Raw genomic sequence first — 144,179 nt, forward strand, 5'->3', positions numbered from 1 at the left:
GGTGTTTGGGAATCACTTTTTTTCTCTTTTTCATCAAACCAAAGTTTTTGCAAGTTCCCGCAAATTCATCGCATAAAACTGCATAAATATCCCGCATACTCCATCGCATTTTTTTAACAAAACGTGCCGCATAATCAAGGATTTTTGCCCGCAACAATCACAAAAAAACTGGAAGGAGTGTAACTAGGTGTAACTCCTCAGAGAGGGCTTCTGTGAACTCTGCTGTCTGTGCAGTGCTGCTTGTATTTTGGAAGACTTGCTTTCAATGAAAAGCTGAGGCTATTTTTGGGTATCGGGAACCTCTGCAGCATCTTCTCCCTTAATGAAAGACATTGTTCAATAAGCAGAATACCAAATGCTTGGGAACTTTTTTTTATATTTATTTAGAAACAGAGAAATCAACAATATAAATAAATATATAGATATTCCATTTTTAATACTGATCCAACGGAATTTCCCATCCCATATATGAACTGTTTCCTTATCCTGGCATGTTCTGATTGGAACGATTGTACCATAACTGTCGGTAGCCAAGTGTTGTCCATTGTCACAGCTGAGATCAAGGCTTGATGAAGTGAAGGTCATCTCCACTGTCTGAGGCTATCTGTTACGCCGTAGCAATCAACAAAATCTATTTGCCATCACAGCAGCTGCAAAGGAGAAGATGAATTTGATGCACATGGACAGGTATTGATTTGCCAATTTCCAAAGGACAAACCAAATGGTCTCCCAACTGTTTAACTGTTTCTATTTGCCTCAGAGAATGTCTGGTTCTTGGTGGGAGTTTCATACATTTTTTTAAGCACAAATTAATCCTCCTGACGGCTTTTTCCCCCACAGTTTGAGATAGATGACAGCATCTAAAGACTGTAAGCTGGTGTATTAAGTGCAAGAAAAGTAGAGGACATATTTCTTTCTAGAATTACAAAAAATTATTTAGTGTAAAATTTCTTTCAACCTGGCTCCTATTTTTCCATGATTTAGTGTCTAAGTAGTCTATATCCATGACGTTGCACTTCAGGGATTACTCCGTTGCCGCCAGAAATTCCGCTGGATGTCCCTCATTTTGGCCGTTACCTTGCGCTTTCTTTGTGATGGCACTCCAAACACAAAGATGTGGCTCACCTGTTGTGGTAATGTTAATGTAATGTAATCCTAGTGTTGTAACTTACCTGGGATATACAGATTGCCACAGATGTCAGACTCATGTTACTTTCTTCACGGGATTCATGCACAGATCGTCTCTTAATCTTTTTTTCATTCATGTCCAGCAACCTGAAGTTCCTATAACTTTAATAATGGTTTATTTTGCCTTCATTGACATCCTACTTGCCCTGCCACCTCTCCAATAATGCATGTATAGGTCCTGTTTGGGCATGTGTGCGTATTTCTGGCCTGTGTGTAATGTGTAATACCAACAGAGTGACAAAATGTGTCAATAAATTAATCGTCTTCTTCTTCTGCGAACATAACACTAACATTATCACCTTATGAAGCTGTTATGGTTGACATGTTAGCCAATAATTAACTATTAACACATCCAGACAGTAGCGGAGTGGCATTCGGGAGAGTCAGGCCTTTTCCCGGTGGGCCGGTAGTGTTTCGAGGCCGCGAGGGCTGGTCTGATAATAGTTATGCATTGCAAGTATCTTAGCAACACCATCCGGCAACCTGGTGTACGAATGGTCCATGACCAACCGGCCGCTGCCCAACCCGTACGGCGGGCCGCAGCAGCCTCTTATTTCAATACAAACACAGGCTAATCAGAAATCACTAACGAAGTGCAGGTCACAACCATGTCTAGGATTTTCAAAAATATAGGGGAATCAGTGAGCGGCCCCTCCCCAAATGGCATAGCCCTGGTCAGCCTATAATGTAAAGCCATCGAGCACCTCTTTTTTTCCTCGTCACGTTTGGAAGTCTATCGCTAACGTTAACAGACAGTGTGTGAGTCTTATGATGGAAAGCCAAAAAAGAAAACGGAAAGGTGGCGCTGAGAAGGTCAGAATCAAAAGGACAAAAAAGGGATTGCGTTGCTGTGCTGTGTCGTTCGTTCATTTACCAGACCATCCAAACATAAAAAACAGGTCCTTTTTCAACTATGATCCAGAACAAAGAAACATCCAGACATAAGTACACCCTTAGACCGTGTAAAAGCTGGTGAAGAGAGGCTGAATATGTTCTTTTTATCAATACATGGCACGTGGACAGTAATGATGTTGATAACTCCTACAAGACACATGGGTTTTCTGAAAAGGCTAAGTCTGAGATTTATTGTAATCCTACATTTGGCTCAGGATCATGACTAATGTGCACAAACAAGAATAATTAGCGCACAGCCCACACTTCAGTGTCAACATGTGCCATATGACTGAGCAAGAATTCTTTGCTTGTGTCCTCCTCCCCCCCCCCCCCAAACTGAATTAATTTCCCATACTGATGACTCAAAGTTTATCAGTCCACCTGTTTTTATTTCTATTCTAGTTATTCTGTTTTGTCTAGCTTTATCTGGTGGTTGCCATTTCAATAATATTTCAAAGCAACTGCAGAGCAAATAAAGTGGAAACACAATGGATCACAGAAAAGGAGTGCCATAGTTTTCAATGTATAAAAAAAAAACTGATATCAAATCGCATGCAAGAAAATGGATCTAAATTAAAAAAAGCAATGTGAGCTAAATCAGAGTTCCCACTCTTTTTAAGAAATAATTTTTCAGGACCATTCTCGGAAATGTTCCAGGACTTATAAACCAGACAACAAAACTATTGCTGCAAATTGAGAGCAGGTCCGCTCCACGCCACCATCTTGAGGTGCACTGTTTTTTTTTACCAGGCTGTTCTCATAAACCATTCATTTGTATAGCTACGAAAAGTAATGCATTGTAATATGTATGTATTCCATGTTATTTTTTGCAACACAATGACCGCTGCTGTATAAGAACGCTGGGGACAGACAGTCGGATGGGTTAAAAAACACAGCGCTTTTAAGCCATGTAGCGATGTTCGTTACCTGTGGAAAACAAAAGACTTTCGACAAGTAAACGCATTTTTCATTCCTGGGTAATGTTTTAATCCAAACCACGTTCTTTTTCCTCAACCTAACTTGTTGTTTTGGTGCCTAAACTTAACTCTTGTCGCCGCATGACGCTAACTTTTTCCCGGCTAAACTCAACTGCCATGGTCCCTGAAAGGACCGTCATCTGGCGGTGCCCTGTACCCAGTTCACAGTCACCTTTTGTCGGCTAAACTCAATTTGCAACTGCCGCGGATACAACAGAGCTCTGTGGCCAGTGTCACATGACCTGCCGGCGGCATATTTCGTAGGATATCATACAAATTGGTGTGCATACATTTTCGTACTATATTGTATGAGCCTGTTCGTAATATTGCATTGCTTTTTCGCCGGTCAACCTAGCGCGTGCTGCGATGGTGGGTGGGGCGAGGCCAAATCCAGAATTTCTCAATGAGGAAAAAAGAGTCGATGTGCTTCCAGCCCCTATTTCAGACTTTTCTTTTACTTTTTATCATAGAACATTATTTTACATGATTCAAGACTGGAGTAGGACTTTATCATTCTCACAATCAGTAGGTAGGACATTTTGTTTAACCGCAACTAGCCAACCGCCCCATGACAAGTCCTTTGGTTGTGTATTTTTAAACACCTTTAATGCCTGCTGTTCACAATGACCATGCTATCATGCTGATATTTACCATGGTCACCACCTTAGTTTAGCGTATTAGCAAGCTAACATTTGCTAATAAACACTAAACACAAAGTACAGGGGATCACCAAAACTATTACAATTCCCCCTGTTGGGGACAAGAATTTCTGTACCAAATTCACAACCCAGTTTCACGGCAGTTCATGAAATGGTCACGTTATTTAATCTATTGATTCGTGTACACGGACACGTTTATGTCGTTTTTTTTCGTGGTGGTCAGCACGTTTTTGTAAATTAATGTATTTCAATGGGAAGCATCTTTCGTGATCACAGCACAACTACGGTAGCGAGTAGTATGAAATGCCGGGAGGTTGGTTGGGGAGGCGTTTCATTTCCCCGTTGTTCTTTCCCTAAACCCAACCTTCCCGTTGTTGTCGCGTGTCCCCCAAAGACCGCGGATCGTGTCCCAGTGTGTGACGTGTCCTTTCCCCGTTCTTCTTTTCCTAAACCCAACCTCCGTATACATGCTTCCCATTACGTGTTGACCACCACAAAAAAATACAAGATAAATGTGTCCGTGTACACAAATCAATAGATTAAAAATAACGCGACCATTTCACGAACTGCCGTGAGACCGTGTTGAAATTTGATAGCAGTAGCTGTTGAGACATTTCATCTCATGGAGGCGCTAGAGGAAAAGTTAGGGGATCACAGGAAGTGATCACAAGTCAGTACGAGTCCTCCTCTGGGAACCAACTGGCCGGCATTACAAAGAGAAAAGCATTTGATTTTCCGATTGAATCCCTATTAAGAAATGTTTTGATGAGACTTAAGGACCTGATGTTGGAAATCACATCAGATGGAGATATTTTTTTATTAAGTAACATAAATTAAAATACATGTAAACACATAATACCTCAGGCACTTTGAGGAGCTATCAAGTTGACCTTTTCCACGCACCTGTAGCTAGATTATCCGCTCTCTCGCTAACCGGTCCACAACTCTACTTCACATGGACAGCTTTCTAAAGAAAAAATCCTCACATCATTCTAGCCAGTGCCTGTCACAGTAAAAAAAAAATAAAAAAAAACATGTCTAAAAAAGAAAGCCAATTCCGAGGTGGCCTCCCAAAATTCTTTCTGCTGTCCAGCTTCCTCTCAGCTCTCCTCAGTCAGAGTAGGCGGCTGTCTGTCCAGGATGCTAGCCAGTGTTTTGAACGGCTGTCCCCAGTCGCCGAGGGAGCTAAAATCCTCTGAATGGTCAATTACCCATGACTCTATGGAGCTGAGCGAGCCAGCCACCGAGCCTTCGCCCTCATAGGCGTAGGTCGCCAGCGAATCATAGGGTGGGGCAGCGTAACCCTGCTGACTCTCCTCCAGCCGATGCGAGATGAACTCCCTGATCAGTTCGGCGTCGCCATCAGTCACTTTGCCACGGGAAGCGGGCGGGGCCTTGTCGTTCGCGGCGGCGATGACACTGGCTGTTTGCCGATGGATGTCGGGTGACCTGACGTCGTCGCAGCGGCTGCTGAGATGCAGCAGAATCCCGTCTCCGTAGCCATTTTTTTCCTTCTTGGAGGTGCTGCTATGAGTGCTCGTGCGCTGGGAGTGCATGTTGCGTAAAGTGCCCATGTCGAAGGCCCGAGTGTCCGCCTCGCCGCCGCCCTCGTCGTCATAGTGAATGACATTATCGCGGATGTCCTCTTTCGATGTCATCAGAGTCTCTTTCTCTTTGTGGTGCCTCTGGCCCATGTATAATGCTGCCATGACTGCAAGACACAGACAGAATAAATGGGTTAGTAAAAAAAAAAAAGAAAAAAGTCAGGTCCCACTGGATGTTGATTAGAACCTGAAAGTGTACAGTTTTCTTCAAAAATGACTGCATAAGTTTTGATTCTGGTTTAGCAAACAGTTCCCCATTTATAAAGCCAGACAGCAATGCTAGTTGCATCAAAAGAGAGGTGTCTTTTTCTCACCTGATGGATCCAACATTCACTCTCATTTTAGCTTTGTCTTAAAGTGCTCATATTATGTTCATTTTCAGGTTCATAATTGTATTTACAGTATATATTAGTATAGGTTTACTTGGTTTAATTTTCAAAAAACACCATATTTGTGTTGTACTACACATTGCTGCAGCTCCTCTTTTCACCCTAAAGGGATATTTCACCGCTGGAAAGATGAATATGTATTTAAATTGGGTCATTTATGTAGTAGAAATGTGAAATAAGAAATAAGAAGTTGGTGCCTTCTAGACCGAGAAAAGCCAGAAAATGTATTTTTGACTCATGTGGATGAAAGACAATAACTCCCAGAATGCACTTGCTTCGATTCCCTACAAGGCCACTCCCAAGCCACGCCTAACGGTTACAGATGGCAGTCAAGTCAAGTGTGACGTTTCACCGTGGCTCAAGTGGTGTAACACATTTAAAATATAGAAAAACGACATGATATAAAAACAACATTATATAAAAATGACATACGAGACAGGCTACATTGAGTGCACACACATTATAAACTATACAGAAAGCTGAGTTTGTTCTGAACATTTTGATATGAAACACATGGGGATCAGGTTATATGCAAAAACCCTTAAAAGGAGAATTCAAGAAGATACCTAAAAATAAAAAAGTCTCTTGAGCTGCTAAATGCTGCAGTATGTTCACCAGCTAGTTGCTGACTTTGTATTTCTGTTGCTTGGTGCTGAGCATGTAGTGTAAGGTTTATTTAGAGCTTTTTCACAGAAAACAGCTGGGAAAGAAGGTTGATGAGAGCGGTGAGAGTGAACCCAAACAGTGAAGTTGTGGGCTTTGAACAATGAGCTAAAAGTTGTTAAAACGCTCAGTAGAGCTGAGGGGAACTGCACAGTTGTAGTAGTCAGTTGATCAATTGTAAGAGATTCATTGTGGCGCAATGTACTGTATGTCCATGGAGAGGTTAACATTTATGATAAAAAACAAATTGGGGTTGTATGAGAAAATCTGGAAACCATTTGACCAGTTTATAAAAAAGGAGACATAATACTTCTGGATAACACTTCTAGGTCGCAACATGAGCTTCTACAGAGGGACGGACCGGGACAAAAATTCGGACCTGACAATTCTGTCCCTTACCGGCCCAATTTCAGACGGGGACATTATTTGCTTTATAATTGCCAAAATCAGGCTCAAGTGAGATTATGGCACTAGTAGCGTGATGTGTATTTTCAGGCTTTCATAATTAAATAACACACACACTGGAGCAATTCATAAAACCTTCAATTAAACTACCATGGCACCATCTTAGAATAGAATGGAAATGCTTGCATATTTAAAACATATGACATACTTAAACACCCAAAACACCAAAGTATGAAGACATAACGGACGGAATTGTAATTGCAATTAAAAAAATAAAAATCAATAAAAAAGCATTCATTAGTGCAGCTTTAAATGGTAAGGAAACATGGTTCACCACAAATGAAAAGAACATGGATTGTAACTCCAAATCAATAGTGAGGTTAGTGAGGTTAGTGAGGTTAGTGAGGTCTAAAGCCATTGATATCCTAGCATACACTTATCTCTTGGATCACTTTAGTGCTTAAGTTATTGTATAAGGACACATTGGAGGGAGAAGGGTAAGCTTTAAGATCTGGGGATTAATTTCTGATATAAGAACCTGCAGCTCAGTTGTGTGTTCAAACGATATTGACCCCATCTTTTTTATTACAAAAAAGAATTGCTTGAATGTTCACTTACTCTAGCTGGAATGCTCATACTGCCCCTTTATTTTAAACCCTGGAGTTATTAAACATATTTGACATCAACAAACTTCAGACAGGTACATTTGTGTTTCAATTTTGTAACAATTCACTTTTAATTTCATAATTTCTTTGTAACTAGGTCTCATATATATACAGTGGGGGAAATAAGTATTTGACCCCTTGCTGATTTTGCAGGTTTGCCCACTTACAAAGAATGCAAAAATCTACAATTGTAATCATATGTACATTCTAACAGTGAAAGACAGAATCCCAAAGAAAATTCCAGAAAATCTCATCATATGAATTTATTAAAATTGATAACCATCTGATGAGGAAAAACAAGTATTTGACCCCCTGGACAAACAGCAAGTATTCTGGCTCCTACAAGCCAGTTAGTCTTTCTTTAAGACACAGCCCCAATCCAAACCAATTGTCTACATCAAATATACCTGCCTCACCTCGTTACCTGTATAAAAGACACCTGTCAACACCCAAACAACCAGCATCCAAGATCACCACCATGGGCAAGACCAAAGAGCTTTCTACGGACATCAGGGACAAGATTGTTGATCTGCACAAGGCTGGGATGGGCTACAAGAGAATCGGAAAGCAACTTGGAGAGAAAAGATCAACTGTCGGTGCAGTTATCAGGAAATGGAAGAAGCACCACACCACCGCCAACCTCCCTCGGTCTGGGCCTCCACACAAGATCTTGCCTCGTGGGGTGTCCCTGATCATGCGAACGGTGAGGAATCATCCCAAAACCACAAGGGGAACTGATGAATCAACTGAAGGCAGCTGGGACCACAGTTACAAAAGAAACGGTTGGTAACACACTACGCCGTCATGGATTGAAATCCTGCAGCGCACGCAAGGTCCCCCTGCTCAAGAAGAAACATGTACAGGCCCGCATGAAGTTCGCCATTCACCACCTGGACGACTCAGAAGAGGCCTGGAAGAAGGTGATGTGGTCAGATGAGACCAAAATAGAACTTTTTGGCCTCAACTCAACTCGTCGTGTTTGGAGGGCAAAGAACACCGAGTACAACCCAAAGAACACCATCCCCACCGTCAAGCATGGTGGTGGCAACATCATGCTTGGGGGTGCTTTTCAGCCAAGGGGACGGGACAACTCCATCGTATTGAGGGGAGGATGGACGGGGCCATGTATCGTGGAATTCTGGACCGACATCTCCTTCCCTCAGTGAGAGAGCTGAAGATGGGTCGAGGATGGGTGTTTCAGCACGACAACGACCCTAAGCACACCGCCAAAGCAACAAAAGAGTGGCTGAAGAAGAAGCACATCAAGGTTCTGGAGTGGCCTAGCCAGTCTCCAGACCTGAACCGATTGAAAATCTTTGGAGGGAGCTTAAAATTCGAGTTGCCAGGCGACAACCTCGGAACCTGAATGATTTGGAGGCTGTCTGCAGGGAGGAGTGGGCCAACATCCCTGCCGAAATGTGCCCAAACCTTGTCACCAACTATAAAAACCGTTTGACATCTGTGCTGGCCAATAATGGCTTTTCTACAAAATATTAACATGCTGTTTGTCCAGGGGGTCAAATACTTGTTTTTCCTCATCAGATGGTTATCAATTTTAATAAATTCATATGATGTGATTTTCTGGAATTTTCTTTGGGATTCTGTCTTTCACTGTTAGAATGTACATATGATTACAATTGTAGATTTTTGCATTCTTTGTAAGTGGGCAAACCTGCAAAATCAGCAAGGGGTCAAATACTTATTTCCCCCACTGTATATATATATATATATATATATATATAAAAATCTTTAAAAACTTTTGTTGATGGAGTACAGCACTATGTAAATTTAGTTATGATACAATGTATAGGCTAAACACAGTATACATATGTTACTGTAACATTTGTTTTCCTTTTCGTCCTTGTTCTCTCGCTGTAGTACCACTTCTCTGAAATGTTCATTCTTTTATTTCCTTTAAATGTTCTTTTGCAAATTGGTGTCAAGCATGTATGCTACAGACTTTGAAAAGACTTAAGTCTGACACCATCTCACATCTAAAGACAATCATCTCACATCTAACGTCAAAGACTGTCATAATATGTGAGGACTGGAGATCTTGCAGGGTCACAAATTGCAAGACTACAGCCAGATTTGTTTTGATAAATTTAACCAAGCTTGCTAGCTATCGCTAGCATGAGCTGGTAACTTAAGGGAAAGTTTGCAAATTTTCTGTTCTGCAGTACATGCGGATGAATCAGCAGTACCCGGAGGTCCACGTTTATCTGGCGGTAAGTCCCGTTGGATGACTCGCTTCAGAAGTGTTGAAGATTGGCATATTTCCCTCTTTAGCTTAGCGCGGTACCACAGCAACTATGACCAACACTGATCCTAGCCGGTTGTTGCTTCATGTTTGGTGCTGGAAGGAGCGCACCCATTGGATGTTGAAATTCTTAACATGATTTCACTTCACTACCAAGACTTAAAACTTACAATAATAACAAACACGTTAGATTTTGTCAAAACGTCAAGACGGAAAAAAAGACTGACTCGGACTTAGTTTCATGACCACCTTACACCAAACGCTTGAGATGATGGGAGAAGACTCTCAGGATTTCATTCCAAACTTGGAAATTTGTCTGCAACAGTGAAATCACTTGAAATGTCTCCTGCACTTCTGGATCTCAGCCTGCCCTGCTACCTCGGTCAATCTCCCCGCCTTGCTATCTGCATTCCACCTGCTGTCTCCAGCCATCTTTATTCATCTCATCTCCTCTCCTCCAATTACAATAAATCTGTTAAATGTCATCTGCCTCTTGAGTCTGTGTTCTGTGTTTGGGTCCACTGGTGGGAGCGCCTGCACAGTGAGGGATAGAACCATATTGTAGTACTGGTAGGTATTATTGTTCTCTGACCTATGTTTAATATGCCAGTCATGATTAAAGTAAAAAGGATAACTTGTTATAGTATGTTACTTTGCTACCGGAACTACGTAGGTTGCAGTATAGTTCTAGTTCCGTTTTGTACACGTTGCTGTTGTTGTGATCGCTTGGCTCTGGTGTGGACTCAAAAACTCGAAAAGTTTTTCAAGGTAGCCATTAAAGAAAAGGCCCAAACAGATTAGTGAGAACAGAATGCTACTTTAGAGTCTAAGTCCGTCAGCTGCAGAGTACAGAACAAGACTGCTGTGGATTAGTTTCTAAACTTGAAAAACATCAGTGGCCATAAAGCCTTTGCTGCATCAATTTAAAGTAATGTATTACAAAATAATAGACACCTCAGTATATTTCAATTCAACAACATCACAAACTACAGCCTCCAAAATGACCCTTCAGTAAAATCAACACCTTTCTACAACAGTTTCAACAAACACTTAACATGATAACCTTAATAAAGGTTTATTGCAGGATGTTGTATTAGGCTGCATTAGTTTTAGCTAGGAGTACCTAATCACTGGCAACTGAGTTTATATGGGGGCAAGACACATATTAAAATGTATTGTAAATTGTACATATATTTATATATATACCAAAAGGAGCATTTTATAAATTAGCGCCCTTAGCAGTGGCAGGAAATACAACCCATAGGAGCATTTCCCTTCCTTACAATATATCTAAACCGGTCACAGTTTGTTCAGTTTTAGCCAACCAAACTGCTACAATCAGTACATTTGTTATATTACTTCACTTCCTGTTACGAAAGTGATGAAGAAGGTGACTTCGTTCTGTTTGTTCTATAAAGTTAACCCCGTTCTCCTGGGTGAAAGTCCTTTGTTTGTTTGCCGCTCTTATACTTATAGGGTAACTACCGTTTTTTTTCAACCTGGACCCTATTTTCCTATGTTTTGTGGCTTGTGGGGAACAACAATCTTTGGCGTTGGTCCAGTATTAAGATCGCTACAGTCGGCAGCGGCGAAACAAGCTACAATGTAAGTTAATAATGCAATTTTTCAGCTGTATTTAGCATTGTAAAATACACTACACACAAAGTTGAGAGAACCAAAATAAAACGATGAAAAACTGTTTTGGGTCGTCTTTCCACTTTTCCAAACCATCACAACTCTAGTTTTGGTTGAAATAAACACATAGTTTACCGATTTACATGTGAAAATATGTGGGCTATATACACGCTAAATGTATTGCTTTTTTAAATGGAGTCTGGTGGGTTTACCGCTAGCGACTTCAGAGCTGTTTCTGGTTAAACAAAAAAGGTCTCAAAGGTCTTTTAAAAGGTCTATCTCTATAGGGATCCTTTCCATAATGTTGTCAGACACTTAGAATATTAATCTGAGCCTGTCAGTGGCTTTCATGTCTTTCTCTCGTCATTATTATTACCGCCGCTAGAGGGAGCGCCGCCTAACAATAAAACATCAATATGGGTCATAATTGTACAAATTACTTATAAAGTCCTTTTTCGGGGAGAGAACAGTGTTTTCCTTGTTGAAGCCTCAGTACAAAAGAATAACTGCAAGGCTTGAAGTACGATTAAGCTTAAAATGTTGTCCTAACAGCATGTTGAAGCCAAAAATTATGCTTTTCAGAGAATAAGAATAAAATAACATCTGCATCCTAAAATTAATTACATTTCAGATTCTGTTCAGTCAAATTTTTATAATTTCAGCAACTATGGCGATGTCTTTTGTTCCCTTATTCAACAACGAAGCATTTTGAATTTACTACAGCTCTGATTCAAACATGATTTGTCCGAATACGAGTAAAAACTAGAAGGGCCGAGCTCGCGGCCAAATGCCTCCGTCAATGTGAACTAAAGTGAAAAAATGATTTCTGTATCCGCTGCGTGAATTAGATCTGCTTCTTGGCCAATGCTACACCCTTCCACCAAGTTTCATGAAAATCAGGCCACTAGCCTTTCTATTATCCTGCTGACAAATAGAAAAAAACAAACGGAAAATATTACCATAATATATAACTATATATAACTGGAGAACAATCATAAACCTATAAGATCGTATGTTATTGGGGAGAGTCCTGTGTTTCTATGTTAGTTAACATTGAGGATATCATTTAAAGAAACATTTGAAATGGGAAAACAGAATGGGGCCCAAACACTTCTGAAACAAGCAGCGCCCACTTAGCCACTCTATCATGGCAGCCATGACGCTGAAAGCAACACATTGACTTTACCATATTTTAACAGCTTGTGGTATTTCTACGCAAATAAAAACGTACGTCATCAGAAGATTTTTAAATGTTGCAATCACATAATTTGTACACATACAGGCTTTTTGACGGTATGGTGTGCTAAAAATATGGTGTGGCTCTCTTCTCCTTCCTCTGTCCTGGTTCATTTCTTAACTTTTAATTTACTCACTCACTCATTCTCTTCTCTTCCACTTTTGATAACAGGCAACTTTATTTGTCCACTGTGTGTCCTGTCTACTGCTGTATAATCAATAGGCGCAGGAAAACAAAGGCAGCTGCTTTAACCAGGCAGTCAATAAAGATTAAAGTGCCCTGTGAGGCCTCCTCTTCCTGGCTAATGCCACCACTGTTGCTGCTAGCTGCAATACACTAAGGCCACATTAGATAGCTTAGAAACCGCTGTCTTCTAAAAGATACAGATACTTGACTGAGTTAGAGATGTTATAATGCTGTGGTTGTGTTATGTGAAATGTCTCTCTGTTGTATATTAAAAATCCAGCACAAGTTGCACATTTTTCAAATAAAGTGCATTTATTCGTCTTGCTAATTTCAGTTAGGATGATTTTGGCACACAGGTTGTTGTTTTTCTTAGCCATGCATACTTCCTGTCCTCTTCCTGTCATTACAAACACAGCCAGCAGTGGTTTCTACAACAAAAGTTCTGTAAGTGTTTTTGGGTGCAGAAGTTCAACACTTACACTTAGTACACAAAACTAATGTACGTAACGGTACACAGAGATCTTTGACTTTTGGTTTAATTCTGCTTAACACTGTAGTTGTTTTGTACCAAACATCAACAGACCAGGATTTAGATTGGTCAGTATATGACAGCACTGTTGGACCCAGATTAAAGTAACTGCACTTCTGTCAGAAATGTACTATTAGTGTTCTATCCTGGTTTACCACTGTAGCCGTTCACACACAATATGATAACTGTATATGTTTTTCATGCTCTTCAAGTAATATTATATCATCTGCATTCTGACTGGTAATTCTAAATAACGTATGAAAGTCTTTCTGCTGTGGACGGACTATTAAAGGTCCCATATCATGCTCATTTTCAGGTTCACACATCTATTTTGGGTTTCTACTAGAACATGTTTACATGCATTAATGTTCAACACATTTTTTCCTCATACTGTCTGTCTGAATATACCTGTAGTCACCCTCAGATTGGAAAGCTCCCTTTTAGCTTCTGTCTCTTTAACCCTTGTGTTAACTTTGGGTCACATTGACCCGTTTTCAATTTTTGTTTTATATCAGAAAATATGGGACGTAGAAATAAGCGCTGAAAATGTGTAGAAGAAAAATTTAACAATTTAAAACGTTGGAAAAAGCAAAAACTTTACTGCGAAAAAAGGCGTCAAAAAAAGGTGTCAAAAACGTTGACAGGAAGACAACACAACACAAGGGTTAAGCCTCGCTCCCGAAAAAGCCCAGTCTGCTCTGATTGGTCAGTTTTGTGGGGTCTTCCGAATCTGCGCTCTTCGAGTCTCTGCACAGTCGTTGCAGCCGGGGAATGAATGTAACGGCACTATAGCTGCCCTTTCTACCTATATATAGTATAGTTGTGACATCATAACCATACTGAAGTCCTGACAGCTCGTTTAAAAGGCACGGTAGCTGAATTCGTGCTGTTTGCATTTCTCTGTGGATTGAGTGTTTTGGTACTTTCACAGTATTTATTTACACTGCTTTAAAATCAAACAAGACAAGCCAAGAAATCTCACTTTTTACAATATGGGACCTTTAACACAATATTATTTTTATTTATTTATTTTGGCATCCATCTTAAGAAAGGACTGCTTATTGGACTGAAGTCAGAGGGCTAATAATCAAAGATCTCATCCATATGGTCTTTCCCCCCTATTTGCTACTGAAAGTCCTCACTGGAAGCCCTGCATGCAGATTTGCTATGTGGTCCTTGTATAAAAAGTTCTCTCCTCCACAGAAAACCAATCATCTGATCTGTAAAGCAGATCAGTGCACAGAAAAAAAGAAACTTAACAACATCCCCTTGGGGTATGTGCTATAGAAACTAAACAAGGTCATAGTGTAGACTAGGAGCTGGGTTAATGGAGGCTGCTGCTATGTACTCGAGTATATTGATGTTTCAGCATGTTCAGCTCTTTGGGAGACCTAATAGAAAACCATCTTGTGTTGGCATCAGGGCTTTTTGTGAACTGCTTGCTGCTGGATGAACGAAAAGCGTACAGTATGGTACACCCGAGGATTGTAAAATGAAATGAACATGGTTCCGAGAAATAATAAAATTTGGTCAAAAGGGGAATTCAGATTAGAAGACACACAGTATGTCTGTGAAAACCCCATCCACTGAAAGCCACGTGCTGTTTATCAGATTCCTTTGGGATTCAGGTCAAAGGCAATATTGTGTTTGTTGGAGCGTGTAACTAAATAGTTTTACAAGTGCAAGCAATGTACAAAATAGGGATCATATAGAGAAATAAACAATGCTGTAGATTTAAAAAAGGTCAGAAAAATTTAAAATCACTATTCTTTCTGTTTCAGCAGCAGTACTGTATCTTGCTGCAGGTTGGAGAATAACGCTGTGTCAGCAGTAGAGGAGGATTTATTTAGTCTATGGGAAGAGGAGTAGGAGGTGGGGTTGGATAATGTAGCAGGAAGCTACTTTCTAACATTACAGACAGATAAACCTTCTGAGCCGAACCCAAATGAGAAATAAGGCACAAACAGAACGGATCTAGCCACCAGCAGCTCGCCATGAATGAAACCAGAGCTGCAATTAACAATTTTGTAATTATCGTTAAATCGGTAGATTATTTTTTACGATCAATAAGTGATTGGCTGTTAAGTCTATACAATATCAGAATGTAATGAAAAATGCCTGTCAAAATCTCCCAAAGTGATGTGTACAAGTGCCTTGTTTTGTTCGACACAGTCTAAAACCAACAGAATTAAAATATATAAATGCAGACCATTTATCATGGAGAACTGCTACAAGCTGACAGCCTGACAGGGAGTATAGGTAATACTCATTTACAATAACTCCTAGGACTGGCGCACCACAAGGATGCTGTCTGAGCCCCCTACTGTACAGCACAAAAACATATGCATAAAATCACACCGGTTTAAGCTCGTACACTGGACTGCCAAAACTGGGAATTGACCCAACTCTACTGAGGCACCTCAAGACGAAAAAACTTGAACTTACTCCTTATAAAATAATTAGAATAATATAAATAATAATATAATAATGACTATCCTTATTTTAGTCACTTAGGTTAATCTCTGAAGTAATATTGGATTGGAATTGAAGCTTTGAATTTGAGTTGTTTAGTCATGTTACCTTCAGACCTCCAACATTCAACTTTGCCTCTTCTTTGTTGATCTGGAAAAGGTCACGTGTGCCTCGGTTCTTTACGCTTGGCTTATCAGAACTCCAACAGCTGTCGCCTAGAGAGCTGCAGCCCGTTTTTTTACCAAGACTAGGTGACAGAAACAGAGTTAGCTATAATGGCCTCCTGTTAACTTAAGGATTGGCTTTAAGGTCATGCTAGTAACACTTGAAGGTCAGCAAAGTCTGGCCCCAAAGTTTGGAAACCCTTTATACGTAAGCCTGAAAGTAGCCTCTGATTCTTAGAGAACACCTCTCTTGCTGGGTCAAAATCCTGATAGAATATCAAAGGTGAGTTAATCAGCTTTTACACTCCGAGCTGCTGTGCTTTAACTCTCTGCCCCAGGAGTCTTTTTTTAAATCCTTACTTAAAACATTCTTTTCAGTTCTTTTTATGTCACTTTTTATGTCATTCCTTACTATTTTCTTAGATTTTGTTGACTTAATGAATCAAGAAAATCAAGAAATATCGAGTCTGGTCTTGATGGCCTTTTATGTCTGGATTTTTTTAATGTTTTTTTCTTTTGGCCTGGTTCTCCCCGATCCACCCACTTGTGTTTTTGCCCTGAAGATAAAAAGCTTGATATAACAAGAAGATAGTAATACTTCAGTTATTAACACCATCCCAGGATTTCTTCTACCCTGCCTTCAAGACGCTTCTTCCTCTACAGCAAAGTGCGACATTGCTATCCTGATATACAGTAAATATGAGGAAATTCTCATTTGCATGAGAAAAGACAAAAGAAAGAGAAAAGAGGTGGAGAGAAAGAAAGAATGAAAAGAGGTGGATGTTATGTGTTAGCAGCTATTAGCCCATCCTCCCTTCTTCTTCTTTATGTCTTCTTTTAGCTATCCTCGCGCTCTACAGAGGACACCAATAAAGAAGGCAAAATGTCCTCGGGAAGCTGCGATTATTCTCTGATGCTTACATTCTGTCCACACACACACACACACACACACACACACACACACACACACACACACACACACACACAGTGAGAGCAGGATAAAGAACTGCTTTCACACTGCTTTCATTTCATGTTCTGCTTCATCTGTGTAAGACACACATATACAAGAAGCATGCACACACAAATTCAGACACCCAATGAGAGCTGTGTACATGTGGCCTTTTGTTTTCACTGTGGTTAAAGAGGTAGTTATGTAACTACACTTCTCTGTAACAGAGGCAGCAATTATATGATATGATAGGAGGGAAAAAGAAGGAAATGAAAGATCCGCCTCTCCGAGTGTACTTCAACACCTTTCTGTGATAATTAGAGGCTGGTGATTGGCGCCCTCTAGTGTTATATTGCATGCATTAATTAATTGACTGGCCAAATGACTCTCCTCATCATCAGCTGCAAGCCAGAAACATTTCAAGTTAAATCAGAAACTACAGAAATAATGTAAGGGTCATCACACTTAAAAGTATAATCTGGATAAAAAAAAAATGTGTAATGTTAAGGTGCATTTAGTCATCCCAAAATTCCCTCATAAAAAAAAAAAGAAAATTCACTGTAAACCCTATTAACAGTGCGCTAATGCAATAATGAGTTGGGAACACTTCAGGGTAAGTTACAGTAAACTAGACAAAGAAAATGTAAATTACTTAAAACCCTTAACATTTCATTTTTACGGCACAAACCGGCACAAACGAATAGCAGTGTTTTTAATAATTTTTGGATGACATGGGGGGCCAGCTTCACGCAGGTCTGCTGTTGGCTTCTGCCTCTGGTTCCCCCCCTGGTTCTGGTTGATCATTGTTTAGGTACATTAAACCACGTTAAAGGTGCAGTAGGTAAGACTTATAAAACTAACTTTCTGTCATATTTGCTGAAACTGGCCCTATGTTTGAGTAGAACTACATTAGGCAGGTCATTAAAAAAAAGTGGGAGTGATGGCTGGTGTCAAAAGCCTTTGCAGCGCAAACCATAGTCGTGTAACCAATAAAGCCTGATAACATAAAAACTGAAGTAGCACAAATGTTTCTTTTAACGGCACAAATCAGCACAAACGATTGAGTTTTGGGCAAATTTGGACATTAATGGGGGGCTGGGTGATGTGACGCCCGTAATAAAGCGTAATAACTTGAAAAACATAATAGCACAAATGTTTTTTTTTAACAGCACAAATCAGCGCAAACGTAGCACAAACGACTGAGACCATTTTGGGGAGATTTGGACATTAATGTGGGGGTGGGTGACGTCAGTGGCCAGAAAATGTAAAGTTGAACCCTCAACAGCACAAACGATAATTTTTACGGCACAAACTTGCACAAATGGAGCACAAACGAATAGCAGTGTTTTTGATAATTTTTGGATGACATGGGGGGGGGGGGGCAGCTTCACGCAGGTCAACAGCAGGGAGGAAAGTGATTAAGTGGCACAAGAGTGGACAAAAACAGCTCCGTGTTTGGCAATGACAAAGATATGGTACTGGAAACAACTCTTGTTGGGCTTCTAAAAGAGAAGTGCACGACAATCGTGTACAACTTGAAAAAGTTGAGGCCTATATGAAAAAGGTGAAACATATTCTGAAACAACCAAGTTGTCTGGAGAGGGAGATAGCAGCAGTATGGGTAGACCTGAGAAGGTAAAATAAGGAAGAGAGAATGAAGTTGCAAGGGTTGGAAGAAAGACTCCTTAGGGTTTAGACAGAGGCGTGTTAGGCCGGTTACACACTGCATGCGTCGCGCGAGCGTGTCAGGCGCGTGGCGTTTCCGTTTATATTTCGGCTCCCATGTTAACAGGTTAGAGCTTACACACTGCCGGCGTGAGACGCGTGCCTGCTAGAAAAAGAACCGACGCCTATTTTCACGCGAGACGTGAGCGTGTAGTAGTGTTAATTTTGTCACCTATTTTTAATTTAGTCTTGTGCCAAACTTTTTTGTTAGTCAAGTTTTAGTCGACTAAAAGTCTCGCCATTTTAGTCAAGTTTTAGTCAAAACATTTTAGTCTTTTTTTAAATAAATTATTTCTGATAACCATTTCAGTCAAATAGTTATAAAAATAAATAAATTCTATAAAGTTATATAAATATTGAGCCTCTTCCTTATTTCACCAGTAAACGACAAACAACCACTGCATGGGGAAAGGATATTTTACAATAAAATAAATGCGGCACGAAACTGGCGAGGCGTATTTCAAGTGAACGCAACATGTGTTGTTTTTCAGACAACGGCAGCTGCAGACTGTCGTACGTCTCGTGTTGGAAATAGAGACAAATCTTTACACCGTTTAGCTGTCAGAATTTTAACTGTGTTAAATCCAACTGCTAGCTAACCGTAGGCTAACGTTACCTGCTGCCAAGTGTAGTGTTAACTAGCGTCCCGTGCAGCGATGTTTCGGTTGACTCTAACGTCCGTTTAGGAGCATCAGAGAAAAGCGCAGGCTAATCGGTCTCATGATGAAAAAGTAGAGACGATTGTAGACGAAAATGAAGAGAGATTTTATCTTAGTTTTTATTTTATGCAAAACATTTTAGTCTCGTCTTTTTTCGTCAACAATAATGCATGTTAATTTAGTCTTAGTCAGCGTTTTTGGACATTGGCGCAGTCTCGTCATCGTCTCGTCTTAGTCATGGAAAAAAAGGTCGTTGACGAACATATTTAGTCTCGTCTGACGAAATTAACACTATCGTGTTGGAAGTGTTTCCAGGCAAAATAGAATAGGAAAATATGTGTATATGTCATTTAGACACGAATGCACATTAATAAATGACATCATGTTTGAAAGTCTAGGTTTTGACATCAATGTAGATATAAATGTAATACAAAATTTCAGAGAAAAGATTTTCAAATATTGCACCTATCATACAGAACGAAATATTCTGTAACATATTTTGCAGTCAATACTGCCGACGTTGTCTTGCTTTAATCAAATAAGTAGGCGATATAAATGGTAGGACAGGCTACGATAACAACGTAGTGTATGTTCTGAGTGACGGTCCAACATCAGAGAGGCTATATAGGCTCTTTACAACTACACTAAGTTGTTATAAACAGACCCACTTACCCATTTTTCAGAGTTGGAATCTGTCGGCACTATGTCCCAAGATCAGCCCCCCCTGTATCTAGCAGCAGGAGCAGCACCACGTCACACACGCTTCTGGTGTGTACGACACAGAAAAATCCACGCAGCTGAGACGCAACAGAAACGCCACGCTCGCACGACGCGTGCAGTGTGTAACCGGCCTTAGGGTCCTGACAGGAATAAAACACCGGTCTTGGAGGAGGAAGCCAATAAGATTAGGCCAAAACAGAAAGGTACAACATTCATCCATTTTGTCAGAAGCAAGAGTGTGGCTGGTACCAACGATAGCGGCTTGCTGGGAGCAGCAACAGACTTGGGGGCTCAGAGCTGACCTCACAGGACACCTCATTTTACCCCAGGGGGATTACCGTTACATCTCTCAAGCCAGATTTACTTATCTGGTCTAAAAGCACAAGGAATGCCATGTTGGAGATGACGGACCCGTGGGAAGAGAGGATAGAGGAAGCATTTGAGTTAAATACCAGACACTGGTGAAGGAACATATTGATAATGAATGAAATGTTAAGTGTGGAAGTTGTTTGCAAAGAGGTTTTCCAAGCCAGTCACTGAATCAGCGCACTTTCTGTGCACTTTCGGAGAGTGTAGTGAGAACTGGCAAAACGGGTATAGCTTACGTTTTTCTCCTTTGAGGTGCTTTGTCTCTGACCTTGTTTTGGGGAAATACAGAAATATTCAATAGAAAGTCTGTGCCCTTTATATAACTGTAATCATGTATCATTATGTAAAACCAAAGGAGGTCTACGGAAAGCCTTTCCACTCCCTACTCAGCCCCATTGTACTGAATTTGGTTGCAGTTCCAGCAGAGTTCCATTGGGGGTGATCGCAGGCGAGTGCAAAATGAATGGGACTCTATGGAGCTAGACGGCTAAATTTGTCTCTTTCGACTGAATGTCGTTGAGAAATCTCTGATTTTATTGTAGATTTTGCAAGTTCAACATGGATTATAGGTCGAAAGTTGAATGAACGAGTACTTGTGTCCTTTTGGTTTCTTACAGGTTGAGTCGTTGTTGCCCATAACACGCTAGCATTCTGCTAATGAATGCTGATTGGTCAGTGAAGGACTGATTACGATCGGAGATCCCGCTTGACGGCATTCAAAGCAGAACCAGTCAGAGTGAATATTTCGGCGTGGTCTTTAATGAGAAAACATGAGAAAACCGAACCTGTTTCTAGCACGTGTATTGACAGGGAGAGCCTAACCTGTCAGCTGTGTTGTTGATGTCTCGAGAGAAAAAAGGAAGTGACTCAGAGCTTGCCGTAAAGCAGTATCTCTGGCCGTATGTGTATGATGTCATTGACATTTTAAAAGGCTTTTTAGAACAGTGTGTATTTTCTTAGCCTCCCCTTTCAAATGCAACATTCAAATTACTAGACAAAAAAAAATATCCTGAGAAAAGTGGATTTTGAGCATATACATTATATAAGAATGGACCAACAGATCCCGTTGCTCTGGACGGAGACCAGTGAAGGATATTAGAAGCACTTTTCCGCTGAGCGTTACTGCGCAGCCTCCAACGGAAAGAGACAACGTCAATGTGACTTGAGCAACCTGTCTGAAAGTTGTAAGTCTTCTGGTAGCTGTGCCAAGAGAAATCTCAATAATTCCCAATCTTGCAGAGACGGAGAGCGCAGGTATATGTAAGGAGATAACATGGGCACAGGCTAATTTTTGATCACTAAAATGCTAGTTAACATCAGTAATTAAACCTAAACAGCTCATGTAAATTAAAAACTGCCTGCGCTTCACCTGTACTGTACAATAAGTCCTCTACTATGTGACACCATCACATTATTGCTAACTAAAATACTAGTTAAACTTAAACAGCTAATGTAAGTCGAAACTGCCTGTGAGCTTCTCCTGTACTATACTTCCTCTACTATGCCACAGAAAGTCGCGTGGTTATGACACGATTGTTAGCCTATTTTTACAAAAGCGTCTGTTACGGAGCCATAACGTGAGGTACAAGGTAATGGAGCCTTTTATACATTGTCGTGTTTCTTTAGAAATAAACAATGGACAAATAGAGTCTTTAAACGCTTCAGATGTAAAGTTATTCGCTGTCAAAGTGACGTCAAAATGAACCCTAGTCAGTGGAATGCTAACGGGAGGTGATCGTTTTGTAGCATCAAAATCGCACCATAGGAGGTTTGAGTTCTGAAGCAAAGTTTATCCCTTGATTTCGAGGGGTATAGCTTCATAGAGTCCCTTTCATTCACTCGCCTGTGAGTGCCCCCTATATGGATCAAGAGTGGAACTGCAACCAGTTCAGAAGCCAGAAGTAACAAGAGAGTGGAACTTCTTCCCTTATTAGAAATACTTTGGTAAAACATTCACACAAACAGTGTAGCGTTCTGCCAACCAAGCTAGCGAGCTACCGCTAGTAGGTGGTATCTTAGGGGAAAGTTTGCCCATTTTTTGTTCTGCCGTACATGCAGATGAATGGCGCCAGTAGCCAGAGGTCTGCGCTTACCCGCTGGTAAATCTCCACTGTATGACTCGCTTCAGAAGGGTTAATAATCAGCAACTTTCCCTCTTAAGCATTTAGCGCAGTGCAGCGCCATTGCAACCACGAACAACAACCTCATTAACAAAAACAACATCCTCCATAGCTCTGCCCTCTCTTCAAAAATCGTCAAGTCTGATTTAAAAAAACAACAACAATAAAAACAAGATGGTGACGGCCAAATTGCCAAACACAAGGCTTCTAAACGGCAGTCTACAAACCAATGGGTGACATCACTGATAAATCCATTATTTGTTCAGTTTACACACAGTGCTTAGTTTTAGGTGCGTGGCAGTCAGCAAAAACAACCAAAATATTTGTCACAGTGAATAAGGGGTGAAAAAAAGAAATTCATTTCATTATTGTGACTTATTTTTAAATATTTTTGATTCAATTCTTTTTTTTAGCAATGATTCACATAAATACTTGCTGTTTATGCGTTACCACCGATGGCGACTACATTATATTTGTTTCCAGCAAAACAGATATAAAAAAGCAGAAAATACATGCTACATAAATGTCACACTTACTGACTTTACGTGATGTGCATTCTTCTTGGAAAAAAATTAGTTTTCAGAAATGTCTCATGATATATTGTCTCTAGAAGTGTATTATCCAACTTTAGTTTTTGTTAAAGGACAAGTAAACCTTAATACTCAATGTCGCAATAAAAATCGCGATAAAAAAATCGAATTGGCACCCATGGATCATGAAAGGATTGAATCAGGACTAAAAGCATATTGTCCCAGCCCTACAGTGAATACACCTAACAGGAATGTTAATACATCTTATGTGAGACTGAATCTGGGGCAGCCTTAAATGGTCAAATGTATGATATAATGGGCTATGTGCTATTAGTCCTATGAACAGTGTTTTGGTGTTTCATCTTCAGTGTTGAGAGTAACATGTTACAAAAGTAAAGAAATTACAGTAATGTATTCTTTTTTGCTGTAACGCAGTAATTTAACGCATTACGAATACAATTTTGGTAATATTATACACATTTTCAATCTCAGTAAAGCGAGTACCAACGCATTTTAACCTGACATTTAGTGATGTTTTCTTTTAAGAATTCACAAACACCGCAAAATATTTCAGGACAGAAAAAAAAAAGTCTGTGAGTGTCATTTCCTGGTGCTGGATTCGATGTTTGAGATGACAGCAGAGCGGGATACATTTGCAAGATGGACATTATTTTCAGGAGTTTTTACGCTGCGTTGAAGCGAGGTGCTGTCCCGTCACTGTTTCCGTGGTCAGAGCCAGAACCAGAGACGGTACGGACAACACCTGAGTCCCAACAGGAAACGGTATGTCAGCGCAGACAGTAGCGTGTCCGAGCAACTGACAGATATAAACATTTCAGAAATTAACCTTTAGGCTTGCTACACTTAAAGCTATAGTGCGTAGTTTCTGTCGCTCTGAGCTTGAGGATTTAATAAAATAAAAAGTGACACAACAAAAATAATCCTGAAGAAAGCAGGCAAAAATGGTACCAAAAACCGTCAAGGAACCAAAAGACTAGGCATCCAAAAATAAACTGGCACACCGAGACAAAGAGGGGTAGACTTAAGCCAGCTTCACACGGGACGATTTTAAAATTGTCGGCCGATTTTCCAATCCTGAGAGACCCCACATGGTGATGAAAAATCACGGGTCTAACAGTTTTGGTCGTACAGTGTGTGGTGCGCAGCACACGGCAAAATCAACACATCACACATGAACCGATTTGACTCCCGAGCATTCCCAAGTCAGACGGGAAATCTCGCAAAATCCCTCGAGATCAAACGTGACTTCAGAGTAAACAATCATTGCGGACAAAGAGGATGCAGTGGCGATAGATTGTAGTTTGTTTTTAACTGCGTGCTCGTTTGTCCCCGGGGGACACCAGACTCGAGGAGAAATCGGGCCAAAAAAATCCAACATGTTGGATATCCCCGATTTGAGATCGGAGCGGTCTCGATGTCCTTCCGAGCAGACGAGAGCAGTCTTAACACACCACACACGGCAGGAATATCTGATCAGATTATTTTACGATAATCGGAGTATCCTTAGGATTGTCGGGAGGGGTGAATCAGGGCTAAAATCTGCCTAATTATCCTGCCGTCTGAACCAGGCTTTACACGCACACAATGATCTGACAGCAGACAAAGACAACACAGAGACTAAATACACAAGGAAACGAGGGTGAAACAAGGGACAGGTGACACTAGGAATCAGGAACAGGTGAAACACATCAGGGCGGGGCAGACAATCAGAAAGGCGGGAAAACACAAGGCAGGAAGTAAAACAAGACATGACATGGGAGAAAATAAACTACAAAATAAAACAGGAAACTGAAGCATAAAACATACACAGATGAAAACAGGATAAAACGTAACAGAGAACACAAAAGACAGTAAACAGTAAGGAAATGGGGAATAAATTAACACAATAAAACAGGAAAAACTATAACTGAAAATCGCAACCATGACAGCAATGGCTTGAATGTAACAGACATTCATTAATATCAAAAAGTTACGCACTAAAGCTTGAAATATTAGCATTAGATTTTATCAGCAGTGGAACGTAACTATGCCGAACTTCAATACAATTGAAATTGCCTACTTTTAATTGAGTATTTTCATTTTCTCCTACTTTATACTTCAACTCCACCAGTCAATGAGGCCTAATGTACGTTTTACTTCACTATTTATTTTATAGCTGTAGTTACTACTCAGATTCATATTAATAATTCAAAATATTTTGAATAAATTATGATATATTAAAGTGGATAAAGATGAGACTATTAATCCCGTTGTGAATTTTACAAGCTACTGTACCTGCCAAGTCATACTTCTGCTTTTATTTTAGTAAAAGTAACTCAAAAGTAACGCAAAAGTAGTAATATTGTAGTATAACTAATTACCCTAAAATTACAACAACTAGTAATCTATAATGCATTACATTTTGGAAATAACTTGCTCAACCTCATGTTCATCTTATCGTTATGTCGTAGTTATGTGACATAAGAAGGATTAGCTTACCAATCAGCAGAGCTACACATAGCAGAATAGCCATCAGAGCTCCAGTGCTGAGGCCCACGGGCAGGAAGATGGCCTCGGCCGAGCAGGTCAGCAGCGAGCCTCCGGCCTCGCAGGAACACACTCGGACGGTGAGGGTGGTTGTGCTGCTCTGGGCAGGGTAACCACTGTCTTCAACCACGACAGGAAGAACATAGACGTCCTGCAGCCGCCGCTGGAAGCCTGTGCGTCGAGTCACAATGCCAGCGGTATTGTCTGGAAACCAACAGAGGGTGGCGTTACAACACTGACAGTGTCCCAGATACTAATTATTTTCACTGTCACACCAACCTCTGAGAAATCTCAATCAACCCTTGAAAGAGTATACCAAGAAAAAATTGCCCAAAAATAACATGGATGCATGGATGTATTCCATACAATGATCTTCGCAGGTAAAATCAATGATTACTTTCATTGAATTTGGGGTGTTTTATTCAATTGATAGCATTACAAAACAAGTTTCAATGGTTTCAAAACAGCCTCCTGACTGAACTTTGACAGATAACAGTCTGTGATCTTAAATATTATGCAAAATAATTCATAATTTCTTCGAAATTCTAGTCCTACCCCCTTTTTCTACTTTTCTACTTTAGACAATTTAATTATATACTTATGTATATACACTACGGGTCAAAAGTTTTAGAACACCCCAATTTTTCCAGGTTTTTATTGAAATTCATGCAGTTCAATGTCTTATTGTACTTGTACATGTAAATGAAAGAATAGAACAAATGAACAATTTAAGTTAAAAAAGAAATCATGGAATCAATTTATAAACCAAAAAGTATTCTAAATTTTTCACTCGTCAAAGTAGCCCCCTTTGGCAGATCTAACAGCTGAACACACTCGTGGCATTCTTTCGACAATGGAAATCAAATATTCTTCAGAAAGTTCTTCCCAACTCTGTTGCAGAAGTTCCCATAAATGTGTGGCACTTGTAGGTTGCTTTGCTTTCACTTTTCTGTCTAGTTCATCCCAAACCAGCTCAATGGGGTTTAAGTCTGGTGACTGTGCGGGCCACTCCATGTTTTTAAGCTTACCATCTTGTTCTTTTTTGCTAAGGTAGTTCTGGCATAGCTTGGACTTATGTTTTGGGTCATTATCTTGCTGTAGGATGAACCCCTGACCAACTAGGCACATACCAGAGGGTACTGCATGCGGCTGCAAAATGCTGTGGTAGCCGTTTTGGTTCAGGGTGCCTTTCACTCTGTACAAATCACCGACCCTGGATCCAGCAAAACAGCCCCAGACCATCACGCTTCCTCCTCCATGTTTGACAGTTGATGTCACACACAGAGGAACCATCCTTTCGCCTACTCAACGGCGTACAAAAATCCTGCGTGATGAACCGAAGATTTTGATTCATCAATCCATAACACCTTCTTCCAGTCTTCAGTAATCCATTGGCAGTGTTTCTTGGCCCAGGCAAGCCTCTTTTTCTTATTCTGACGTCTTAGCAATGGCTTTCTTGCTGCAACTCGACCTATCAAACCTGCATCTCGAAGTCTTCTCTCTACAGTTGAAACTGAGACTTGCTTATTACGACCACTATTAAGCTGTGCTTGAAGCTGTTGTCCTGTGAGCTGTCTATCACGCAAGCTGTTGACTCTCAGAAACTTGTCTTCTGATTCTGTCGTGGCTTTGGGTCTGCCAGACCTCTTCCTGTCAGAGTTCCCCCCAGTTTCTAAGTGCCTTTTGATGGTGAAGAATACTGAACTCACTGACACCTTGACTTTCTTCACAATTTCTATGTAGGAAAGACCAACATTCTTAAGTGTTATGATGGTCTGTCTCTCTTCCATTGTTAATTGCCTTTTTCCCGCCATTTTTATAGCAACACTACTTTCTGCAGTACAATACTGTTCAAATAATGCTCAGGAGGGTACGGTACCACAATGTGTTCCAACAATACTTTTATACAAACAGAGGGGGTTGTAAGTAATCCAGACAAGTTGGAACACCTGTGGGAATTGGTAGCACCAAATTTCAAAGCTTGATCAACCTCCATTGCTGCAGAACAGCTTTACGTTGTTAACCCATTCCCTGTTCCCTGAAAAAGGCCTTTTTGTAAAATACTGAAATGTACATTATTTTTCAGTTTTGGGTAACCTTACTTTTTTTAACCTCAGGCAGTTCACCACTTACCTTTGTACCATTTCAAGCTATTCATTGGACTTGAACTAAAATTTCAATAAAAAAAAAAAAACTTTTGACCAGTAGTGTATGTATACATACACATACATGCTTTTAACATTAATTTCAATGTACAACAAATTAAAGCAGTAGTTTCCAAACTGGGGGGCCGGGAGTTATAACCGGAGGGGCAGGGCGAGGCTAAATATATCAGTTAGGTAAGTATCGGTTTAGACACAGTTTGGCTCACTTTTAAATGTATCACTTCAGCACCGGTATGGGAAAAAACAAAACTATACCCAACCCTATCTGTTACATAAAAGAGCTTAGTTCATGGCTGCCATCGTGTGGCACACTTTTTGTTCTCCAACACACAGGAGGGTGTATAATGCCAAGAACATGGTGTTTCAAAAGATGATTCTATCTTCCAAACTACACTGTGTGTGTGTGTGTGTGTGTGTGTGTGTGTGTGTGTGTGTGTGTGTGTGTGTGTGTGTGTGTGTGTGTGTGTGTGTGTGTGTCAGAAAAGATCAATTTTCCCCCCACTGGACCGAGATGTAGCCTGACAAGGTAGAGAGGCACCATGTTCCTGTCTCTCACACAGACACAGACCATGGATGTAGACACACACACACACACACACACACACACACACACGCTCCAATTCCCCTTGGTGGCTGAAGGCCAGTGTGTCAGACTCTATCAGACGTGATGCCGCTGTATACGTACAAACATACAAAAATATAACAATGCTTGTTGGTGAGGTGTTGCAGCTGAAAACAGGAAAAGGTCACATGAGGATTTGTAAAAGCTGACCATCCCAGAGCAACATTCAGAGGCAAGAGAGACAGACACATTCAGTGATGGTGGGAATGGGTAGAGGACAGAATGAACAGAAGTAAGTGATTTCTGTTTTCACAAAACAGTTTGTGACCATCTTGTTCTTTCCTTATAATCCCCCTCTTACTTCCAAAATCTCGAACAGTGAAGTTTCTGTTGCGAAGCTCTCTGGGGGACTTGAAGAAGAACCTCTGGCCGACAGGAGGAAGGTCCTTGTCCACAGCGCTGACCGTCTGGATCACCTGGTCAGGGAGCGAACACACTCGGCTTAGCCCGCTGAATCAGAGAGCCCACGCAGAACTTGTGAATTAAATATTGCAGGTTCAAGTCTCACAAAATATCACTTCTCCCCTCCCTCAAATCCAATGGAGCAAGTTGTTACGTTTTATTAGGCATTATTTAAATCAAAACTGTCCAGTGCAAACCCCCCCGCCCCCACCCCCTCCCAAAATAAATACCTATAATAATTCCTTTACATAAATAAAGACATTTGCACAATAGCTTCATGCAGAAAAGGCACACATTGTGGCAGAAACATTCACCAGAACGCAGGATAGGAAGAGTCTGCTTGGCTGGAAAGGCCACTATGTGGGGATAGTGCGCTGAGTGTGCAAGAACAACAGTACACCTGACCAAAGCTTTAGGCAGATGGCACAAATTTGATGCGAAGAGGAGCTGGTCTGTTGGCCCAGTGCAATGTGACTGGCTATTTGCCAAGCAGTAAAAATCTAAACCCGTAGTAGAGGAAATTATCAGGAAAACTGAAGTTTACATGATTTCTTGTTAGGTGACCTGAATTCATATAGCGCTTCTATCCAAAGAACTTTACAATTACACATTCACACAAACTTACACACCAATGGCAGAAAGCAAGGAACTGAACTGGCCTAACCATTGGGATCTACCAGCACGCCACTTTCATTGTCAGACCGTTAACTCTCATTTCACTCAATGAAAATAACTCTGTAGAAAGGCAAATATTGAATGGCAATACAATGAATAGCTTGATATGCTCAAAAAAATTTCAATATTGCTCAAAAGTGGAGAGCTCAACCCAAAGTTACACCCTTGCAGTTTTTTGTAAAGGATATTGCGCTTAGGAGAAAGCTCTGGCAATGCAAGACTAAGGATATTTAAACACTTTGAATTGATCATAGGAGAGTGTTGACTATAACATGAGGTAACTCAGGTCACAAAATAATACATCTTTGTAGCCACTTAATACCAATAATAAACCAATAATAATATTGGCGTAATATAGTGTCTATATCGTTCTGTAGCACTTTGTGCTACATTTGCTTGTATGAAAAGTGTCTTGATTGATTGGTTGATTGGTTAGTGTTCCTCCTTTCCATAACATACAATCAGCAGATCGTTTTCAAGCAGATAGAGTTAAGTTTACCTGTCCCACTCTGGAGTTTTCACAGACAAAGGTATCTGAAGGAACTGCCAGCTCAGGAGGGAACTCGTTTACATCCAGGACGGTGACTGTCACGGACACTTTGGCAGACAGCAGAGGGTTGTCTGTAAGGGGCAACATGGAGTCATATATGACAATACACTCAGTGACACAGCAATGACAGCTACAGTGTGTACCCAAGGAAACCGAGGCATCTCAGTATCATATCAGTCATACTAAAACATTCAAAACTAAGTTATATATTGAGCTCAGAAACAGAGCTAATCTGCTTCATCCTCAGGATTGTGTGTGTGTGTGTGTGTGTGTGTGTGTGTGTGTGTGTGTGTGTGTGTGTGTGTGTGTGTGTGTGTGTGTCTCAATAATAATGGATAAAGCTTCCGGGTATCTAAACCTACTGGCTCCAAAAAGAAGTCTGTTTCTACAGAAGTCTATGAGAAAATGAGTCTACTTCTCACTTGATTTATTTATTACTTCAGTCAACATTTTCATAATGAGTTTATGGTCTCAATCGCTAGTTTCAAGTCTTTTTCAATACAGCATGAAGTTCATTTAGTAAATTATGGCCCCATTTATATCAAAATAGACAATAAAGCAGGGGATGCTTTGGGGACGGGGCAACACGCTGACCTCTCAATCATGACATAGGCTTAGCAACGCTAACCGTGACACTGTGTACATTAAAATAGACGTGAACTTGTTTTTGAGTGTTCTCCGTCTTTTCATCTTAAATCATATTAAGCTAGCTAGTTACCACCACTAGCGTTAGCTGGTAACTTAAGGGATTTGCACCCTGCCAAAAGCCCTCGCCATACCCTGCAAAACATTTGTACCTGCCTCAGTGTGTTTCACTCCTCTTAATCTTTGGGAATACAACCCGTATTCAGCATCTGACACATAACTCTTCTTAAATTTAACTAAATTGAATTAAATTGAATCACTCTTCCATCCACTAAATCCAGAGAAGCAGTTCATCTGTGCTGCAATGAAAATAATACAAGTTTCTAAGAAGACCTGAAAGTCCGAACCAAGTCCTGTTTTTGCACATTGTATAGCCTAGACCTACTCTATCTGTAAAGTGTCTTGAGATAACTCTTCTTATGATTTGATGCTATAAATAAAATTGAATTGAATGAATGAATAAATGAACCATGGGCACAGTGAATGCTTCAGCTGTATGTTTTGTGCATGTCGTGTTGACTGAATAACCTCGACTGACTGCATGTTGTGGCCTGGTTTTCTCTCCATGTGCTGCTTCTCTGTCACCTGTGTGACGTTTTCTGTCACATCACCACATGAAATGCTCCTATATTACACACAACATTTAGAATGCATGGAGTTGATCACCACCGAGCGCATTCATTCTTGGGAACTTTGTCTTTCAAACAAGATAGTGGCATTCTAGACTGTTTTTAGCAACCTGGGGGAATTTTTGATTCTCTGATTAAAAGACATACTGTACATAAGAGTGGGTCTCTGGAATGAAACTATAATGTTAATACATTTTCTGAAAATATAATGAAAAACCTCTTTACTCAAGGTCCTCTTATTAGCTTTCCTGGACCTTCCAAAAGCATGTCATGGTGTACAAGAGAGTATTACATTTTCAATGGAATTCCATTGCTAGGCAACAGCCTGGACTTTTGTTAACTTATTGGCATATAATGTCATTCACATACACTGCAACAGGAAATCAATTTTAAGCCATTTCGAAGGTTTATGTTTACAACAAGTCTTACATAATTGAAGAAATACCTTTAATTTTCCTAAGGTTTTTTTTTTAGACATTGAGAACCACCTGAGCAAAAATTAAATCAGTAGCTTACTGGACAAAATCTAAGACTTTATTTAGTACTGGTTCCAGTTGTATCCAAATGATGTTTCGAAAGCATTCATCACATTATCTTACATGCCATCTTATTCAGCCAAACCTAAAATGCTGCAGCTGTGTTCTGGCCCGTTGATGTTATTTGAAACATCGGTTCTGTCCACTAGATGGAGCCAGATACTAATCAGATGTTTACATGATCCAGCTGCGTTCAAACACCTGTCAGTTACCTTTCTCCAATTGCTCCGGATCATCTTAACGTTATACTCACACAATCTCTTGAGTCAGAGCATTTAAAATGATGCTCTATCTAATGACAAAGCTTGGCAGATTTGTGACTTGCCGGCCCTTTGCCTCCTCAAGGAGCTTCCAGGAGGAAATCATATGGTGCGCACAGTCAGGATGAGTTAAGCAGCTTGCCTAAATTTATTACATTTAGTTTCCACTAAAGACACTACAGCTGCACTCCAACCAAACGTGCAGAGGACTGGGGGAGAGAGAGCAAACTGCAACTAAAGTTAGATCATAGGAGATTCAACGGAGGAGCGCCTTCTCTAACAGGCTCTGACGGCTTCGATGTCGCACGGACCCCTACAAAAAAAATCATTCCTGCCACATTCCATAAAACTGTACAACATCTCAGCTGCGTGTGAGATAATTCTCTCTCGTTTTCGGATTGCTTGTGGTATTTATTGATTAAAGGTCAGTGGCTGATAGAATAGTTTAATACTTGTGCTTGGCTGGAAAGGCCACTATGTGGGGATAGTGCGCTGAGTGTGGGAGAACAGGCCCAAAGCTTTCGGCAATTAAGGCAGATGGCACAAATTTGATGCGAAGAGGAGCTGGTCTGTTGGCCCAGTGCAATGTGACTGGCTATTTGCCAAGCGGTACAAATCTAAACCCGTAGTAGAGGAAATGATCAGGAAAACTGTGAAGTTTACATGATTTCTTGTTAGATGGCCTGAATTCATATAGCGCTTCTATCCAAAGAACTTTACAATTACACATTCACACAAACTTACACACCAATGGCAGAAAGCAAGGAACTGAACTGGCCTAACCATTGGGATCTACCAGCACGCCACTATCATTGTCAGACCGTTAACTTGTTTCCAGTTGGACTTTTTATAAATATAAAGTAATAATTATAACCTCCGTTCATTTTAAGCTCAGTTCTCTCGCTTTGGTGCACAGAGTAGATATTTACATTATCTGACCCCACGGGGATCTCACATGTTTTTTAAGAGATCAGGCTGGTGTGAATAATTACTGCTTTTACACCTTTTTAATTTTGGAGGTGAAACTCTGTGGAGCTGCACATGTGGTTTGTCAATGCTGACTCTCATTTCACTCAATGAAAATAAATCTGTAGAAAGGCAAATATTGAATGGCAATACAATGAATAGCTATTGCAAAAAAAAAATAAAATCACAAACACATGTGGCCCTATTTTAACAATTTAAGTGTACCGCAAGAAGCGCCTGGCGCAGGTGCGTTAAGGGCGTGTAGGAATCCACTTTTGCTAGTTAAACGGCGGAAAAAAGGGTCCGTGTGCCGGGCACATGGTTCAAAAGGGTTGTACTTATTAATCATACGTGTTTTTTGGGCGTAACATGCAATAAACCAATCACAGTGTTATCTCCCATTCCCTTTAAAAGCCAGGCGCGTTTGTACCTTGGCAAATTACTATTATGATGGCAGATTTGTTTGTGCGTGCGTGAAAGCGTGCAAGCAGATCATATCATATACTACTACTATACACGTTGTAATATATTTATTTTTAATCTTCTGCATGTTTTGGGCTGCTGCACGTCCCTGTGTTTAACAGGCATAGTGTGTGTGCGCCGTGCACGACCCTAGGCGCATTTTACTAATGCACTGTTAAAATAACAATGAAATGCTGCTTTAGACCAGGTTTTTGTTGGTCAATGGTGCGATTACTTTCCGATGCCTCAAGATAGCGATACTCCAAGAATGCACCTGAACACACCTCCCTATAAGACCAGCACGCCCATGGGCGCACAGACGGGGGCAGGTGCATTTGCTACTTAAACGACGCGGGGGCTGGACGGCCTTAAACTAGCAAAAACAACTTTGCGCTGGTGCAAGATAGGGCCCATTGTCTTCTCTTGATGATCAGCTCTGGGCTCTACGCAGATGCAGGTTGTAATACTTACTGACTTTGGTTGCCACTACGGTGATATTGTGCTGAACAGCTGTCTCTCTGTCCAGGTATTCATTAGTGGAAATGGTTCCTTCAACAGTGTCAATGTCAAAACAGCTGTCAGACTCTGGTTGCCATTCCAAGGAATACCTGCAGCGACAAGAGCAGTCCACATGAGAGGGAAACCAGTTACAGTGATGGGCCGGGTGCTCTGTCATCAGAGGGCTCAGATTTGAGAAATGCTTTACACTCCCGCAGTGGGGAGCAGTGAAGAAAACTTTAGCCACAGGAGAACTCATTAAAAAACAGCAAAGTGCTAGTTTTGCTGTTTTAAAGCACCAAATTAGCAAATCACTTTGGTGTTTTGCAGTTCATTTTGGGACTCCCATAACTATGACCCACACAAGAAGAGCTGTATTGTTTTTTAAACCAAGGCTTACATAACATTGATAAAGCTTCAATGCACCAATGGTGTACAATAATGTTTCTGCCAACATAAGTGTTTTTGTCGTTTTTCTCAATACATGCAGACATATCCCGGGACCTATCCCGGGATAGTTGGAGATCTCAACACCCCATATGTTGAACCCAAAGTTACGCCCTTACCCCAAACCCACCAGACTATCAGTTAAAACGGACCAAACTGCTCAGGTGTGAACGCAACCTTAGTCTGAACTTGGGAAGTGCTGGTGCAGTTGGCTCCAGGACTGGAAATTAAATAATACTAAAATGCTAATCCTAAATCCAAATCATACATCTCACTGAAACAATGTTCACATCCCCTCCTGTACTTAGACAGCGTTAATATGCGGTACAGGTTGCTGTTAATATTGTTCCCAGTGACTGACGCATTATTCTGTTACCTGACAGCACTGCTGCTGGCATCCAGGTCCTGAGCTGTCACGGAGCCGATGATGGTTCCTGGGGGAGTGTCCTCGTACACGTCCATGGTGTAGGACGCCTTGGTGAAGACAGGAGGCTCATCCGTGTCCAGGACATTTACCTTGACTGTCGCTGAGTCCTTGAAAGGCCCCAGGTGGAGGAAACGGGGGTCCAGGTGTGCGTTGGATGCCTCCACCTTGAAGGTGTAGGACTTCTTGGTCTCATAGTCAAGAGTCTGCAGAAACACAAGAAGAAAGTAACGAGAGAAGAGAGACATGGAGGGATGAAAACTATAAGAAAACGGAGCTGCACAAATAGGTTGTAGGTATCAGATACACATGAATGAAATGTGCTTCCATATGTAACCCAGTTAAAGATATTTAAAGTTAACTATCTGTAATGAAATAAAAAAACAGTTTGAAACCAAACCAAAAAGAAAACTCTTGTGGTCAGTCAGCGAAGAATACACACTGCACAATCACACACACAGTTCAATATTTTACATGCTGCATTTCAAACATGATGCCAGGATAGCCTAGTCTTATTGTTACATAGCAACCATGCATCTTGATAAATGAATTCCTCACAGTAGAGACTTCAAAGGGCAGCGTATTTGGTTATTGATGGCCAATCAAGTCTGAAGAATGCACCGCTGATTGATTTGGACACAGAGGAGGTGGATTTCCATTTCCTTTGCATGCTTATGTGTCTGTGAATGCACAGGAGAAAGCTGCAGGAGACTTTGAGCCACTTTGATATGGAAATGTAGCCGCAAACTGTACCGAGACACAGTCACACACATATCAAACTCAGTTTGTCTCACGACGCTGAATCCAATTCACATTCCTGAGATTTGACTGTCGCTCTGTATACAGTATATCAGAAATAAGACTGCGTGGATGTTTCGGCTTCCCTGAAGCTTCTACCTTCTACCTTCCATTGTATCACGAGGAATACAAACCGGAAAGGTTTGGAAAGCTGAGCAAAAAAGGAATCATTACCCGCATAATCTCCAGCCCACACAAGCACACGTAAGGCTCGGCCTTTCATCCACTTCCGAGTCACCGTGTGGGAAAGACACATATTGTCGTTTCCCACAAACAGCCTCTGTCAAGCAGCTGTATTGAGAGATAATGTAATGCTTGTGCATTCAAGCCTACACACGTGTGGAATAAATGGATTTTAGAGCAGAAAGTGTCATTATATTGTATAGAAACAACAATAATTTTATTTGTTTTAGATTTTTGAATACCTTGAGGGAGTGATTTAAAGTGACTATATGCTACTTTTTAGTGTTTCTGATATACTAGTCATTTTTCATATAATGATCTTAAATGACCCGTAACAGCAAATGAGACTAACAGTGAGAAGAACCCTATTTTTACGTAGTTTTTATTATTGCCGTTGCTCGGGTCCGATTTTTCCCGCCTAGTGAAAAAATGATTTACGGCAGGTAGACGTAACGCATTCAAAGTGGCCGCTAGAATCAACACAAACTGAAAGTTACATATTGCCACTTTAAATACACATGACATTTGTGTTTAAAATGGCGAATCCATTATTTTTTTTTTGTGATCAAATGTTTTTATTCAACACACATAGACACAACCAGCAATATGATACAGGTAACACCCCTCCCCCTCCCCACAAATAAAAAAATACATAAATGAGAAAAAAAAAAAAAAAAAATTACATTAATTAATTAAAATGAAATAAGAACTGTACACTTAAAACAATATCAACCCACCCTCCCCAGGACCCCGTGGCCTGGCAGCTGTAATCGCAGTCGTCCTTTTAATGTCTCTGCCATTAAAAGCCACATATCTACATTCACCTGTCTAGCACCATTCATGCGAGCTGTTGAAAGTTCCATGTAAACTATGTCTAGAAAAGTCAGAAGCCATTGCTTAATGGTCAAAGTGTGTGGGGGCTTCCAGTGCACCGCCACCATTTTCTTTGCAGCTGTGAGCCCGGCAAGGACTATCCTTTTCTGACATTTAGAAATCTGGAGTGAAGAAGTGTCATTCAGCAGCAAAACATGTATTGTCGTGGATACCGTCCCAGAGACGAATGTCGACAGTTCTGAGGCGACATTTTGCCAGAACCGTGCAACAGGGGGACGCTCCCAAAACATATGAAACGTGCCCATGGTCTTCAGTGAACACAGTGTGCATGAAGCGTCACCAATCATTTTCATCAAGCACAGCCTACGAGGGGTCAAATAAGTCCTAGGGACAAAATTATAGTGGATCTGCTGGTGGTCGGGATTTCTAGAAGCAGATTTGACATTATTCCATACACTGCTCCAATCAAAATCTAGCTCTATCCCTGGGAAATCTCTCCTCCATACTCTGTCTAATGGAAGCGTCTGGTGTGAGGCTTCCCTTATATACTGATATAGAGTGGATACCATGCACCGTGAATCACTTTTAGCAATGAACAGCTCGTGAAGCGGATGCACAGGCAGGGGATGCTGCCACGGTACACCATGTGCCTTAAGAGCTGCTCTAAGCTGGAGGTAAAAAAAGAAGGATGTGCCTGGTAGGTTAAAATCTTTCTTGAGGGCTAGAAAGGAGCACAGTCCGTTTAGATCAAAAACGTCCCCTAAAAAGGTGAATGCCCCCCTTTTCCCATTGGGGGAAGGTGATTGGCCTACCCCCCATCAACAAACCATTATTATTAAAAATGGGTGAATGAGTCCATTATTTTTTTTTAAAGTTTTTATATCATTCTTGCTTTCATGTTATGAGGTCACATTTCATTTCATTGTCTTTTTTAAATGCCCTTTATGTTTTATTCATTTCATTGCAAATGTTTATATTTATATGCTTATGTTGTCTTTGTACTTTGTTTTGTGTCCTCTTGTTTTAATTCACTCAATATTTTTCTTGCTAATATTTGGCCCCACTATTTAGCTCTCTTGACCTCTGTTGACTCTGGGTACCTTGCTTTTGCCATTCTTTGTCTGTCAAATCATGGCAAGGACTACTAGCCAAAAAAGTAGTCAACTTTTTTTGCATTTCAGAACCTTAGGAAATGGACAGCGACCGACACAAATGCGTATTAACTTGATAATAAAGCTGTAAAGTAGGCTATCTTTCAACTCAGGACATCGCCACTTCTCACAAATACAGATAGGATTGGAGATGAAAGGTTTAACTGACACGTAGCCACAATCAGCATCGTGGGAAATTAAGAATCAATGCTTCCAACAGGGCACTGGTGGAACTCTCTGCACTGGTGGAACTCTCTGCACTGGTGACCTTTTCCTGACAATCCTCTCGAGGCTGCGGTCATCCCTGCTGCTTGTGCAACTTTTCCTTCCACCTTTCTATTAATGTGCTTTGATACAGCACTTTGAGAACATCCAACTTCTTTTGCAATTACCTTTTGAGGCGTTCCCTCCTTGTGGAGGGTGTTAATGATGGTTTTCTGCACAACTGTCAGGTCAGCAGTCTTCCCCATGATTGCGAATTCTACTGAACCAGACTGAGAGACCATTTAAAGGCTCAGGAACCTTTTGCAGGTGTTTTAGATTAATTAGCTGATTGGAGTGTGACAAGTTGAGCCTACAATATTGAACATTTTCACAATATTCAAATTTTCTGAGATTTTGGGGTTTTCAAGCCATAATCATCAAAATTATAACAAATAGGCTACAGGCTTGAAATATCTCGCTTTGCATGTAGTGAGTCTATGTAATATATTAGTTTCACCTTTTAAGTTGAATTACTGAACTTTTGCAAGATATTTTAATTATCAGAGTTTCACCTCTATTTTAATACATTAAAATGTAGACTTGTGTTCAGAAGTTTGACATTCTGAGCACATAAAGCCAGCAGCGACATGCAGTGCAAGTTACAGACCCTTCACCTGTCTTTCTTTAATAATCTTTCATTTTGCTCATTGTGTTTATACCTCTGAAGTCATTAAAGTAAGCAAATCCTCTTAGACTAGAGACGTCTACAGGAAGACAGACAGAAAGGACACTGTCTAACCCTGTCTGAACTGCTGCCGTATACACACACAGACACACACACACACACACACACACACCAAGGTCTGTGCCCTTAACTAGTGCTTTTTGATTATTGATTTATTTTTAAAGTTGTACTTACACAAGCATCACTTCTCGCACAGCGAGACACATTTATTAACATAGTTATATTTTAACTACATATAGTTAAATGGCTGTGCTACAGAGGAAAGTGTCTCCTGCCTGTCCTGAACTTGTCTGGTGTAGACCAGAGAGTTAAAACCTCTCCTGGATCAATAGAATTCACTCTGCGTTTGACTCGGCTGACACGTGGACTTGTAGGGTTAAGTGAGGGGAAGGGAAAGGGAAGAGAGGGCTGATTGGCAGTGAGGGAGCCAGGGAGGATTAACTGATTGGCATCTTGCCCCAGACAGCACAGAGGAACAGGAGCCTGGAGAGAGGAGACTAGTTGTAATGTAGTGAGTGTCTGATAGAGCAGCAATATGCTACTACACTATACAACTGTTGACATGTCACATGGACCATTTTGACAGGGACAATGCACAGCTCCTTAGCAGTACCAGAGTTAGCTATAAGCTAATTTTCATACGTAGTAAAGTAAGAGTAAGAGAGTAAGGCTTCATGGAGGATTAACTTAGTCAAAGAGGCTTTAAAAGGTATAATTTGCAGTGCTTTCCTCAAAAACAATGTAAAGACTAATGCAAAAGTAATCCATCTCAATTATCACTAATGACCCACTAGAAGTGTGGGGTGGTGTCTGTATCTGCAGACACCCTGCCCTCTGCCCTGGGTGTTCTCTTTACTTCTTACTTTGCAGTGTGCGGGACGTTTCTGGGCGTGGTCAAAGAGCCTTTGGGTACTCCCAACGCGAGTTCAGAGACTGCTGTGTTTTTGTTGTTGTGGAAAGATGGCTGAACAACGGCGTACCGGACTATCCAGCTACCAGGCCTGCTGCTCTGTCGCCGGGTAAGACTCGTGGAGAGGTGGGCTGTGTTACCACGGACTGGTGCAGAAATGGGGTGATTTGTATCCAACTAACTGCTAACTGCTGGTGGAGTTTGTGACTGTTAAATGCCGACCACTCTACATTCAATGCAAATTCACGGCTGTATTTATACTTGGTGTTTAAAGCCCACCGAGCGCTAATGCTAGAATGCATTAGCTGAAGCACATATAATGTGTGTGCACTAAATGTAGCTTTTTTCGTATGTCGTTTTTATGAAATGTCGTTTTTATACATTTTAAATGTGTAACACCACTTGAGCCACGGTGAAACGTTGTTTTGTGTATATGGCTGAAATGACAATAAAACACACTTGAGTTGAGTTGAATGTCTCACTGTCTGTCTGTCTGTAAACGGTAGGCGTGGCTTGGGAGTAGACTCTAAAGCAGCAAAGCAAGTGCGTTGTGGGATTTGGTGTCTTTCTCGGCCTAGAAGGCAGCAAATTTCTAAAAATAATTTCACATTTCTACTACATAAGTGATCCAATTTAAAGATATATTCGTCTTTCCAACGGTGAAATATCCCTTTAATAGATTTGCTGTGTCTGTTGTCTGGCTCTGAACACCTGAGGTGGATTTATGGATGCTGGCTACTGTCCCTCACGGCGGTTATATTCTAAAGCACAAATAAACATCTACACTCCTCCACGGAAAGTTGCCATATTGCTGGATTTTGAGTGAATGCAGCGCTTTATCCTGTTTGTTTCTGTGTGTGTCTGTCAGTTAGACCTGAACGTCGATATGAGACCCTAATATATACTGTACAAAGACTACTGTTGGAGGCCTTTCACTATTTTCCAATGTAGCTAGCTATTTTCTAAGACTACAGTTCAGTGATTTGCATGATCGAGTAATGTAGATGTGATGATGGGCCTTTTACAACATTTTGGAAAGCAATAGTAAAGGCTGTATTTTGGGCAAATATGATTTTCAAAATTATGAAAAATAAATGTGGGAGATGTTTGGTGGTTTTTAAAATCCCATTGACAGGACTACTGCTGTAAGAGTAAAAAAAATTATAATAATCTGACAGGCTGCTTCAGTCATATCAGAGACATCAGAAGACTTTGCTGCATAAATAGGCCTGAACATCAGTCCGATGTTTGGCCACACTCTTTTATCACAGTCTGATGTATCCTAAATATGTTCCAAAATGCTATCATCCTGTCACTCATTTCTGGAATTTGAGAGACTGGTTAAACAAACAAATGATTAAAAAGGTCAGACACATGATTTCACTCTGCAGCAGGGGCGAGGCAAAGGGGGCTTATGTGGCTCCAGCCCTGAATGTTTTCTCAAAAGACCAGAATCTTTATAGGGATTTAAAATAACTTCAACTTTTCGTGATTTCCCCTCAGTCTCTCTGATGCTGTTTACGTCAAATTCCTACCCTACGTACTGTACATTATTAAATAGTAACATCATATTTTGCCTCTCTTTAGGTGGCAGGAGTGAAAATAAGTTATCTGGTTTCAGAATGATTCTTTCCTTGTCAACTATTATGTTTTTCCCAAATGATGTACAGATGTTTAGACATTCTTATCTCAAATTTCTTGAAAAATAGTGCATATAGTTGCCGTAAATGGAGCATGTTCAACGCTTTTTTTTAATTCATGGCCAATAAACTTCATTTTTAAGACAATATACAAAAAAAAATATTTCTCGCTTTTTTCCCGTGCTTTTTGTCGATTTTTTTGTTGTTTTTCCTCCGACGTTTTAAAGTTTAGTCAGGATACTGTCTTGAAACCATTTGAAACATATATTTTTTTAAATGCCATAAAATGTAATAAAACAACCAAAATTCTATGAAAGTAATCAATCATTTTACCTGAAGAACATTGTATGGTATCCATGTTATTTTTAGGCAATTTGGTTGAAAGAAACCCAAGTTCCTGATATTAAAAACTTTGAAAATGGGTCAAATTTGAACCGAGGAAAACACAGGGGTTAAAAGCCAAGCAGGCAGCTTCACCAGTTCACCTTTCCGGGCGGCTCGGACATACTTTCTGCGTTCCGTGGACGGCTGCGGACTTGTACCGGTCGAATAGCCACGATGTTGCGGGCATTGTCGTGGACACAAGCAGCCACTTTCCTTGAAACGATTGTGTTTCCACGCAACCAACACAAGTCCGCAGTGGTCCGCGGAGCCCAAGCCCGTCTCCACCGCATCCACCTGCGCGGTTATCAGCTGTGTGTCTGCCTGGCATACTCTGTGTGTAGGACGGGCAATTTAACCCGCCAGTCCTCATATTATATATACTATTGATATAGTGGCATGTGTCACCCTTTCAGCAGAGAGCCATGAATGAAAAAAAGAGCTTAAAATGTAGCAGTTAGAGCAGTTAAAATTAGCAGAAGAGTTGTAGCCTATTTTTATTTTTGTTTAAATTATATTGTTTTTAACTGTTTAACACAAGCTGTTGTTGTAGCAATATTGAGTCAATATATGAATATTCCTGTCCATATACTGTACTATTTTCTAGATACTTGCAAGGACCAAGGGTAAAGTATGCTTTTTCTTTGACAGTACAGATGTCTCCCATTTTTCACAATAATCCCATCCTCCCTGTTCACCCTTGCTCATCCCTATCAGTGATGCTATCCTGCATCCAGAGAAACACTATCCACTCATTCTCATGGGTCACAGATTTCGGCTGAACACTGGAAAAGCCTATGTTAGCGTCAGTCAGTCAGGAAGGTAGCAGGAGATGTATTTACAGTTGAGGCCAAAATTATTTAGCCTCGTGAGACCGTCCTGATCTCGTGATCATCAGCGTTGGTTTTGAGGTGGGTTAGGTGGTGATAGACTAACCAGTATTTTCAGACAGCGGTAGTCCTAATTCTGTTATCTGCTCGCTAATGCTTTTTTTCTCTTGGATCCTTCTTTTGGAATATGGTCCGGGAACCTGAAATGGTGTCTTTTATTCCTAAATTGTCGTTACACAAACGGCAAAAATCCTTTACCGACATGTTGCTTGCATGCTAAGCTAACGAGCTATGCTTTGCCTGCAGCAGCAGGGGCGGGCTTGTGGTTGTATTTTCATACGCTTCGTGGATCTGATTGGTTGATTTGGCCCGTCTATCACCAACATAGGTGATAGACAGATGGTTCATCCAATCAGCTAACCAGTATTTTCGCCCCTTCCCAAAAGTTCTCCAACGGAAAGTTCCCAGATGGATATGCCGAGCAAATGCGAAGCAATCCATCTGGCGGAGTCAGGTTAAAAATGATTAGCCCCCAAGGAATTATGGAACATTTTCCTAAAAATCTTCCCAATGTTTGCAGCATTGATAAAACTTGATATAATCAAACATTAACTGGTAGCTTTTGGTACATTTTGGAATATAAAATAATTTTTTAGGCTTGCTTTATATCAAATATAGTGAAAAATATGGTGGTCAAAAATATTAGCCCCCATGTGTGTTAACCAATCAGCCTTCAAACCACACCTGTGCAGTCAATTGGCTTCCTAACAACACCTGAGCATTCAATCAGCATAAAAGGATTACAAGGAACAGGGCACTTGAACACATCATTGAGAGGGACTACTTTTACTCACCATGCCAAAGACAAAGGAAATCAGTCTTGAGCGCAGAAAGAAGATAGTGGAAGCTCATGATAAAAAGGGGAAGGCTATACTGCCATTTCCAAGCGTTTCACAGTGTCTAGAACCGCTGTACGTTGCATCATTGCCAAGTACAAGGAGCCAAATTCTGTAAGAAATAAACCTGGGCGTAGTCTTAAGCGACTTCAAGAACTCTGGAGAGGAAAATAGTCAGAGATGTCCGCTAGAGGCCCCTGACATCTACCAAGATGATTGTTGCTGACCTGGCCTCTTCTGGTACCTCATGTATAAACAAAAAGCTTGCGTACGCTGGTTTTCACGGACACTTTGTGATGTATAAAAAATGAAGTTGACGTGAGAATGTGCGGGCCGTCACGCAAACTGTTGAGCAGTCGTGAGAATGTGTAGGCCGTCCGCAAAGTCTTTTCTGGCTCTGTAACGTTCTATTCTAATGTTCTCTAATTCTAACTGAAAAGTGCGGAAAATCACCAAACATTACAAAATAAAGTTTCCAATACAGTTACTGGCATACGTTTGTGACGTCTATGAAAAAACATAATTATATCTGCTGATACTCCATAAAAGTTTGAACATATTATGTGGATAATGTTTCACATCTTTCACACTATCAGCTGTTTAATTCGCAGGCTACTTAACCTTTGTTACACATAAGGACGGGAAATAAATGATATACGGCATAACCCGTTGTGATTGGACAAAGAATGACGTTGGGGTCGCATTTATAGTAATTTCCATATTAATTTATGGGAGGAGACAAGGCGGGGTCAGTGGCTCGTTCACGTGCGCTCAATTTCACATTGATTGTGATGTATAAAGGAAAGGTGCGCAGGACCTGGCATACGCCCGGTTTTATACATGTGAATATTTTTGTGCGTAGGTACTTTTCAAGTTTTGGCCATACGCCATTTTCTGGTATGAAAGCTGCGCAATCTTTTATATAAATGAGTCCCCTTGAGTTGATGTTTCAAGGAACACAGTTGTGAGGGCTTGTCATCGTGGTGGGCTTCAGGGCCATCGTCCCAGAAGAACCCCTTTGCTCAAAGACCCGCACATCAGAGCCAGACTGAGGTTTGCCCGTGAACATTTGATAAAGAAGAAGATAAAGATGAGTTTTGGAAGTCTGTGCTTTGGTCTGATGAGACTAAACTGGAACTTTTTGGGCACATGGATGTTGCTTATGTTTGGTGAAGAAAGGGAGAGGCCTTCAACCCTAAGAACACAGTTCCCACAGATAAACATGGTGGTGGGAGCATCATGCTGTGGGGCTGTTTTGCAGCCTCAGGCACAGGGAGCCTTGTTCGGGTGCGTGGCATCATGAAAAAAGAAGAAATTTTGAGGGATAATATGCAGAAATTTGCTAGTAGTCTAGCCTTAGGTCGTCGCTGGGTCTTCCAACAAGACCATGACCCAAAGAATACATTGAAATTGGTCCAACAGTTCCTGAAGGATTCCAAAACCAAGGTCCTGGAGTGGCCTGCACAGAGCCCAGACCTCATTCCTATTGAGAATCTGTGGCGGGTGCCACATGCAATTTGGACCAGCTGGAGCAATTTGCAATGGAAGAAAGGGCCAAAATTCCTCAGGAGACCTGTGCCAACCTAGTAAATAATTACTCTAAGAGGTTGTTGTCAGTTGTGGCTCAGAAAGGGTACACTATTGACTATTAATGGCCAGGGGGCTAATAATTTTGAACGTCTCATTTTTGCCCTTTCTTATTTCAGCTCACCATATCAATAAAATATCCTAATCAAACTTAGTGGACATTTTGTCTTTGTTATTTTGGAAACAAATACACTATACTTGTTGTTAATGGTCATTTCCATGGAGAAATCAGGAGTTTTGTCTAATTTCATAAGGGGGGCTAATCATTTTGATTGACTGTATTTAGGCCTAATTGTATTTTAATGTTATTTTAGAAGTAATCTGCTGTAGCTACGGCTACTTATCCAATTTCAAGGACAGCCTTTAAACATTGCCTCTCAGTTTGCACACGTTAAGTGATACTGAAGGCAGAGGAGGCACCAGCTAACAGCTATTGAGCCAAAACCAAAGTCTGAACTGACTGTTTTAATACTCTAGTACTTTACTTGTCTAAAGGCAACATGTATTATTAATAAATTCATGGCTTCCCTCATATCAAAAAGTAAGAGACACAGCTGGCAAGTTATGGTGCTCGGAAAGTAGCTGTCGTGTCTGTACTGATTTAGAGGACAGTCTGAAATAAAAGCCTCCACAGCCCTCTGATGTTAAACTGCCTGATGTGATGTGACATGTGCGCCGGGTGTTCCAGTGTGTGTATGTGAGTGTGGAGGTGGTATCCCTTTAGACGGAGCATTTAACCAAGATGAAGTTTTCCCAAGTCCTCAGATGACTCCTTTCGGAAGAGCTCTACTCTGAGATCGGATTTCCTATTAAACCTTTTATGAGGACTTAAAATCAGTTATGCTGTGGTCCTCCAGGAGCAAGTGGCATATGTTTAAGTTTATTCTTGTCCCTCCCCCCCATGCCCCCCATCCCCAACTATCTTCTCTTTTGTTCCTTTTATTTCCCTCTACTCCTTCCGTTCTTTCTTTTCTCTTCCCCTTTCTTCAAATATCCACCACAGATCTTAAATCATCAGGGGAATCCAATGGCTGACGCTGCAACATAAATTCAGTTTGGTGTGCATGAGAGCGTGTGTTTGCATGCATGAGTGAGTGTATCTAGCATTATCTGGCCTAATAGCTCGGTTCGATCGAAGGTTAAGAGGAAGAATGATTGGGATCACAGCCAGATCAGCACATTCCTCCCACTCTCAGATCACTAGCAAAATGCTGGGGTTTGCAAAAATTTGCCTTAAGTTCTAATTTATTCTGTTTTTTCTTTATTTTTTATCATGGAATACTATAGCACGATTTAATTGTATCTGATGTAGGGGGGAATTGAAATAAATGCATTTTCTTCCACAGAAACCTGCTATTTCTCAGTCCGAATGGCCCTTTAAGCCATGGATCTGCAATGAGAAGTAAGCTAATAGCCAGAATACTAGGTTGTCTTTATGCTTCAACACTGTCTACACAGTATATCTTATGCACATTCGACTTAGAAGAATCCTCTAAATGGCCCAGCATGCAAAATTCTGATACAGTATATGAGAAAATATGGAAACTCCATATATAGCGTATGGAAGTAGCTGCGCAGTGAGACATCTCACTTCCTTCATATCTGTGTTGAGAGGTGCACATGTGCGGTACGGATCCGGCAGGATGTACAAATTGGGTGGCAACGCCGCCAATGATCTTTTACGTATTGTACGTTTTCTCATGTGACGCAGTTCCGACCACGTTTAGGTGTTAGGGTTAGGGTTAGGGTTAGAAAATCAACTTAATTATCTAATCAAAAAGATAAATACATGATACAATAATCATATATAGACGTACATAGGTGTTTAATGATTTGATATGTGATATCTGTGACATTATGATCCAACTTTTGGTTGAACTGTTTATTGACCTACTGACTGGGGGAGTGGGTGTGGTCCTGCTTGGGTCAAAGGGCATAAAAACAGGAAACGGAAGAAGGGGGTCCCGGTATGGACCAAGCGTACCTCCTATGGGGAGACTCTTAAGCTAACAAGCCATTACCTCCAACTAGCATTCCATTGACTGCCATTCATTTTAGCGTCACTTTGACAGCGAATAACTTTACATTTGAAATTAAAAGACTATTTGTCCATTGTTTATTTCTAAAGAAACACAACAATGTATAAAATGCTGCATTACCTTGTATCTCACGTTATGGCTCCGTAGCAGACGTTTCTTTGTTAAAATAGGCTAACGATTGTGTCATAACCACGCGTCTTTCTGTCGCACAGTAGATAAATTACCGTATAGTACAGGAGAAGCTCGCAGGCAGTTTCGACTTACATTAGCTGTTTAAGTTTAACTACTAATGTTAACTAGCATTTTATTTAGCAATACTTAGTCTGTGCCTATGTTATCTCCTTGCATATACCTACGCTCTCTGTCTCTGTAAGATTGGGAATGATTGAGATTTCTCTTGGCACAGCTACCAGAAGACTTACAACTTTTCAGACAGGTTGCTCACGTCACATCTACGTCATCAGCCTCATCACCAGAAAAGTGCTTCTAATTCACTTCACTGGTCTTCGTCGAAGTCTAAGGCGTCACTGTGTCCATTCTTTTATTGTCTATGGTGTGGACGTGTCATGGCAGATGGCACTGGCAACACTCTGTTTTCCTGATTGATTAACGGTTTTCTTTTGCTCCACGTATGTTAAGTTTGATCAACATGCTTCAATGTAAACTAAATGACCTTATGTCAAGGGACGGGAATGAATAAGAGCGAGACGATTCAGTTGAGAGGAGCGGCAGCAGTGGCGGAGCTAGCCGAGCCCAGCCGAAAACAACAACAGGTACGCACACTCACATGTCCCCATCAGCGGTCAATCATTTAGTTTATGAAAATAATGTACAATGTTACCAATCTCTGGGGGGTAATATCCTAGACAATGACAGAAAACCATCACAGGCTTGGTTCATAGCATCACATATCAAATGTTGCTACATTAAAAAAACATGTCACAATCTAATTACCACAAGTTGGCACATAATGGTGATATTGGTCCCAACTAGGGCATCATTTCCACTGGGGACAGGGGGGACATGCCCCCCCCCCCCCCCACACACACACTTTTTAAAATCTAGTTTGTGTCCCCCCTACTTTCAAATTGGTTTGATGTTATTTTATTTACAAGTCTCAGTGATCAGCCCCTATTTCAAACAATAAAGAAAGTAAGATATCTTTTTCTTATACATAGTACTATTCTTTCTGGAAGAATTTATCATTATAGGCAACTGAATTATTCCCTGGATTTTGTATCACAATAGTTCCTAAATATATGTAGAAATGCAGGAAATGGGATTCAAATAAAAAAAAGATTTTGTCCCCCCACCCCCACACTTTTCAAACTAATGTTACACCCTTGCGGCCCCAATATGCTCCCAGATATTATTTGAGACCAGGCCATTTTCTTTTTTTTTTTACAAAACTTAACCCAAGGGATCACCATGAATATCAGATAATGTGCAGCTGATGATGAGTGAATGTACCTTTTTCAGGACTACAACTCCCTCTTGACTTTGGCCATTAGAGATGATATCAAACATGTTGCCCTCATCTCCTGGAACAATGGCATAATCCACCTGTGCATTGCTGCCAGCATCCAGATCGTGAGCTCGAATTCGGCCTACTGCTGAGCCAACAGCTGCCGACTCTGGCACCCGCAGATGGAAAATACCTGACAGAATGACAGAGAGCAAAAAAGCAATTAAGTGCAATTTAAGAAATATATATGTAGAGATTGATTTCATTCATTCATCTTAAAGCTTTAGTGCTTAACTTTTTGGTATTAATGTCCGTTACATTCAAGCCATCGCTAAATGAGTTGCTACAAAGCTAATTAAGACTATCAGCTCCACACAAGCTCTGGATTTCTCAGAAGATTGTGGCATCCGGTGACTTTCGCGAGCAGAAACTTAAGGGAAGATAATGACCTCTTCTGAAGAGTGCGTCATGTTTTTTTTAATCCTCCCTGTCCTCCTTGGCTACTAGCAACTGTGTGGAGGAGGGGTGTGGGGGGCGAGACGCGGTCACGGAAGGCTTGTATCATGCGGATGCGCCCAAGAGTTTTATTGTCATTACTTAGAATTCCTCATGGGGGACACTGAAACTACGAACTATAGCTTTAATAGACAAACCAACCAACCAATCAACCAATCAGACATCATTATTGAGACCTGTCCTTACTCTTTGCGAAGCGCGGTGGGTTGTCATTGACGTCGCTGAGGCTGATGTTGATGTTGGTGGTGGAGGCTAGCCCCCCCAGCTGACCGCCCATGTCCTTGGCCTGGAGAAGAACCTGGTATTCCCCTTTCACCTCGCGGTCCATGTTGGCTAGAGCTGTCCGGATCACTCCTGGAGAAGGAGGAGGGGTTTAAAAAAGGGGTTGTTTTGTCTGTGCCCTTCTCAGTGATTTGAAGTAGGCGGGACTTGGTTGGGAAAAGACACATGTCATGTATTTCTGTGCACCAGCCTAAGCAAGGCCATTAACATCAACCGTGACCCGACCCACCCTGCCCACCACCTTTTAGTTTAGCTTATTGATTTACACATATACAATTGCTTCAGATTAAAATACACATCATCAATAAAAGATGTGATGGAGAGATGAGAAAAGAAAAACTCAGAGGGGCTTAATCTGGGTACGCTCCAATCCCTACTCCAATTAAAATAGAAAGTAACTACAATACTGAAAAGAAAAGAAAAGAAGGCTCTTTGAGGAGATTCAGGACCATACAAGCCCATACTAGTAGACTGAAGAACAGTTTCTTCCCCCTAGCAGTAAAACTGTTAAATGGTTCCTAGTTTCCTAGTCTCATGTCCAAAATTATCAGACCAATGTTTACACCTCCAAGTTATTTATTTATCTATTTATTACTAAGGCTGCTAACTAATCAGGAGTGTACAATACCTTATCTGTTATTTATTATCTGTAATGTGCATTATGTACTGCTGGGCCTCTTATGTCAAATGTCTCAGTCAGGATTTACCAACATTTGAATCACATCTGATGACAGTTGTGGGGTTGTTGTGCCAGGCCACTCTCAATGAAATCTGATCAAACCACACCTACACAGTCCTGATGAGTTTTTGATTGTTAAATGCATAATAAATAATACCTAAGGATGTTTTTTTCCCTCTATTTGTTGCACATTTAGTACATGCATATTTAATGATAGATATAAATAGATAAATGATTACAAATTTAATTTAAGACAAAGGCACTGTTCATACGTTACTAATCAAGCACTTGCTTATAATGTCGTGAAGGCAGTGGTAGGCTTTTACCGTAAAACCACCACAGGAAGTGGTGGCAATGCTACTAAGGTTAGCTAACAAACACTTGATTCTTCAATCTAAATAATTATTAATAATAATTAAGCAATGAGGGACCATTGGGCCCCCTGGTACTTTCGTGCCCGGGCCCTAGTGATTCGACATTTCTTTACACTTTTTGACAGTTGTTTAATACTGGTTTATGGTAAATGTGCATCAATGATCTGTGATTCTCAGATTCCAAAATTAGTTGAACAAATAAAGACCTACAGTATATCACAATATTAAAAAAAAGATCTCACTTTTTACATGAGAGTCCATCGTGTGTACACTCAATGTTCCCAGTTGAATTGCTTTCATGCATAAGAAGAACTAGGATTCAAATAAGTTGTTAGCAGCTGGCTTTAACCAAGCTCTAAATTTGGTTCTTTCAAGCCAGGTATCACTAAACTTGTACTTCATCATAGCTAAAGAATAAAATCCATTTCATGTCTGTGGTACAATCCGAAAGAGACTCACACCAATAATACAGTTGATTGGCTGCAATACAAGTTGCATGTTGGTCTCATTTGTAGTCATAATACAGCAAATTATTTTTGGACTAGTGAAAGAAAGGACTACAACACCGGAATACGGAATAATAAAAAAACATTCTAAAGCGCTGCAGGAGCATTTCAATGAGCTTTAGAGATAGCGTTACATGGACGTAGGAAAATTAAGACCTGTTTAAAATGACCTAGAACACATGAATTCAGCGAATTTAGGACATTTTAAGGCCTAAATTTTTAATTTTGAAATGTAAGACTTTTTATTTAGTCTTGCATTGCCAGACCTACCTCCACAGTGCTGCGGAGGAGGGTCTGGCTAGTCCACACAGCATTCCGGGATGGGAGGAAAATGTGCTCTGGTTTATTGGCATTTCTTTAAACCAATCACAATCGTCTTGGGCGGTGCTAAGCGCCAGATGGTGCCTCTGCAAAATAGCCTCGGGAAGGAACTTGTTTTTGTGGAACACGTTCAAAAATAGTTTTAGTCGTGCAACAGAAAACTCAGATTGGACAGATCTGTCTAGCTAGCTGTCTGGATTTACCCTGCAGAGATCTGAGGAGAAGTTAACCATAGTCCTCAGAAATCCACCGGAGTTTAAAATGCTAACACAAAGAAAGTGGAAGGTAACGGATATCCGGCTGAAATAAGGGACATCCGGCAGAATTTCCGTTGGAATGTCATCACTATAGACTAAACTTTTTTAGACTTCTTAAGACCCTGCGCAAACCCTGATGGCTTCCAACATTCTGCTGCCGTTTACACCAGCTAAACCACCTTTGTTTCATTCCTTTCATACCTTGATATTTGATCTTGTCTATACTTCGAAAGAGGCAGGATGGTGACAAGTGCTGCTCCTCAGGGGGAAAATGAAACATGACTCTACATGTTCAGAGTCATAACTGCTCGGTTTAGATGTCTGTTTAAAGGACTGAAAATGTTTGAGTCCCTTTTTAGTGCAGGTTTTAGCATTCAGGTGCAGGCCTGAGGAGAAACTCACTCTGAGAACCCTCTTGCTGTGTGTCATGACCGGTTGAATTTCATGCTTTTCTAGACAGCTGGCACTGTGAGCTGTAGGGTTCACGCAAAAGTCACAGACCTGTTATACAACTGGGGATGAATATGAATAACTCATGGTTTGGAAGTAATGGAAGACGGCATTACATTACGTAAATGTCGCAATCTTCTAACCTGTCTTGGGGTCCACAGAGAAGTATGGCTGGCCGTGCAGGATGCTGTAGACGATGCGTGCGCTGTTGCCATATGTTGGGTCATCTGCATCTGTGGCGGTCACCTGTGTGACGTAGGTTCCTACACACACATACACACACACACACACACACACACACACACAAACACACACACATACACAAGTTGATTGATTGATTGATTGATTGTGTTTATTTTGAATATGTAAAGAACAAAAACAGTAGACAAACAAATAACGACAATAAATGAATACTAATAATTAAATACTGGCGCTTGTTGAGTGGCTCTCAGCGTCGGATACCGAAGCAAAAATCACACTTTAGCGTCTGTATGGGATGCACCCATGAATGTATTATAAGACCGGACTCAACCGGGGAAAGCAGCAGATCGACCGCGGCGCTGTAAGATGGCGTAGTGTTAAGAGCGACAACGGTAGCGAGTAGCATGAAAGACCGAAAATCCGCGTAAGGAGGTTAGTTGGGGTGGTGGATGGGTCAAACAACACAGGACTTTCATCGTGGAGTCCTGTTCTTGTCCCGCGTGTCACTGAAATGTACATTTTGTAACCCCACCCACCATCTTTTTCTAAACCTAACTGTCCCGTTCTTGTTCTACACGTCAAACGTACATTTTTTAAATCGGTCCCGACCTAGAGTGTCAAAAAGTGAAGCCAAGAGTCCCGACCAGCGTGATTTAGCGACGCTAAAGGAGATTTTTTTGCGTCAGTAACAAACGCCAAAGGCACCTGACCAAGCGTCGCTATTTGACGCACTGGGAGTGAGAATGTGATGCATACACACTTGAATCCACAATTCCAACGGCAACAAAATTTACTACATCTCTACGGTAATTATTGTAGCCTACTAAAGCATCGTTTTAACTGCAAATGTGGTTACTGTGTGGCTCATTGCATATGGTATCTTGCACTATTGTGCACAAAACACAGCGGACTGATGGACTTTGTGTTGCATAAACTGATGACCTCTTCACCAGGCTTACATCTGTTAAATGGTATTTTAGGCGTCAGCATGGTTTAATGCCATCACAGTGAGCTTTAGAGAAAATCTGACTTTTGTCTTCTATACAGTACAGGCCAAAAGTTTGGACACACCATCTCATTCAATGAGTTTTCTTTATTTTCATGAGTATTTGTATTGTAGATTCTCACTGAAAGCATCAAAACTATGAATGAACACATATGGGATTATGTACTTAACAAAAAAGTGTGAAATAACTGAACACGTCTTATATTTTAGATTCCTCAAAGTAGCCACCCTTTGCTTTTTTGATAGCGCTGCAAACCATTGGTGTCACCTGAAATGGTTTTCACTTCACAGGTGTGCCAGGGTCAGGGTTAATTAGTGGAATTTTTTCCCTTATTAATGGGGTTGGGACCATCAGTTGTGTTGTGCAGAAATCAGGTTGATACACAGCCGACAGCCCTATTGGACAACTTTTACTGACCAATCAGCTAAGTGAAGAGAAACGAGTGGCCATCATTACTTTAACAAATGAAGGTCAGTCAGTCCGGAAAATTGCAAAAACTTTGAATGTGTCCCCAAGTGCAGTCGCAAAAACCATCAAGCACTACAACGTGGCTCACATGAGGACCGCCCCAGGAAAGGAAGACCAAGAGTCACCTCTGCTGCTGAGGATAAGTTCATCCGAGTCACCAGCCTCAGAAATCGCAAGTTAACAGCAGCTCAGATTAGAGACCAGATGAATGCCACAGCCATTCTAGCAGCAGACACATCTCTAGAACAACTGTTCTAGGAGACTGCGCGAATCAGGCCTTCATGGTCAAGTAGCTGTTAACCACTGCTAAGGAGAGGCAACAAGCAGAAGAGATTTTTTTGGGCCAAGAAACACAAGGAATGGACATTAGACCAGTGGAAATCTGTGCTTTGGTCTGATGATTCCAAATTTGAGATCTTTGGTTCCAACCGCCGTGTCTTTGTGCGACGCAGAAAAGGTGAACGGATGGATTCTACATGCCTGGTTCCCACCGTGAAGCATGGAGGAGGAGGTGTGATGGTGTGGGGGTGCTTTGCTGGTGACACTTTTGGGGATTTATTCCAAATTGAAGGCATACTGAACCAGCATGGCTACCACAGTATCTTGCAGCGACATGCCATCCCATCCGGTTTGCGTTTAGTTGGACCATCATTTATTTTTCAACAGGACAATGACCCCAAACACACCTCCAGGCTGTGTAAGGGCTATTTGACCAAGAAGGAGAGTGATGGAGTGCTGCGCCAGATGACCTGGCCTCCACAGTCACCGGACCTGAACCCAATCGAGATGGTTTGGGGTGAGCTGGACCGCAGAGTGTAGGCAAAAGGGCCAACAAGTGCTAAGCATCTCTGGGAACTCCTTCAAGACGGTTGGAAAACCATTTCAGGTGACTACCTCTTGAAGCTCATCAAGAGAATGCCAAGAGTGTGCAAAGCAGTAATCAGAGCAAAGGGTGGCTACTTTGAGGAATTTAAAATATAAGACATGTTTTCAGTTATTTTTTGTTAAGTACATTATTCCATATGTGTTCATTCATAGTTTTGATGCCTTCAGTGAGAATCTACAATGTAAATAGTCATGAAAATAAAGGAAAAGCATTGAATGGGAAGGTGTGTCCAAACTGTTGGCCTGTACTGTATGTGTTGCAAATCAGACAATGCCAGGATGAACAAACAATACAGTCAATATCAGATTTGGACTCTTAAAATGATGAATCTCACTCTCTGAACGTGTAAGTATCTACGGAGGAGGATTAGGGACACGTGAAAAATGTATTTGAGTTTAAACTTATAACATAAAGTTTAAATTCAGAATTCAGAGAAAAAAGTCTGAATTCTGACTTCCGTAAGTACCCAACTTTTGTTTGCCACAGAGCATATTTTCTGCTTATGATTATACCATTATGTAACTAATAGGAACTAGTTAGTTTATCAGCAAGTTCAGTAGTCATCTCCACATGACGGGTTAACCGAGCTTCATGTGTAAAATTGGTGGGGTGCCGCTTTACGAAACAGCATAGAGCTGGACAGCTACACTTATGTATATAAATGCATATGTTTTGGAAAAAGTATCAGCCCTTGACACAAACAAAATAAGTGAACCTGTGTAGTTTGAGGCTCATATTCAAAGCATATTAAAAACTCTCTTTGAGAAGTCAGAAAACTGTGCAAACAGGAGCTTTTCTATTCTTAGAAGTCGACTTCTCATAGATAGGATTATGTTTTATGTTTTCATCATGTGGACACTTGTGCGGTTTCCTACCATATCTAATCCGCTATACAGTTTGCTGCTGTATTTCACTGCAACAGAGACATACTGGGGTCACACTTGTGTTCTATTAGAGCACTTTGGACCTCAGCTGAAGCATTAACAGCTTAAAGCCTAAAGACCTTGACTGTTAAATTACCCCTCAGTAAAGGCATTTAACAGACAGATGGGCCACTAAGTCTTGCTTAGCATGTGTGTGTGTGTGTGTGTGTGTGTGTGTGTGTGTGTGTGTGTGTGTGTGTGTGTGTGTGTGTGTGTGTGTGTGTTGTGAGCAGCAGATACAACTTGATAAATCCAAGCTGAACCCAGAACTGAGCCAAACCAAAAGCCTTGGAAAATAAAATTCTGTATATGAATTTCAGTTGTATAGTTTAGTCCAACAAACCATAAGCACATGAAAAATCATTTCAGCTCCTCCTTACATTACACTTAGCTGATGCTTTTATCCAAAGCGACTTCCAATAAGTGCATTTAACCATGAAGGTACAAACTCAGAACAGCAAGGAATATACATGTAAGAGCCATTTTTTTTATATCATTTAATATCTTCTTAGCTAAGGTGCAGTCAGAAGAGATGGGTTTTTAGCCTGCAATGTATAGACTTTCAGCTTTTAAAAAATTGCTACGAGGACATTTGGTTACAGACAACATTTATTTACAAATACACAATTATATAATTTAAAGATTCTAAAATGAATAATGTCTGGTTTCCAAATTGTGTGCAGTTTGAAATGTTTTTTTATGATCACTGTTTTCTTCCCTCTAGTGTTGAGCCCTAAGGATAATGATGTCATCTCCTCCTTACATGTATGGCAAATAAATCAATTCTGTTACTAGTTTATAGAGGTTAAAAAGGGTTAAAATGCTTAAGATTATACGTTTAATTTCTATTTATTTTCTAAAATCATGCCGGTCAACGAATTTGGTATTATAAGCAATGATTTAAGCCCCAGTCAAATGTTCTGTGGCTTGTGACCCCTGGCCTCCTTCTGGATTACCTGCAGTTGAAAATCATGGACGTATAAATTGAAAATACAGAAAATGCTTTGGAGAAGCAACAACCATGGCGAAAAGTAAGACCAGGGATTTATTACCGTGGACTGAAGACAAGGTGGAACTGTTACTGAAAGGTATGTAAGGCTACCTGACTGATAAGACTGACTGACGTGCGTCATCGCTTCCAAAGGTCTCCGTTTGTGCCCGTCCAGACTACAAAGCAACCCCGGGGTTTTCAAACCAAAAACGGAGGCAGCAGGGTTTTTCGATGGCTCTGTTTTAGGGGCTCGGAAACGTCCGGTGTAGTGAAGAATACTAGAAGACTTTCAACTGACTTTGAGTCTGACACCGTGTCACAAACAAATTTAACCAAGCTAGCTAGCTACTGCTAGCGTTAGCTGGTAATTTAAGGGAAAGTTTGAATATTTTCTGTTCTACCATACATGCAGATGAATGGCAGCAGTAACCGGAGGTCCACGTTTATCCGGCGGTAAAACTCCCGTTGGATGACACGCTTCAGAGGGGTTAATATTTGTACTTTGGATGCTTAATGGATTCTAGTGCTATTCATTTCAGTTTTGATGATAATATCTAATACCTACAGTACAATTATAAAGCAAAGAAAAGTTCTCCCAGTGAATGTTGCAGCTTCTTATTCATTCTCATTGTCAAAGGCATCATCCGATGGATACATAATACTTTATATTTTGCAACACATTTTTGTTTGGAAATTGACTTAGGTCAGTAAAAGTTTTTTTTTTTTAATGAAGAAGATAAAATTACACATCGTCGCTGTCGGGTGAAAACCCCAACATGTTGCTATTCAGGAAATTAATGAATGAATTCACTGTTAAAACCCACAGAGAGACGTGAAGGGTGACCAATAGCATTGATTTATTAAAAACAATTGAAATGGCGAAATGTGGAGATACAAGGTTTCTGCCCATCAGCAACGATATAGAACAAGGGTGTCAAACTCAATTTCACTAACGGCCACACTGGAAAATAAGAATCACATCAAGGGCCAGACATGTATAGTTAATTGACATGCTTTTATTAAATCAAAAAAGTCAAATAATTTTGACTGTATTATGGCATGTCTCATATAGCCTTTTCACTTACAATTTGGTCCACATAAAGCTCTAAAAAGTCATCAAAAAGATTCCACAGCCATTATACAGTATTCAAAAAATCAAGCAAAACTTACATTTTTAAAGTAGGCTACCACACAAATTCTGCAGTTGCAGTTTGAAAACAGTTTCCTGTCCTTTTGGTTTGGCACACCACTATGCGGTTAAAATTGATTGTGAACCTGAATTGATATGCAGGCCGGATGAAAATTTGCGAGGGGCCGGATTTGGCCCGCGGGCCTTGAGTTTGAAACGTGGTATAGAAGATAAAGTTTAGATATATTAAGAGAGGCTTGATGTAAGATTAGTCCTCGTCTCAACCTCTGGCAGTCCTACCTGCTGGAGACATCTCGGGGACACTGGCGCTGTACGGACCATCGGGGAATCGTGGCTCATTGTCGTTGATGTCCTGCACTTTGATGATGAACTCAGACTGGGGCTCCAGAGGCACGCCTGTGTGGATGTCAACAGCCTGGGCCTTCAATGTGTAGTAGGACTTTTCCTCCCTGTAAAATATCCCAGATTACATATTCTCATATATATGCACGGATGTTGAATTTCCCCTTGGGGATCAATAAAGTATCTATCTATCTATCTATCTATCTATCTATCTATCTATCTATCTATCTATCTATATATCTATCTATCTATCTATCTAATAATACTGTATGTCTAACCAACAGAGACTACATGATGATTATGAAGTGATGCTTTAAGATATCTGTTAGATGGTACTTAGGTGTCCACATGGTTTGGGTGTCAGCTTGTGCTAATGCCCACACTGTGGGTTTCACAGATATTCTTTTTATTTTCCATATATTTTCCGATCAGACAATATAATACCTAAATGAATGAGCATTGAATCCATAAACAGAACATGATTTTTCTAAATTTACATTTTCTTCATAAATAACTATCATTAATAATTACTTTTGTCTTTGAGCAAAGCAAAGGCAGAAGTAGCATGTTATGATGCCAAAATTAACTATGGAGTGTTTTTCTAATAATTTCTAATCAATCTAACCATAGTGTGACTGTGATCTATCCAAAAATCATAACCAAGTTTTTTTTCACCTAAATTTAACTAATCTTTACCCATAGAGGTTTCAGGACAGAAAAAAAGGTTTTGGGACAATAATAAAAGTAATTTTATTATTGTCTACTACTCATTTGTGACATCTTGTCACCTGCCCTCAGCTTTTTCCCGGGGCTTCTTGAGAATAATAGCCAAAGTGGTTTCATCCAACCTAGTACAGAATTTTATCTTTGAACAGTTACGTCAGTGATAATCGCAACAATCAAACTGTATGCCTTTACATTACAGTACTCAAAGTAATCAACCAGGAAAGTGTGCTCACTAATATTTGATAGATTTTTTACAAATAGGCCAATTTATTTTTTGCTATAATATGCTGAAATCCTATTATAGTATATTTTCAGACATTTTAATTTGAACTAACTCTGAGGACCCCCTCTGGTTTATCAGATGCAAGTTATTATTTTTTTTACTTGAAGCTCGGCATTGCACCTTATTACTGTATTTTTATAATTATTGATAAGTACTGACCTGTCAAGCCCCACCAGTGCATGTATATCGCCTGTGATGTGATCGATGGTAAATATGGAGCCGGCTCCTTCTCCTGACAGAGTGTACTTGACTGCGCTGTCTCCATGGTCCATGTCTGTGTGGAGCTGCAGGCGAAGAAGCACACAACATTCAATCATGCAGCTCCTGAAAGCTCCAACACCAGCAGCAATCACTTACAATACAACTTGATTTCTATGTCATTAGCAACAATATGTAAACTACTGAGTAAATCAGAACGTGTGCCGTTTACTAAAAGCTTCGATCAGCTTAAAAATGAATTACCTGTGCTGTCATTTTCAACGTTTGTTGTTGATAATAAAGCTTCTTAAAGCATGGCAGAGGCGATAAACACGTGTCCAAAACACAGCAAAGCATGGCAAAGCAGATTTTGTGGCCTTGACCAACTGCCACTTTGCTCGTTTGAAAGCCATGATGTCTCTCCATCATGGGTGGGCCAAATTCTCAGGGCGGGCAAAGCAGAGAAAGAGGAGGTAACCTTGCTCCTTATGACCTCATAAGGAGAAGATTCCAGATCGGCCCATCTGAGCTTTCATTTTCTCAAAGGCAGAGCAGGATACCCAGGGCTCGGTTTACACCTATCACCATTTCTAGCCACTGGGGGACCATAGGCAGGCTGGGGGAATGCATATTCATGTTAAAAAACCTCATAAAGTGACATTTTCATGTCATGGGACCTTTAATCAACACATTCTCACTCCCATCGTGTCCAAAAGTGATGCTTGGTCAGGTGCATTTGGCCTTTGTTATGGACGCAAAAAGTCTTCTCTAGCGTCATATTTAGATGTGCTTGGTCGGGACCCTTGGCGTCACAATTCGACGCTCTCGGGACTCGCGTCTTGCCCTTTGGCGTCATATGTACAGTAAACAGGTTTGGTCGGGACCCTTTGCATCATTATTTGACGCTTTGGGTCGGGACGTATGTTTAACTAACATGTTGGTATAGGAAAATATCGTGGGTGGAGTTACAAAATGTACGTTTCAGTGACACGTGGGCCAAGAACAGGACACAAACCCGGTCTCCTGGGTTAAAGTCCTGGGTTGATTGACCCATCCACCTCCCCAACCAACCTCCCTAAGCAGATTTTCGGTCTTTCACACTACGCAATGACAGTTGTGGATACTTATGTTGCCAGCACTGTCAATCTGATCAAATCTGATCGAACCACATGCACACAGTCCTGGTGTAGCAGATTAGATGAGTTTTTTGACTGTTGAACTCTTATGAAATAGTACCTAAGTTGGTTGTCTACTATTGTCAAAATAATGGACATGTTTCAAAGTGTGATCTAGCAACAGCGTTTTGGATTGACGACCAAAGATTTCACCGCAAGGTCTGTCTACTTTCATCTGGTACAGACCAAGGCCCCGTTTCCCAAAATAATCTTGATCATAAAATCATCAAAAAAAATAATCTCTCTCACACACACACACACACACACACACACACACACACACACACACACACACACATAAACATAAATAAATCATATAAAACTTCACACAAGTCTCAAACCAGTATCATCCTTGCAACAATTTACATCACTTAATCTCAATCTTTAATCACTCTGCTCTATTTGTCAATTCTTCATTACAGTTAGTCAGATTTAAAGGCTTGTGTGGAAAGAGTTCAGAAATGAGACCTGGTATTCTGATGTAATGTTTAATTTTACTGAAAATAGGACATTCATTTGTCTCTAGATCCGTTAGCTACCCAGGTTTAGATTGATGCATCCCTTTGAGTCCTGATTCTTGATTGGGTGTAACACAGAAGGATGAGGACCATCTAAAAATGCACATGTAGTTTTCACTTTGAGATAAATTGTGTTGTTGTTGTTGAATGCTGATGACCTCACAATATGCTTTGGAGTGGTCGTTTTGTTAAGCAGTCATGACCGACAGGCACAAATGGAAGCGCCACTACAAAGGTCGGGCCAGACATGTGTAATGAGGTGATATATATCTAAGAGCTGCACGCGCCTCCTGCTGGGAGACAAACAAACATCAGAGGTCTACACAGTGACTGCAGCAACATGAAGTCATGGTGTAACCTATTGTGACTTCATGTTCCAATGCATTTCTGTTTTATGCCATGTCTTCACACATATTGTCCATTAAACATCATTTTAAATAGGTAAAGAGAGAGAAGGAGACAATCAACATACAGGTGCTGTATGCATGTGTTAGGGTCAGTGCATACCATGGGATGTATACTGTAATAAGTGGATACAGAGTTTGAGGCAGAGCCTCGTTTATTGCTTTGTGGGTTGCTGAGTGCCGCACAAATCCAAAAAAGTTCAACTTCCGCGGTGTGAAATTACCAGGATGATCAGTGCTATTCGGCCCATCCCATAGAGCAGGTTTTTTTCAGATCTGCCCAAACAAATCGTAGCAAGGGGCAAGAGGTTTTAATCATACCAAGTGCACATACAAGTGCAGAAATAAAGCCTGATATTGTCACAACATTGACTTGACAGGGTGAGAAATACAGACACACGCACACAAACACACACACACACACACACACAAACACAGACACACGTACACTGTCCCGCTGGGCTTGCTTTCTGAAAAACACAACCTTATTTGTCACAGATGACCAGTGAGGTGAGAAATCCAGGGAGCATTTACCTCAACCTTTTCTCAGGATATGTAGTTCAGCTGTGTGTGTGTGTGTGTGTGTGTGTGTGTGTGTGTGTGTGTGTGTGTGTGTGTGTGTTTATCCTGTCTTTGTGCAGTGAATCTGTGATGCCCAGAGTAAAGTAACCATTCCTGCAGAGGTGCTTTGTGCCCTTTTCATTTTATTACCTGCCTGGTTTGAAAAAAAAATAATAATGTCCTGATTATTTTCCACTCACCGGATGTAGACTGCGGGTTTAACCCTGCCGTTGACTTGCATTGTGAAATAAGGCAGGCCCCCTTCAGGCTGAATTTAGCATCGCCCTGTCTGTGTTCTAATTTGCAATAATGACTGGCTCACTCTGCATTACTTATACCTTTTTAGTAGATGGGGTCAGACATGCAATCAGACATTTAGCCACAGCAACCTCCTTTATATAACTTCATCATCCGCTGTCTTAGCCAGACATGTGGCCTGTCAACATTCTGTGCTTGATGCCGTTCAGTGTATTCTTCTAAACCTGCCTGCCTGCCTCCACAGATCCAACCAGCGGTTTTAGCACTTAAAGCCCTGACTCAAACTCTAAGTGGCATAAGGTCATCTGATTCCCTCTTCCACCGTCCTTCCACGCAGCCCTGCCTCCTGCAGTGATAATCAAGCTGTAACCCTGCTATTAGCACCAACAGTGGATTAATCAGGGACCCGGGTGGAGCCCAGATTACTCAGTCTGACAGCCTCTTCAGGCCTTGCACGTGTTCTCCTCCCTGTTTTTAGTTGGAACAACAGAGAACTATAGAGCTGAGAGACGTTTGGGCCTTGCACGTGTTCTCCTCCCTGTTTTTAGTTGGAACAACAGAGAACTATAGAGCTGAGAGACGTTTGCTTGTAAAAGTAATCTCTCCATTCCCAACTAACTACTTCTGTATCCTTAAGCAAAAGTGCAAATAGTGCAAAACTCTTGCACACTTTTATTTAACAATGTTTTAATACATTTTTCATTGCAATTTCAATTTTTTTGGAGCCACATGTAATATTGACATGTTTTGATCCGGGTTATTTGGTTGGTCTCTACCCCTCTTTCACACATACTCTGACTGCCAGCTGGAGGTCTTTTTATTTTCTAAGTGGGTTTCTGCCAAAAGTATATTATTTTATATACATTAGTTACCTGAAGCCAACTCTAGCTATCTAATGCTGTACACAACTGGGTTTCTGGCAAATTATTCAATTACCAAACAATGTTTACAATTATTTCAAATTTTTCTATTCAGTACTTCATCACTGAGATTGAGTCTATTTTACAGCTAGAGTATACTGTCCTAGTATTCATGACCATGTATTAAGAGCAAAGACATAATTTTCAAAGAAAAGTGTGCCAGCACTCTACTGAGCAGGGTTTGGACTTTTCTCTCCTTTTTCATTTTTCACTCAACTGCTTCTGACACCATTCAGGATGCAGCTTTGCAGGATGTGTAATATGTTACATGTGCTTCCTCGCCACTGTCACACTGAATGCTTGCTCTTGGGGAATTACTGGAATTGTTGGGTCTTTGTAAATTATAGAGTGTGGTCTAGACCTACTCTATCTGTAAAGTGTCTTGAGTTAACTCTTGTTATGAATTGATACTATAAATTGAATTGAATTGAATTGAATGTGTGTTATCGGTATCCCTATGCATCTGGTGGCTTTGTCGATATTACTGAAGAGCCTGGCTAGATGTACTAAGTTGTCTAAAGCTTGCCCTGAGTAAGTCCTTTGGGTCATTATTTTATCTCCTACACATTCTTACTTCCTCTCCTTGGATGCTGCCTTTAATTACTGAGCAGTGCGGCTATTGATCTTCACAGAGGAAACTCAGACAACAAAGAAAAGGAAAGGCTTCAGATCTCCCGCCTCAGCATGATCCTCACCTCTCAAACACCATCGTCAAACATAAAGGGAGGGTTAAAACATTTGAAAACAGCACTGGGAATCTGCGGCCATAAAAAAACTGTAACAAAATGCAGGATATGGGATTTGTGGTGAAATACTGATTAAAGAAAAGCTAATTTACAAACACATTTAGCAAATTTCATTCTGACTGCACTATAAGAAGGAGACTATTCAGACAAACTCAGTGAACACAAGTGTAGATGCTGCTTGTGACCAAGAGGTTACACAATAACTTAAATGGGAAAAGATCATAGGGTGCATCGAACTATTTGCAGCATGAATTGGTAGGCATTCTCTAATTAGTCTAAATGTATGTAAGTTTGCTTTTGCAACCATGCTCACCATTTTAACATGCTTCTGAAATTTTAAATGGCAGTTTAATATAAGGCTGAGTTATTGAGGACTGAGCCCTGGAAGAAAAGCAAACTGACAGATTTCTTAACATTGAGTGTAAGGACTGCTATGGACTGTGAATGACATAACAGCTGTGTGGAAACTGATAGGGGAATTCTAACAGATACATATTTAACTGTATCATCTGCATTCATCTGGAAACCTACTCCAAGACATCATTGTAGTAGGTCATTTATATATTAACTAAGAATAAGCGGACCAAGAACAGAACCCTGTGGGATTCCTGTTTTATTCTTTAAACAAGATCATTTTTAATTATTAATAATAACACTTAATTATTAATAATAACACTGTTCATGGTTGGAAAGGTAGGATTTAAAGTCGGGATGTCCAAATGAAGGTTAATCAACCATTGGTTGTATTTGTTGAATCCAATATATGGCACTATTGGTTTAAAGAAAAAAGTCTCAAGTAATAGCAATTCAGTGAGATTTAAACCCAGTTACACCCACAGTTTCTGTTTAATAAACATTGTTTCTACATACTTCCTTAACTGGTGAGCAATCTAAACAATCAATGTTAAAATCCCCAAAAACTAAAACTTAAGATTCATGGGAGGTTGTTTTTGTTGTTATCTAAATTTCACAAAAACTGACAAATTTCAAAACTTTAAACCTCAGATGTTAACAATATTTACTTACTTTTCCAACATACTGTGGTTCAGATCCCATGTACTCCTCCAGGACAAAGAACTGGTTCCAGACCCATCCTCGTTTAATACGATGGACCCTCGTTCTCCCGTGTCTCCTTAGCTTTGTCCTGCCCTCTGAGGATGTCCATTCCCCGAAAGATGCTCTTACAGTCTTACCTCCAGTCCCTCCCCTGGCTGACATCACTCCAGCCTTAGTTCTGCTCGGGAGCAGAGTCTGCAGGGGGATTTGGGAGCTGTAGTCCAACAGGAAACAGGAGCCCACCAGAAACACAATGACATATTCCCTTGTGATCATCAGGGAGTGTCGCTGCTAAAAACGCTAGTGAAAACTTACAAAAGCTGGCTATTTCTAGGTTGGAAATGGACATGCATCCAAAACTGGATTCGTCCTGGAGGTAAGCATCGGACAAAGTGTTTAAATTCCAATATAATCCAAGATGATGAGAGGAATCTATTAATGGGCTATCCTTGCTGAAGTGTGAGAGTTACTGAAGATCATTATGTTGGATAAAGCACTCTGTGAAAACTTTGGTTGATGTTGACTGAGGTTCCGTCAAAGGGCTTGTGTTTAGAGTAAAACCTTTTTGGTCTGTTTTTGTGATATCCAGGTGATATTGGAGTTTGACTGCAGAGGAACAAAGATGACCCGCTTATCTTCTCTTCACTTCAGTCCACAGCTTTGACACCTGGAGGAAAAGATGACGATAACAATGTTGAGCATAAAAGTTCATTCTTGACTTTGGAAACAGTAGAAACCCTATCTCGAGGAGATTGCTAAATTGCCATATACTACCACCTGTTATCACATGAACAAAGTTCCATGCCTACGTCCCATGATGAGAGTTGTGTTATCTCCGTGACAGGTGGGCAATTCTTTATAACAAAAAACATCAGTTTGACTTGATGACATGTAATTTGACAACAGTGTGAAGCTTTGCTTGCAATTAGGACCTCCTTCCTGTTTGTATACATTTTTATGCGCTAAAAAATGGGCGTCTAGACATCCCCATGGCACATTGTCCTAGTTTTAATTTTAAGATATGCTATTGAACCTGACTTTTATTTATTTTTTATGAAATTTAGTGATCCAATATTCACTTCAAAAATATGTATGAATATTTGTTAATTTCAAAGCTGAATAGCTCTGCATTAAAAAATAAGTAAAAATACTGCTGGTTTCCTATATTTTGTATAGTGTGAGTTGTGGGTCACCGGTAAAACGTAATTGAAATAGTTTCAAAAGATCTTTTTTATAAACCCTGAGCAGATCTGCTTACATCTCTCACTAAGATCCTGATTACTACACATAAGGCACTACATGACATATCCCCCGTCACATTTCTTATGTTCTCGTCCCTCATTGTACTTCTCGACCACTGTAATCATCAAATCTCGGCGTGTTATCCCCCGCTCCAACTGCAGAATAAAAGGTGACCGAGCATTTGCTGTTCTAGCCCCAACCATCTGGAATCATTTTCCCCAATCTATCAGATTTGCAAAATATTTGGACTGTTTTAAGCGGCTTTCAAAAAACCCATCTTTAGAGGAAAGCCTTTTGTAGATCTCCATCCCTGTCTTGTGTTCTGGGTTGTTTTAGTTTGGTCAGTCTCTCAATGTGCTGTTTGTGTGTGTGTGTGTGTGTGTGTGTGTGTGTGTGTGTGTGTGTGTGTGTGTGTTCACGCATTTTGTAACTGTGTTTTAAAATGTGCTATATAAATAAAGATTTACTTACTTATTTAATGCTAACTGTCATATGGTTAACTGTAGCTGTTGTCCACTGTCACTGTATTTTTCGGCTGAATGAAATTAATCTTAACATTCTTAGAATGGTCCTTGTCTCAATCCTGTGATGCTGGATCCCCAGCATGATGACAAAAATGTCATCACAATTTTTCCAACGTGTGCCAAAGCTTGATTTGGTACAATCAACATGTAGATCAGTACTTTACTCTCCTAATAGTAATAATAGAAACAAGCACATGCTTCATGAAAAACTGGAAGAACACTTGATGTAACACCTACTCTTTCACATGGTAATTCATGCAAGACACCTGAAAGGTGATATGTTTACTTAGTGTGAATTACTGCTATCATTGGTGGAGTCACCAGCACATCAGGCCAAGGACTACATCAGATCACAGGGCTCTAATTAGAAAAAGGCTTTAGCGTGCAAGGCTGGCAGCCTGGGTGAATTAGTCTGACAGCTGATGCATGGTACTTGCACGTGCAGAGGTTGATGAAGAGGGTTTGCTTACGCAGGGCACTTAAGATCAGATGAGATAAAGTATACTAGTACTGTCCCCTTGGGAAAACCTTTCTTGGGCTGAGCATCGCTGCACTACAGAATATTAATCCCCAGACATTTGAGCAGCATCCTTGCAATCATTCATATACTAAAATACATAATCCCTAACCCTAACGCCTAACCCAATGTTCATAAATTTAAAAAACTAAGCCCAATAGACCAATAAATCAATAAAAAAATGATAACACCAGTAAAATCTAAATATTGCACGCAAGTATTACACATTGCACCAGAATATTGTACCTTCAATAGTAAACTGACAAGTAGAGTATTGGACATGCCGATGTAAAACCTATTATAAAGTGCTCTGTGATAGCTGTTACAGTTCCTCTTTTCAATGTACCCACAGATGTACAGACAACTAGCACTGGATTACTTTGATACTGAAGAAAACGTGATAAGTTCAGAAGTTATAAGGAGCGTCTTTATTTTTATCCACGTTTATTTCAAAGATAATGATATCTTTCGGAAAGTCACACACTGAATCTACAAATGTGTGTCATGTCTGTGTTTTATGACTCAGCAGGCTCAGAAGGAGTATGGATTTTGAAAATATTTAACTGTATTAGGCACATTCTAACTCCACTCTTTCATCCGCTATTTCTCCTCCATACAACTAAGAAGAACTGCCCCTCATGTTTACCACAAAATAGAAAAATACTGACATGCCATCACTCACCTAATAAGGGCAGAATGATTCCTCTCACTTGTCAACCTACTCTGAACTCTATACTTAGTTTTTTATACAGTGTGTGTGTGATTCTCCTGAAGCCATATTTAACAAATATCTCAGAATAACTCCTAGACATTGTGCAGTGGGAGTCCATGTAGATTACTAAAAGTGTTGGCCCCAATGTTGACGAGTTGGCCCCAATGTCAAGGATTCTGCATCCATAACCAATTACATGTGTTAAGTCGACACTGTGGTATTGATTTATTCGCAAATTACTTCTTTCCTTTCCACTACAGTAAAGCACACAGTGATAGAATAGTCCCCCAAGAGTTCGAATCTGAAAAGCTTGTCCAAATTAACTCCTTTGTCTAGACTGAAACCCAACTTATACATCTGTCTATCTGTAGTTTCTCAGCATTTTCAAATTAGTTAATTAGGACAGTTGAAACAAGTTACCATATGTAGTATATATATATATATATATATATATATATATATATATATATATATATATATATATATAAATTGCATTGCCTCGGAACCAGACAAATGTGTGAGCTCATGTTATATTTGCTCTGGCAGATACGTCTGGTTCCCCTCCCGCTCCCCCCGATCCTGGTCGGGCCAATCACAACCGTTTAGCTTATATTGGGCAGGTTTCAGATGATGGTCTTGCATTGCCAGACCTTCTTCCACACCGCTGCAAAGGAGGGTCTGGCTAGTCCACACAGCATTCCGGGATGGGAGAAAAATGTGCTCTGGTTCACTGGCATTTATTTAAACCAATAACAATTGTCTTGGGCGGCGCTAAGTGCCAGACGGAGCAACGGTGCATCTGAAAAATAGCAGCAGGAAGGAACTTGTTTTGTTGGAACGTGTACATTCAGAAGTTGTTTTAGTCGTGCAAAAGAAAAGATTGCACTGATAGTCTAGCTAGCTGTCTGGATTTACCCTGCAGAGATCTGAGGAGCAGTTAATCATAGTCCGAAATCCTAAGCCATAAATTTGGAGGAGGAGTTTAAAATGCCAACACAAAGCAAGCAGAAAGTGACGGACGGATGGCCAAAAATGAGGGACATCCGGCGGAATTGCCGGTGGCACCTGAACATCCCGAGAAATGAAACATCACTGATATAGTATACTTTTAAATGTTTTTTTTTGTTGCTTTTTTTGCGGGGGGCTTTTCTGCCTTTATTGGACAGAACAAGCCTCAAGTACATGTACGCCTGGTCTACCAACTTTCAAAGCCTTTCGCACTTTATGCAAAATAAGTTATCACGTCATTTTTGGCTCACGTACCCTCGCACAGTGACACTACAAAAAAAAAGAGTGCCCTAGCTTTTGTCTTGTCAACAGTATATAATCAATCACCCAGTCTTTATTTACTTTTCCAAGACATTTACACTGTACAGAGCAAGTGAAATATACTGACAGTCTTCCCTATAAATTAAGGAGGCATGGGTTGTGAAGCTGTTCCTCTATTCTAAACCAGTGTCAGTACTGTAGGTATATTTCACCTTGACAGGTAATGCACAAGCAAAATTAATTTGACTTGACAAATGAAAATCAAATATGCAAACAGAAAAACAGTTAGAGAGCTGCCATGAAGAATAATGCAATGTTTTCCGAAAATCCACATTCCTCTTCAGGTCATGAAAGAAATGTCTGTGCTCTGCTGCCCCTTACAACATCACACATGACCAGGCTGCCATGGATCAGTGCTCCCTGAAACAAGAGAAGTTAAAAATGCCTCTCGGGAATGACTTCTGTTTGTGTGTGTGTGTGTGTGTTCTCCAGAGAGCCTTTAGCCCAGTCAGGCACATGACCTAACAGAGTATTAAAACCATTGTTAAAGGAAAATGCATGTGGAGTAGTACTACAGAGTGGATAACCTACTTGCAGACCTCTTTGCCCTAGAACTTTCAAGCATGTACTACTAGTAGCACTAGCGGTGGCTAGTACACCACGATTATGGCTGTCACAGCAAATAGTTTGTATTATGACATACTCAAAATATCAAGTGTTTCTTGTATATTCTCACAGAATATCTGCATGTATTGATATGGTAAGTTCAAATCTGTTTTGCTTGTTTTGACTGATGCCTCCATGTCATTGACTGGCACCGCTGACCAATGCCTATGTTGCTATTATATGTGCCCCAGTGTGTGCTATATTGACTGAGAAAGCAAGTATTCTTTTCGTGGAGCAGTGGCAGCTGTGCCTACATGTACCAGGATACATTGCGCCCGCGAAGCCACTTCACTTAGCTCTCTTAGCTTTTTTAGTAAACAAAATTAACTCACAAAATGTCAAGACGGAAATTATTTTTAAACCTAAACAGAAAAATACGACCCTACACCTTCTGAATTTGAGTTTGTCTCATTTACCAAACCAAGATGAGATTAATAACCTGTCAACTCATGAAGACACTTAAAGCAACACTAAAGAACTTTTCCAGCTTCGGTCCCCGTACAGGTTGGAAGCAGAATTGTCCATTACGTTACAACTTCTAAACTAACTAACTAACTAACTTAACTAAATAAACTCACTAACTCCGCCTTAGTTAGTCTTTCCACTCTTCCAACAATCACAAACTGTGGTTTGGTTCGAAATAAATCATTAATTCAAGAAACAACCGCTATATGTTCACCTCAAGGCCACCAGACTCCATTGACAAAAACAGTAATTTTACTAGCTATTCTCATTTAAGTGACAAGCTGCTTCTCCGAGTTTTGCTAAATACCATCTAAGTCCCCATTAAGGCTAACTCGAGTTTTGCTGGCCTTTAGGTGGACCAGTTACTCTTATTTTAGAGACAAGCTGCTCAACTGAACTCAGTGTGAGCTGTTCTGAAAACTAGATAAAAGTAATTTTTTTATTGCAAGTTGTTAGACCAGACATTTGTAGCGATTGCCCCTCACTCATTATTAATACAAGAAACTCAGAAAACAATTTCACTTAAAAAATAAAAAATAATTGCTGAATCTTTTCATTTCTTTTTGTACGAAATCATACATAATAGCATCAATAAGAGAATTGTTAAGTATCTGTATTGATAAGCAGTATCGTTATCAATTAAATTCTATCGATACCTATCCCTATTTGTATACCACTTTTTAAAACGCTTTACACTTTAACATAAGGATTACACAATGCATAGTTTAGCCTGGCTTCTGACTACATTCCTAACTGGCAGTGATGTTTCTATGATGCAAATAAAATGTAAAGACCACGTAAATACTGCAAACGACCTCAATACCTCACGCAAAGGTGAAGCACTTCATCAGTCAGTCAGAGGCTGATGAAGATACTGCAGAGCAGCCTGATGGACACTTTGTCTGCTGAAGGGTGCTGATGGAGCGTGCATGTATGTGAGAAATGCCAATTGGAATAAGCGGCTTGGAACTTTTTTACGGTAAAACCTCTCAGCCAAATGGACAGGTGTCTCCTGTAATAATCCACGCAACACTTAACACTAACTAGCTAATTAATGACCCTGTCAATCACACATCATAGGCGACAGCCGGGGAAGAGCAGAGCAGTATTTTGGAAACTTTCCCTTATACGGAGTGTTTGAACCAGGAAACTATGATGACATCACTCAGAAATAGTGGCATTTCCAGCAATATAATAAGCGCAGTTATTTACCAGTACTTGAAATGACAACATAAAAGGAGCTAATATCAAATAGAAAATACTTTGCCAAGGTTTATAATTGTATTCAATAGTTTGCAATGGAAAGGTACAAACACTCGTAGCTTTCTATTTATTGTATAACTTTCTATTGTGTTTTAAATTCCCAATTGTGAGTTTACTATAGCGTTAATGTAGTAAAACTTTATCTGACCATGCTATACCAGTACCTTTTCCATTAAGTTTACGTACACTTCTGTTAATCCAAATACGGAAAATTCTCTAAATTTAAAATATATCCTCTGTACTTTGATTGAATAGTCTGTAGAGGCTACTACTTGGTGTCCCGAGTGGAGTGCGCTTCTCTGTTTACTTTTCGGCGCAGTACTACTAACCGGAGCAAAGTAAAATTCCACCGCTGCTGAGAAACTAGTCCCTCAAAATGTAATGCGACCATTGAGATGCAACATTATTCTATCATCACAGGCATTTACATCGATAGTCTGGCGTTCTCGGGTGTACTGTGGAGTGGGTAAGACTGTTTTTAGTGGCAGGCTGGCATAAACCGTTGACTTACACTAGACTAGCACCACCAAATTTGCACTAGACTAGCACCACCAAACTTGCACTAGATTAGCACCACCAAACTTGCACTAGATTAGCACCACCAAACTCTGCAACTAGAAGGACTGGATGAACAGTGTTGAAAACAGTCTCCAGTGATAAATAACGCACTGGCTAACTTGGAAATGAGGTCCTATGTCCAAAATTCTGAACCACCCCTTTAAGCAACTAAAAGTATTGCCTGTTTTACTAATTCTTTTAATTCTGTATTAACGTAGATACATATGAACACATACAAATCCCTCTGTGTGTGTGTGTGTGTGTGTGTGTTTATGTGCTAGTGTGTGTGTGTAGTGTTGTAGTAGAAGGGTTATCGAGGCCCAGTTCCACTGCACTGATATTTAAAGACCCAGACAGCGTCACAGTGATTCAGGCTCAGCAGCCACAGAGGCAAATTATTAACTTTTAACTAAGACTGTGTGTGTGTGTGTGCGTGTGCGTGTGCATGTGAGAAAAGACATACTGTGCAGTCTTCCCAGAATATGCAGATGATTTTTGTTCCATTTTCATTCTATTCTATATTTAGATTCTGCCCACGTCAGCGCACCATCACCTACTGTATGTTCCTACAACAACAGTGTTTTCCAGCAAAAATAGATTTTATCACCTATAGATTAGTAATAGCTGTTCCTATGTCATGTCCCAGTTCCTCTGGTACTGGCGTTTTTAAAGTCTGAGGCTGTGGACATCCCCTTTAGGGAAAGCTTGGAAAAAGGCGCCCCCTCACAGCAAATTGGATTTAGCTGATGTGATGCAAGGTAATTTTCTAAAACACACTCTTTTCTTCTGATTTTATTTATTTACTTTTTGCAGAACTCAACTTTCGGTAGCTGTACTGCATTTTCTTAATCCGTTATTTTAGTCCTTAATAAGAAACATGGCTACAAAGCCCTATCTAAGGGTTGCCGGGTTCCGATCTTTATAAGAATGGTATCCTACACATGCCAGCAATCACATATGGTCCAGTTCAAACATGTATTGATGAGATAGATCAGTAAATGCATCGACTTCCATGACATTAAAGTGCTCATATTATGCTTTTTAAGCCCAAAGTCCACCCCAAAGGGACTTACCATCTCCAATCAGCTCTGTTGTAGTCCAGCCTTTACTTCCGTGACAAACGTGCGTCACTTTGTAACACACGTTATAATGCTCGCCTAGCTGCTAGTGTGGCACGCCCTCATACTCTGCTTCTGACTGGCTAGTAGTCCTTACCTAGGTACTGTCAGGACACGCCCTCATACTCTGCTTCTGACTGGCTAGTAGTCCTTACCTAGGTACTGTCAGGGCACGCCCTCATACTCTGCTTCTGACTGGCTCGTAGTCCTTACCTAGCTACTGCGCATGTGCGACTCCCAACAAAGATGGAACAGAAGTGTGATGCCTCACTCTGTAGCTAAAACAGAGATCTCAACACACAGGGTGAAAAGAGGAGCTGCAGCAATGTGCAGTATGACAAAAATATGGTGTTTTTTAGAAAATTAACCCATGTAAATCTTTTCTGGTACAACCTCTAAATACAGTTATGAACCTGAAGATGAGCATAATATGGGCACTTTAAAGCTTCTCAATCTGAGCTCGTTGCAGTGACGCTTTGGACTTTGGATAGGGATTGTTATTTTTTATGACCACCACAAATCAGGGCGGTGTGACTACAATGGGAAGCCTAGCTCTACGGGTCTGAAGTGCCAACAGGGAGAAGTGATGGATGGAAAGAGCCAAGGCGTAGACCAAGAGACCATTGCGGGAATCTGTGCCACTGTACTTCCAGCGCTGCTAACACACTGTCACTCACAGTGGAGATTACTCGCTAACTCCTAGGCTCGTGAGATATGTGATTAGTAGAGGGTCTTTTTTCTTTTTTTTTAAGAAATCACATGACTTACTCATGCATACCATAACATTAGAGAGACCTTATAAAGTATAAAGATCATTACTCAAAGCTGAGCAAATGTCATTGTTTTCAAAATAATGTATCCAAAGGCCAAAAAAGCTAATTTAAACAGTGTGCAATAGAAGTTTACTGAGTTAAAACGGATTGTAGTTGACAGTGATTGTGTCCAAAGACAGGTTAGTCATTGTCATAAAGTGCAGTGTGTGTTTGTGTGTGTGTGTGTGTGTGTGTGTGTGTGTATGTGAGAGTGAGACTGGGGACAAGTGTCTAATTGGGCATCAAAAAGCCATTGTGTTTTCACTGCCATTGCATTCAATGTAGTAAACTGCTCTACACTAGCATTACGGACTACAAAAATATTGTTTATAAAAATAAAATGACATAAGCCAGCGTGTACTTGACATTTTCATATTCACTACTCTCTATCAGGGACTGATGAAAGCTTCTGCATTTCTACCTTTCAACACCAAGTGTCGGTTGTTTTTTTAGTTCATTTGTTTTTCTACAGACAACCACAGAAAGCTCCTCGATATGAATGTGACATTTTCAGCACTTCTCCGTGAACCATCACCTTATCGTGGTGGAGAGGTTTGTGTGTCTCTGTGAACCTGAGGGCTGTGTTGTCTGGAGCTTTGTGCTCCTGGTAGGGTCTCCCAAGGCAAAGTGGTCTCAGGTGAGGGGCCAGACAAAGAATGGTTCAAAAACCCCAATGAAGAAGCAAGGTAGAGATGGAGTGACCCTGCCCGGAGGAAGCCCGGGGCCCCGTCTGGAGCCAGGCCCAGACGGCGGGCTCGTCGGGCGAGCGCCTGGTGGCGGGTTTGCCACGGAGCCCGGCCGGGCACAGCCCGAACAAGCTACGTGGCTCCCATCTCTCCAGCCCATGGGCCCACCACCTGTGGGAGGAACCGTTGGGGTCGGGTGCGATGCCACATGGGTGGCAGTGAGGTCAGGGGCCTCGACGGACCAGACCCGGGCGGCAGACGCTGGCTCTGGGGACGTGGAACGTCACCTCTCTGTGGGGGAAGGGCGGAACTGGTGCGGGAGGTGGAGCGCTACCGGTTAGATCTGGTGGGGCTTACCTCACGCACAGTCTCGGTTCTGGAACCATACTCCTGGATAGGGGTTGGACTCTTTTCTTCTCCGGAGTTGCCCAGGGTGTGAGGCGCCGGGCGGGTGTGGGGATACTCACAAGCCCCGGCTGGCGCCGCTGTGTTGGAGTTTACCCGGTGGACGAGAGGGTCGCCTCCCCCCACGCCTGCGGGTTGTGGGGGGAAAACTCTGACTGTTGTTTGTGCATATGCACCAAACAGGAGTTCGGAGTATTCGGCCTTCTTGGAGACCTTGACTGGAGTCCTGCATGGGGCTCCAGTGGGGGACTCCATTGTTCTGCTGGGGACTTCAACGCACACGTGGGCAATGATGGAGACACCTGGAGGCGTGATTGGGAGGAACGGCCTCCCTGATCTAAACCAGAGTGGTTGTTTGTTGTTGGACTTCTGTGCTAGTCATGGATTGTCTATAACAAACACCATGTTCGAACATAGGGATGCTCATAAGTGTACCTGGTACCAGAGCACCCTAGGCCGAAGGTCAATGATCGATTTCATAATCGTGTCATCTGATCTGAGGCCGTATGTTTTGGACACTCGGGTGAAGAGAGGGGCGGAGCTGTCAACCGATCACCATCTGGTGGTGAGTTGGGTCAGGGGGTGGGGGAAGACTCTGGACAGACCTGGTAAGCCCAAACGTGTAGTGCGGGTAAATTGGGAACGTCTGGAGGAGGCCCTGTCCGACAGACTTTCAACTCACACCTCCGGGCGGAGCTTTTCGTGCATCCCTGTGGAGGCTGGGGCATTGAACCCGAGTGGACATTGTTCAAAGTTTCCATTGCTGAAGCTGCGGCGAGGAGCTGTGGTCTTAGGATCTTAGGTGCCTCAAGGGGCGGTAACCCACGAACACCGTGGTGGACACCAATGGTCAGGGAAGCCGTCCGACTGAAGAAGGAGTCCTTCCGGGATATGTTATCTCGGAGGACTCCGGAGGCAGTTGCAGGGTACCGAAGGGCCCGAAGGGCTGCAGCCTCTGCCGTGAAAGATGCAAAGCAGCGGGTGTGGGAGAAGTTTGGAGAAGACATGGAGAAGGACTTTCGGTCGGCACCAAAGTGCTTCTGGAAAACTGTTCGCCACCTCAGGAGGGGGAAGCGGGGAACCATCCAAGCTGTGTACAGTAAGGATGGGACACTGTTGACCTCCACTGAGGAGGTAATAGGGCGGTGGAAGGAGCACTTTGAGGAACTCCTGAATCCGACTAATACGCCCTCTATGTTAGAGGCAGAGCTGGAGGATAACGGGGGATTGTCGTCGATTTCCCAGGCGGAAGTCACTGATGTAGTCAAACAACTACACAGTGGCAAAGCCCCGGGGATTGATGAGATCCGTCCAGAAATGCTCAAGGCTCTGGGTGTGGAGGGGCTGTCCTGGTTGACACGCCTCTTCAACATTGCGTGGAAGTCTGGGACGGTGCCAAAGGAGTGGCAGACTGGGGTGGTGGTTCCCCTTTTTAAAAAGGGGGACCAGAGGTTGTGTGCCAATTATAGGGGTATCACACTTCTCAGCCTCCCTGGTAAAGTCTACTCCAAGGTGCTGGAAAGGAGGGTTCGGCCGATAGTCGAACCTCGGGTTGAGGAGGAACAATGCGGATTCCGTCCTGGTCGTGGAGCAACGGACCAGCTCTTCACTCTCGCAAGGATCCTGGAGGGAGCCTGGGAGTATGCCCAACCGGTCTACATGTGTTTTGTGGATTTGGAGAAGGCGTATGACCGGGTCCCCCGGGAGATACTGTGGGAGGTGCTGCGGGAGTATGGGGTGAGGGGTCTCTACTCAGGGCCATCCAATCTCTGTATGACCAAAGTGAGAGCTGTGTCCGGGTTCTCGGTAGTAAGTCGGACTCGTTTCAGGTGAGGGTTGGCCTCCGCCAGGGCTGCGCTTTGTCACCAATCCTGTTTGTAATATTTATGGACAGGATATCGAGGCGTAGTCGGGGTGGGGAGGGGTTGCAGTTTGGTGGGCTGGGGATCTCATCGCTGCTCTTTGCAGATGATGTGGTCCTGATGGCATCATCGGCCTGCGACCTTCAGCACTCACTGGATCGGTTCGCAACCGAGTGTGAAGCGGTTGGGATGAGGATCAGCACCTCTAAATCGGAGGCCATGGTTCTCAGCAGGAAACCGATGGAATGCCTTCTCCAGGTAGGGAATGAGTCCTTACCCCAAGTGAAGGAGTTCAAGTACCTTGGGGTTTTGTTCGCGAGTGAGGGGACAATGGAGCGGGAGATTGGTCGGAGAATCGGCGCAGCGGGTGCGGTATTGCATTCAATTTATCGCACCGTTGTGACGAAAAGAGAGCTGAGCCAGAAGGCAAAGCTCTCGATCTACCGGTCAGTTTTCGTTCCTACCCTCACCAATGGTCATGAAGGCTGGGTCATGACCGAAAGAACGAGATCCAGGGTACAAGCGGCGAAATGGGTTTCCTCAGGAGGGTGGCTGGCGTCTCCCTTAGAGATAGGGTGAGAAGCTCAGCCATCCGTGAGGAGCTCGGAGAGCCGCTGCTCCTTTGCGCCGAAAGGAGCCAGTTGAGGTGGTTCGGGCATCTGGTAAGGATGCCCCTGGGCGCCTCCCCTAGGGAGGTGTTCCAGGCACGTCCAGCTGGGAGGAGGCCTCGGGAAGACCCAGGACTAGGTGGAGGGATTATATCTCCAACCTGGCCTGGGAACTCCAGGATCCCCAGTCGGAGCTGGTTAATGTTGCTCGGGAAAGGGAAGTTTGGGGTCCCCTGCTGGAGCTGCTCCCCCGACCCGACACCGGATAAGCGGACGAAGATGGATGGATGGATGGATTTTCAGCACTTGAAACTACAAACATGAAATGAATCCACATGGCACCTCTGCTGACGGAACTGATGTGATCTCTGAAAGCACAGGGATGCTGATGCTCTACACAATTTTGATGTTCATGTAAAATATTGGAGCCAATATTAATAAGGTGCATACATTCACCATGCCTATGCCTAATGTAAATATGATGAAATGGGGAAAAAAACAACAACTTTGCATAACAGCCATCCAGGTACTTCAGTGGGCGAAGGTATAATGGAAAGTAGCTTGCACAGATCCAGATCTTAGACAGTGTATCGGGTGCATGGCAGTGACAGAGATCAAAGAAAACAAAAACTCCAGCACTCACAAATAAGTAATATTCCTATTAATGTGGGCAAAAAAACAAACGCGCTTTAGCTAAAAGCCGTCAGCGTAATCAAAACCAGCAGACAAGGCAATGAATATAGACAGGTTGAGGTTGAAACATCAATCAGCATAGAGGATACAGTACATAATTGAAATAACAGGATCCATACATCTCGATACCGGTGGAAAAACAATACTTTAAAATCAGTGCCGGCGCCTAAATGGTGCCTGAACCGATACTTAAAAAAAAGGCTAGTCTGTTTTTGTGTACAACAACCGCAGCAACGCACAGAGCTGACGTAGCACTAAGAGTGACTATGATATTGAGTAGTATGAAAGCCCAAAAATCTGCATAGGGAGGTTGGTTGGGGTGGTGGATGGGTCAAACAACACAGGACTTTCACCTAGGAGACTGGGTATCCTGTCCCACATGTCACGTTTCCTAAACCCAACCTTCGCTTTCTTCTTTCCCTAAACCCAACCGTCCGTTCTTGTTTTCCTAAACCCAATTGTCCCGTTCTTCCCGTGTGTCATGGAAACGTAAGCCCACCCACGACCTTTTCCTTAACTGCATCAAAAGGGGTGCCAATAGTCCCGACCAAGCGCGTTTAGATATGGCGCTAAAGGAGACTTTTATTGTCAATAACAACGGCAAATTCACCTGACCAAGCGTCCATATTTTACGCAATGGGAGTGAGAATCAGGCAAGGGGGCGTAAACTGTCGCAACCTTCGGTGAAAACCCTGACTAAGACGCATATTTCGAATGCGCAGTATACATGTTCAAAGAATGTTTTTAAAACCTGACTAATACCAGCAAAATGCTATATTAACAAAAAAGGCCTTATTCAGAATATTCAAACGTAATATACTGATTGAATATTGTCAAATTGGGAATACTAGTGGAATATTAGTGTGCATGTACACTGTTCATGTGGGAACCTGACTATTGTTTGAAGACAGACTTGAAAAGCTGTAAACCTTATTTAATATACCAATACATAACACTGTCATACATTGTCAATCCATGTCAGACATGAGCAATAGGCGTGCTGGAGAAACTTGTAGAAGCTATATGTGTTCATTCTGTGTTCAACTGTTCAATTTTGATACATTACATTGATAATATAATTTCATTAATATTTAATAATGACAATAAAACAACTGGGCAAAAGGAAAGAAAGAGAGCAGAGTGTGTAGAGGAAAGGAAGGAGAAAGGGAGACGGTGGGGGAAACAGGTGCAAATCCCAGAACCCAGAAGTCATCAATCTTCCACTGAGGTGGAACAAGGCGAGCTGCCCCAGTTGGTGCTACCCAGAAACTCTCCACGTTGCCAATGTGTTACTCTCGTTGATTTCCATTTATCACCAGCATTTCCTTCACCATGGCAAGAGAAATTTGACAGGAAACATAGATGGAATTTTGTTTTATTTCATTTAGTTATTCATGGTCTGCTGTTTTTTTCTACATTCATTGAGTGGCAGCCTTGATTTAAAAAATTTCAATCTGCACTGTAGCCTTGAAAGCTCATCACATTTGGAAAGGCCAAAACACCTCCTGTATACATACTTTAGTATGTTTTTTTTTCGACTCTTTGGTATGACCCTCAGTTTATTTCAATAAAGAATCGCTTCAGAACCAATTGAAGTTCTTCTGAGGCAGTTTATATTGACTTTTACTATTGCTTTATGCACCACATTGAACGCTGCAGTATAAGACCGCTCTGGTCAGTGTAGGGAGGTGTTTGGGGTGTGGATGGAAGGGTCATAAAATACAGGGCTGCAGGTGTAGTAGGTTATCCTTATAAAACTAACTTTCTGTCATATATGCTGAAACTGACCCTATGTTCCAGTAGAACTACATGAAGCAGGTCATTTTAAATTAATGAAAAAACAATCCGGCACCACCTACAGCCTGTAGTGCGATTTGCAAACATCCACCGCTCCCTGTTCAGATGCACCAATCAGGGCGGGGGGGTGTCTAACTGCGTGTCAATCACTGCTCATGCACACGCATTCATTCTCCCTTGTGGGGGGAGAGGCTTAGGAGACCGTGTGGGGCTTTAGTGGAAAGGGGGGAGGGACTGAGAAGTTGTCGATGTTCACATTTTTTGGCTAAGTCCTGGATCTTCACAATCCTACCTTCGGCACCTTTAAGCAGGGTGGCAGAGTTTGTGTTCCGAGGAAAACACAGAGTTTTTTACCCAGGAAACAGGTGTTGGTGTCCTGGAAGTACTACGTTAGGGGAACGTGTGTTTTAACCTAAACCATAATCTTTTTCCTAATCTTCTAGTCGGTCGCCTTTTGTCGGCTTAGCTGCAAATGCCTCTGAAACGACCGGCACCTCATGGTGCTCTCTACCCAGCTCGAAGAAACCTTTCTCTATGTTCTAGTAGAAACAAAAAGTACATGTATGAACCTGATAGTATTATAGGTGTCCTTAGAGATTTAAGAAGCAGGACTTCTACTTGTTTTGGGGTATTTTTAAATTGTTGTATTGGCACTTTTTCCTGTATTGGCACTTTTACTGTACTTTATCTGAATACTTCTACCACCGCTGCAGACATGGAATATGCTGCTACCACGTGACACAGTCAGAGACCCTAATCAGACCCTTAATCAGTTTTTTTACGATGTGGCCCAGAATTGTCAAAGGACTTTACTGGTTATTTCACGTGAAACATTTCTGTATTTTGTGCTTAAGTTGTGTTTGTTTGTGCTTGGCTTTAACTTGCAATAATGTGTGTGTTAGAATTAGAAGTGTGCTCTCTGTGCTGTCCTGTTTTCTGTAGCCATGGCTGGAGCCCGATTCTACCAGCAGAGCTTCCGAAGATACATATAAGATTTGACCGTGCTCTCTGACAAAGGAACAACATTAATTCCATTATGAATGACCACATCTGTGTTCCCCTGTTGCTGCGGGCAAACAATACTGAATTAGCAGCAACATCACTGCTGTTTACATCTGGCCGGTCCACTGGGGGCATGAAGTCAGCAGTGACCAGGATCTTTACATGAAAAGTGTATAATGTAGATGTCAAGATAAACAGTGTATTGCACTTTGTTACTATGTACGTTTATGAAAGAAGTGTCATATTTTCTCCCACTGTCTCCTTTTTTTTTCCAGTGGAAAGGTCATTAGCACCATTCAGCTTATGTTTGCACCTTCATATGATTGAGTAATTTGTTGTAGCACAAATCTTTATTCCATATACGTGATGATGAGCTTGGAAATAGGGTAAAACCGCAGGGAGTTAGACATTTTCAGAGCAGTTCTGAGCCACAGATGAGATGTTTCTGGTCATTGCACCATGAATTTCTCACCAGGATCCACACAACCCTGAGGTTGCGGTTGCAGTAATCTTGAAGCCCAGAGTAAAACCAGGGCTCTTATCTTTTCTTCTTCGCCTTTTAAATGTGATTCATCCATTGCAGGCTTCTAAATATGACTCCTAACTACAATAGCTTAAAATTATTATTTTGTTTGCATTTGTGCACGGTGCTGCGGCCACCACCCTTGTAACACTGGATGCCATTCACCACTGTAACAATTGATTCATTACTCAAGCTATCGTGCTCCCACTGTGAGCGTGTGTTAGCTTAAAGTTAAAGGTGCTCTAAGCGATGTCACGCGTTTTTTAGGCTACAACATTTTTTGCCACATACATCAAACATCTTCTCAATATGTGCTAGCTGCCTGTCCACTGAACACACTGTAAAAAAAAATTTAGACAGCTGCAGGCTCCACAAACGGCAAAAAAACCAAACTGTGCCAACCTGCACCACGAAACATAAACAGCGTTACAGCATTCCAGCCAATAACCGACAAGAAGGATTTTGGGGTGGGGGTTGGGGGGTTAGTGCACGGAAGCACGGAAGAAAGGGGACAGGATGAGGAGGAGGGAGGGGTGAGCTAGCCTCCGTTTTGTTTGAGAAGACTTCGAACATCAACAAGAAGTGATGTCACCCAACATCGCTTAGAGCACCTTTAAGTGCCTTTGTGACCTCGGTAACGGTAGTTTGACAAACATTTTACCAGCTTTTTACATTTTTTGCAATCATTTTTTTTAAACTAACATGTACAAGAAGTCGTACAAGTGCAAGGGACGATAGCATTACAGCTATTGAGCTCATATGTCAACAGATCTACCTCCATGACAACTAAGCAAAACTCAATTTTGCTGGAGTTGGAATTGCTTTGTGGAGATTGGAGGCTGTTACAGCATTGGGCTGATATAATGCCTATGGTTTTGAAATAACATGGTCAGCAATCACTAATGGCTGTAATGTTTGGGGCGCTCATACATACTGACAGTAAGTAGTCTGCACTTGGTATTCAATATGTCTATTTTAGAACACCATCATCTATACTGGGACCAGAATCTTCAATTCTAACAGGTTCTAATCTAATGTAGGAGGTTAGTTTGAGGTAAATCCTCAGATACTAAAATCCTCTACCTAAGACTAAGACCCATGTGCTATTGGAAATCAGGGCAGAGCCACTTGATATATTCTACACCATACAGGGAGACGGAGTTTATAGCTATCTGAGAGGAAAATCAGTTATGCATCTTTTCCATGTCCAACACCACACTCCAGTTCTGTTATTTTATTCAGCACAAGTAGACTGTTCAGGCAAGATGACTTTCTTCAGTGTGCAACAGCCAACCCTGTTTGTCACAGGTGTATACATGGCTGTCGTACTAGAGTCCGGGCTTGTCTCTGACTCGTTGGTATTTGGACTCTGACTTGTCTCGGACTCGGGCATTGGACTCGCCACATATTCTAGTTGATCTCGACCGAGTCCAGCACTACATTCAGAAACAGGTGTTAGTTTGATACATGTGACTTTGACACCTGTTCCTGTACGATACTTTTTTCGATACCAATTTTATAAAATCCATTTGAACCAAAAAAGAGATAACAACATTACACATTACGGCACAAATCTTTTTATTTATTTTGTGGCTCCTACTACACAAACCCTGACTCTGTGCGTAACGTAGATTTTGTCCTGCCTCTACAATGTGTAACCCTAACCCTCCAAACCTGCCTCCAACTCATTTACTGTGTCCCTTGTTGTATCATCCGATTTGTACTTCTCCCCATCCTTTTTCATTGAGCCAAATCCATAACGACAGACTCCACTCCACTACATTAACATCCAAAACGGCTCACAGGAATGTTTTCCTCTTCTCAAACAAAATGTCAATGTTACAATGACTCTAAAAGTTACAATGTTTCTGTAAGGAGAATACAATTCCTCATTTGAAAAAATTGTGATGAAACCATTAGAGTAACATAATGTACACAAATAATTCCATAATTAGGTATCAATATATTGATGATTGCCTTGCAAAGCTTCACCCTTCATTTTTCCAGAGTACAATGACTACAGATGATGTAACAATGAAAATAAAAAAGGGTTATTCCATTATTGTAAAGAAATTTGTATTACATCACTGGGAAATGTAAATGATACATTTAAAAAAAAAAACTAACATGTAAATTACCAACTGTACAAGCTTAGATGTGTATCCAGAATTTTGTGAGTGCTAAATTTCCCCCTCACAGGTCATAAGCAAGTTGTAAAAAACCAACAGTCAACTTCAAGCAATTGTTGTTCTAAGGGGCCAATATAACTTTATATGTAAATGTTTCTTTCATATTTTACCAACCAATCTGCCACACTAAATTCCTAACTTCTGGTGTCCACTAACTCTATTAACAAGCCCCGCAGCCAGCTAAATGAATGCTGAACTTCCTGAAGCGTCAAGCTTCACATCACAAAATCATGAACTGATCAAAGGGCTTAAACCACAGACATGGTCCTGCTTAGGGATGCACAACATGTCCTGATTGCAGCTCCTCTTCTTTAGCTGTCACTTCTTTAATTGATTTAAGAGAGCCTATAGAGGCTCCCCAACCCCCACTGGCTTACTGTCTCACCTTTCTCGTTAAATACTTTAGGAATAACCTTAATACTTGGCAACCTATGAAATAATAAACCATTATTAAGAGATGGACAAGTACCTCAGAGACTTCATTTGAAAACTCGAGTGTAGAGTCGGTGCTCTTGTGTTCATTTTTCTGATCAACAAGCGGTGTTAGGAGTGAAAAGCAGAGCAGTTACCTCACACAAGCCTCTCAGTGTCCCTCCGAGCTGCTGCTGAGTAGACTAAAGTCCACATATTTCCTGTAACTCTCCGTGGCGATTTCTCTCTCCATTAGTTCACCCTGTTGAACTAAAAGCACGCTCCATCTGCCCTTTTCCCTCTCTTCGACTCTCTTCTCTGTGTATTCTCTCAGCTCTCTTTATCTTTCTCCCTCTAAGCCCCTCCCTCTGTCATCCTCTTTCTCTCTCTCTCTCTCTCTCTCTCTCTCTCTCTCAGACATCCCTTGACCCCTCCTCTCTCTCTCTCTCTCTCTCTCATAGTACTTTCATCCAATCCTCTCACCATTCTCTCTACTTGTCATTCACTCTCAACGTTTGTCTCAAAAATTTAAATTTGCTTAGCTGGCAGAACCTTAATTAAGTACTGTATTACTAAATCAGGTTGAATGCAATATAAAATGATTTCAAATTATTTTTAAGGAAGTCAGAATCAGATTCAGAAAAGGATTTATTGCCAATTAACAATTACAAGGAATTTGCCCTGGTGGATAGTGCATACATACGTAAACATATGAAAAAGAAGATTTAAAGAAACAATAACAAACAAATATGTACAGTATAACTGCTTAACAATAAGAAAATAAGGCTGTATGGTTCAGTGCATGATGAGCAAAGATGACGAGTTATGTGCAAAAGTGGTTTTAAGCCCCCAACGTCTCCTTCTAGGCAGCGCCTTATTTATTTTTTTTTTTTTTTAACCTGTATTTATCCAGGTAAGTCGATTGAGAACAATTTCTCTTTTGCAACAACGACCTGTCACATTCACACAGTTCCACATTCATACCTGTCATATGCCATACCTAGTCTGATCTTCTGCCACTGAGCAGCTCCACTGGAGCAGCTGGGGTTAACGGCCTTGCTCAAGGGCACCTCAGCAATGGTGAGGGTTATGTAGGTAATGAGGGACAAGCGCTGCTCTTTCACTTTCCCCACCCAGATTTTATTCTGCCGGTCTGGGGGATTGAACCTTTAGTTTTAGGCCACCACTGCCCAAAACTTTAACAAGAGACACCAAATACAAACAGTGTGTAGGTCATTTTAACTTAATGGATTTAATTAGTGTTCATTTTGGATTTTATTTTGACAAAATGTACGGCAGTACACAGGGCCGGTTTAAAATCTGCAAAATATTCCCTCAAGTTACTAGCTAACGCTAGCGCTAGCTAGCTAGCTTGGTTGGAAGAACTCTGAACAAGACGTTTTTTAGAAAAATGTTCCAATTAACTTTGATGTAGTTAAAACACACAGTGAGATGGTCAACGTTTAAGATGAAAACATGGACAGCACCCACAACATGTTCACAGGGTTTTTACGTTTTATTGTTAGGAGGCGGTACAGAACACACTGCTGGTCTTTCAAAGAGGTGGTCTTTCATTTTCGGCCTACATCATAAAAAATGTCCATTTATTTATAATAATAATAATATAATATAATAATTATAATGATAATTTATAAAATCCGTGAGATGGTTTCATCAAGAGGCATGGCCAGCAGGACATTTTCTTTATCACAGCACTTCCATCAGCCAGCTAACTCTGTCATACCAGGAGAGCGGAAATTACCTTTTACTTTGCCCTATCCTTTGCACTAAATCAATCTTAGGTGTTGATCTGCCCTGCTGTTTAATTCTAAGTTTCTCCTCATAAGGAAGACTTTCAAATGGCTTTGCCAAAACCAGGTCGACAATATTAGCATTGTCTGCCATCGTGTGCAGTTTGCTAGCTGGCTAGTTCACCCCTACAACACTAGCCTAGCCTACTGTATGAAATGACTGAATGAACAAACGATCTAACAAAACAATATTAAACTCGAAGGAGGAAATGTGGGAGTTAGGTTAAAGGAACACGCCGACTTATTGAGAATTTAGCTTATTCACTGTAACCCCCAGAGTAAGACAAGTCCATACATACCCTTCTCATCTCCGTGCGTGCTGTAGGCGCTGTCTGGCCGGTTCCAGCATTAGCTTAGCCCAGCACAGATCCTGCAGGTAACTGGTTCCAACTAGCCTACTGCTCCGAACTGTGACAAAAGTGACAAAATAACACCAACATGTTCCTATTTACATGTTGTGATTTGTATAGTCACAGCGTGTACAAATAACAACGTAACATGAGACACAGCCATCTTCTAACAGTAAACAAACCGGGAACTATATTCTCAGACAGGCTTGCTGCGAGCATATCACTCCGCCCAAGTACTATATTCTTCCGCCTGAGAATATAGTTCCCGGTTTGTTTACAGTTAGAAGACGGCTGTGTCTCATGTTACGTTGTTTTTTGTACACGCTGTGACTCTATAAATCACAACATGTAAATAGGAACATGTTGGTGTTATTTTGTCACTTATTTGGAGCAGTAGGATTACTGGAACCATTCACCTGCATGTTCTGTGCTTGCCTGATGCAGCTGGAGCCGTCAGACAGCCTTACAGCACGCACGGAGATGAGAAGGGTATGTATGGACTTGTCTAACTCTGGGGGTTACGGTGAATAAGCTACATTCCCAATAAGTCGGTGTGTTCCTTTAAACTGAAACAAGGAATGTGGTGTATAATTGTATGAAATGTATGATGAAAATTGGCCAAGAAATAGGTTGCAGCAGTTCGTCTTTCAACTACACTTGCAAAACCCGCGATGGGACTGATCTCGAATAGCTTTGCCGACTTTTTATAGTACAAAATCGCCGTCAATCAAAAGAAGATGCAGCCTTTCGACAGACCCTCCAATCATCACGCAGCCCACTGCTCTATTGACCCCCAGAGACACCGAGCGTCCGTGGGCGGGACAGAATCGCAGCATTTATCCAATGACCGTCTAGTTTCAAAGCACTTCAAAAACTGTTCAAAGCAGCCCCATTGAAGTCAAAGAACGCCAGGCTTCAACAGGGAAATGCGCTGTGCCGCTACGGGAATGTATGAGAAGGAAATCGAGTCAGCTGATTCTGAACGAACTCGTCTTCGAGATGTACGCATTCTAACGCATTTTTAGTCAATAAAATATTAACACAATAGTACATATTTGACCATTAATTTTGTCACATTTCAGGGAAATTGCCTCTGGTACAGAAGCTCTGGTTAGAGCTAGCTGTGTTGCACTGCCTCCAGCCCTCATGTTAAACTAGGCTAACCACATCCGGACTCCAGCTTTTAAGTTATAACACTGATATTGGTCTTGTCATGTCACTGTTGAATAATGTTTGAACAATTCTTAATTGTATTCCATGACAGAAGAAAAACAAATAGTTGAAAGCAAGTCATCAAAAAATAAAACAACATTACATTTTTAATGTAATGTATTCTCTCTGTGTGTTGCTGTTTCTCATTCTGCACACACTGTTGTTGAAAATGTCACTAAACTTATATATCTCCCTTGCTCCCTCTCTTGCAGCAGCCTCTCCCTCTTCCTCTTCTCTTTTCATTTTTCTTATTCCCTTGCCCCGAACAACCCCCTCCAATCCCTCCTAGTAAAGATAGTTCAGAGTTGTTGACAGAGTATCAGTCGTGAAGATTCCAGGCAAGCGATCTGTTTCTCTGCCGGCTGTGGGTTTTTTTTTTTTTTTTTTTTTGCTGTATTGTAGCAAAGACGCTATCTGACTGCTTCTCCCCTGAGCTTCTCAAGCAGGGATCTCTCCCAGCACTTAATCACTCTCTCTCTCTCTCTCACACACACACACACACACACACACACAATCTTACAAATATGCCTCTGCTATGACAACCGAGCGCACAGTGATTCCTGCATAAACATGAGCAGAGGATGACTTTACCTGTAAGTGTGCTTGTGTATGAAAAAACAAAATGACATCTCAATCTCATGTATACACACAAATAAACAAACACTCACACACACACACACACACACACACACACACACACAAAGTAACCCAAACATTTGATATGTATGACATGTACTGTGCTGACATACTGAAAACACCTCTGAAGTGACATGCCACACTTGCAGCAGGTGAACACACAAACACACATACACAAAGATTAAATTGTGGATTAGTGTCACCCCCTCCCCCCGTCTTAAAGCTTGACGCTGCAGGGGTCTCTGGTGTCACGAAGACCCTCATCCTAGCTCTCATCTTAACCAATTACAGACTTAGCATGAGATAAGATGAGACTATTGTTTACTGTCTTAACTTTATTGTCTGTTCACACATCATTTTTTTTGTCTGCTCCAACAATCAACAGAATAACCAAAAACACAAAAGCATAAACAAATCTGTAAGGTAACTCTCCAATAACATGTGATACTGTGTGTGTTCACAGCTAATACATTTTTATAAAGGTGTGTGTACTGTGGCCAATCACATGCAGCCTCATTACCCAACAGCACAGTGCTGATAATCAGCACTGTTCTGTAATGTGTCTTTAATCTAACTGCTAATAAGAAAAAAAGCTGCAGTTGTTGCATTTTCGATAGAGCCTTGATGGAAGAATGTCCCTCACTGCTGACTGACCTATATACAACCTCGCTCTTGTATTGCTCCCTCTATTTTTCTGCCTGACTTTTTCTCCTGCCTGCTTTTATCTCATTGATGGACTACTGTGGTGACCCACCCTCTCTGCCCGTGTTACCTCCACTTTGTCTCTCTCTTATCTCCCTCGCTCCCTCGCTCCTTGCTTTTTTAATTTCCAAATCAGACAAAAACAGGTGAGAGGAACCAATGTACATCTGAACTGGTATTATTGATCTCAACAGTCCCTCCACCCAGTGATCTTACAATTCCGAAAATGATCAAAGATCTTGAAATTGTGTTCGATCTATTATACATGATAGACAGCAGGCCATCTTACCTTGTACGGGAGCTGAATTCTCGCAATATCACGTCATCACGCATCACATGTGACACAAAATCCATCTTGTAAGCCTTCAAGAAATGTGTTTGTGTCTACCAGCTACCAGTTTACTGAATCAATCAGCGTCCGCTGAGCTACTGGCAGCTGCGGGCGTGGTTTAGGTGTGTGTGATGGCCGCGAGACTGTTGTTTTGAACAATCAGTCGCGGCCTTCACACACACAATCACACACATACACCCCTTTAAATTCTAGCAGCAGAAAGAGTGCTGGGGTAGAGGGGTTGTTTAGTTGAATAATTGAGTCTAGTTTGTTCATTATCTGACTGAGGTTTGTGCAAGTTAGAAACTATGGCCCCGACCAGGGCTCTGTAATAACACTAGCCTAGTCTCGCTTTGCCAGACCCTCCTCCAAAGCACGCTAAAGGAGGGTCTGGTTACTCCACATAGCATTCGGGGATGGGAGGAAAACGTGCTCTGGTTTAATGGCATTTCTTTAAAGGGATACACCACCGTTTGTTGAAATAGGGCTTATCACGGTCTCCCCTAGCTGTAGATAGGTGGGCCAATGCATTTTTTGTGCATGCATTGCTTTAGTCTGGTGCAACACCGGCAGCGCCGGCGCTAGTTAGCTTAGCGTAGTGAATGGAATCCTATGTTGCCGGTTAGCATGTTCTGAGTAAAAGTGAGCCAACAAAAGACAACAAAAACAACCTAATTACTTGCACTCTACAGCCAGGGTATACCGTGATATGCCCTATTTCAACAAACGGTGGCGTATTCCTTTAAAACAATCAGAATCGTCATGGGCGGTGCTAAACTCCACACAGAGCCCCTGCAAAATAGTTGTGTGAGAGAAAACTCAAATTGGACAGATAGTCTAGCTAGCGGTCTCAATTTACCCTGTAAGAGATCGGAGGAGTAGTTAAAAATAGTCCTCATAATTCCACCGAACTTAAACTTCCAACACAAAGAAAGCGGAAGGAAACAGAAAATACATGAATTCAGCGGAATTTCCAGCAATCCCAGAAGTGGAACGTCGTGGATATAGGCTTACACTAGACTAACTGTACTGTGTGTTTATAAATCCACGCCACTGTCCGTGGTGCTGAAGTAGCAGACAGATTTGTAATTGTAACCCTTCTGTCAGTATCTTTACACATGTTTTCTAAAGCTAGAGCTGTGTCGAAAATACGTCCAAACTAACGGAAAGCAGGTTTTCAGTGTGAAACTGTCACAATTGAATACCTCAAGCAAGACTAACAGCCACACTAAACGCTAACTAATGAGAACATGCTCACAATCAATTGAAGGTACACTGTAGTACACCTCACTTGTATGAAAATTAGCTGTATTATAGAATAATATTCTTTACCATACCTTCAAGACTGCATAATCCTCCAATGCTGTTATTAAAAAAAAAATAGCGATTTATAGAAATATTTGTACAAAGAAGAGTAAAACTCCTAACCACCGAGTTATGGCCATTTAAATGTGTCATGTTGTAAAGCCACCTACAGATGAAATGCTCCCGAATTGTGTAGGATTGCTCAGAAATATGCATGTGTGGAGGTGCTGTTTTCAAACGAAGTCAACAGACACACACAAAGCTGGCTTTCAAACTTTGAAAGACTTAACAACACACTGTTTAAAGGCGATGCAGCCTTAGTCATTAATGGCTGATGTGATAAACATCCACGCTGTATCATGGCCAGAAATAGAGTGTTATATAAATGTAAGCATTGTGTTTAGGACAATGGTTTGGTGCAACATTCTCACAATAAATGAATAGCATGCAAATGGGGAGGTCAGAGGTTAGATTCGAAAAGTCTGTGTTGTCCTAGTTTTTCGTCTAGCTATCAGTGGGTTTCATATTTTGCAATTTTTTTTGTTTTTTAACTAAGAGTAATCCTTCCTCTTAATTAGGTCCAGACTCAGTTGGAAATGTACTAACATACAGTAGCTGTCTAGGAATTATAAACTGGCTTTTCATTCAGACACAGCCAACTTAACTTCACACACGCAGTGCTGCCAACTCCTTTCCAATGACAGTAGCTAGCGGTAGTTCTAAAAGTCACCAAATGACGTCATAAAGCTCATTTGCGTATTGGTGACGCCGTCACGTATTATTTGCATAAAGCTTAGTGGCTGTGTCGGATAACTTCCTGCTGCCCTCACGGGCCAAAGGGGAGAGGTGGAAGAAGAGCTTGATTACTCTCAACAGCATGCATGGGAATGAATTACAATATAACAGCAGAGTTATCATACATCTCTGAAAGGCATTAGTAAATCAAATGCACAATGTCCTCCATCAGTATAAAGCAATTTAAAACAGCCTTTAGATCACACTGCACACACTGCCGTACTGCATTATCCCTGCTGCTGTGTGTGTGTGTGTGTGTGTGTGTGTGTGTGTGTGTGTGTGTATGTACATTTGTGAGCACTTTCCTCTATATGTGCACATGTAGAGTAATGTAGATGTTGAGCATTTAGCATGCAATCATGACCAAACCATGCATGCTACTGTTGTTTTGTCTTCTCTGCAAAGTCAATTAAGGTGGTCTACGATCAACTGATGAGTGGACTCAAGAGTGTAAGTGTATGTGTGTGTGTGTGTGTGTGTGTGTGTGTGTGTGTGTGTGTGTGTGTGTGTGTGTGTGTGTGTGTGTGTGTGTGTGTGTGTGTGTGTGTGTGTGTGTGTGTGTGTGTGTGTGTTCGTTCTTTGGTCAGCTCCAGCACAGATGGTATGGTGTGCCCCTTTAGAGATGCACAACTTAATCCCTCAAACACATGGTGGGCTTAATCGGAGCGTGTGTGTGTGTGTGTGTGTGTGTGTGTGTGCGTGTGTGTATGTGTTGGTTTGGTGTGTGTGTGTGTGTTGGTTTGGTGGTTATGTGGACAGCATGCTGCACCCAATAAAGTGGTAATGGCTGTGAAAATGAAATGTTAGTGTTGGCATTCTGTGTGTGACATTAGTTCACACAAACTTTAATTAACAAAGAAACTTTCTGTACTAAAGTATGCTCTTTGGGTTTTCATTAGATCAATTAACTAAGACTGGTCCATTTACTTCTATGTGCCCCACACAAAAAAAATACACATGCAGACCAGACACACAGTTTTCCACACGGAAAGAGAATACATTGGTTTTTCAGTAATATAATATATAAAAGCCTCCAAATTGGCAAATATCTGGAGGAACAGTGCCTCCCCAACACAGCCAAGAGGTCCCGAGTTCCCCACCTCGGGTCTCAGGATTCGGGTCGGCCATTGTGCAAATGAGCGGACGGCTAATGTAATGACTTGGCACTTAGCCGATTACAAATGAGAATGTGATGCAGGCATTTTTTAACAAAGAACTGTAAGAAAAAAAAGCTGGGATTGCCTCCACATGGCTCACAACGACCGTTTACCTTTGAAATAGCAACGTTTTGTCACGGCCCGCGGTGACTTATACCGACCAGTCTCCGTTTCGTTTCGGTAGAGCTTTCAGTATTGGAGAAGCATATGTGCACATTAAAGCGTATTAAGTATGTTTGCACAGTAAAATAATTGCAGATAATTAAAGTAATGATGAGACAAACAATGCTTGCATTTAAAAACCATTACTGGATGGTCTGTCAATCGTTTGTACATCTTGCATTTAATCTGTTTGTTTTAGATGCCAGGTGGCCAGATGGCCACGCCACCCGTGGAAGATAATTATGGTGTGATTACCGGAGCAACTATGCCGTGGCTCAGAAAATTGAACGAGTGAATCGAATCCATAGTTATTGTACAATCCGACTCCCAGGGTGTGTGGTAAAAAGAGTCCACAGAAAAACCACACCACCAGATAGGATTCTGTCAGGGGTGGGTAATATACTTCAGGTGTATATTTGCTAGCTTTTTTACAGTGTATTGACGTAGTTAACTTTAAAGGGGTTAATAGATGTAATGTACATATTTTGCTGTTGTATATATTTAATTAAGTTGTATCAAATCGATCCGCGATTACTTTCCAGCCGTTCTCTCTGCATTTGTGGACTGCAGCTGTATTCCCTTTTTTTGTTCCTCATTCGTTTTTAATAGTAAGCGCTGCTCAGTCTCTGTGAGGAAGCTGAACGTAACCCGGTCACTTAAATACATGTAAACACACTGAGAGGCATATTCCCAAAGAATGGATTGCGGCCGCTGATCCACCATGAATTGCGCATCACTTTTGCTTTTTTCAATTATCCTTTTGATTTTTCTGGGTGAAGAAGATGACTTCTGTTCCTGAAACTTGGATTTTGAATACGTGCATGAGGCGGAGTGGCAATCGGGAGGACCGGTGGTCTATGAATTTTCCGGGTAGATTTTTTCGCCCCACTCCGCCGCGGAATGTATTAAGATAACGTGTGGTCCTCCATGTTTCCTTCTTCAAAGTTGCCGGGGCCGGGAAGCGACGATACCCGTTAGCAGCATTAGCAGCAGCTGTGAGTTTATCATGTGACAGCGAAAACGTGAAAGGTGGAGCAGTACGTCCTGTATGTCCCTTACCGGCTAACGTATTTCATGATGGAGCATGAAGATGGAGCGTCTACCCCAGTTCATGCGAATGCAAATGTTAAATTTCAAGCCAAAAGGAATACTTGAAATTGATGCCGATGGTAAATATTCATGAAAAAGGAGAAGTTTGCTAACAGGCAAAATGGTTTTAATAATGAACAACTGAACACGTTACACAATGGACCTTAATTAAAGGTTGTCATCCCAGTCCGTCAGTTGCTGTTGCTGTTTTCAAACGTGTACCTTCAGATGGTAAAAGAAGATGGCAGGATTTGGAGCAGAGGACACTTTAACTTTAACTGCATGTGGCTATTTTAATCAGGAAATACTTCATTTAAGAGTGAAAATACATTTAATTGAGATGGTGTTATTTTACTTCTGAAGGGCGTTGTATGGAACCATCCACGTTATTTTCTTTGACAATTTGGTTGAAAGACACCCACATTTCTGATGTAGAAACTTTTTGAAAACAGTAGGGTTTAAATGCTTGTTTTATGTGTTGGTTGTATAGCTTTATCTGTTATTAATGTGCCAAATGTGCTGATTTTACTGTAAAGTGTATTTGAGTACCATGTAAAGCGCTATATAAATGAAATATGGAGGCCATGGGCAGACAGGAATATCCCCCGCTGGAGCCTGAAGATCTGGGTGGATGTGATGTGGCTTCTGATGATGGAGGAACCCTGGGCGCTGAGAATGATAACACTGGAGATGAATGGGGGTGGGGGGGAGGACGGCACTCCTTTAAATATATGTGCTGAAGGGCTGTTAACACTTTTTAAGAGCTGAAGTTGTTTTGTTGCTAACAAATTAATCATAGTGTTAAAATCCCAAAAGGTGTCTAATACTAAGTGTTGTTGGCCAGGCAATTATCACATTTGAATTTACTAGTGTGTGATATACTAGTTTACTAATTCACTATGTTTTTTTTTTTTTTTATTTAGGTTTGTACTCAGCAGTTACTATTAAAAGTTATGACCCGAGTGTTTTGAGAAAGTAGAGAAAACACTTCTTTTTTTTCTTTTTTTTTAGGCTGGAACACAATCTTTATCTTCTTCGCTTTCATGTTCGGCAAATCCTCGAGCACCATCATTTCTTGTTTTCTGCTCTGTCTGTCTGTCTCCTTCCTCTCACCACGTCTTGCTCTTTATTTGTAAGTCTCTGCTTCTTGACCTGAATTGGCCTGCCTCCATCGCAGCAGACACAGTGACATCCTGATGGAAGAGTTCTCTCTGCTTAGTTATTGGGCTTTGTGGTACAGACAGACCTGGAATGGAAGCAGACACGCCCTTTAAGCTGATTCGGTTGTTCATCACATCAGAGTTATGTCTTATTGTCTTGTACTCCCCCACAGGTTCACATCTTGGTTGTTTCCAAACGGCTTTTCAAGTAGAAAAGTTGGTTGACTTTTTACCTTTGATGCCTATGCAGTGTCATTTTATATGGAAAATGTCTGGAAAGAGAGAGAGAATTGTTGTTTTATCCAAAGTGCTGTGGGACAAGGACACTGATGCAGTGCATGGATGCCCTTATGCTGTCCTAACATTAGCATGGTAACATTTTTGCAAGCTCTGGACATGGGTGAGCTTGTACCTATGATTGACTTGGAAAACCAGATCACTACAGTTTAGAATACAGATATGATGAGCACACCTTTAGCGTGTCCAAGTCACAGCTACATGATACTGTCTCAAAATCTCTTTTTATGGCAGAGAGTCCTTATTGTCCTTTATTTCCTTATAGAGAGCTGAAGTGAAGCGAACTTCTGGTTTTCTACATACACTGCAACATTGTTACCGGTTGGTTTTGCTTAGTCTCCCTTTGCCAGACCCTCTTTCAAAGCGCGCTGAAGGAGGGTCTGGCTGCTCTGGTTTAATGGCATTTCTTTAAACCAATCAGAATCGTCTAAGCTCTGCACAGAGCCACTGCAAAATGGTCGCGCGAGAGAAACCTCAGATTGGACACATAGTCTAGCTAGCTGTCTCAATTTACCACGCAGAGATCTGAGGAGCAGTTAACAATAGTCCTCACTAATTCACCGAATTTCAATTCCAGTACAAAGAAAGCGGAAGGAAACGGAAAAGACATGCATCCGGCGGAATTCTTGTTTATTTCTGTATGTTTTTGCCACTTCCAGTTTTACTTTTATACTCACCGTCTTGACTCGTTTAAGGTAACTTAACTTCATGTTCTTTGTCTGCCTTTCCACCATATGTGATTACTGCCCCTCCCATAATGTGCTGCACCTGTGCCTGTATATATATACCTGCCCCTTTTCCTGTGCCATTTCGTTTTGTACCGTTTGTTTAACGTTGTAGCCTGTTTTCCCCGTGTGCTTCTTGGGGATTTTATCACCCTGCTCCAGTTTTTGATCCCTGGCCCTGTGTTTTTGGTACTCTCGCCTATATGTTTTCTGATACTGTTTGTGTATAAACTGTTTGGACTTTGACACCTGAAAAAGTGGTGCGTGTGTGAATCCATTAGCCTGTGTGAGCTGTCTGTCAGGTACATGTACTGAGACTGATGAGGGAAAGGGATTGGAGAACAAGTGAATAGGTGGGCGGTGAAGGTCAGGTGATGGGCCATGAGAGGAAAGCCTTGTTCCATGATTTCTAGCCGCCTGTTCTCTTTTTTTCCCCCAACTTTTTTGACTATTGGAACGCAGCCCGTGCCAGAACGGGAGAGTTACTGTAAAGGGTTGGAAGAGAGTTGGCTGAGTGAGGGAGTGAAGTGGCGTAGATGGAAGATGATGGGACATATACCAACACGGTCTCACAGCAGTTCGTGAATTGGTCACTTTATTTTTAATCTATTGATTTGTGTACACGGACACGATTATCTCGTTTATTTTGTGTTGCTGAGAACATAATGTTTTAATGCTGGTCAGCGCGTAAAGGGAAGCATCTATAAGGAGGTTGGGTTTCGGGGTTTCGGAAAAGAAGAACGGGGAAACGACACGCTACACACCGGGACACGAGCCGCGGTGTCTGGCCGACGCACCACAACAACAGGACGGTTGGGTTTAGGAAAAGAAGAACGGGGAAAGGACACGTCACACACCGGGACACGAGAACAGTGAAAGGACCATCCCATCATGGATCATTTACCGACGTGTGGCGTACACGTCGGGATATAATCCGGAGTCTCCGGGGTGAAAGTCCTGTGTTGTTTGACCTGTCCACCACCCCAACCAACCTCCCAATGCGGACTTTCGGCATTTCATACTACTCACTACCGTAGTCGTGCTGTGATCACGAAACATGCTTCCCATTTAAATACATTACTTTAAAAATCCTCATCACCAACACGAAAATAATGAGAAAAACGTGTCCTTGTACATGATTCCATAGATTAAATAACGTCACCATTTCACAAACTGACGTGAGGACCAAAACAACAACTGCAACATAAGAATGATCTGGTTGCCAGAAGGAAAAATGAAGAAGAGGAAGACCAAAGAATACCTGGCGGCGAACAGCCAACCCTTTCCAGTATCTCATCAGTACTGACATGGGCTGCTGTCGAATAGTAACAAAATGATGTCCTATGTCTTTCCTGAGCCACTTTTCCTTTACACAGATGCATGTTTTTACCATGTGTGCCAGTATGAATACTGTGTGAGAATGCGTGCGTTTATGTTGATGTGTGTGGTCAGCTGTGTGTGGTGTATTTGGCCTGCTGTTTTAGCCTACTCTCCTGCAAATATGAGCTACTGTATGAAAGCTGCAGTAATGATTGTGTAAACCCAGCTTGTTGGCTGGTATTTCAAATATGTTCGGTGGGATAATCAGAGTTTTATGGCGCTGTTGTATCGATAACTTGCATAAAAAAAACATAAAGCCTATGAGCGTCAAGGGAAACTCTAAATTTCAGCGCACCCTCGCTGAAACGTCAAGCAACCCCATAGCACCAGCAAAAGTCTCTGGCGCCGCCACTGCACAGATGGTAGACATCATGAGGTCAAAGGGAGATGTCAGGGAGAATTCATAAGGACTTAGGAAAAGACAAACGCGGTGCAAGGACAACGCGCATGCACTAACACTTGGCAACGTAATCATGCGACGGCATGAATGAATGTGGGTAAAATGCTACATGCGGGAAAACCATTGAAAACACATGTGAAAATCATGAATTGCCTGATATCGGCCTCATAGTCAATAATGGACTGCCTCTCCTCCTGCCGTAACAGATTACATTGAACACTGTCAGACTTGTGTGAACATGTGGGATCGAGCGGAGTGCAGCTGTCAAACGCGCGAACAGATTTGAACACTGTTCCTTCTTGTTGTTCACTCCTGTGCCCTCTCTCTTCACAGCAGCGGTTATTGTGCACTGTGCTGTGGACGGAGAGCAGTGAGCAAATACACTCCGTTTGTCTCAAGCCATTTGCATTTCTTTACTTGACTTGTTGATGCGCTGAAGGGGCAGAAATACACAACACACAAAATATACAAAACAAAAAACAATGTTACAATGTAACCCAGTGACCGGAAAGATTAGTAACACTATGATACGTTCCCCTTGGCTCTGATTGGCTGGCATTCATCCATTCAAATCCTGTCTGTGGATACCTCAAACATCCATCCATCCAAAGTTTTAATGTACTGTATCTGCCAAGTTGCTAAATGTCAACACTGAACATATCTGCAAAACAATTCATTATCATCATTCGTTATTTATTTTTAAATTAAATGTGGGGCATATACTGGCAACTCCAAACACTTGTTAAGATTAGGGAAATATTGTTGACTTTTTCAATATTTAACCAAGACGTATTTTATCTATATTTGAATACAAGAATATATTATAATTGTACATTTTTCAGTGACATTTTTTTTTCAATATCTAACCAAAACCATGATCTTTCCCTACCCTCAAAGTTCTTTTCACCACATGTAGGACGCAGGACTCCAATCTCGGAACCTGTCAAATTCGTAATCTTTTCCTTTCTCTGCTTTCTGTGTCAGCTGTCAATTCAGTGTTAGATCAATGTGACCGCCTCCAGTTTTTATCCAACCAAGGAGCCAACAGGTCCTTTCAGTGAGTTCTAACTTTCATTCTTCAATTCTTCCTGTGGTAGCACACTATATTAATTGAATTAATGTAAACCCTGTACGCCCTTCTTTCTGTTAGTCTCTCCTAAACATCAGCATATTAGCATTATCATTGTTAGCATGCTGATGTTGGCTTTTAAAAGCAGCTGTACAAACTCACACAGGGTTGATGCTAGAATGGATGGTCGGCGAAGGCATGACCCCCCTCTGATTGGTTGATCAGTTAGTTGGGTTTAGGCATGAAGAGTGAGATTGGTTTCTGTGAGGTTATGGTAAAAATCTCAGGGTAAGCCAATCAGAGGCAGAGTAGGGTGGGTCAGGCCTTCGCCTGTCCCTCCGGACCATCCATTGTAGCATCAACTCTCACAGAGCCATTACCATGACTGTTATTATTTATAGAGAGCAGGCTAAAGCTTGATTTATGGTTGTGCGGAGGCTCCACGCAGAGCTTTCGCCGTAGCCTAAATAAGTGGCATGCAATTTATACTTGTGCATGAAAATAGCAGGGCCGGCACATGTGTGTGCATGGGGAGTGTGTGGTATACAGAGATGGGAAGTAACGAAGTACAATTACTTTGTTACTTTTATTTTATTTTTCATTTTATTATTTCAGGACAATGCACATTTGATGAACATGTACAACAGTACACGTACAAATGCCAGATTGTAGCCCAAGGGCTAATTTCCATCTGTAGTCCATCCAGTTACTGTACTCAAGTAGATTTTTACTTTACTATTTATTTTTGTGCTGACTTTTTACTTTTACTCCTTACATTTTTAACACAAATATTGGTACTTTCTACTCCTTACATTTTTAAAAATTGGCTCGTTACTTTAGTTTCAAATAATTTCAGTGGAGTTGCCATTATTATTTTTCGCGTCATCACTATGGAATTCAATCTAATTGGATGGGAATATTCGTTGCACTTGACGCACCACTACAAGACGACTCGACAGATTCGGCGGCATTCATTGGCGGTAAATCATTGCGGCTTGATGGCGGTAACGTTAGCACACAGTAGTATGGATGGCGACATGATTGAAAATGAAGAAAACGGAGATCCCAGAGATTCGACAGACAAGCAGCAAGATATTCAAAGCTACTTTTACTTTAATACTTTAAGTAAATTTTCAAGCCTGTACTGTTACTTTTACTTGAGTAAAGAAGTTAAATTAGTACTTCTACTTTACCAGAGTATTTTTTAGAAGAAGAAGTAAGTATCTGTACTTCTACTTGAGTACGGAAAGTGAGTACTTTTGCCATCTCTGGTGGTATAGCGATGATTAGCCTCGGCGCGTGTACCAAAGTCATAATGAGAGAAACAAAGTTTCTCCCCTGAGATTTCTGACCACAATGGAAAATATGTAACAGGAAAAGTTAACCCTCTCATTGATTTCATGTTGTTTATGGAGAAGGACAACCCGGAAAAAAGTCGGGAAATGCAACGCTACCAAGCCTCGGCCGTGCGACGTGCTTCGCGCAACGCGTAGTTACATTTTTTGAGAGGTGCACGTCAGGCTACGGTGTAGGGGCCATATCTCCATGTACCTACGTACAAAGCCACGGCATCGATTTAACGCAGAAACATAAATCGGCCTTTAGTTTGTTTAGAATTTGAAGTTGCTTTGAAAAAAAAAACTAAATGTGAGGACATCAATGACCATTTCATTGGAATTTTTGAAGCGTAGAAAACGTAGAAACAAGATAATTTTGTCAGAATGATTGATGCAAATGTATTATGTCTTATTGACCAACAATAAATGCATGCAGCTTTACAGTGGTACTTTAAGGCCCTGCACACCCACATAGGTGATTGAACTTATTCTGGCTGATTAAACATCTGCTCACTTGAGTGCTAAGTAAATCAAAATCAGAGTTTCAGACTGATGCCAATCAGAGCGCAATGTTTATATGACCACACAGTCCTCGGAAGACATCTAACCAGGCAAATAGTTCACAGGCTTAGTTGCATAATTATACTTTCTTATTATAGTGTATAGAATTGCACACTGTCTTTGTTCTATCACTCCTGTGCTGTCCAGCAACAATATACATGGCTGGACTTTCAGTCCCCAAGCCTAATTGAAAAACATAATATAGGTTTTTGCTCCTGTTTGCTAATTTGCTGAATGTGTCCTATCACATAAAAAAAATAGAAGAGAGCAGTCTACTGCATCATGTAATAGCTTAGATGAACACAAGTGCAAAAGTGCACATCCAATATCTCCTTCACACACAAGTAAACACTCCATCACTCCCCTGGTGCCAAAAGAAGCCTTAAAACACAGAAGGGGTCAGACATCTGAAGGTCTCATTGTTAAAAATGTTCATGCCTGAGGGAAGAACATCTAATTAAATCTAATTGTTTCTTTGGGGGTCCTCCTGATACTGGCCAAATCCACCAAGGTACATTGTGAAATATCTTCCCAACTGACAAAGAGATCAGTGAATATAGATATATTCTTTCACAATTGTGGGCGGAGCTACAAAACGATAGACAAAATGTATAGAAGATCAGTACATTATGGTAAAAATAGATCAGTGGTGGAAGAAGGATTCAGATCCTTAAGTGAAAGTTCTAATACCACACTGTGAAAATACTCAGCTACAAGTAAAGGTCCTGCATTGAAAATGTTACTTTTGTAAAAGTATGTAAGTATCATCACGGAAATGTACTTAAAGTATTAAAAGTATAAGTACTCAATGCAGAAAAAATCCTCATACTTAAGAAATCGGCTAATCATTTTGGCTGCACTTGTAGGTCTATAGATTGTTGGGTAGTTCAATTTATAATAAAACATTGTATATCTTAATTCGTAAAATAACTAGTAACTAAAGCTGTCAGATGAATGTAGTGGAGTAAAATGTACAATATTTCTCTCTGAAATGTAACGGAGTAGAAGTAGAAAGTGGTATGAAAAGAAAATTCAAATTTATACTTAAGTACAGTACTTCAGTAAATGTACTTAGTTACATGTACTTAGTTAGGCTGAAATAGATTTGTTTGTTTATTGATCCATCACTAAATCCACAAACAGCAGGCTTTGCTCTGGTTTGTGAAGGATTACTCAAACTTAATCTGACAGTATGACTGACCTAAGTAGCTTGTTTGTAATAGCCCGTGTGCCAGTTGACAGAAGCAAATACAACCATAAATCAGAAAAAAATAAAGGATATTTATTCAGTGGCAGCTTCATAGATAATGAATAATGTAGTAACCTTGTTAAGGCATGAGAATATGGACTTCACACTAAAATAATATGTAAATTTAGCATTGTTGGAGGAATGAGCCATATGGTAATTTGTTTTTCAGTGCAATAATTTTGCAAAATGAAAAAAAGCATAGGTTAAAGGATAACTCCTAGGGAAGAGGATTAGGGCAAGATGTGAAAAATGTTAGTCAAGTTTTGTGTTTGAAGTCAGAATTCTGAGAAGAAAAGACAGGTTCCGTCCAAAATTGCATACTATGCACTACATGCTCAATATGTATACTATCGATCAACGTACTTTTGTGTAAATAAACAGCAGTGTGCATCTTTTCAGACGCACTAAGTTGTAATTTTCAACGTCACTTCCTGAGAGCCTCCTTGTCAGTTTGACACACATAACCATGGTAACTTCTGCCGACCTCCACTCCAGCGGCATCGCCAGATGATGCTTCAATTACTGGAAAAGGTAAGCAACTAGTCCAAAAGTCGCAGATGACAAAAATCTCAGATTTTTAAGATATAGAAATGTAAATCAAAGCGTTTTTGACATTACAGAGCTGCCTTGGTTGTTGTTCGTTTTTCTCGGTTTCAAGCGTTGTTGTTACTACCGCATTGCATTGTGGGATACTTATGCCAGCGTAGTGTCCAGTGTCTGCATACTGTAATATTTCACTGGAAATAATATAGCAATTCATGTACTTTCAGTTTCATACTAAGATTTCGGACGCACAAAAAAATCTCACACACTGTATCAGCCTACTAAATAGCATGTTCCTATGGAATTTCGGACACAAAAACAGAATTTCAATCATCTCACAATTCTGAGAAAAAAGTTGGAATTCTGAGAATTATAATTTGAAATTCAGTCAGACGAGAACAACGACTTTTCGTACTTCCGTTCTAACTTCCAACTTTTAGCTTTTTTGTAGATAGATATATAATTTGTTTCATCTAAATATGAATGTGGATAACGTTAGTGATAACGAGATGCTTGCTACAGTTGCATTTCCAGGGATGAATTGGCAAAAACACGTATTATTTCTCTGAATCACAGGCTGGGCTCTCTCTCTCTCTCTCTCTCTCTTCAGTCTCTCTCTATCTCGTTTGACCATAACGGTAACGTGCTTTCGGGCGGTCGTTGAGGCTCTGTCTAAAACTCCATTTCGACATTCCCAAGGATTATGGATTATTTTATTTCTATAGTTTATGGCTGACTTTACCATCTGACTTCGCTATTGACTGTTGAAACAGGTGACGTCTCTGCTGCAACTTTTTCGTGCAACGTTCTAAAACGGTTTTGTCTCATCGCAAATCTTTGGTCTGAACTGGGCTTTACAGTTAATAAAACCATAACGTATTTTGTTTCTACACTTAAATGTAAAAGGTGCGATTTATGGGGGTGGAAGATCCGAAGTCGCTGAGAGACACCTTTGATAGAGATGTGCTAAATAACGGAATGTAATGTCATGATTAATTTAGCTTAATTGCTTTTGCTGTTGAGTAATTGTACTCTATCAATGCCAAATATGTAATGAGTAATTGCTTCAATTTTTCAAATAACTTGCCCAATGCTGCAAATGGGCACATCCTTCATACTCCATACCCCCAGGGATGTATTGACGCACACATTAAGTTAGGGACGTTATTCAGGCTTGCATCAATAAATTAATAATGCACAAATTGGAGTATGCCGATATTTTTCCAATCATTACACACTGAATCTGATCTCCTGCACCTCCAAAAATCCTTTATTTTGTGAGCAGTGATGTTTATGTTGTATATCATTCTCTACAAAGAGCCATGTAGGACATGTTACAACTGTTTTCAAAGGCTGACTATAACTCCTCATGAATTCGAATCTTGATGTCAAAGTAGGTGGATCTCAAATCAAAATTTGTTCAGTAAGCATTTTAATGATAAACTCCAGTCATCATCAATTAGATAGCCTCCTCCTTTTCTTTTAAAAGTGTTGCACTCCCTGTTGTGGTGTTTTGACAGTTTTGTAATGGATGAGGAGACCAGGCAGGCTGCGGAGAAAAAGCTTTCCCCAAGAGGGAACTGATGTCCTTGGATGCAGATGGCGTGTCGCCAAGGGCAGATGATGTTCTTTTTTAGTTGAATTCATATTTCCACAGGCACGGAATTTCCTGTCGTGTTTTGCCATTTTTGTCATTTCCCTCCAATTTGTTTCACTTGAGTAATTAAAAAGGTTACATTCACTTAATCCCTGGCAAAATAAACAGACAATAAAGGCACATCAGCAAATAATATAAGGAAAGCCTATATCCTGTTTAAACCACTTACACAATTTCATTTATTTATTATTTCCCACTTCATGACCACAGTGTGAGCTGTATGATATTTTGTGTCCAGTTCATCTTTAGTCTGGATCAAGGACTTTGCTGGAACCTCTGGCGCCGGATGTTCCGCTGTAAGTCCCTCGCCTTGTAGTCTAAATCCACGATGTTCCACTTCCGGGATTGCTCTCGGAATTCCTCCAGATGTCACTCTTTTCCGTTGTCCAATTTCGGATGACCCGATACCTTACGCTTTCATTGTGTTGTAATTCTAAACTCCGGTGAGTTTGTGAGGACTATGGTTAACTGCTCCTCAGATCTCTGCAGGGTAAATCCAGACAGCTAGCTAGACTATCTGTCCAATCTGAGTTTTCTGTTGCACGACTAAAACTACTTTTGAACGTAAACGTTCCACCAAAAATAGGTTCCTTCCCGAGTCATATTCCTGTTTGTTCTGACATCATTTTTTTCTTCCATTTCCTGCACTGTTGAGTTTCTTGCATTGTTTCTTACATCTTTGTCTCTGAGCGACAGGCTGTTCAGTATGTGTGAGTGCTCTCCCACTTCACTATCAACCTAATCCACCGTTTCCCTTTGATCATCCAGCACTTTGTTCTTATGAGGGAAATTGACACCACATTTAGGTACCCATTGGTGCCTTTTCTTTCTTGCACTGAAGCAGACATACATGTGTGATGTGTGTTACTAAAAAATACAAGGCATCTTTTAGTTTTATAAGGATGCAGCTTTCATGTAAGACAGCAGTTTCATTCTCTTTGTCTCCTTGTTGCATATCAATTGTTCTAGCTCTTCCATTCAGCGGACATATTGTTCTTATGTTCTTCCGTTAACAAAGACAGGAAACTTTGTTTCTCTTCCTTCCTTATTTCAATAACAGAATATGCTCCTTTCTCCCAGTCACTGATGCCCAATTAGGGGTTCCTTACACATCCCTAAGTGCCTTACAAGATCCACAGGGTCTTCTAACGTAGAGGCGGTATCATAGCCCCGAGCCAGTTCAATTTGTCACAACATAGCAAGGTCCGTTTGTGATGACACTTCCTCTCCACAATCAGTTTGTTCAACAAATGGTCGACATCTAAAACCCAAAAGCGATTGCTGTTTTTTAACAAACACTTAGTCTCTCTTTCCTAGTGTCTCTTTCCTCCTAGTCTATATCCACGACGTTCCACTTCTGGGATTGTTCAGGTGCTGCCGAAAATTCCGCCGGATGTCTTTCAGATCGGCCGGATGTCCGTTACCTTCCGCTTTCTTTGTGCTGGCATTTTAAACTCCTGTCAATTTCAAATCAAACGACTATGGTTAACTGCTCCTCAGATCTCTGCAAGGTAATTCCAGACAGCTAGACTCTCTGTCCAATCTGAGTTTTCTGTTGCACGACTAAACCAACTTTTGAATGTACACGTTCCACCAAAACAAGTTCCTTCCCAAGGCTATTTTGCAGCGGCACCGTGGCTCTGTTCGGCGCTTGGCACCGCCCAAGACGATTGTGATTGGTTTAAAGAAACGCCAATAAACCAGAGCACATTTTTCTCCCATCCCGGAATGCTGTGTGGACTAGCCAGACCCTCCTCTGCAGCGTTGTGAGAAAGATCTGGCAATGATAGACTACTTTCCTCCTATTGCCTGTCATTCTGTAATTTGTTAAAGGATTCATTCCCACCGTTAAATAAATCCCATAACCTCATAACTCATGACCTGTGGATTACGACATTTTACATTTTTAACTATGGCTCAGTTGTGGTTTTATCAGATCAAATTTCTTCCATTCTCTAGCTATGGGCAGCCATGTCAAAACGTCACAACTTGGAAAATGTATGTTACATCTAGAATCCCTATTTACCAGACTTGTTTATAATACTTGGTAGGGCATTCTAGTGCATTTTCTGCTCAAACACAAACGGAACATAATCCAAGCCCAGGGAGCCAAAAGTTGCCAAAAATCATCTCCACGATATTACAATCCTGTCTGTAAATGTAGTTCAGTCAGACAACTCACGTTTAAAGTGTTTATAATAACAGCAGAATATTCTGTTTTGGCGGCCAGACTCTGACCTCATCCCTTCCCGCACATTGGGTTTACATGAGATATTGGGGAGTGATGATAAATTAGCTTCCCCCCCCCTGGATGCTGGGGTAGTGGTGGGGCTTAAAGAGCAGGCAGCAATACGGGTGAAGGGCCGTTAGATGACATAGTATGTAACAGTAGCGAGTAGTATGAAAGACCGAAAATCCGTGTAAGGAGGTTGGTTGGGGTGGTGGATGGGTCAAACAACACAGGACTTTCACCCAGGAGACCTGGGTTTGTGTCCCGTTCTTGTCCCATGTGTCACTGAAATTTCCATTTGTGTAACCCCACCAACGATCCTACCCACGAACTGTCCCGTTCTTGTGCCGCATGTCAGTTAAACGTACGTCCCGACCCAGAGCGTCAAAAAGTGACGCCAAGAGTCCCGACCAAGCATGTCTAAATATGACGCCAAAGGGCTAAAGGCGAGTCCAGAGAGCGTTAAATAGTGACGACAAGAAACTTTTTGTGTCAGTAACAAATGCAAAAGGCACCTGATCAAACGTTGATTGCGATGGGAGTGAAAATGTGTTGATATACCTAATTTCTTGATTCACCATCTTCCTGAAGAGCCAGGGTCTGGACAGTTTGTTCCTGATCAATGCACACATGAGTTTTAAATGGGGGAAGTAAATTTCCTAGAATATTTCTGTAAAATGATATTAATATTAATTTGCCTTACCATTCTATTACTGCTTTTATGTCAAAGAGCTGTTGAAAAAGCTGTACTGGAAGCCCCGAGTAAATAGCAGCTCCAGCATCTAACAGCTATGGTCCAAACCCTACAGGCAGGAAGGGTGAGGAGGCTGCACTTCCCACCTGAGGAGGAGGACATGGAATTTCAGCTTCCTCTTCAGTCACTAAAGACTTGGATGAGCTTGAGGAGAAGCTAAGAAACACCTCCACAAAAAAATAAGCTGGTGATTGATTCAATATATATAGAGCAACAGCCTATTACATAACCTCTCTCATGTGTATATCACTTTCTGTATACAAAATTAAATAAACCCGTAATTCACCCATGTATATGTGAAAATATGCTACCTGCATAAATGCTAAAAGTATTGATTATTTAAATGAAGTTTGGTGAGTTTGGTGATGGCCATTTCTGAGCTATTTTTGCTAAACAAAAATGTCTATCTCTGTAGGGATACTTTTCATAATGTTGTCAGACACTTATATAACAATCTGAGCCTGTCAGTGGCAAAAAAAAGAACTTTTAGTGGACAGAAATTGAAAATGCTCAATATTGGACCAATTTCAAATATTTTAGTTTTTAAGACACCAACGTATGGGAAAAATATTGAGCCCATTGAAAAAAAAAAACGAAATTACCCTTTAAGAGAGAAGTTAAGGATTCCAGGGTCAAAGAGATTTTAAAGATAAAGATAAAGATTCATTTAATGTACAATTCTGCTCTCTAGTGGGTATTTGATCAAATGGCTGGTAAACTGGACAGAGCTTGTGTTGTGTCGATGCTGTTATAATTGGTATTTAACCAATAATTCCAAATATTCTCAAATAAATTATGAATGTGCATGGGTCACCAAAAATGTTGGCAATATGCTGCCAGCTGTAGTGCCAACCCTAGAAAGAAAACTTAATACAAATTGAAACAAGTAACACATAAAATGGAATGATGGAAGATAGACTCCGTAGTCTGTACAGCCAGTGTCACAGAAGTGAAGGGAGTCAGTGTTGGAATTTCCTCTGAAAAGTGGAGTGTTACAAAAGTGTTTTACTTGTAAATTGTGAAGGCACTAAGTCACTTTGAAAAGAAGCAAATAAGAAGAAAATAAATGTAGTGTAGTCATGGGTGTTCACACACTACATGTTGTTGGCCAAATGGCTTGCATTTGATTACTGTGTAGACCCTGCCATGTGTGGTTTCTGCTGCAATTTTTTCCCTGTTTGCAGAGCAAGGTGTTTGTTTTTGCTTTTGGTTGTAGTATATAATCAACTTTATTCAAGACACAAAGGTCCATAGAGGCAACACAATACCGATATATATATATATAAAACAATACAAAACATTTAAGAATGGTGCCGATGAGGCATCATTTATAAAACATATACAGACTTTGAGTCCAATGTTTCCAAAAGCAAGATGTGTACCTTGTGTCAATCTTAAAATCATCAACTATGGACACAATGATCATATTCTTAGACCCTGTCAGTCCGCACATGAATCTATACATTTATTTATTTGAAAGAAAAAGGGGAGAATACATATTAATGAACATTTTCACAAATGTAAATATGCCAGATAGCCTTAGGCTAATTTCCATCTGCAGACTCCCTGGCAGGTTGGTGTTACACACAAATTAATGAATACATACAAAGAAACTATATGCATACTATATACAAAGGGACAAAGACAAGAACAGTGATCAGTGATGTTAAAACAAACAACAACAACAAGAGTGGACAACAAGGGACATATAGAAAACAGGCAAGCATCGACTATAATGAACAAACCACAAAATTTAAACATAACATTTCTTAAAACAGCGTTAAAAGTGGGCACATTGTTAGACACATTTCACTGGCACTACTCCACCCAGGAATTTTAAGCACAATTCTCAGTGCATCATTGTAAGCCACTTGAAGTTTTTTCATTTTCGACTCACTAAAATTACACCACAGGTGGGCAGTATACAGTGGAGTGTAATAGGTTTTGAAGAGTGAGATTTTTTTTTTTTTTACAGCTGTATTATCTTACTGTGACAACTAGAGGGCACTCAAACTCTTTACCAGCAGCATGTCTGAACGTAACTGCTTCTATTCAGCCCAGGACGCAGTCAGTTACCAACAATACAAACACCACCCATGGTCGGCTGATTGCTGTTATGACGGTGGTGATGATGATGTTAAATGTCTCAGCTTTGAATATGTCAAAATATCCTGGATGTACAGGCACAGTTGATAGATTTGGGGGATGAGGGACAGGAGCCTGAGGACTAATCAACTCTGCTGTGTGGGGCCAGGCAAATTAAGAAAACAGTCCCGTGCAGGGCTCTACTGGGAAGGGACAATCGAGTGAGATTGAGCTTCAACTCTTCTTTGCTTGGGATGGGAAAGAGAGAGAGACACGTCTGGCAGAGATCTGCGCTCTGACTGCACTTTTCTAATTTTGAAATTGGGTTGTTCAGTGTTGAGTGTAGCATGGCAGGTTCATGTACAAATGTAACTTCAGACCGGGAAACAAACAACAACCATAACACCTTAGAACCTTTTTTTCCACTTTGGGTGTTGTTATGGAAAAACTCAGGAGCAGCACAACTCATTTCACAGACTGTACGTGAAGAAGGTTCGGGAGACTTATGAGCGATGTGTTATTGTGCTCTGCCATACCAACTCTCTGAATTTCCTTTCTTCCTGAAGGTGTATTTATACCCCAGTAAACAAAGATATATCAGTCGCCTAAACACAGATGCTAAAGCCTAGTTAAACCTATCTTTCTCTCTGGGAAGTGTGCTAAAGTGTGGCTGGCCCACTAGTAGGTGCCTCTGCAAAATAGCCTCTGGAAGGAACTTGTTTTGGTGGAACATGTGTACGTTCAGAAATTGTTTTAGTCATGCAACAGAAAACTCTGATTGGACAGACGGTCTAGCTAGAATACATAATGAACACGGGAGTCAAGGGTTGGGATCTCAGTTGAGTTGTTAAGTCATGCTGAAAATCCAATTAAACAGGACATTGTTCAAATGATGATCCTCATGGGTTATTAGTTTCCCCACACCATTCACACAGAATGACACAAACACACTTACGATATAAAGACAATCAATACAATTCACTTATCGCACCACCCTCCTATCCTGCCACTTTGCATATCTTATAGAAAATGTAACCTGACAGTTACCGATACACAAACAAGCTGTCACAGTGAATACGTTTACATGCACACCAATATTCCACTATTATTCCGAATATGACAATATTCCGAATTTGAGACATGTCATGTAAACAGCATATTCCGGTAGGATATTCCGAATAAGGCCTTTTTTCTGAATATAGCATTTTCTGATTAAGATATGTGGGTTATTCTGGTATTATTCGGGTTTTAGAAGCATTGTTTGTACATGTATACGGTGCATTTGGAATATGTAAACAGTTAAGTCGGAATGTCGTCTTTTTTGGAATTCGGGCAAAAACCAGAATATTACGTGCATGTAAACGTAATCAGTGTATCTTCCAGAGACAGTTCACATACACAGGTTTTAATTACCGTAGCTCTCCTAATGGCAGCTGTTTCCGCTTCATTAAAAGGTGTGTGGGATGTGTAGGATTGCTTTGGCCCACCTCTAATGCTTTGGTCCATCTCTCACATTTAGTTTAGTTTATTGGTTTACACATATACTACAGATGGAGAGATGCAACAAAAACCTGAGGGGCTTAATCTGGACACTCTCCAATGCATACTCCAATTAAAATAAATCAACAGACTAAATATGAATGGAGTTCATTATAGAATTAATAAACAAAACAAAAAAAAAGGCCACACCCCCACTCTCCACCTTGCCCCCCCCCCCCTCTCCTCCTCAATAGCTACAGACACAGAAATGGCACATCCTAAGGAAAGCTCATTGTGGGACTGGCTCTAGTGGCTGTAATTCTGCACCAAGGCTGAATTCCTGGAAAGAGACTTCAGATACAGTATTAGGGGACCACTAAGGTCTATATAAAAGAGACTTCAGATACAGTATTAGGGGACCACTAAGGTCTATATAAAAGAGACTTCAGATACAGTATTAGGGAACCACTAAGGTCTATATAAAAGAGACTTCAGATACAGTATTAGGGGACCACTAAGGTCTATATAAAAGAGACTTCAGATACAGTATTAGGGCACCACTAAGGTCTATATAAAAGAGACTTCAGATACAGTATTTGGGGACCACTAAGGTCTATATAAAAGAGACATCAGATACAGTATTAGGGGACCACTAAGATCTATATAAAAGAGACTTCAGATACAGTATTAGGGGACCACTAAGGTCTATATAAAAGAGACTTCAGATACAGTATTAGGGGACCACTAAGGCCTATATAAAAGAGACTTCAGATACAGTATTAGGGGACCACTAAGGCCTATATAAAAGAGACTTCAGATACAGTATTAGGGGACCACTAAGGCCTATATAAAAGAGACTTCAGATACAGTATTAGAGGACCACTAAGGCCTATATAAAAGAGACTTCAGATACAGTATTAGGGGACCACTAAGGTCTATATAAAAGAGACTTCAGATACAGTATTAGGGGACCACTAAGGTCTATATAAAAGCATCCAAAGAGCACCATGTCATAGGACCTTTAATGGTGGCATCACATTTAAACATAAATTTATTTCCCATGTCATTTTTTAGTCAACCTTGCACTCTTTACTTCCACCTGCCTATTATGCAGATGAGAAATGTAATTTGGGCAACATTGTGTTTCCTACAAAACATATTTGCTTATGCAAATAAGCATATAAGCATATTGCATATGAATAATATTATAAGGAAACACCGGCGCCTATCTGGTTAGAGGTAATACAGACAGACAGCCAAATGAAAGAGAAACAAATTAAAAAAAGCCAACCGGTAAGTTGGTATCCTGGCATCCAACCCTACAGACATGTGAGGAAATACATATCCAGGCCTTTAGGCAGTCTCACAGACACACAGGTACTTAAATAAACATATACAGATTCTGGCTATCAGACTGACAGGTGAATAAAAAGAAAGATAGCGAGAAAGAAAGGTGGGTAAACAGGCATTCGGGCAATCAGACGGATGTTGAGCTGATCAGGCTGCAGAAATATTGGTATTGATTTCCTCTCTTCTATCCACCCTGTAAAAAGCATCAAAGGTTCAGCCCAAGTCAGAGAGGACAGAATACAGAAACGCAATATTTGTTTGGCCTTTTTCTCCCCATCCCACTCTCTAAAAACACCCCAAGTTCCTCCATGACAACCCGCAGCTTGTCATTGCATCAGCCTATTTCTGGATTTTGTCTGCTTGGAAATACATGCAGTGGAAGAGAGCAAAAACACAGTTGCAAGCCAATTAACTGGTGTTTCATTTGATGTAAGCATTCAAAAGATACTGACCAAGGTTAAGGCCAGGAAAAGATGGTGGTCTAAGTCAAATATATTATTTTTTGTAAGTTTTAGTTTAGTTTAAAGTAAACACTGACTTGCTGACACTGGCATAAGGCAGGACAGGTTGACTTTTTCAACATTCGATCAAAACCACAATGTTTCCCTCCCATTAAAACTGTACAAATCAATATCTTATACAAACAATGGATCAAATGACCATGTATAATGTATAAGGAGTTGCTAGTAGCAACTAATCCACGGAAAATGATCACACAATTCTGCAGGTACAATTTAACTCTTTGGAGCGTTTTAATCTTTAGCTTGAGGTTTTGGTTTTCTGGGGCCCGTTTCACAAAAGCAATTTGCGATCTCTCTCCTTCATTTTCTCATCCAAATGTGGAATGTAATATTTAATGTACGTTTTAAAAATGTGGACCCCAGGAATGGGGGTCCTATAATAAGCAATATTATATGGATATGGATATAGACTATGCGTTGTCAGACATTAATATGGACGGAGATTAGTTCTGCTACTGGAGATAACACTCTTGTGTGAACAGAGATAATTTTTGTCTCAAAACGCCATTTAAAGAAATGTAAACGTAGTGTAGATGTAGGTTGCAAAGTGTGATTATTATCAGACAAAGAATTGCGTTTGCCTAGATAGTAAAGAGATTTGTAACCATTTTCTTGACCACTGCACTTCATGTGTTGCATCTACAATAAAAAAACAAGGACTCTCTTGCATTTTTACTTGTTCTTTTCTCCAGCACAAAAGGAACATCCGGTGCCTTAGAAGAATAACATACAAATGACTGGCTATTTCTACCAAGAGGTCTGGTGTTGCAATTCCTCCACTTTAACATCCTGAATGTCAAAAAAACAATATGTCTTCCTATCACAGAGCCAGGCAGGAGACCAAAGACATCGACAGGGGGGGAGAAGAGGTAAGAGATTGGAGGCAGGCAGATGGATCAATGGTGGGAAAGTTTTGTAGCCGGCAACTCTCCGCTCTCCTTACTCCTTTTTCATCTCGTCCTCCTCACTCGGGCTGTCAGCTTCACTTCCCGGCGCTGCTCCTTCTAATCTGAGTAGGAAGCAGGTGATACAGGCTGATGACACATCTGACTGCATGTGAGGATGAAGAGAGGGAGGGGTGAGGGAGAGGGAGAACGGAGGCAACAAGACAGAAAGTGAGATGCAGTTCAAGACCAGTACACCAGACTTCTATTGAAATTGTAATTGGCAATTGGTGTGAAGGATTAACACGTAATAGAAACCCCACACCATTATAAAGTCACCAGTAGTGAAATGATACGATGCAAAAAATCTTACTTAGTAAGTAATTTTCTCATTAAGTCATTTTTTGTCTTGAGTCCTGAGACAGATATAATTCTTCTCATCTAACTCTTGGCAAGAAAGTGAATAAGTGACGACCTTTAACGCTGCCTCGATTTTTTTGTATATTATATGTAAAGTCACTTTATTATACCATCAACTGATTATGGTCCTAGTCTATAGTGTTAATTGCAATGACAGTTCATTGCCTAATCCTAATTGAGTAATTTGGTCATCAAGAATTATCTGTGAATTGTCTTGTACTCCACGACCCTCCAAAGTACATGACAGTAGCTATGTTTCCATCCACTTGTCAATTGAATTAGCTGAAGTTCGCTAAAAACATCCATGCAGTAAAGCCGGTGAAAGTGTATTTCCATCTAACGGCTTTAAAGCAAATAAAAACTTGTGCGTAGTGATGTCACATGCTGTTTTGCGATCAAATTGGTATATTGAATTGATTTGAGACTTCTTTAAGGTGTTTCCATTCATTTGTGCACTGAAGCGCTCAACATTCAAGCACACATCTGCGAACAAAGTTTTGCTAGCCAAAATGGATCGTGCCGTCTACCTACAAATGATTCATATTGTTGTTGTAATAGTACTTATGTGCCAGCTGATAGCAACATATCAAGCTATCATAAGACAACAACGACACTATAAAAACCCAAATGCCAGACGATTTTTGCTATCTAAAATACTTATTTCGTCCACTTATATCTGTCTTTGTTGACACCCTCCATGTCTGCAAAGAAAGCAGAAGTACACGGCAGAAATTAATAATAAAACGTTTTATGGCGGGTTGCAACCTTAAAAAGGACCTAAAACGTAATCGCTATTCATTATTTATTTGGCAAATAACGTTTCCATCAGCGTTTATCGCATAAGCCAATCAAATTTTACTATTTCCGTAAGGCATTCTTCATTCTATATTACTTAATTCGCATAAAAATGTGTGGATGGAAACAAGACTACAGTCATGTCCACTCACATCAGGTAACAATCTGTACGGCAACGGTAATTAGGCATTGCTACCAACTGTGTGATTTGTCCTGACTGACATAGTTGACGCTGGAAATAAAAGATATTTCATACGGTTCCTGCCAGCCATCCAAAACTCATAAAACCATATTTATACACACCAGTCTTGTTTTTTAGTGACGCCACCAGTGCAAACAGCTGCATTTAATAAAACTGAGACAAACAAATTGAAAAATATGAACCACATCCAGTGTAAATTGATCTTGAAACAAGCATTCAGCTTTTCCCGCCTTCTACACAAATTGGAAAATCAACCAAAGTAGCAACCCAGCAAGCTGCTATCTCAGAAAGAAGTTACCAACAATATAGAGAATGACTTCCCCTCAGACAAAAAGTAAAAGATGAAATAAGACACACCTAGACTAACAAACAACCCCATGACATTCTTTCACTAAGCAGACAGTTTACTGCCAATTCTGTCTGGATGATAAGTTGGGTCCAATATTTTGGCTTTGACAGTTTAATTTACCAACGGGGTTGTTTTTTTCCCTAAGATTATTCCGTCCTCTGTGTGATAGTCAAAACACTGCTCTCTGAATGATTGCTCTGTGAAAAGCCTCGGTATAAATCTCCCCGAAAGAACCCTCTCTGAGCGATTCATTGTGCAGCTGAGGATATGAGCTAGAAATGTACTGTCTCTGAGTCTGATGATGGATTTCTATAACAAAAAAAGGCTGTTATGGAGGAGGCTGCACTCTTATTGATTATCCATATCACTATAAAGTCTTCTGCTGGGGTTAGAAAGGTTACGGATTAAGTAGAAAAAAAACACATGCTATGTTGCCAATACAAGGTAAAATGGTCCTCTCATGAATGTACTTTTCAGATTATTCTTTCTCATTTCTGCCATTCCCCTACGTTTCCACAGAAACGGTTCTTTGCCTAAAAAGATTTAAAAAAGTAAACGGATTCAGTCTTTAAAACCTCACCATTTCCAGAAACATGGGTGGATGGGGTATTCCAGGTGTTTATTTGTATTATTTATCTTACAGTGGTAGATACACATTGTCATAGGTAAATAAACGGCAATGTTGTGTATTGTTTTGTGGGGAGTGTGCCTATGTTCCCACAGCCCTATGTTCCCACATTTCTATGATATCTTTTCAACATTAGCCCCTATGTTCCCACAGTTCTAAGATTTTTGTCCTTAAAATTCGGCCCTATGTTCCCACATTTCCTTTTTCATGAATTTGTATCAGATTTTATCCCCCTTTCTCCCAATTTGGTAGCCAATTACACCCAACCTATTATCCAGTAACAATGGACCAAAGATGGAATGTAACCCTAACCCTAACATAGGGCCTAATTTTAAGGAAAGTCTTAGAAATGTGGGAACATAGGGCTGTGGGAACATATGGCCTAATTTTCAGTGAAAACAAAATTGTTAGAAATGTGGGAACATATGGCTGTGGGAACATAGGGCTGACCCCGTTTTGTATGCCATAGAGTATTCTTTGTCATTAAAAAAAGAATAAGCCATACAGACACAAAGTAGCAATATATATATATATTTTTTTTTTTTATAATGAATTCAAAACTTTACAAAAAGTCAGTAAAGTTAGTTATGCAGTAACTTACAACCGGGTAATTTCAAACAATGTTTAGTCTTTTAAATAAACAAAGCAAAAGTTCTTTTTTTCTCTCATTCTTGCAGTGCACTCAGCAAAAGTGGACATAAAATCTTGCAGTTAGTAATACCTCATTAAATCGGCTGTTTTGGAATGCACCCTGTTGACATCCAAATTAGAATGTCAATTAGCTCAAAGTGTTTCTGGCTTAAGCAGATATGTGGGCTGACATTTCTTAGTCCAGTGAGAACAATCCATGCTGGCCACGTCTGCACCATCTGCAACCAAAAGAGCACCATGGTGATCTGGGCGGACCGGGCAACCAGTATACATTTTGCCTCAGAAATGTGAAAGAAGCCAGCATTTGATCGTCTGTTTATTAGGAATTAAAAAGACAAATACATCTGTTCACACAAACAGTTGGTACACTTTTCAAAGCGGAGGCTGAAGTTAAACAGCAATGCAGATGAGATTTGAGGGACAAACCATTTACACAGGAAGAAAACCAGATGATGAGATGATCTGGTAACTTGGCTATAAAGCGGGAGAAAAACTGTGAGTTGTCCCAGTTGGGACCATAGACATTAGCTAAAACAATTTGTGAACCAAAACGTTTACCAGCAACAAGTATGTATCCGGGATGTCTCAACACATGCTCCAAAGCCTCGGCACAGAACATAACATCACTACTAGTTGTCCGTGCCTGTTCCATATGTAGGCCCCCTAATCAAGTTCCTGCTGATGTCTTCACTTTTTTAGATGTGCTTGTGTGGTTCACACTGGTGGTTGTGTCACACTCAAATTTTGTGATTCTTAGCACAGCAGCTTCCCTCATTGCATTGCAATAGTCTATATCCACGACGTTCCACTTCCAAGATTGCTCTGGTGCCGCCGGAAATTCCGACGGATGTCCCTCTTTTCGGAGGGATGTCCGTTACCTTCCGCTTTCTTTGTGTTAGCATTCTAACCTCCGGTGGATTTCTGAGGACTATGGTTAACTGCTCCTCAGATCTCTGCAGGGTGAATCCAGACAGCTAGCTAGACTCTGTCAAATCTGAGTTTTCTCTCGCACGACTAAAACTACTTTTGAACGTACACACGTTCCACCAAAACAATTTCCTTCCCGAAGCTATTTTCCAGCGGCGCTGTGGCTCTTTGTGGAACTTAGCACCGCCCATGACGATTGTGATTGGTTTAAAGAAATGCCAAAATAAACCAGAGCACGTTTGTCTCCCATCCTGGAATGCTGTGTGGACTAGCCAGAGCCTCCTTTGCAGCGCTGTGGAGGAAGGCCTGTCATTGCAAGACTTTTAGTTTACCGGCTAGCTACCTAACGTTAAGTTAGTTAAACATCATATTAATTGCGATTAGTTTGAAGAAAGAGCAACCCAGAGCGGGTTTTTTTCTTCTTATCCAAGAATGTATCTGTGGTGTAGCCAGACCTCACTCCGCAGTGCTGTGGAGACAGTTCTGGCAATGCAAGACTAATGGGTGTTGGACTATCGAAATAAAAGTTAACCGAAACTGACATCGCTATCCTGATCAGTCACTTAAGACACAAAAACATGGGAAAATAGGGTCCAGGTTGAAAAATACCTAAGTGTCCCTTTAAGATAGTTAGTTGTTTTCTTTTAATTAAATTAAAACTATAAAGTATATTTGTGAACTGTTGTTGAAGATGAATGTCTTTCGTAGGAACCAAGAGCCACAGACAGAGTAGGGAAGTCAAAAAGTTGGTTTGGGTCTTTTCATGGTATTTGTTGACAGTAGGGAAAGTATTTTCTGCTATGATTTCTGTTAACATTCTATTCTCCGATCATGTGATGACACCTGAGCAACTTTCATTAGCTGAAGAGGGCAATGGGACATGGTTGAAAGCTCCACATAACAGATGAATGTATATAAGGGGATATTGCAACCTCTGTCTCTATATGGTTTCCTGTATTTAATAAAGCTGTAATGTGTAGTCTGCTGTGTGCAGTGTGCTCAACAGGCCTGTTAAAAAAATAAAATAAAGATATCTTAACCTATAATGAAGATATCGTTTTTGTACAGAAGGCCATACAAATTAACATTTAGCACGATCCAAAAAAAACTATTTCCATTCCAGGATCTGCCATCGCTCCAATTATAAAGGGACTGTAGGGCACGAGGTGCTGCCTTGCTGGATTTTATCTGCAGCTGAAGCAGGTGGTGTTTGTAAGCAGGTATAGGGAGGCTATTAGCCCACACAGACTCCTTTTAAACAAGGTTTGCATGTGCTTCATTTGCATACATTTGCTGGCATTTGTCTCTAGTCATAAGCCATTTTTCCCCAATATTCAAGTTATAGACATCATTTCTTCCAGGACAATTAGGGCTACCTGGCCATCCATGATGAATGAATGGCATATGAATGTATAAATTGGTATATGTCTATAAAGACCAAAGAAAAGACTAAATGGAAATTGAATATCACAGAAATGTACTGAAATCACACAGAACAATGATGAACAAGACTTTTCGGCTTTTGAAAACTGTTCTCCCAAGTCTCGGGCTTCATGCTAATGAAACAATAATCACATTGTGACCACATCTCACTTTGAAAGAGTAACTAGCAGATGCTAAAGTTATGGTAAAAAAATAACATGGCAAGTCCCTGGTGTCTGTAATTGTGGTAGGGGTTTAGAGAAACCTGATTTCCTCAGTTAGATTTCTCTTGGCCATGTGTAAGCCAGTTCTTATTCTGCTTTTTTTGTGTGTGTGTGTGTGTGTGTGTGTGTGTGTGTGTGTGTGTGTGTGTGTGTGTTTGTGTGTGTGTGTCTGTGTGTCTGTCTGTGGAGCAGCAAAATGATAGGAAATACTTTACACATTACTATAGCTTTTTTTTTTTACTCGCTCAATTAAACAGCTGAATAAAAGTCAAACTTAAACATAGTATCAGTCAATCAGTTTCCACCTCTAAACATTTAACATTATACAATTTGTAGAATTTAAAACACATGTGCATTGTAAGGAAACACTACATAAATGATATCCTGTTGGTGCTGTCAGTCAAAATGCTTCCACAAAATAAATAGACATAATAAATAAATAGACAGTAGTCAGCATTTTGCATCACTATTACACAATAAGCTATGGTTTCAGAATGAGAGAGAAGCCTGATTATACCGACCTTCTGCATGTATATGCACATTTACAATCACCATACTGCAGTGCGTGGAAAGTTGTCAGATTCCTTATGTAAGCGGATTTCTTGTGACGTTAGTGGTATTGGGGTGTTTTGAAAAGTGTCCATGGAGTGATTTCATCACCTGTTCTCGCTCTGAGTGCTCAGTTTGGTGCTCAGCTGTACAGACACGAAACTATCAACATCTGTGAAACGGCTGCAGATAGTCAAATGTTCAACATATCAATCAGAAGAAGAAACTTACTACACATTCATCAGTTGGGAATTCAGTGAGCCTGTGCTTTATAGGACAAAATATATCATGCATTTGAAATAATCGGTGGCATTGGACTTGGATGGTGAGGTGCAGAATTTGTTATGGGGCAGCTGTTCTTCCCCATCCTGTGTGTGTTCTCTCCCTTTTCCATGTCTTGTGCTGTGTCTACATGAAATGTAGGTCAAGGGGCGTGGCTTTACAGAAGTAGGTCAAGGGGCATGGCCGTTCTATCCAGTCTACCTGCACAGCTGCGGCTTATTCCACGATTCACCTCTGCAGCACATATACCCAGCTGATCTCCCCATCGGCGCCAGATCGTTACATCCACCAGTGGGGGATCTAGTTTTCCTGTGTTCCTAGTGCTCCTGTTAATTACCTGTTCCTCTGTTCAGACCCCACTCAAGACCTGCTGCCTTCTCTGCCGATTTCTGCTGTTCTGCCAGCTCCTTGCCGCTCTTTCCTTGCCACCTCCAAACTCTGATTCTACATAGAGACATTGTGGATTCTCCTCTGCCTGCCCGCCTCGAGTCTCGGTCCAGTCCTGGATTCTCAACTGCCTGCCTGCCTGCCTCGAGCCTCGGTCCAGTCCTGGAGCTATCTAGCCCTGTCTCAGCTATCCTTGATCTCTCTAAGTACGAGAGTGACTTTCGGGGGCTTTCTTACAGTGTTCACATAAAACAATGTCATAAATCCACTTTACAGACTGATCTCATGAAGTGGCATATGTAAGATACGCCAATTCGTATGTCATTTTGGCGTGTTATCAAGACGCATGATCGCTTTTTAGGGTGTTTATCAACTCAATTCGCCCGCCATTGACCTACATTAGGAGTGAATTTTCACCGTAGCGAGTTGTATAAAGGGATGTAGGTCCGCAGAAGGAGGTTGGTTGGGTTGGCAAATGGGTAAAACACGCGACTTTCACCCAGGAGAGCCAGGATTGTGTCCCGCGTGTGGCGATTTTCAGCCGTTTTTTTTTTTAAAGCCTTCCCCATTGTTTCTTTCCTAAACCCAACCGTTTGTTTTCCTAAGCGGGTTTTTGTCGTTTTTCTTCCGTGTTTTTGTCGCTTGTTTGTGTTACTAAAGCCTTTCCCTGTGTTCTTTTCCTAAACCAAACCTTTTTTTTTTTTTCACACGCGTGAGATGTTCTCGGGATAGTACGTCACGCTGTTGCGATAACCACGTGGCGGCTATGTTTACGTGTGCTGTATACAGCGTAGCCATACACATGGGTAGTTCAAAATGCGTACAGATAACACGCCATTTGGCTTTAGGAAAGTGGCGAGTGTGTTTATGCAAAGTCATGATGCCATGTTCTCAGTGGATGCAGTCACGTTGCTTTCTGTTTTTAATTGTAATAAATAAACCTGCTTTTACAACATACAGTAGCTCTACAAGAAAAAATATTACTCAAGGCTCAAAATTGACCGGACAAAAAAGGAAAAGAAAAATCACATTCTCACCTTGGGTCCCTTGCTTTTGAGTCTCCATAGCAACAAACATCACTGCACAGAATCATCGGTCAGTGCATCAACACTTGTTATCTGGCAAGCATGCTGTGTGTACATCTTTGCATATTATGTGTAAGGTATGGTTTGTGTGCTGGATTTGCGTAATGATGACTGGGTGAAGAGGTCTGGATGTTGACTGGCCTGGCAGAACGAAGAGTGATTGGGATCAGTCCTTCTGCATCTTTCAGTGGGGCATCAGGTGAGGAGAACAGGCTTTAATAGACAGGGTGAGATGAGAAGGGAGTCCAACAGCTGAGGCTCTGCCTCAAGACGTTCGTGCAATCAAATGTGACAGGTGGCGATGGCTGTCATCGGGTCAGAATGAGTTCAACGGAAAGTTCGTGATTAAACCTCTACATATCAAGAGTTGTCTAAATTTCTGTCTTCATGTTAATTTGTGAAGATGTTCTCATGCAAGCACTTGCTGGATAGACACAGACGTCTGTTTAGTTAGAAATCACATTACATTTAGCTCATGCTTTTGTCCAGCGCAACCTAAACTCAGAGTTTCTTGAAGTCTTGCGCTTATGAGCACGCCCAGGTTTATTTCTTACAGAATTTGTCTCCTTTTACTTGGCAATGATGCAGCGTAAAGCAGTTCTAGACACTGTGAAACGCTTGGACAGTATAGCCTTCCTCTTTTAATCATGAGCTTCCACTACTTTCTTTCTGAGCTCTAGACTGATTTCCTTTGTCTTTGGCATGGTGAGTAAAAGTAGTCCCTCTCAATAATGTGTTCAAGTGCCCTGTTCCTTTGAGTCCTTTTATGCTGATTGAATGCTCAGGTGTTGTTAGGAAGCCAATTGAATACACATGTGTGGTTTGAAAGCTGATTGGTTAATTAGGTGTGTTTTGAAAGCAAAATTTCACATGGGGGCTAATATTTTTGACCACCCCATTTTTCACTATATTTGATATAAAAGCAAGCCTAAAAATGTATTTTATATTCCAAAATGTACCAAGAGCTACTAAATAGCACTGGTGAATGTTTGATTATATCAAGTTTTATCAATGCTGCAAACATTGGGAAGATTTTTAGGAAAATGTTCCATAATTCCTGGGGGGCTAATCATTTTGGCCTCAACCGTACCCCTGGTTTCTTTAAGGCAAGTAGCAAATGGCATTTGAAAGCAATCCGGGCTATCTATCCATCTTCGTCTGTCTCTCAGAGGCATAGATTGAAATCATCTTTTCATTTTGTTTAATTTTCCTAGGTTATCTTATCTATGAGTAAAAAATAAGACTTATTTTGGATATGAATTGGTTTACATTTATTAGACTAAAAGATTTTCACAGGGGGGTCAAACATACAAAAAGCCTACTTTTTTTAAAATAGATAAATAAAATAGAAATAACTCTTTACAGCTGGTTTCTTTTAGGCATATAGCACATACCACGGATTGCATTTTAAATGCTATCTATGCATCAATCCTCATCTGTCTCTCCCTAGAGGCATGGATTGAAATCATCTTTTAATTTTCCTAGGTAATAGTACACTGAGCACATGTCAGTGGTCTGAGCTGTTTTTGTAATTACTCTTCTTCACATTGCCTGAGTCTCTCCTCCAAAGTCCTTGGAGAGTTGTGCCTTTATGACAGACACTCTCTGCCACCATGTTGCTCCTGTTTGCATCACTCTCCTGATTTCCTACACTTTTTTCCCTGAAAAACTGAATTAAGTGAAAATGGTTACGAGAAAAAGATATTTGTTTCTGATGGATATTGCCTCATATCAAAGGCCAGCGCGGCATGCCAGTAGAGCTGCTGTATGTGGCCGCGAAGCGAGTGGGTGGAAGCACAAAAATGGTTTGGACAGACATGAAAGGACTGGGAGCACGTAGTCCTATTCTGTTGACTAATTTATTTTAAGTCATTAAACACTCCTAAACACTTCCAAATTAAAAGATCCATCTGTAGAAATGAATTGACTGCTTATAAAACAGTAAGTAACAGACGTATAAAAGACAGAGTTTAACAAAAACAATCATTGGATTTTGAATCTGGAATAATCAATTTTTCTGTCTCTGAATTTGGGGTAGCATTTATTTTTCTAAAACTGTCATGGAGCACCTACTGTGGGTCCCTGGTTGTTTAGATGTATAGAAGCACAAAAGACAATGCTTTCCCACTGACATTTCAAATACAGCAAATTCACAAACTAGACAGTGTCCTTGAATCAAAAATATCATCTTCAAAACTCATGCATAACAAGGTTATTATGATGCCTGTCTTACGCATCAAGGTTTTGTGAATACCACATAATCCTTTTAATCCCCGCGGTAGGCCAGAACCTTGTTAATCTCAACACCAAGGGAAGAAAGGTTTCTTTGAATAAGCAAAAATGTTTGGGTGCCAAACAATATGTGGGCTGCAAAACCTTTATTCTATAACTGGAGTGTAGTAGCTATTCAAACATGAATGTGATGTCATATTTAGAGATGAAACTGGACTGTATTGTGCATAACATGAAAGTGCTAGAATTCTTATAGCGCCTTTCAAGGGACCCAAGGACACTTTTAAATCAATGAGGCCAGAAACTGGAACAAACATACTAGTTTCACCCTGCTTGAGGCAGTTAAAGGGTAACTTTGTTTTTAATTAGTTTTTAAACTGGACCCTATTTTCCTATGTTTTTGTGTACACAAGGGCGTCCTCACACTTGGCCCAAGCTCATTTGACTGGTGTGATCATTCCATACCGGGCCTGGCTTGCTTGAAAGGGTTGGGACAGGGCACGGTTTGGTTGGTCTCCGGCATGGTACGCATCAGTGTGATCGCTAAACATGTCCGGGTCTCATTCTTTACCTTACAGATGAACGGGAATTGTAGTTGGCGAGTCCCGCAGTGTAATGATGTAAGCGTGCTCTGGCCCTGATTGTTTTATTGCGGTGTGAGTGCAGGCCAGTAAGGGATAATGTAGAGCCAGCTGGTTATCATTGCGAATTAGAACCCTGACCAGGTGATGCAAATTCAATCAGCTTCCCTCTACATTTTCCAGCTTTTTTACGCAGCTACTCATACATAGGTTACCCGCTGATGACGCCTGCGTCCCAGTCGGGACGGTTAACTTTACCGCTAGTCTTGCAATGCCAGACCTTCCTCCACAGGGGATGAGGGTCTGGCTAGTCCACACAGTATTCAGGGATGGGAGAAAAAAGTGACCTGGTTTATTGGCATTTTTTTAAAGCAATCACAATCGTCTTGGGCGGCGCTGAGCTCCGGACGAAGCAACGGCGCCGCGGCAAAATAGCCTCAGGTAGGAACTCGTTTTGGTGGAACATGTGCCTGTTGAAAATTTGATTTAGTGGTGCAACAGAAAACTCAGATTGGACAGATAGTCTAGCTAGCTGTCTGGATTCACCCTGCAGAGATCTGAGGAGCAGTTAACTATAGTCCTCATAGTCCCAAGTTTAAAATGCCAACACAAAGAAAGCGGAAGGTGAGGGACATTAGGCCAAAAATGAGGGACATCCGGCGGATATTCCGGCAGCAACGGACCAATCCCCTAAATGAATCCTCGTCGATATAGACTACCTTACAGCTGATGAGCACAGCTCTCCGGTAAAAGCCAGGTTGCCCCGGTAGGTGAGCTAACCAAGGAGATAACTAATTCTCTGTTTGCACTGTAGCGGTTGGCGCTGTTAGCTATCCCCATTTCCTCCTCCTTGTGTCTCCCTTTGTGATCCGCTGGTCAGCGGTATGAGCTCCGTATGAGCACAAATATTGATCAAAAAACTATTTGATTGATTTGAAAACGCGCCGATACGCAAACAGGTCTAATAAATCATTGATTGATTGAGTGAATGATGTAATACATTTTTAATGCCCTTTGGTAGATGTCTCTACAATTTCCATTTTATTTCCATGACCCAGGTGCTCAAGGGTCGCTGCTGCACCAGATTCAGTTTCCCATGTCTCTGCCCAATCTCCATATGACTGATTATTTTGGGAAATGTGTCTGTGCAGCACACCGGGGCGAGGATTAGGATTAAAGCGTAGATGAACAGTGATTGAAGTGTGTCTGCGGATGTCTCACCACGCTACAGCTATGTGCTAAATAACGCACAGCTCCAGTCCCAGAATAGCTCGGGCCTCGAGCGTTTATGGAGTCGAGGCGTGGGACCTTTCCGTTGCCTGCCAGTGACACTTTGTGATATGTTGTACTCCCTTCAGCGCCGAAAAATGTTAAGCTTCTCCTCGAAATATGTAGTTTTTCGTTTGTGTATGTAAATGCATCAGTACCGTGCAGGGATTTTGATTTGTCATGATTTTGTTGAACGTCAGTTGGAAGAGGAGTTCTTGCAGAGAGCTACACAGCCAAACTTCATCCTTTTTTCGATTAAAGAGAACAGAAGGGGATGTGACGTGTTCATTTGTTCTGCTATGAATGTAGCACAGCATCTCCTCAAATGGAGTCATGAATCTATGACACCAGGCTTTCAAAACCAATTCATTTGCTTTGAAATAAACACAGTGTATTGACACATTTCGGTTGGAGAAGGAAATTGGTGCCCTAACACGGGTTAAACCGTTTTACGACTCACAGGAAGTCTACTTTCCCTGAGGGGAGGGCACAGCGAACTGTAGTCTACCTGAGAATAAAGTTCCAGCTCTTTGTTCATTAAAAAGTTTCTAGTGAAAGGACAAGGTCTTTTTCCCAGAGGGGACAGCGAGAGCCTCCAGATCTATGTGACACTACAGCTCATTAAAAACGCTGACAGTCCCACTGCCGTTTTATTACCGGACATTTTCTGTCTCCGAGTGCACCAGCCTGCCATGTTAAGGTGGTACGAATGGGAGTAAATGTGTTTTTGTGAGAGTAATGAGGGATGGGGGAGAGGGAGAACGAGTAACAGTGAACGAGAGATACAGAGATGGTCTAACGGAACCTTTGTGAACTCTGATTAATTCAACCTTAGCTTCATTTGTTTCCCGTCCTGCCACCTATCAGAACGTGACTGCCCTTAAAAACGTGAAGCCCCAAGGCAATGAGTCCAACCCTCATGGGATTAATTTGAACAAGAAAGGTAACCTTTTCCTGAAATGACATCATATTTTTTCAAATTTGCGTTTTTAAAGTAAAATTTATTTTCAGTGTTTAATAAGTTGTCCAGTATCCTTCTTACCAAGAGTAAATACCCAAAGCCTTGCCATAAACAGGATCAGCTATCTGTGTAAAATGTACATATACACACACACACACACACACACACACACACACACACACACACACACACACACACACAGTTGATGCTTTTGTGCATGGTAGTGAAACATCTACATCTACACGCTGCTCTGGTGCTGTTGGAGAACCTTACCGCAATGAGATTTATAGAAAAGAACCAGATGTAGGCACAACTTTATAAATCTGACAAAAAGTATGCATATGTATATATAGTTCTCTTTGTATGTACACACAGTTGTATGCATCTGGCCATTGATGTGTCATACAGAAGAATTGGTCAAGTCACAGTAGCCAGGATTTAGCCTACCGATCCAGGGAGTGAATGTGATAACAGCTTTTTTGTGTTGAGTGGGCATGTGTGGGAAACAGGACAATGGCTTCCATCATGCGTCATATGCCACAGGTGTGTGTTGTGCTAAAAGCAGTATTATGTTTATTGATTTTTTAACACAACATAGACCACATTGAACATTTTGTCAACTTATGAAGTGCAAATGGACTGCATTTGTATACCACTTTCAAAGTCCTAACGTCTACTCAAAGAGTTTTAAAGGAACACGCAGACTTATTGGGACTTTAGCTTATCCACAGTAACCCCCAGAGTTAGACAAGTCCATACATACCCTTCTCATCTCATCTCATCTCCGCCTCCAGCACTAGTTAAGTCTAGAACTGATCCTGGAGGTAACCGGTTCCAACTAGCCTACTGCTCCTAATGTGCACAAATAACAAGGTCACATAAGACACAGCCATCTTCTAACAGTATACATACTGGGAACTATATTCTCAGAAAGGCAAATCACTGCTACTTCTGCTATTTGGGCGGAGTGATTTTCTTGCAGCACCTGAAGCCTTGTGGTGAGGAGCAGAGAGTTCACATGGAGTAGTAAAAGCATAGTGACCTTATTATTTGTAGTATAATATACAAATCACAACATGTAAATAGGAAAATTTTGGCGTTATTTTGTCGAGATGAGAAGGGTATGTATGGACTTGTCTAACTCTAGGGGTTACTGTGAATAAGCTAAAGTCCCAATAAGTCAGTGTGTTCCTTTAACACAAGAACCATTCGTCTGTCACACACATTCATATCACTGGTGACTGAGGCTGCCAAGGTGCCACCTGCTCATCAGATAAACATTCATGCACCGATGGTGCAGCATCTGGAGCAACTCAAGGTTTAGTTTCTTGCCTAAGGACACTTTGACATGGTCTTCTACCACTCTACCACCTGAGCCACAGCTGGCCCTTTGGAATCCTGAGCGCAAGACTAATGTTCTCTTCATTTAGTTGTGATTTTAAATCCACCATCTCCTGAAAATATGTGGCTGCTTAATGTTGGTTTAGTAGAGCTTCTTTTTTTTGGCGAAAAACTGGATTGATTAGAGCAGAGAGGCTCTAATCTTGCTTTTGGAAATCCAAAAGTAGCCAAGGAGGACACGGAGGATTAAAGTGCTCATATTGTGCTTTTGGGCTTTTCCCCTTTCCTTTATTGTGTTATATATCTTTTTGTGCACGTTATAGGTTTACAAAGTGAAAAAGCCCAAAGTCCACCCCAAAGGGACTTACCATCTCCAACAGAAAACACTGTTCACAAACTGCTCCAAACAGCTCTATTGTAGTCCAGCCTTTACTTCAGAGACCAACGTGGTCACTTTGGAACACATGTTATAATGCTCGCCTAGCTGCTAGCATGGCACGCCCTCATACTCTGCTTCTGACTGGATAGTAGTCCTTACCTAGCTTCAGTCAGGGCATGCCCTCATACTCTGCAACTGACAAGCTAGCAGTACTTACTGTGCATGTGCAACTCACAACAAAGATGGGACAGAAGTGAGATGCCTCACTCTGTATCTAAAACAGAGAGCTCAACACACAGGGTGAAAAGAGGAGCTGCAGCAATGTGCAGTACAACAAAATATGGTGTTTTCTGAAAATTAAACCTCATAAACCTATTCTGGTACAACCTCTGAATACATTTATGAACCTGAAAATGAGCATAATATGATGGACTCTCAGAAGAGGTAATTATCTTCAAATGAGTTTTGTCAGACGCCACAATCTTCTGAACATAGTCATGGTGAGGAATCCAGAGAGCGTTGTGTTGAGCTGATAGTCTTAATAAGCTTTGCCATTTGGCAACAGCTTGAATGTAACCGACGTTCATTAATATCAAAACATTACACACTAAGGGCCCTATTTTAACAATCTGAAAAGCAAGTATGAAACTCAAAACGCAAGTAGCTTTCTGGGCTGATCTCGGGCGCTGTTGCTATTATACCGGCGGGATAAATGACTCTTGCGCCCGACGCAAATCTAAAATAGGTTGGTCTGAAGTAGCTAGGTGTGGTTTGGGCGTAAAGTGAAAATAACCAATCAGAGCGTCATCTCACATTCCCTTTAAGAGCAGGCGCACTTGTGTTCCATGGCGGATTGCTATTATAACAGCGGATTTGCCTGGCGCACGCCAGCGGGAGCTGTCCAGGATGCGGCAAAGTAATAAATGCCCGTCTTGATCGTGTGGCGATGTTGCTGCGGCCTCTCGGGCGCATCTCCTCAAGTCTGGAGAGGATTGCTGCAGCCATGGAGCGTGGGCCTCCAAACACGCCACCTGCTCCTGTTGTTCCCCCTTCTCCTCCCCCCCACTCCATCTCCGTCCACCCGCTCCACCAGGAGCGCATCGCGCATTGCCACTCCCGGACCCTCAAGTGTCCAATCCCGCCGTAGTTCAACATCACGTCTCCTTAAGTCCTCTAATATTTCCTCATTTATGTCATCAACACATCCATGATTCATGGAAATGTTGTGTAAAACACAACAAGCCACAAAGAATGCTGGGACTTTTTGAGGACTGTACTGTAAAGTGCCTCCTGACCGATCCAAACACCTGAAGCGCATTTTCCGTAATATTTTTCCATGTATTTATGTATGGTTTGCAAAAAATGGGAACTGCTGAATCCATGTAGATGAGGGAAGCAAGGTGTATGCGCATTGTGCACACACTACTTTATGGCCAAGCATGCGCCCCTAAAATAGCATCTGAATAACGCGCCACTGACTTTAAACTAGCACCACTGACTTTAGACCAGGTTTTTCCTGGTCAGTGGCGGAATTGTTTTCTGAAAATGCTAAATAGTGCAAGATAGGTCCCCAAAACTTTAAAGAACGCAACAGGACATTACACAAATGGGCCACCAGCGCACAACCCTACGGAAAATCGCAGGGTTGCTTGTTTTGGTCTGAATGCAGCTTTACACATTACACATAGTTAATTGGCCCGTTGTTAACAATTAAATATCGATTGGTGCATTATGCGCCCATGTGTGTGCCTTAATAGCCAGCTGACTTCCCTTCACATTAATAAAGAAGCCACGTGTATAAAAACACAGACTCATGGCGTGGAGTCACCTCCAGCATACATCTGCAGGAACCACTTTGTCCTTTATCCTTGGCAGGTGAAAAGGGGGGCTTTTGGCAGCGCTCCGTGATAGCGCTTAGAGAGGTGAGCCTTGACACGGATCCCCATCTGCTTCCCATCCAGATCCACTTTGCAAACTCTCATCAAACAAGATAAATTGCTGCTGAGGGCGGAGGGAGAAGGTCAGAGAGGAAAGAGCGGGGAAGTTTGAGTTGTGTACACGGGAGGGGGAGCGAGAGCAAGAGCGAGGACCAGAGAGAAGAGCATTCTTAAGAATGGAGTATGAAATTGAAACGTGAAGGGAAAGAACGGAGGGAACACTGTAAAGACTGACAGATAGTAAAGAAGCGCGGCTGTCTATTAAGCCCTGTCCTGGAGCGCTGCAGAGAACAGTGTGCAACAGCTCATTAACTTCCATCATGCCTGACTGTTTTCAGCTCATGAGAGGAGGCCATGCAAGTCAGTAAGTGCTTCCAAGGCACTCTTCTTTCTCTAGCTGGTTGTTCCTGTTATTTTGAGATGTGAGTGAGAGAATCTGACTGATGTAATAAAAGACAGACGGATACGGGGAGACACAGATGAAGAGAGAGATGCATTGTTATCTGAGCACCAAACTGAGGACTCAGTAATTTCTTCAACCTTCTACTGAGCACTGGGAATAAAAAAGTTCACTCCCAGCGCGTCAAAAAGCAACGCTTGGTCAGGTGCCTATAGATAGATAGATAGATAGATAGATAGATAGATAGATAGATAGACAGACATTTATTGATCCTTTTGGAAATTCATCTTGCACCATACAGCTCATCAGATTTACAGACAGACAGACAGACAGACAGACAGACAACAGACCACAGACAACAGGACCACTAAACCCTCCCTCACCCCCCGCACAACAACAATACACAAGACCAAGTATCTCTACATTATAAAATAGTCAAGTGCAGTATCATTAGCACCAGTGGGCTATAAATAGTAAGGTGCAACATCATCTCTGACATTTTAATATTATACCAAAGTGCAGCATTATCACACAGAAAGGATCAAGTTATTTTCCCTAACTTACTCAGTAGTGTAATGGCTCGATGGTGTTTTAAGCCCCCAACTTCTCCTTCCAGGCAGCGCTGTGACCGTTGACTTCAAGGCACCTAACCCTAACCCTAACCCTAACCCTAACCATAACCATAACCATAACCATTGCCTACTCCTAGTGCCTTCCAGGCAGCGCTGCCTGGAAGGAGACGTTGGGGGCTTAAAACATCGATAAACAGTGTAATGCTGCTAGGAATAAATGATTTGCGAACCCGGTTGGTTTGTAAGTGTCAAAGGTGAAGAATCTATATATATAGTAATACCCCAGTGTGCCACTGATTTTATTGTTGCATGTGAATTGCCGTGTTGGTGTGTTCTTTTATTCATTAATTGCATGTGTTTTTAAGGATTTTAGCGTTTGCATGTTTATTTTAATCCCGTTTGCTGTGCCCATGTGTTTTTATAAACTACTGCATGCGTAACTCTGTTTATTAGGAATGAACTGTTTTACTATGGCGAGACCACGCTTTGACTTTGACGTAGCATGGCCTGGACTGATGGGCTGAGTAAAGACAGGTGCGGAAAAACTAATGATGAACTGATTGAAGACAGGTGTGGCAGAGAGACCGGGAGCAGTGAAAAGAGACAACGGAGAACAGACACGAGGAAAAGGAACACAGGAGGAGCAGTGAAGGAGGGAGGATGAGCAGCAAGGGCAGGAGTGGTAAAATGGGGGCCGCAGGTGGCGTGGGACTGGTGACGGATAGGACCGAGGATAGGACTGGAGGTGAGGCTGGACGAGAGGACGGTCGAGACCTGCCAGGCCTGTGCTGACGCTCTATGGGCGTGTGGTCGACAACGGAATGGAAACCAGGAAGAAGGGGAAGACGGTTCCGACAGCGAGGGATAGTCCCGCGCCACCCCCACCCCGGAGCGAGAGGGACCGAAAGACAGGACAGTAACATGGCCACAAGTGGAAGGAACACGGGTGAGGAGGCAGTAACACAGAGCAGAAACAGACTGACGGAGAAGGAAGTGCGGCGAACGAGTGGGGGTGCAGATCGGGACACACTGACAGAGGCCGAAGCAGCAGGAGGGATGCAGCCACCTGAATGACGGATCCAACGCCTGTGTACAGATAAGTAAAGGAAAGTCCTCTAGCTACCGGCTCCGGGCGTGTGGAAAAGAACTGTCCTTTGGTGTTATGTTTGACTAAGAGCTGTCCTTATTCCCCCCATTGCCTCCAGTGTGGGTATCGCAACGCGGAGTGGCGTAGGGGAAGAGAAGCCCAGCCTACCCTGTTCTCGTGACCTGCTCATTGAACTAACTATCTTACATGGACTTGGAAATTGGGGCAGAAGCTCGGACTGACATCGTCGGACTTTGTTTTATTACCTTTTAAATCCGGAGAACTGTTTTATCTTCTCTTTTACCCAGTTTTTTTTAAATAAAGTGTTAAATTAAGTATAGACGTTGGTTCTGGTTCACTGCTGTCAAGTGGAAACATTGCTGGTATTAGTTTAAATAATCTTGGACACATCCGCTCACGGTGTGTCTTTGACATAAGTACGGCAACCTATGTCGTCTGCCTGATGGCAGCACCTCATACGCCTGGAATAGGGAATGTAGCCCGTCACCGCAAATTGCTTGTCCTTTCCTCACCATGGTAGATTTGCAGATCAGCATTTAGCGTTTGTTACTGACGCAAAAAAATTGCGTCTAGACCTTTTGCGTCCTATTTAGAAAGGCTTGGTCGGAACTCTTGGCGTCACTTTTTGACGCTCTCGGACAGGACGTACGTTTAAATGACATCCGCCAAAAAAACAAAACAGGGCAGTTAGGTTTAGGAAAAGATGGTGGGTGGGGTTACAAAATGTGTGTTTCAGTGACACGTGGAACAAGAATGGGACACGAAGCCCAGTCTCCTGGGTGAAAGTCCTGTGTTGTTTGAACCATCCGCCACCCCAACCTGCGTCCTTACGTGGTTTTTCTGTCTTTCATACTACCGCTGATTCTCGTAATACTACGTCATCTTACAGAAGGCCGAGCTGCTGCCAACCGGTGGTTCCATACAGAATTTTTGCGTCAGTATCTGACGCTGAGAGCGACATGGGCAAATGCACTGCAACTCACAAAAACGCAAGGAAAACGTCTTCGTTAATTTGACAACACATGCGCAGCATTTAGCAAACGCGCTGCAAATACACACAACACAACCAAATGCACAAACGCGCCGCAAATACACAAACGATGCAAAATGAAAAGCACACAAACCCCGAAAACAAATGCATCAGAAAAACGCTGCATCCAGTTTACACAACGAAAGTTGTCCAGCCCTCTAGGGGGAGCACTAAGTGGAACGGCTTCATTCACGATCCCACAGAGAGAGAGAGAGAAAGAGAGAGAGAGAGAGAGAGAGAGGTTTGGCCCTAGTCTTTTACAGTATTATAAAAGAGCAACAAGCTTCCGTAGCTACCGTGTTAGAGACCTCTAGAAGGGGGTAAGCGAGCATCCGGAAAGCGTACCTCCTATGGGGAGATTCTGAGGCTAACAAGCCATCACCTCCTGCTAGCATTCCATTAACTCCAATTCATTTTGGTGTCACTTGGTACACACAGCTACCAGAAGACTTGGAACTTTCAGACAGATTGCTCACGTCACATCTACATCTTCAAGCTCAGTTGACTTCTACAAGAGCTTGCTTGTTAACACTGGTTAGCCCATATATGTTACTGAAAAGAAGAACACGTATTAAAAATCTAATAAAAAAAAAAATGAGGCAAATATCCACTCGTCCGACATAACCTCGCCTTCCGTTGTGTAAACTGGATGCAGCGTTTTTCTGTTGCATTTGTTTTCGGGGTTTGTGTGCTTTTCATTTTGCATCGTTTGTGTATTCGCAGCGCGTTTGTGTATTTGGTTGTGTTGTGTGTATTTGCAGCGTCTTTGCTAAATGCTGCGCATGTGTTGTTACATGTGTTTGTTTTGTCTACTTGCAAGCATAGGCGCCAATACCGTGGGTGCTCCGGAGCTCAAGCAACCACGGAAACTACTGAGCACCCACGTGTGCCAGACTGCCAGTAGCCTACATTCAGACTGGACTGGAAAATGTGTACAGCAGGAGTAAACTAAATGCTCTGTTACTGTTTCCATCACACTGTGCTGATAGATGCTCAGTTAGATTGTGAGTGAACAGCTGTAGGACTTAACAGAGAGCCAGTCGGGGAGATCTGGACTGTGACAGCTGGTCATTCAGGCTTAATGCTGGAGAGGGTTGGGAGTAAAAAGCCTGTTTAGAATTAATGGCAGTTTAATGTTTTTTTCTCTTCATAAAGTGGTGTCTCCTTTATAAATAAAAAATAAATAAAAATCAGATACCTTCTCTAAATTAAGAGCATGGCTGTAATAGAGGAGAGTGATAATCTACAGAATAACAAGAGTGACATAATTATCTGTGCGCTTGATTCTCCTGGTGTTTATGCACTGAGAATGTGAGGTTGTTAATCAAGAATGTGTAACATACACATGTATGTACGTAAAAAGAAAACTCTACTTAGGGCACAGTTTATGGCCATGAATAAACCTCTATGAACACTGTATATTACAGAGCACTGGGTCCACTACATTTTTGTCATTTCAACCTCACAAAGCTCTATTGAGATAGAACCTTACTTTCAAAAGGGTGCTGCAGATATTATTGCCGAGCTCTATCCCTTCTATCTTTAAACGGAGTTGATCGTCCAACAGCATACCCAGTACCTGGACATCAGCAATGGTTCTCCCTTTATTAAAAGGTGGAGACCCTTCTCACTTGATTTTGAATTACCGTGCCATATCCAGACTGTCTGTAATGGCCCAAGTTTTTCTCTGATAATAATATTCTCTGTGAATCTGTCAGGTTTTAGATCAGGCCATAGCACTATAAAAGTGGGTATTCCCGTTACTAATGATGTCATCAAATCTTTAGACCGTAAACAGCACTGTCGAGCAACAAGGCAGGCCTGCTTGGTTCTTTCACTGAATGACTGTAAAGACTGACAAAGAGTATGTTTACGGCATTTGCCCTCCAACTGGGACGTTTTGGGACCAAGAGGTGGGATTGCTGTGGACGAAGTAATTTAAACAGCTCACGTTTCTGTATTATGTGAACAGTTAACTTTATTTAATATAATATGTGGCATTTTCTTTCACGGGGTGCAAAAGTTCCACCGAAACAAATTCCTTCCTGAGACTATTTTGCAGAGCCATTGTCTCCGCGACTGGAGCTTAGAGCCGCCCAAGACGATTGTGATTGGTTTAAAGAAATGCATTTCATCAGAACACGGCATAGAAAATCTGCTTAGAAATATAGAAAATATTGGATAGAACAACACAATGTAATTCTGCTAAATAAAACATCACATAGATTATTAATTTCACTTTTTTTCATTTTAAACAAATTGTATATCCAAATACAATATACATTTTCTATAGGGTCATTCTGACACTTTTTAAGAAAACAAATCTGGTTCCATGGTATCAGGATTTTGGATAGTCGTTAATTGGTCACGTGACAAGGCCTGTGAAGATTGGCAGAACGGGCAGCCAAGTGACAGTACTCTGATCCAATGGAAATCACAATTGGGTGGGTGGGTGGGGGGGCGGTGCCACCCTGTGCCCCCCTTCTAGCCCCGCCCCTGCGTGTAGATTGGATTTCTGTTTCCTCTACTTCTTCATAGTTATGATTTTCTTCTCTCTCCTTCATCTCTAATCTCTCCTCTCTTTCCCTCCACTTAGCCTTCATTCTTCTCCCCCTCACCCACCCCCTCTTTATCTTCCTCCTCCTCTACTCCCTCTCATCTTATTTTCTCCCAACTGCATCATGTCTTTTGATCTCAATGAGATCCTACATGTTACTAGAAGTTCCACAGCAGCTGAAGAAGGGCACTGCACCGCCCACAGAGTGGTGGTGGTGGTGGTGGGGGGGCTGACTGAAGAAGAAGAGAGGAAAGAAGATGAAGTAATAACAGCTACTGACTGAACAACTATGTACACGTTTGAATCCAAATCTCTCTCTTTCCTCACATCTCTTACAATCATCGCTACTCCAGATGTCTTGGTTTCAGAGGATTCTGCTCTGCAAATCATTTCGATCATATTCCCTCCGCATGCCTCTGCTACAAAGACTTTACCAATGTCTTTATTTACTTGTGTCAATAAATGTTTGGTCATTCTAAAATCTGTCTGTTACTAAGGGAAAATTATAACATTGTGTCATATTGGAGCACATAATTGTATTTCCATAGGTGTTTTTTTTTCCTCTCTTCTTTTATGAGGAATATTTTAAAAATGATTACCATAGCCTACCATAACCAATACTGGGATGGGCGAAAAATGTGTGAAGCGCCAGACGATGCAACGGTGCCTCTGCAAAATAGCCTCAGGAAAGAACTTGTTTTGGTGGAACACGTGTATGTTCAAAGGTTGTTTTAGTCGTGCAACAGAAAACTCCGTGGCGGCACCTGAACATTCGTGGAAATGAAACGTCGCCTTTATAGACTAAGGTTCGAGCAGACAATCAAAGCTCTACTGCTTCTTAAGAGTCTCACAGAGACAATAGACAATAACCAGTCTCAAAATGCTGGTTATTCACCATCTCTGCTAAATAGAAAAAGTGTAATCATATTGAAGCTGCGAGGTCTTTAAAATAAATTCACATTGCCATCAGATTGTTTTAGTATTATCATGTACAGTATATACATACTGTATTAGAAACTCTGAAGCAGAAAGTTTTACTGAGCAATGGCCAAATTGTAAAAATATGTAGACACCCTTTTTAACTTTCAGTCTGGGTTTGTTTTTCATGGTTTGAGCTAGGCCCCTTAGTTCTAATCAAGGGGAATCTTAAAGCTACAGCATACAATGGCACTTTTTGAAACTTGTGTCCTTCTAACTTTGTGGCAACATTGTTTGTCCCTTTCCTGTTTCAGCACAGTGTATGGCAATGCATATGACTGTAATGTTCAGTTGTTTGGATCTTGTTGGGAATGGGAGAAGGCAACTTTTATAGCCAGGGTGGCCAACTGGTTGCATGAGAAGTCCTTATCTTTTCTTATTTCTCGTATGCTAAACAAAGACTCTACTGGCTTTAATCATGGTGCATATGGCTTGTGTTTTTGATGATTGATTGCAATATTTGTGTCCCTGTGACGATATTGTACGAATACTGACTCTAATTTTGTGGAGTGCCGATTAGCCAGTAGGTGGTCTGTTCATACACACTTTGATCCAGTCCAGTTAATTTAACATTAAATCACTTGTTACCATGGTGATGTGCTCCAGGTAAAAGCGAGGCAGCTTTGTGGATGAAGCCTCTGTGGTGAAGTTTAGTGAGAACTTTTGACACAATTGAAGAGGCCATGAGGGCAAAAATGAACAATGGCCAGATTGAACGGATTGATCCTCAGAGTGAGGGGAATGGATATGAATAGACTCTTGGCTTTAAGAGGAAACCATTTACCAAAAGCTCTCGTATTATGCCCATCTTATTGCTGTGTCATTCTCTGCTCCGCCATGTGAGGACAGTGTTGAGCTAAAGGCTTTTCCCAGTGAATTATTTTCATCACCCCTCCGTCTCCCTCCACTCAGACCTGCACACACCCAACACCCACACACAGGCTGCTGGTGCCAACGTGTCCAGCCTTTGGTCATCAGAGAAGAGCCTGCTGGGTGTGTGTGTGTGTGTGTGTGTGTGTGTGTGTGCGTGTGTTATCAAAAATCCTCATCTTTGGCCTTCTACCCTCCTCACACCCCCATCCATCTATGTGCTAGAAAACAGGCTGGTCTTATCTTTTAACAAAACCTCTTTGTGGTCCATAAAAACCAGGGGTTGTGTCTAATGGGTTAATGGCCCTTCTGTGCCACATCTTCTACACATTCACGCTCACAGAGTGCTCAGCACATTAGAAGGGAAGTGAGATAGCTGGGATGGACTGGGAATATCAAAATGTTTCAAGGCTTTGGATACATAAATGCACCACCACCACCACCACCACCACCCATCCAACCATAAATCACATATTTCAAGAGTTAGATTGTGAGAACTGATTAATCACTTGAATTTACTATTACTATTATAATTACAGTCATATATGAAATTAAAACCCCTTCAGCAGCAAGGACCACACTACCAAACAAATATGTTTGAACAATTTATTAATGAAAGATGATTTATATGCGTGGTGTGAAGGCGCTTGTAGTCATCCGTTGGTTTGAACTGACTGCAAGAGGGTTAGGTGGGTATTCATAGGAATACCGGAAGAGGCGTGTTTAAGGAGTGGCACTGCTTCTGAAAGCATGCTAGGTAGCTTTAATAAAAAAAAAAAAAAAATCGCCATTCTCCGACAAAAACAATATTATCATAAGTTTTAAGTCTTGGTAGTGAAGTTAAATCATGTGAACATTGTCAACATACCAATGGGTGCGCCCATTGGGGGGTAAGCTTTCTCCTTGGAACGCGTACCTTCTATGGCGCCATTTTAATGCTAACAAGCCATCACCTGCCGTTAGCATTCCATTGACTGCCATTCATTTTGGCGTCACTTGGACAGCGAATAACTTTACATCTGAAGCGTTTAAAGACTCTATTTGTCCATTGTTAATTTCTGAAGAAACACAACAATGTATAAAAGGCTCCATTACCTTGTATCTCACGTTATGGCTCCGTAGCAGACGCTTTTGTATGTCTCATAACCACGCGACTTAGTGTCGCACAGTAGAGAAATTACCGTATAGTCAGGAGAACCTCGCAGGCACTTTCAACTCACATTAGCTGTTTAAGTTTAATTACTAATGTTACGTCACATCTACGTCTTCAAGCTCAGTTGGAGGCTGCGCAGTAACACTCAGCCAGCGCCGGAAAAGTGCTTCTAATAGCTTTCACTGGTCTCCGTCCAGAGCAAACGGATCTGTTGGTCCATTTTATATATGTCAATGAGTGCGCCCCTTCAGCAAAGCAGGAAGCAGCAAAGGGCTTAGGCCAGTGTTGTTTATGGTTGCTATGGCAGTGCGCCAAGCTAAACGGTGACGGTTTTTAACCCCTCTGAAGCGTGCCATCCAACGGGAGTTTTACCGCCAGATAAACGTGGACTTCCGGGTACTGCCGCCATTCATCTGCATGTACGGCAGAACAGAAAATCTGCAAACTTTCCCTTAAGTTACCAGCTAATGCTAGCGGTAGCTAGCTAGCTAGCTTGGTTACATTTTTCAAAGCTCGTTCTAGTCTTGCCAGTTTTGACATTGCAAGACCCCTAGTCTTTACATATTTTGACAGTCTTTGACGTTGGAGGTGAGATGATTGTCTTTAGATGTGAGATGGTGTCAGTCTTTTCAAAGTCTGTTCTACTGCAGTGGTCCTCAAACTTTTTTCAATAATGAACCCCCATTGAAATATTTTTTCCATCCAAGTACCCCTAGACCAGCAAAAAACATTTTTGGTAGAAAATAAATGCCTAGCTAAATAGGCACAATACGCCGCTCCGCCATCAGTATCTGATTTACTAAACAATGATATTGTTGCTATAAAACACTGAAATGCTTTCAATTCCTTTGTACTTTGGTAAGATAGCATTTCTCATGAACTGAACAAAATACTGTTATCCTCCTGACCAAAGCTAGATAATTTTATTCCTGTTGTCTTGTGCCTACCTACCACTTCATCTGCGGACTCTTTAATTGGTGTTTCAGTGTTATCATTGGACTGTGGCCCTGTATCCACTCTCTGCCTGTTTTCTGCAGCCCTGCTGCTTCTGCGGACACCAACCGTGCAAAATGCAATATCTAGTTATTTCAAAGCATTTAAATGCTTCCGTCTCTCAGGATTTTCACTTCTTTTTAAGCCCTACCTTACATTTGTGGCTTATTTTTTTTATGGAACATGAGTCATCAACAGACAACTGCTCTGCCACTGGTAACATGAAGTAAAAGATGATTCCACGGAAACCACTGCTGTGGATTAAAAAATTCCTGGAGAATGACACCATGCAATACAAATATATAAGTGACCACAAAATGTTCTACATTTCCATTAATCAAAACAAAGTCTTGTTTTGTCTCTATTGTGTCCTACTTCCTGTTTTAATCCGAACCTCTGGACTTTTTTTCTGACTCAGGTCAGGAAACAGACAGCTTCCTGGGAGCCTCAGTGTCCAAATCGTCCTTGAATCTGACACTGGGGCAGCCACAACAGCCAGAACAGGAAGTGAAGAGGCAGTGATGGCAAACGTGGGGCAGACCAGCTTTTATTGTTCACAGGTGTGGCATCAATTTAAATCTATCATCACCACCAAACGGCCGACTATGGAAGCTCTTCCTTTGGGAATGGCTGGCATCACATCAACATCCTGTTTGTCAGATAGGCCGGTGGGGAGGTGAGGGGATGATTTGTGTTATGACTGGATGATAAAATGAACTATTTACCATGGTAAAACATAAAATAGGGCAATTTCTCTAAGGCCTCTCATATAAAACTGTACTATATGGTCTTCATGATTGCAATAAAAAGTTTGGGTAAAACAATGTGTTAATATCATCCATCACATATTATTGTCCATTGTTCTGTTCAAGATACAGAGCTGTTTTCTTGGTAAGAAGTGCGAGTGAGTGAGTGAAAGTGAGAGGGTAAATGACTATATGAACGAGAAAAACGTCTCTGTGAACACGTATCAATAGATTAAGAATAACGTGGACATTTACACGAACTGTCGTGAGACCGGGTTGAAATAAAGCAAGGAGTAGAGACTTCATATGCAGATCTGTAAAAGGAAAAGAAAGGATTTGTGTTTGAAGTTCAGCCTGTTTGAGTGGTTATGTGCATCTGCGTCAGGAAATACCTGACAGCCTCTCTTTGTAGACAGGTCTGCATGTGCATGTGCATGTGCATGTGTGTGTGTGTGTGTGTGTGTGTGTGTGTGTGTGTGTGTGTGTGTGTGTGTGTGTGTGTGTGTGTGTGTGGTATTTCCCTAAATGTGTGTGTTCATCTGGCTTGTCTCCCCTCCTTATATTGTTTCGCGCTGGGCGAAATCACCCAGAGAAATTCGTCTGACATCAGGCTTTGCCATGCCTAATTTCTGTTAATCCACAGAGACACACACACAAACTGTTCCTCTCCTGCTCCCACACACACACACACACACACACACACACACACTCACACTCGCACACAGACACAAATAGCACCCAAATGGAGTCGTATCAAGGAGCAGCATGCATCGCAGAGAGACGGAGCAGAACAAGTTCATTTGTACAGTGCCAAGAAACACTAATTCCTTGTAGCGTTGTTAATTTCCATCATGGAGGCAGCTCCTCTGTGAATAACAGCTCGGAGCTCTGACAGGCCGTCAGCCATGCATGTGTTTTCCTGTTTACATTTGTGAGCTTACTGCTGCTGCAGCGGGAATCAGCTTTGGAGTTTTAAAGATGATGAATAAATACAATGACAAATACTCAACTGCACCAGATGACATGACATTAGAAGTACAATGTGTGTGTGTGTGTGTGTGTGTGTGCGCGTGCATGCATGCGTGCGCGTGTGTGCGTGCTCTGCAATCTTCTGGACACCTGGGGCTTCATGTATAAACGTTGCATACACATGAAAATTCAATTCAATTTTATTTAAAGTATCAATTCATAACAAGAGTTATCTCAAGACACTTTACAGATAGAGTAGGTCTAGACCACACTCTATAATTTACAAAGACCAACAATTTCAGTAATTCCCCCAAGAGCAAGCATTCAGTGTGACAGTGGTGAGGAAGAAACCTGGGACAGACCCAGGCTCTTGATAGGCGGTGTCTGACGGTCCCGGTTGGGGGTGTGATGAACAGTGGTAATAATAGTCACAATAAAGATAATGGATCAGTGACTAGAAATAGTAGTTGTAGTAGTTCATGGGATAGCAGGGCACTGCAGTGTTTCACAGGACAGCTTGTGTACGCTGGTTTTCCCGCACACGGTGTGATTTATAAAAAGATTTTAGAGCAGATGGAAGAATGTGCGGGCCGTCTGCAAAGTCTTCTCTGGCTCTGTATCGTGGCGAATTCTACGTGAAAAGTGCCGAAACTCACCAAACATTACAAAATAAAGTTTCCACTTCAGTTACTGGCATACGTTTGTGACGTATCTGCTGATACTCCATAAAAGTTTGATCATATTATGTGGATAATGTTTCACATCTTTCACACTATTAATTGTTTAATTCGCAGGCTACTTAACCTCTGTTAAACATGAGGACGGGAAATGAATGAAAACTCCACTTAGAAAATACTTTCTTATTTGAAGCATCAATGCACTTCTTTGTGATTCTTGCTGTTCTGAGTTTGTACCTTCATGGTTAAATTAACTTTTTGGAAGTTGCTTTGGATAAAATCGTCAGTTACACAAAGTGAAAATATTACCAGCGCCGCTGTCGTGGCTGGTAACTAAAGGCCAAGACTATTACTTTATTTGCGTCACTGTAAATGGCATAACGTGTGCAATATGCTCCATTGGTTTTCTGAATGTAACCTGTTTAGGGTTGGGTATCGTTTGGTTTTTTTTCGATTCCGGTGCTAAATCTATACTTTTAAAACGGTGCCGGTGCCTAAACGGTGCCTGAACCGGTACTTTTCAATAAAGTTAAAAAAAATAAAAAAATTATAAAAAATAATAAGGGTAGTAAACAACAGTCAGTGACTTGTTTATTGCTAAGGCCATGGTCAAAATTAAAGATTTAATAATAACGTAATAACTATAACAATAACAATAACTTATTTCACCAGTAAATTGCTGTTGAACCCCAGATGGGAAAAGGGTATTTTACAATTACTGTCAATGCACCACGAGGCTACCAGTTTTAAGTGAATCTGTGTTGTTTAATTCCGACAATGGCAGCTGCAAGTGAACGCACCGTCTGTGTTGTTTAATTCCGACAACGGCAGCTGCAAGTGAACGCACCGTCTGTGTTGTTTAATTCCGACCATATAAACATACTGTATATCTATGAATTGCGACAACGGCAGCTGCTGCGCTGCAGAGCAGACTGTTACATCCCGCTGTAGAAGTCCTCCACAGTGAAATACAGTCACACTTTACACTGTTTAACGTTAGCTGTCAGCATTTTAACCGTGATTAATCCAGCTGCTAGCTAAAGGTAGGCTAACGTTACATGCTGTCAGGTGTAGTGTAAAGTCAGGCACCGAAATGAGGCACCGAAACTTTCGTTCTTATTCGGTCTCGTTACTACCGTTTACGTCGGCACCGGTTCCCTATTGGCACCGAGTTTCGGTACCCAACCCTAAACCTGTTTTAAGTCATTAATGTGTGTATAACCTTTATGCTGGAAAACATTTCCTCAGAGAATAGAGAATACTTATTTTTACTGTGCTCACGTATGAATTTTGAGAGACCAGGTGAAAAGAACATTACGAGTCAGAGGTTAATGAGAATCTACACTTCATCTGCAACAGAGGGAAGAAAGCAGGGAGAAGCTGCCTCTAATGTGATTGAAACCTGATCTGCATTGAATGCGGGTAATGAAGGGTCATCAGGTCATGGGTAGTAATCATCTAGGAGTGCAATTTGCATCTGAGATGACTGGACAGAACTGTGCTAAAGTCGGATGTGTTCTTCTCTTTCCTGTCTGTTTGTGCTCTAATCATATCTGTTCTCTTCTGGTTTGTCACACTCTGCTCTGCTCTGTTCTTTCAGTTCTGTCTAACTGAGGCTTTGGTATCTTTGGTTTCTGGCTGTGCTCTGTAATTCTGTCCTGTTCTGCTGTATTTTTCTTGTCAGGGTCTTGTTTTGTTGCTGTCTGCAGTATTGTTTAGATATTTACTGTAACCCAACACCTAAAATGCTATAAATGATTTCTTTCTGTCCGAGGGCACACAATTACATCAATATTTTTGCTGAGGGAAGTGAAAGGCCCGTTTTTCAATCCTGTCAGAGGGCTCTTATATAAAACTGTGCTTTATCTTTATTAATCTAATTCATCATTTAATACTTTAACTTTAAAGCTGCACCCTGTTAAACTCCAAGCCCACGGGATGTGGGCCACACTTTGAAGCAAATTGAACATAGCAGAAAAACGCTGGATGTGATGCCCTATGGCCCAAAAAATACTTTTTCCTATAGATTTACATGGCCAAAAGCTGTATCCAGTTCTTATAATACAGCTGTGGTTAACTCCTACAGTTTATAGAACTACTGTATATCAACTTTGGGGAGTTTTAGTGGAGTTTAGTCAATTTGTCATTTTCCCTTATATGAGATGAATGCATTTGGGTCCGGCAGGCCTCCTTGTTTGGTGCACTTGCATAATATACAGTAAATCTATAAATTGTCGGATGCATTCTCTCTTTCAAAAACGTTT

The 144,179-nt window shown here is 41.3% G+C and overlaps 1 protein-coding gene across 1 annotated transcript; it reads right to left on the bottom strand.

Moving 5' to 3' along the window:
* Positions 1-4,516: 4,516 nt before the first annotated feature.
* On the bottom strand, positions 4,517-64,964 carry cdh12a (cadherin 12a). The gene is made up of 12 exons (XM_028594357.1): positions 64,659-64,964; positions 59,012-59,136; positions 57,781-57,950; positions 52,019-52,138; positions 49,193-49,360; positions 48,496-48,683; positions 34,780-35,033; positions 33,930-34,066; positions 29,910-30,031; positions 28,635-28,749; positions 25,499-25,750; positions 4,517-5,429 (listed from the first exon to the last, which is right to left on the bottom strand). Exons 1-12 carry the CDS (start codon positions 64,962-64,964, stop codon positions 4,819-4,821), a joined length of 2,568 nt encoding a protein of 855 aa, XP_028450158.1. The 3' UTR covers positions 4,517-4,818.
* Positions 64,965-144,179: the final 79,215 nt, after the last annotated feature.

The sequence above is a fragment of the Perca flavescens genome, chromosome 12 (genome assembly GCF_004354835.1).
Source record: "Perca flavescens isolate YP-PL-M2 chromosome 12, PFLA_1.0, whole genome shotgun sequence".
NCBI classification, from domain to species: domain Eukaryota; kingdom Metazoa; phylum Chordata; class Actinopteri; order Perciformes; family Percidae; genus Perca; species Perca flavescens.

Coding starts and splice junctions, on each gene's coding strand:
- cdh12a (XM_028594357.1), bottom strand. CDS start 64,964: ATGATCACAAGGGAATATGTCATTGTGTTTCTGGTGGGCTCCTGTTTC. Junction 48,684..49,192: donor CCCACCGCGCTTCGCAAAGA/GTAAGGACAGGT, acceptor TCATTCTGTCAG/GTATTTTCCATCTGCGGGTG. Junction 30,032..33,929: donor CGTAGTGGCAACCAAAGTCA/GTAAGTATTACA, acceptor TGCCCCTTACAG/ACAACCCTCTGCTGTCTGCC.